Source organism: Rhamphochromis sp. 'chilingali', assembly GCF_963969265.1.
Source record: "Rhamphochromis sp. 'chilingali' genome assembly, chromosome: 21".
NCBI lineage: Eukaryota > Metazoa > Chordata > Actinopteri > Cichliformes > Cichlidae > Rhamphochromis > Rhamphochromis sp. 'chilingali'.
In genome coordinates this window covers 22,440,405-22,556,518 of record NC_137949.1, presented here as the reverse complement: position 1 = coordinate 22,556,518, position 116,114 = coordinate 22,440,405, and the positions used below count along the sequence as shown (strand labels likewise).

At 40.5% G+C, this 116,114-nt stretch overlaps 10 protein-coding genes across 16 annotated transcripts; 4 read left to right on the top strand and 6 right to left on the bottom strand.

The window, feature by feature from the left end:
- Positions 1-4,014: 4,014 nt before the first annotated feature.
- On the bottom strand, positions 4,015-21,135 carry plpp2a (phospholipid phosphatase 2a). Of its 2 annotated transcripts, XM_080870873.1 has the most exons (7): positions 21,053-21,109; positions 20,822-20,903; positions 8,435-8,586; positions 8,041-8,303; positions 7,106-7,163; positions 6,474-6,650; positions 4,015-5,135 (listed from the first exon to the last, which is right to left on the bottom strand). In XM_080870873.1, the coding sequence occupies exons 2-7, from the start codon at positions 20,880-20,882 to the stop codon at positions 4,998-5,000; spliced, it is 849 nt and encodes a 282-aa protein (XP_080726999.1). In that variant the 5' UTR covers positions 20,883-20,903; positions 21,053-21,109; the 3' UTR covers positions 4,015-4,997. The 2 variants fall into 2 exon arrangements, with proteins under 2 accessions (XP_080726999.1, XP_080726998.1); XM_080870872.1 differs by having other exon boundaries at positions 20,822-21,135.
- A 1,221-nt stretch (positions 21,136-22,356) lies between these two features.
- On the bottom strand, positions 22,357-46,773 carry LOC308390061 (interleukin-31 receptor subunit alpha). 2 transcript variants are annotated; one of them, XM_080871758.1, is made up of 20 exons: positions 45,593-46,773; positions 45,448-45,509; positions 45,291-45,348; positions 44,621-44,747; positions 43,962-44,139; positions 42,516-43,669; positions 40,635-40,785; positions 38,946-39,093; positions 36,888-37,057; positions 36,650-36,810; positions 36,193-36,358; positions 33,292-33,374; positions 32,726-32,957; positions 30,810-30,998; positions 30,567-30,671; positions 29,073-29,219; positions 27,170-27,301; positions 26,975-27,071; positions 26,774-26,855; positions 22,357-26,209 (listed from the first exon to the last, which is right to left on the bottom strand). In XM_080871758.1, the coding sequence occupies exons 7-20, from the start codon at positions 40,690-40,692 to the stop codon at positions 25,535-25,537; spliced, it is 2,445 nt and encodes an 814-aa protein (XP_080727884.1). In that variant the 5' UTR covers positions 40,693-40,785; positions 42,516-43,669; positions 43,962-44,139; positions 44,621-44,747; positions 45,291-45,348; positions 45,448-45,509; positions 45,593-46,773; the 3' UTR covers positions 22,357-25,534. The 2 variants fall into 2 exon arrangements, with proteins under 2 accessions (XP_080727884.1, XP_080727885.1); XM_080871759.1 differs by having other exon boundaries at positions 42,516-44,747.
- Positions 46,774-48,341: 1,568 nt separating this feature from the next.
- Positions 48,342-58,218, bottom strand: LOC308389083 (SH2 domain-containing adapter protein F-like). Of its 2 annotated transcripts, none has more exons than XM_080870229.1 (8): positions 58,007-58,218; positions 53,916-54,165; positions 53,617-53,718; positions 53,351-53,513; positions 52,942-53,178; positions 52,545-52,710; positions 51,406-51,478; positions 48,342-49,538 (listed from the first exon to the last, which is right to left on the bottom strand). In XM_080870229.1, exons 2-8 carry the CDS (start codon positions 54,159-54,161, stop codon positions 49,332-49,334), a joined length of 1,194 nt encoding a protein of 397 aa, XP_080726355.1. In that variant the 5' UTR covers positions 54,162-54,165; positions 58,007-58,218; the 3' UTR covers positions 48,342-49,331. The 2 variants fall into 2 exon arrangements, with proteins under 2 accessions (XP_080726355.1, XP_080726354.1); XM_080870228.1 differs by having other exon boundaries at positions 51,359-51,478; positions 58,007-58,217.
- Positions 58,219-60,282: 2,064 nt separating this feature from the next.
- yju2 (YJU2 splicing factor homolog) lies at positions 60,283-64,195 on the bottom strand. The gene is made up of 8 exons (XM_080870090.1): positions 64,043-64,195; positions 63,677-63,777; positions 62,679-62,823; positions 62,433-62,567; positions 62,167-62,348; positions 61,845-61,995; positions 60,812-60,983; positions 60,283-60,630 (listed from the first exon to the last, which is right to left on the bottom strand). The coding sequence occupies exons 1-8, from the start codon at positions 64,064-64,066 to the stop codon at positions 60,518-60,520; spliced, it is 1,023 nt and encodes a 340-aa protein (XP_080726216.1). The 5' UTR covers positions 64,067-64,195; the 3' UTR covers positions 60,283-60,517.
- On the top strand, positions 62,841-66,835 carry LOC308389004 (cocaine- and amphetamine-regulated transcript protein-like). Its single transcript, XM_080870091.1, has 4 exons — positions 62,841-63,661; positions 65,545-65,890; positions 66,064-66,144; positions 66,351-66,835. The coding sequence occupies exons 2-4, from the start codon at positions 65,741-65,743 to the stop codon at positions 66,456-66,458; spliced, it is 339 nt and encodes a 112-aa protein (XP_080726217.1). The 5' UTR covers positions 62,841-63,661; positions 65,545-65,740; the 3' UTR covers positions 66,459-66,835.
- Positions 66,836-67,129: 294 nt separating this feature from the next.
- On the top strand, positions 67,130-79,883 carry LOC308389002 (microtubule-associated protein 1S-like). The gene is made up of 10 exons (XM_080870089.1): positions 67,130-67,293; positions 68,554-68,649; positions 69,933-70,015; positions 71,982-72,119; positions 72,836-73,346; positions 73,450-73,536; positions 73,808-76,299; positions 76,831-76,972; positions 77,099-77,316; positions 77,515-79,883. The coding sequence occupies exons 1-10, from the start codon at positions 67,131-67,133 to the stop codon at positions 77,668-77,670; spliced, it is 4,086 nt and encodes a 1,361-aa protein (XP_080726215.1). The 5' UTR covers position 67,130; the 3' UTR covers positions 77,671-79,883.
- Positions 79,884-80,840: 957 nt separating this feature from the next.
- LOC308389500 (interferon-induced protein 44-like) lies at positions 80,841-84,522 on the top strand. The gene is made up of 8 exons (XM_080870951.1): positions 80,841-80,906; positions 81,925-82,418; positions 82,661-82,712; positions 82,921-83,116; positions 83,214-83,360; positions 83,458-83,629; positions 83,821-83,921; positions 84,000-84,522. The coding sequence occupies exons 2-8, from the start codon at positions 81,938-81,940 to the stop codon at positions 84,255-84,257; spliced, it is 1,407 nt and encodes a 468-aa protein (XP_080727077.1). The 5' UTR covers positions 80,841-80,906; positions 81,925-81,937; the 3' UTR covers positions 84,258-84,522.
- A 723-nt stretch (positions 84,523-85,245) lies between these two features.
- LOC308389483 (growth arrest and DNA damage-inducible protein GADD45 beta-like) lies at positions 85,246-86,840 on the top strand. The gene is made up of 4 exons (XM_080870934.1): positions 85,246-85,429; positions 86,035-86,136; positions 86,254-86,470; positions 86,657-86,840. The coding sequence occupies exons 1-4, from the start codon at positions 85,392-85,394 to the stop codon at positions 86,759-86,761; spliced, it is 462 nt and encodes a 153-aa protein (XP_080727060.1). The 5' UTR covers positions 85,246-85,391; the 3' UTR covers positions 86,762-86,840.
- Positions 86,841-88,810: 1,970 nt separating this feature from the next.
- gng7 (guanine nucleotide binding protein (G protein), gamma 7) lies at positions 88,811-97,451 on the bottom strand. 4 transcript variants are annotated; one of them, XM_080871419.1, is made up of 4 exons: positions 97,317-97,451; positions 94,567-94,696; positions 93,619-93,734; positions 88,811-93,367 (listed from the first exon to the last, which is right to left on the bottom strand). In XM_080871419.1, exons 3-4 carry the CDS (start codon positions 93,697-93,699, stop codon positions 93,242-93,244), a joined length of 207 nt encoding a protein of 68 aa, XP_080727545.1. In that variant the 5' UTR covers positions 93,700-93,734; positions 94,567-94,696; positions 97,317-97,451; the 3' UTR covers positions 88,811-93,241. The 4 variants fall into 4 exon arrangements, with proteins under 4 accessions (XP_080727545.1, XP_080727547.1, XP_080727548.1 ...); XM_080871421.1 differs by lacking the exon at positions 97,317-97,451 and adding an exon at positions 97,053-97,258; XM_080871422.1 differs by lacking the exon at positions 97,317-97,451 and adding an exon at positions 97,076-97,258.
- Positions 97,452-100,394: 2,943 nt separating this feature from the next.
- diras1b (DIRAS family, GTP-binding RAS-like 1b) lies at positions 100,395-115,588 on the bottom strand. Its single transcript, XM_080871057.1, has 3 exons — positions 115,451-115,588; positions 106,323-106,663; positions 100,395-106,047 (listed from the first exon to the last, which is right to left on the bottom strand). The coding sequence occupies exons 2-3, from the start codon at positions 106,629-106,631 to the stop codon at positions 105,760-105,762; spliced, it is 597 nt and encodes a 198-aa protein (XP_080727183.1). The 5' UTR covers positions 106,632-106,663; positions 115,451-115,588; the 3' UTR covers positions 100,395-105,759.
- Between the last annotated feature and the right edge of the window lie 526 nt (positions 115,589-116,114).

Sequence of the window (116,114 nt, the reverse complement as noted above, 5' to 3'; positions counted from 1 at the left end):
GCAATTAACCGTTTGACTCATTCATTAATATAGATTATTAAGATATCAAAATGTTATTGTTGAAAGAAGCATGATTAAAATGAATTGGATCTGCAGTGTTAAAGAGCAGCAGTTCAGCTGACCACTTCCAACCAGTCACATGAAGGTCAAACTAAGCATCAGAATGGGGAGGAAAGGTGACCGTGAACGTGGCACGGTTGTTGGTGTCAGACGGGCTAAACTGAGTATTTCCAAAACTGCTGTTCTACTGGGATTTTTCCCAGAGTACTGCGCGTTTACTTTATTCAAAAGCCCTCCAGAGAAACCAGATCTCAATCCAATAGAGCATCTTTGGGATGCAGTGGGACGGGACGTTCGTGTCCTGGAAGTGCAGCCGACAAATCTGCAGCAGTTGTGTGGTGCTGTCATGTCGATGTGGATCATAATCTGTGAGCAGAGTTTCCAGCTTTTTGTTAAATCAATGACAAATGTTCTGAAAGCCAAAGGTATTCCAACCTAATACTAGCAAGGTGTACCTAATAAGGTGGCTGGTGAATGTAATTTGAAGTGGCTTACAATTACTATAATATGTTTTAAATGTAGTGTATTGATGTTGGAAACATCAGGAGGCATTCTTTGGTAGTTTAGCCATGTTAGACTAATTTAGACTAAAAGTTGATCAGTGTTAAACGATAACAGTAAAATGAATCTTTAGTAAATACGATCCAGGCTACACACACTCAACAACTCCAAACCTGCTAGTTTAGTAGTGCAGGTTCAGGCCTAGAGGTAAAAGCAGACTGTTGGATTTTTATGTTGTTATATCTGAAAAGGAGCAGCTGCTCACAGATGTTTTCAACTTTAACCGATAATAATAGGGAAATGATTCAAGTGACATCTAAGAAAATGAAGATGACCGTTTTCGAAAATGCTACCCAGGAGGTTATATGCGTGTTGATAATTTCCCATTTTTGTGATCTTATATATGAAAACTTGTATGCATAATGTTTGCAGTTGGTATGTGGTATAAAACTGGTGAACAGCTCAAGTTTATGGCTGAGAAATGTTCATTTTTTAGGCAGCAGAGGGCAGCAGTGCTCTTCCAGTGATTTATTATGGGTTATAAAAAGCATGGAAACAGCCCCAGGTTTATCTGTCTTATTCAGTCACATTATTGCTTTCCTCTCTTTTCGTTTTTATGATTGTATGCTGACCACAGGTACACTGCAGGTGTGTCAGCTGTCCCCCCCCCCCTGTAATGTGAGTGCTTTCCAGAGCTTTGATAACCCAGTTTTTAATGTCCAAGCATAACCCTTTTCCCTCTGTTTTAATTTGAAAAGCACTTAAGTTGTGGCTCACTGCTCCTTTTGTTTTTCTTCTTCCTGTCTGTGCAAGTGTTGGGGAGCTGGAGTATCTCCCTCCCTGGAGATCTGACTTCAATATATCGAGTGCGAGAACAGATCATTTAATCATTAGCACTCTTTATACTGACGTCAGCCTCTGTAGAAATCCTCCCTTGGCAAAACTCAGACATGTGAATGGTATGTGTGTTTGTTTTGCTGTGAAGGGCCAATTTGTATACATATGAATATATCAATATACATATTTTTTAAAGCATTTTTGTATGTTTCAAAGCTGCTTTTTAATGTGTGTGTATCATGGAGGACTTCGTTGTTGTACGCGTGCATTACAAGCCTACGCTACGAGAGGCACAATGTTGTATATCCTGTCTTTTTTTTTTTCTCCTGTTTTCTCTTCCATTCATTCTCTCTCAGTAGGCTGTAACACTTAACTTTGTTTTCTAGATTTGTAAATGTTTTATCCTTTTTTTTTCTGTGCAAATGAAAAACTGTTAAATGTGTCTACAAACACAGTCTCATTTCAAAATACCCGGGACAAAAAAAACAAACAAAAAAAAAAAGATGTAAACAAGCAACTGTGTACTCTGAGAATGAATCAACCTTTTAGCAGTAAGGAAGCGTCTCTGGTGCCTTACAAATAAAAGATGTGATTGAGAGTGGTCATTTTTCTTCTGGTGGCAACGCACATGGGAAGGGAAAAACAGTAAAGGGCATCGCTGTCGTTATCGCGCTGATACATATTAAGTCAGCGCTGAAATGAAACATTTGTGTTTTGCTTGATAGTCAACTCCTCTGCAGCTTGATGGAATAGTTGAGGCATGAGTGTTTTGTACTCCCAGTCCACTGAGATACATGTTGGCGTTTGGAGGAGTGACTCAACTAAAAATTCCTCTTGGATGAGTCGAGGTATAACTGACCAGGTCAGATTGAAGCTGGTCTAATCAATATTTCTCATGTGAAAAGTTGTTCAGTGCTGTTAGTCTGATCCTCCTTATTTGAAGGAAAAAAAACAAAACAAATTATAGTTTTGTGGGGAAAAGTTTTCACAGGTACCCCATCATTCAATAGCTTTTATACCATCTTTTAGCAGCAAACCTGGCTCGGGGTCGTTCACGACCCAATTTCAGCTAAACTTTAGTTGTTGGACATATGGCCTCTTAACTCTAGAATACTTTGGTGTACAGAGTAGTTCAACAAGCCCAGATCATAGGCCTCCACCACCATGCTTGACAGTTTGTACTCTGCATTCTGGTAGAAGACTTTGGTATCCCTTTTCCAGACATTGTTCCAGAAGTCTTGTGGTTTCTTCAGATGCAGTTTTGCAAACCTAAGCTGTGTTGCCATGTTTCTCCTGGCAACCCTTTTAAACAAGTAAACTTTGTCTTACTGCCCAAATCATCACCCATTATTACCATGAACGTTAACATTTCCCATCCTAGGCCTATTGATATTGATTTTTAAATTTATTTTTGTCAGTTTCTCTTGGGATGAATTTGTGGGAACATCTGCTTCTGGGAAGATTGCGGCAGAACCTGAATGCTCCAGACGAGCAAGCTGCTGAAACTTCTTGCCTAGCAGACTAAGTGAGCATTTTCCCTGAAGTTAAAATGAATTAAACAGTTGCTGGTTGTATAAAAGAGTGAATGCTTCAATTACAATAGACTTGAAATCCATAAAACAAGAGTCCTTTGACCTCAGGAAATCACATGATAGGGTGGGGCTAGGTTTCACAATGAGTTCATCTGAAACCTTGGCTGATGGTGACCTACACCCGTTTTCACACCTTGGCTCGTGTGATTAGGTAGAGGATCAATAGGGGGTCCATGTCCCTCTTGGGGGGGGGGGGACACTCCCATAGGGCTTAAATCTGGGACTCTTCACCATTTGACCATAGAACTGAAGAAGCTTCTCAGATGAGAAGTGAAATGTCTTCAAACAACTTAAAGAAGTCCAGATGCTTTTTTTCTTTTCTTTCCAGGCTACTTAGACAATGTATTAGAAAGTTAATCTGCAACATCTCTATCCAGACTTAGTACCCCTGTAGCTGTAGTTGAGCCATTTCTGAGTTTGATGCCAAACAACTGATTTTTGTTTCTAATCAGAATCCCCCAAATCTCTTTAAAGCAGCATTTGAGTGAACAAGTAGATTTAGCATATCATGTAGCCTAACCAGTCTCTGGAGAAATATTTGTGGATTTTTAATTACTGTGTGCACCATAAATCTAATTGACAGTGTACTGGCATGGATGTGAAATCATAACGGCTCAGCCGGGATAATGAAATCAAAACTATCAGACTACCTTCTAAGGGCAAGTGGGAACCTTTTGTACAATTTAGCTGAAATGACGCTAAACATGGTTTTGTAATAAAGATTCTTTGCTTATGACAATTTATGAATAATTGCTAACAAAGGGGGGAAAAAAACCAAACAACTTCCTGTTTCATGCACTGGCTCACCAGCTTCATTCCTCTGGTAGAAAGGGCCGTGAGCTGCAGGTTCTGACTTGAACCCTGCGTCACTGTGTTGTACAGAGCTTTCGCTAAGAATGCAGCAGAGAATAGCTCAATGGAAATAACTAAAAAGAAGGCATTCTCTCTGTGGGAATCCACACAAAAGACTGCTTTGCATGCCTTTCTTCATGCTGATAAAATAATCACACACGGAAGGTGAATATGCTGGCAAGTATTTATGGAAAACTGTAAAACACCCTGAAGGCTAAAGGAAGTAAGTGATTACATTATGTACAATTTCACAATAGGTTACACACGTTGTTATAAATGGGGAAGGAAAAGGTCCATGAAGGTGTATTTACTTTGTATCAAAAGAGGAAGGTTATAGGATGAAGATGCCTCAGGAACATCTCCATTTGTCCTTGGCTGTCCCTTTCAAGTCTGAGAAAAAGTGACAGAAGGAACAATATCGCCATAACTTCAGTAAATTAGTGGTCATACATTCTTGAAAAAAAACCAACAATTGCACAATTTATTAGATATAGAAGATTTTTTTTTTAAAAAAGTGTTAGTGCTACAAATCATCCTGTATGTATATTATGTCAGTGGAAGCACTCCATAATTACACTTGCATATCTTTTAAAGACAATAAAGAGATGTCTGTAGAAAAAAAACAAACAACAAAACTAATGGGTGTCACAAAGAGGCAGTCGAGCTCGAGAGTAGGTAAAACATCAGTCTTATCAGACTGTAGCAAAGTGTATAACATTATTCAGCCTCCAAGGATCGGTTCTTCCATTCAAGGGCAGAACAAAATCTTTGGAATTGAAATCGGACCGATCTCTTCAACTGTCAGTCACTCTTAAGTTTGACTCACAGCATCAATTTCTCAGACAAATCTGAATCTTTCTGCAAGAAATAATTATGAAAATTTTAAAAAAATGAACATAATGAAAAAAAAAACCTCACAAAACCCACTCATTATAAAACATAAAAAAACAACTCAATCACATCTTTGCAGCATATAAACACAAACTTATAGAGGCCCTGGAGTTTTCATAGCTGTGAAAGTGTTAGGGAGATCTAATAGCAGACTGTGCTCTGCTGCTTTCGTTGTTTTTTCTTCTGTGCACGTTCTTTGATAACGGAGCTGCTGTTATAGAGTGCGAGGGCCGGGCTGGTGAGAGTAGCTGTAGGGTGGTGCGCTCATACTGATCCGCTGTAGCTGTGATTTCTGTGTTCTGAATCTGAAGGCCTCGGTTTACATTCGAGTTGTTCAGTCTCTGGTGTTTGCGGCTCAGAAACTGGAGGGCGCTGCTTGAAGAAATCGGACACATATCGGACCTTTGGGAACAAACACAGTAACAATTATAGGCTATTACGTTGCTTAATAGAAGCGTTAGCATTGCTTACAGCTGACGCTACTGCTTTACACTGTAAATGAATAGTTCAGCAGTCGGTCTAAATTATACCTTTTAGATGTTGGGATTCAGCTTCATATTATACCACAGAGTAAAGTCACAAACACACAATTAACAGTTATAGCCTCAAAACGCCAATAGGTGTTCTTTGCAATAGCCAGGTGCTATTCCCAAGTACAGAGGCTCCTCCAAATGTAAGTCACATTTATGGCATGAACCATTGTCATTTGCAGCCCATCCCATATGGAAAAGAAATAGTAAAAACATATGATTTACTCATGAAAGTGGCCACTTTCTCATTACTTTCATATATTTTTTTAGTAAGTATACAAAACATACAAGTTTCATTATATAATTTTTCAAGGGATCTTATGTGTTTTCACTCTTGTATGCTTTTCATACAAGTTTCATACAAGACAGATAAAAACTTTATAAGATTTATATATATCTTTTCCATATGGGATTCTTACAGGGATGATCATGATGTTGTGCAAGCTAAGCTACTTGAACTTTTTCCAGGGTACATCTTTAATGGCTTTAAAAAAGTCATTAAAGATGGTTGCAGAAATTTAATTTTAGTTTCGATTTTTTTCCCCCTTGGTTCTACAATGTCTTAACAAGGTCAAGAGCTCTCGCCTCTCCCTGGCAATCACGATTAACTGCAAGTGGTTGTTCCTCTCTGCCATCATTAAAAGGCTCTGCTGCATTCAGCTGCATTCATTGGCCCAGGGGTAGACAACTCCAGGCCTCGAGTGTCCTGCAGGTTTTAGATGTGTCCTTGATCCAGCACAGCTGATTTAAATTGCTAAATTACCTCCTCAACATGTCTTAAAGTTCTCCAGATTCCTGATAATGAACTAATCAGGTGTGTTGATCCAGGGTGAGATCTAAAACCTGCAGGACACTGGCAATCGAGGCCTGGAGTTCGACACCCCTGGATTGGACTGATCAATACTCAGAACAGTGGGAAAGTCCAAGAAACTCAAGAAGTGGGTCCCACTACTTCTTTGCCAACCTGAAAGCTGGCAAAACTCACCAAAATCCCTCATTAGGTCTTTGTACTTGTCAATCTACACCATTTTACTTTAGGAAGAGGCTGCTCAGCCAGCCTTTGGATTCAGAAGTAATGATTCAAAAGTGGAAAAATATGTTTATCAACACTTTAAAAATAGAGGATTTCAGTTTTCACCTTATATAATCGTATAAATGTCCTCAGCTTTAATGATAAACATCAATAAACGTGACGCAGAAATGCACTCACTGTGAGCACAGCGATGAGAGCGCCCTGCAGCAGTCCCACCACGACGTCGCCCGGGTGGTGTTTGTAGTCAGAGACGCGCGTGTATCCCACATACAGAGAGAACGACACCAGGAAGAACTGGATGGTGGGTCGAACCAGTCTCGTCCATTTCCCCTGCATCCTGGCCTGGACATAGAGCTTTACACACAAAAGTACAGATTCGAATTCAGCTCGAAGGTTGCGCACATTAAAGAACCATTTTTTTTGTGGGAAAAAACAAAACAAGATTAAGGTTAAGATCGGAGCCATTTACCTATAGCAAATTTCCTGACTTCCCCCCTTAAAAAATATTTATACACTTTTTTTTAAATCTAAAATTTGTCCCACTTTATCCATCCAGCCCCCCCAAATGCAGAATGCTGATTCCTGTGGAGTTTGAGCAGCTCATAATTCACTCCTGAAAACCCCTAACAGGGATCAAACCATTAAATCTGTCACCTTCCGGCCATTGTGCCACGTGTGGTATAGCAACAATGGTGTTTTTTTTTGTCTGTGTCGACCACATTCTCCTGTTTGGCTTAGTCATGTGTGTTTTTTTGGTAAACAGCCATTTCAGAGCTGCAGAAAGTCTCACGCTATGAGGACACACTCACCGACAGGAAGATCATGCAGTACATCCCGAAGGACGAGTGTCCGGAGTAGAACGATAACCTAGGGAGCAAAATGGCAGCATTAGTAATGGTTTTCAGTGAATATGAATGGGAACCAGCATTAAAACTAGGCCTACTTATCAGTTTGTTTACCATTTAATCTAAGGTAAACAATCTTAACAGTTTGGGCAATCTGCAGCCTAAATTTTTGAATATTTTTATTTCTGGGTATTACGTCCAAACTAAACAAATAAACAGTCATCCAGGAAATGGAAACATGCACGTTGCAGTCTATTTAAATTTAACCTGATAATACTGATAGTATCCACTTCCTCATGTATACATTAGTGTGGACACTCCAACACTCCAGCAGAAACCAAAGAGATATTTGAGTTTTATATTTATATTGATTATATTATATTTCACTGACGAGATGAAATTAAACCTGTTATTGCTAATCTAAATAGTTTTTCAGCTATAAAACTGATAAGGTCAAACTTGGTAAATCAGTCCATGGAGAGAGCAGATCTTAAAGATTTTAAACTAAGCTGTCAGTAAGTTGGGGTTTTAAGAGAGAGGCTGCCTCAAACCAGGATACATCTTGGGATCTTATTCATGAGTGATGGGAAAATGGATTGAGGACTGAAGCGGCCTCAGCAGTAATAAAGAAATAATAAGCTAAGCCGAAAGGCAAAGCTTTCGATTTACCAGTCCATCTGCTTCCCAGCCAGAATGAAATCCCGGTTATGACTCAAAGAGTAATACAAGCTGCCAAAATGAGTTTCCTCTGTACAGTGGCTGGGCTCAGCCTTAGAAATAGGTTGAGGAGCTCACACATCCAAAGGGATGAAAATTCATGGCATTTTTCAAATCATCCATTTACTCCTAGCTCTTTGCACTGCACATAACAAATCTGATAGGTGTCGTAAAGTGTCCACCTGGATTCAGTCACATTGCGGTGGCTGCCGTTGCACTTGATCTCCAACATGTATCCATTACAGACCACTGGCTTGCAAACGTCTATGAAGTTTGGACGAGGACGGCCAATGGTGAACTTTGCCAAGTCAGTCAGCGACTGGCTGATAGCGGCTCCAAACAAGTAGGTGCCCACCACTTTGTAGAGAGCTGACAGGTATTGGTTGAATGGGGAATTGGAGCGCAGACGATTGGTGTGCACCAGGTAGGCCTCTCCTGTTGTGATCTGTGGAAGGAAGGGGCCAAGATTTATTATTTGGAAAATAAGATTCTTTGCAGATTGCCTGTAGAAAGACACAAGGTTAGTCTTATTTTTCAGTAACTAGGGGCTCAGCCAAATCAGACACATGGGCTTACAATGACTATGGAGCAGGTGATGGTGACTGCAGCCATCGTCCCATGAGAGATGGTGTCTCTCCTGTAGGGATAACGGATGCTCTGATCATCGCAGTAGATTCCTCTCTGGTAAGGCTTGAACATCAATGTGAGAATGGCTGAGGGTAGAGCCGCTGTAAAAGGGGGGGGGGAAGGGGAGAGAGAGAATACACCTTGAGCTTTGTTTTAAAATTGCAGTATGATTTCTACTGCTCAAAACAGTATTAACTCAAATAATGCAGTGGAGATAGCACTGTTACTTGTTCATTGTATTCACAGTGATTATCTGTAGTCACGTGTGCTGAACTTAAACCACATTTAAGTATTTCCAGTAGTAATGACGCATTTCCTGTTGGGTGCTGCGTGTGGAAAAAGGATAACTTTAAATGATTTCATTTTCCTGATATTGTATTGAGTTGAAGTGTGAAAACTGCTCCAGTGAAAATGTCCTTGCAATTGCAAGAAAGAACAGGAAGCATGAACAGCACACACTCATTTTTATACTGAAATAAATCCCCCATTGTCTGCTGTTGTTCTAAATCTGCACCAGAAATCCAGTCACTTTTCTCACCACAAGAGAAGTTTCTCATGTTATTATGATTTCCTGGTGACTTAAGGTCACACAAATGGTTTTCACATTGGCCAGATAAAAGAAAATAGGTGACATCAAAAAGCCATATCAAAAATGAAAAAAATGGAAACTGTGGCTGGTTTGGGGTGATGCATGTTGCTGTAGAGGGGTTTTCATCGAGCTTTTGCAAACCCTTGCAGAGACTGGAAAATTACTACTGTAGTCTTAAAGTGTGACTACACAGTGAAGGTGCAACTCAGGAAACAGCTAAAAACACACTGGCGGACTCATCTTTTGGCTTTGCGCACAAGCCGCGGCGCTACGTGGTAAATGAATTTGTCATCGGTGGCAACGGCTTCACCTCTACAAGTCGCGTTTACTCTGTAGAGGAACTGACTGTCACCATGGCAACACACGCGACATCACAGCCAACACCTTTGACACCAGGGCAGCGTTCACAATGTGAGGGGCCTGGGAACTGACGACCGGAGCGGGACACACACTTGCATACCTCAAGACATTCGCACGTGCTCATGCACACCAGCGACAGATATAAATGGGTTATTTCAAGCCATGCATACATGTATAAAAGCTATAAAGAGCTGCGAAGGACAAAAAGAAAACTGGTTTCAGCAGTTTCTGTCTGTGCAAACAAGACGAAGAGTGGGGCATCTGCAGGAGGACATAAAGCTGTCTCCTAAATCAGAGCAGGACAATAGTCCACTTTAAAGGCCTAATGTCAGAAACTTTCTACCCCACAACACTTAAATCGTTTTCCTGTTTTCAAGAGCTTCCTGCTGAATATAATAACAGCAAGAGATGGATAAATGTTGTTTGTTTGCTCAAAAACTATTGTATATTTATGGGTGTGGAGCTGCTCGCCACTGACAGATTGCTTCCTTCCTCTACTGTATGGGCCTGACAATTCACATAAGATTACATTAAAAGCACAGATAAACTTTGATGGAAATTATCTAGACTCCCTTCTGCAGATGTTTGTTGTAGTCTTATTCTTGTTTGGGAGGATGTGTGTCACATCCCGACTACCCCTGTCATACAGTTCTTGAATGTGGCTCCGTTTGTGATGATTTTTGTGCATCTTTTATACACATTTCCCCAAAGCATGACAGATTTGGTACTTCCACAAACTTTAAGATCTTCATTATTTATAAGATTAACCCTGGGATGCACTGATATATGGGCTAATACCAGCCTTGTTGATGGACATTGGTCTGTCTGCAGATAAGAAGGTATTAAGTGTTGTGTGATTACTTCAATTATATGTTCGCCAAATGTTCAAGAATTGTGTGATGAAGAGCTGAAAAATTTAAAAAACAGGTAAGATGCTGTTGTTCTACTAGTAAATGCATAGTTTGAACAATGTTTGTTCAAACTGGGCTGTGCCTCTTTCAGGGAAAACTATGGTACAACCTTATGGTGCATCACTACTATTATACCATAAAGCTGCTGGACCCTGTTACATGGCACCACAACGTCATATCTGTAGCTGTAACTATATACTAAGGTTGCACAAAATGAGGTACAATTCAGTTTGATGAAAACACAGACCACAGGGGGCATGTTCTGTTCAAGTAAATATGACTTAAAATATATAAATGAAAAGTACACCAAAGGAATTTAAAGAGCAAACACATACAAGTCAAAGTGCCTTTTAACCTGCTTATAAACATATGGGTGAAGATAATTCGAGCATTTAAGTTATGCTTTTTGTGACAAATCTCGAACTCCGCTGCAGTTTAGTAACACAAAAAACGATTGCAGGTCACTGAAGTGACTCTTTTTGTAGGCCATCTTTTAACAACGTAACACTGAATTGCTCATGTCACCATGTACGTTTTGTTCTTCTGTCTATCTCTTTAAACACCTATTGGTCTGCCACGCCTCCTACTTTGTCACCATATAAGGGACACTTTAAGTCTCCCTGACCTAAATAGCCTAACGCCGGATTTGTCATTTGTTACAAGTCTGAACAAGCGCCACTAATAATATTTGATGACAAGCAGTTTCCTCATTAAGGAGAAATTATTTTCATGAAAGTTCTCCCTTCGCTCATATTCATTGTTCCTGTAGGTCAAGCATGCTTTCAGCTCCACTTTGAAGTCAAACCAAGCCACTGTTTATTCTGCAGAGCATAAGGATAACATTTAGATAAGAGACTATTTGTTTGACACAAATCTCCAGTGGCTTACGCATTGCCAGGGTGGAGATGTGTTGAGCAATGATCTTAAAAAACATACATGATAACCACTGGTCAGCTTGCTTAACAGATTTGGTGAGGAAACCCAAGTCAGACTTGCTCCGAGTTGCTGGGGGTGAAACTATTATCTGGACTGGCTCTGTTATTACAGAAGGCCTGACATGTTTTTGTAGGCTTGTGCTGGCAGGGCGGCCTCCCATGCTAGCGTCTAGGTCAAATTGATCCCAAATCAAATTTTTCATGCACCAAAACTACTTGCAAAAGTAAGGCATACCTAAAAGGGATTGTTTAAATACATTTTTATATTTCTTATTCTTCATTCTGTAAAAGGACATTTCTCGCTTCAAGAGCTTAACAACCTTTTGTTTTCTTTCTAGTTATTAATTACATGGTTACTTGTATGGTTTAGCAACCCACATTCTTATCACAAAACTTTAAACCTCAATAAAATAAGCACCAACATTGAGTGTGGTTGTCATCATAGATGGCTTCTCTTGCATTTGAGGTAGGAAATGCTACTCGTAAAATGTGGTTAGAAAAACAATCTCACTAGAAAAATAATCCAAACAGATGTGCTTTTAATGTCTTATTTAAACCGTCTTGCATAACTTGTTGAACCTTCTATAGAAGCGAATGCCTTCGGTAGGCGTTTCCTCTGGCTCCCTATTTAACTAGCACGGTGAAAAAGATGAATTGTCGTCCAGTACGCCTAGAAAACTCTTTCAATTCATCAGTATGTTTTGCTTGAACATACCTCAAGACAGCACCATGACGTCAGGACTCCAGCCTCTTGATTTACTTGTTGCTTCACCCAACCTCTCCCAAGCTTCAGACTATAGATTACCTCCCTGAATTTTTCCTTTAAAATGCCATCAAAGAGCTTGGAAATTCAAGTCATTGATGTTTCCTCAATGACTGCAATGACCAGCTCTAAGGAAGCAAAGTATGCCCACAAACCATGATGCTGCCTCCACCATGCTTCACAGCTGCAAGCCTGAAATGCCTTGCAACACATTTTTTTGTGTGTTTATCGACTCTTCCGATGATCTATATTAATTTGCAAATTAGTTTTCACTTGCATCATGTTTGCTACATCCTGCATTTGTTTTGCAATTTATTTCTAAAAATAAATAAATAAATAAAAGCATTTCGCAATTTTTTGTTGTTTTTTTTGTGGGGGAAAGGGGGTGGGGGGCAAACTCATGTAGAAGTCTCAAAAACCCATGTATCAAATATGATACTCTTGGATTTAAATGGTTAAAGGAATGACAATAATGTTTGTGGTGTCTTTAAATTAACGTAATTATTTTCAACAATTTTCTTAGGGTAGACATGTGAAAAAGGCTTCTGCTTATTAGTGTTTTGTGTTTACTCCTGGGTTCTTTTTCACCTCTTAGTGTGCAATTTTGAGATCTTTTCAGGACTCCAAGAGAGCCTCCCTTTCAAGGCAACGTCTCATTATAGACTGATTTACACTTGGGCCTTATACACCGCTTCTTCTAACGTCCAATAAAAAAATGACACCGGTCTTAAGCAGAGTTTCAGTAACTGGTTCCAATCTCATTTCTTTAATTTACCCCCCCCCCCCTTTCTTGGTACTTGGAAGAGAAATCATTAGTAAAGAGGTTTATACACTTTATGTACTTCCAGTAATCAACAGTATTACCTACTCTGTTCTTACATGCACAGCAAATCTTGAGATCCTGAGTCTTAATTTTATAGCTTAGCTGTATTTGAGGACAAAAATATCTGACTCAGTTCCAATATACATAAAAGGGAGTTATTCCTCCCTACAGTTGCAAAGTGCTTGCTCATAGGAGACTGTCTGACTATTAGGGTTCTCAAGCAAATACCTTACAAATTATATGGTGCTTTCAGATGTTAGTCAAACTTGTTCCCAGTGGGAGTTGGCCTCTGTCAAGATTGTTGTTTGTCACTCCTGTTCATAACTTATGAAGAGAATTTCATTGGCATAGTCAAGTGGAGAAGATGCTCCACTTTGGTGGCTCCTGAATCAACTCTCTGGTTTTTGTGCATGATGGTTGGCTCCTTCAGGCAGTGACCTCCAACGTGCACTGGGGCGGACGTCGTCAATTCTAGCAGTTAATTTAATAGATGCAGGTTTTAGCTCCTTCTACTTACTTACTACTTTATATAATCAAACATCTCCCATTTCAAAAAAGTTAGCTTTTATGTACAGTTTTGTTGCACTTCGGCAACATATATTTAACAATAAAGTTGCGCTGTCCGAAACATTTTATGCTTTTTTGGTTTTTTCTTCAACTTTTCCCCTCCATTCATCTCCATGTTACCCATTTCCCTCCTTATTTTAATGTTTAAACTCAAGTAAACTCAAGGTTTTGTTTTTGTTTTCTTTTAATGTGAAAGTAAAACTAAACTGCAAACAAAGCATTTTACTCATAAAATGTACCCAGTTTTGAATGTAAGATCATAAAACGTTGCTATTTTTTGGATCTCTTCTCCCTCCTTTTTTATTTTAAACTAAAGGAAACCATCTGAGTATAGCAGTAAAATGTTATTTGGTCAACTGAAAGTTTGTATCATCCTACTCCGAAATTTTACATGTAGCTGTCGAGTTTTATGTTGTCCATAAACCTTTACAGCTGCAAACACTGTAATAACTGTTCAAATCTCTTTGCTAAAAGAGGTACACACACACACACACACACACACACACACACACACACACACACACACACACCCAAGTTTCTGATAACTTTTGCCTTTAGTTTAAAAAAAAAAAAAAAAAAAAAAAAAAAAACACAGGAGATTCAAAAAAAGGAAGGAGAGACAGTATTGTTTTAGGCTTTCATAATCCCTTCTGGCGAGCATGCACCCCGATTCCACTTTGAGAAAATAAACATAATGGAATTTGGGATCAGACACAAGTACAACTTCCCCTTGACCTCTGACCCAGCAGGAAGGGGAAAATGTTCCTGTTATTCAGCATTCAAGATAAGTGATGGAAGTCCATACTGTGGCTCATCTTGAGAACTGAACTACTGAGACATTTGCTGGGAACAGAACCACAAACGGCTAACAACTAACAGCAACGTATGTGAACATGTATCTGCACATCTCAGCAGATGACGGAGATCTGTGAGCCTGCTGAGTAACTTCATGGTTTGTCAGCTAACAGGGGTTGTGTGGAGGTGATCTTAAAAGCAATATTTAACTTGTTAACTTTTGTTTATATTGGCAAGTTTTTCAAATTCTCATTGCTGTTACTTTTCTCTACGATACATTCCCAAGAAGTCAGCACAGCAAGAGAACAGTGTGAAATCAGCAGTCCAATGCTGTAACATTTTCATGTTTTTATCCAGTCTGTCTGCAATAGTCAGCATTATTCAGTTTTTTTTTTCCTTCATAAACCCGGAAAACTGGAATTGCAGAGAAAGTGGATCACTTCCTGTGAGGCTGGGGATTTTCCTGGGAAAGTCCTAGACAACACTGGCTGATAAAAGCTTTATTTTGTAAAAGAAGAAGAAAATAGCAAACTGTCTGTTTTGAGTTTTAGAGCTGATAAAATTTTGCTTTTGTTAGCTTTAGACGGGGTCAGGCTAGACAGTTTCCCCTCATTTCCAGTCTTTGTGCTAAATTAAATCGACTCCAGACTTACTGTCTGCCATGTGACGGATGTATGATACATATTGGCCAAATTCTGATATTGGTCAATATGGCTGATTGATTAATGTTTAATTTGCAACAATGTCAGTGGACATCATTTATCAGTTTTTGGCTGGCTGAATGTTTGAAAAAAGTTTTTCCTGTGCTCAGTCACATTTAGATATTTCAGATATTCTTCAAAGACACAAAAAATATGTACTAGAAGCCAACTGATTTATCAGCAGACCAATATTATCGTCTGCTTTAAGCCATTTTTAACAGCCAATAAATGAAAATGTATTGTAAACATGCAGAAGAGGCATATGAAACACCCTTCAACATTGCTTAGTTTGTCCACCAGAGGGTGCTCTGCAGCTCCCTGCCGGCCAAAGACCAACAGCAACAGGGTACACAAGTAAATAAATAACCAGGCATAACAATTGCCATGTTATATCTGTTTGCACCTGAAAGACAAAAAAAAGAAAAAAAAAAGAAATATATTATCTATCTATCTATCAGTGGCTATATCAGAATATTATATTTTTAAAATAACCAAATATTGGTGTCTTAAAAAAAAAAAATCAGTCAGGCTCTTGTGTGTGTACCAAATACCAATATTTGAACATATCGATATCAGCCCACAATTTCACAATCGGTGCATTTCTACAAAAGCGGGATTAATCTTCTGATGGAATTCCCAGGAACAGCACATACTGAAAGCCTGTAATATATCACTTCATAGGGTTATTTGAAGTGCAATAATGTTGGATCATGTTTTAGTGGCTTTTTTAGCGTTTTGTTTTTAATAAAAAAAAAAAAAAAAAAAAAATCACCTCTTTTCTTGCTTAAACTTGTCTGTAAAAAGAAGAGTACAGAGCATGAATTAGGCCATTAGATTTTGTTGCCCATAGGTCAAACCTTCATAAGAATCTGGTAATTTTGTCCATTGGTTGTTCTTACCATGCGTTTGATTTACATTACACTTTTTAGTTTAGTTTGCATCATATCCAAGCCAATAGTTTATTGGTTCACATTCGTAAACCTCTCATCTTACAGATCTGTGGCTTTGACCTTTTAATAGAATGCTTACACACACACACACACACCTTCCTTTATGAAACGACCACGGAGGACAATGTAACTACGCACACACAGCCTGTACTATGTATGCCAACACAACAATCATATCTCGCTTCCATTTTCACGCAGGAATGTCAGAGAGCAGAGGTCAGCACTTCCCACTTGACTCTGACATGCATTTGGCAGAAGCAGATACAGTGTGTGTGTGTGTGTGTGTGTGTGTGTGTGTGTGTGTGTGTGTGTGTTACACAACATGGTCATATCTTTGTGGGGACCAAAAATTGGAAGTTTACTATACTTGTGGGGACAAAATCCACGTCCCCGTGAGTTAGGGTAAGCGGCTAGGGAAAGCATTTTGTCAATTAGATGTCCCCACAAGGATATGAAAACAACTGTGTGTGTGTCCCATACATGTCAACAAATTGTCAAAAATGGCATATAAATAACAGCTCTCGAGCCAAACAGCTGTTGTCAGTCACTGGCTGTCATTTCCGCAATACTGCAGCTCTTCTGTGCTTCGGACCCTAGAAACAAAAAGCATGTATAGTTTCTGTTCCTTATAGCTCACGCTTATTAAACACAGAATGTAAGTCTGTGTTAAAGGTATCACATGAGCATTTTCAGTTTCATCTGATACATTTAGGTATGAAACCATAAGTCATCGATATAAAAACTAAAAAAAATCTGCCCTGCCTTTGCGTTGCTTGAAGTCTTATGTGGTAGGGAACTGAATAAGTTTGGGTTTCCAATGGTTTTTGAAAGAAAAGAAAAATACACCCTCTGTCAAATGTAAAGTTTTACATACTTGGACATTACGAAAAGAATAATTTAAAAATTGGGTAAAAAAAAACAAAACAAACAAACACGAGACAACAGTATATGACTTATATTAGGTGATTACATATTGAACAAAAGCTGAGCTAAAATGCAGAAGCAAAGTTTGAAAAGTGAAGTACACCCCACGTAACTTGTAAAACCACCTTTAGTCATAGTAATGTGAAGTAATCATTTTCTGTATGAATTTTGGTACACTTTTTATTACCACGCTGTTTCTGTTCTTTGAGGTTTTCGAGCAGTCTGTGCATCACTATTTTAAGGTTCCCCACAGTATTTCAGTCTTGTTAAGGTCTGGTCTTTGAAAAAGGAAAAGACTCAAGGTGTTGCAATGGCTCAGTCACTCTGTTGTAGCTTTGCTGCTGTGCCTGGGTCCTGTTGAATGATCCAGTTTGGGCAAGCCTTTAGTTATCAGATAGATGGCCTCACTCTAGAGTTTCTATAGTGATAGATGGCTCTAGAGTACTTTGCTATGCAGAGGGGTGGACCCAATGACTGAAGGTGCCCAGGTCCTTTTGCTGCAAAACAAACCCAAATAATCACATTTCCATCACCACGTTTGACAGTTTGTATGCTGTCCAGTGTTCTTGGACAAGACTTTGGTTTGCAAAGTTCAGATGCAACTCTGCAAGCGTGACCATGTTGTTTTTTTTGTTTTGCTTCTTTCAAGCATAGAAAAGGTTTCCTTCTGGCAACTCTTCAAAATAAACAATACTCGTTCAGTCTTGTTCTAATTGTACTGTCCTGGATTTTATCATTTGCCTTGCTAACTGTAGTCTGTAGAGTCTGAGATGGGATTTTTGCCCTCTCTGATCATAGCATGGTCTGGCATTGGGGTGACTTTGCAGGGATGCTGACTCCTGGGAATACTGGGAACCATCTGCAGTGTTTTCCACTTGTGGATTTTCTTTTCACACTATAGCATAATGGGCTTTAAATTCCACTGCCAATTCATGGGCAGCAATAACTACTTTTTTAAATGAACTGCTTTCATCAGCTTCTTGATGCTAAAAGAACCTCTCAGCTGCTGAATGATATGGAGGATATCAGTATGACTCAGCAGATGGGTGGGGGCATTGTTGTTGTTGTAGTAGTAAGAGTCCACCCCCAGCAGGACAGAAGTGTTTGATGATGGGGTAAAGGTGATCACTCTGAACAACTTTGTATTGATTTGAAATGACTTTTCCCTCTAAAAAGGGACAACTAGATGGACCCAGATCATGCTAGCAAAATTCCTCCTCAGCATAACAAAGCAGATCCCCTCACTGTAGGGGGTCAAAAGCTTAGGTTTTCCCCCTTTATTTGCAAATTGACTGGATGTGTATTGATGCATTCAAGCTTCTGAAACAGATTCAGTCTGAAATCAGCGAATGATTTTTGATATTCTTTTGGTTTTAGAGAGGGGGGAAAAGTGATTAGAACCACCGAAGCAACGTATAGATAGCTAAAAGCTGCATGGTCAGCAACAGCTGGGATAGCTCTTGCTGTCTTGCTGACGGGCAGCTGGAAAGGCTACAACTCAAGATCCTCTTCATGTACAAACAGTGTTTTAAGTGAGACAACATTACAACAGTTTCACTGATAAAAGCAATGAGTTCAGGCATTTCCTTCAGATGGATTAGTTTAACTTTGTAGTAAACAGCCAAAACAAAATGTCAGCGAATGGAGGAATGTGGATCCGTTAAGATATGTATGTACAGAAGGTTTAATAGAGTGCACGTTCAGTTTTTTCCCCATTGTATTCTGTCAAATACTGTTAAAATGGTGGATGTTCAGTATTCAGTTCAGCATTTTACGCCCCTATCAGTTAATTTGGACATGTACGCTATTACACATATGCACACACTTCAAAACCCTCTATAGTCAAGCTAATTAAGAGGATGAAACCTTATTACAGTAGTTTACACTTGCAGTCACTCGCAGACCAATGGCAGATTACGTAATTTTAAAAACATTTCTGTTCCAGTCAGTACAGGGAGGATGAACTTTTTGGTGAAAAAAAAGTGAACTTTTTGGTGAAAATGCACAAGACAATATCTGACACACACCAATACCTCAACCTAGCTTTAAAGCACAGTGGAGGCAGCATCATGTTTTAAGGCTGTTTTGAATATTGCATAAACACCATTTACAGGTTTCTGTCAATGCAGCAACAAAATGGTTAAAAAGAAATACATGAATGAATGGGGAACACCAAGTCTGAATGCTGACCTTTACTAAAATGTTGAGGCTTGATTTGAAGGAAGACGTTTTCTCAATAAATCATAGGAATGTTGAACACTGTTTATTTTTTCAGGAGAGTAGTGGGAAGAGAAAAAAAAAATCTTCCTCTTCACTGTGAGAGCCTCACAAGCACCTATGAGGAAATATCTAATTGAGGTTGTTTCTAATAAATTCGTATTTAAAGGTTTACTTATATTCTGCAGGCTGGACTGTGGTGGGGGATTATTCATTTTGTGTTCAATAAATAAATGAGAAGTACAGTCTTTGTGTGTTATTAGTTTAGTCACCACATTTTATATGCATTTAGTCCTGAACCGACTGAAGATTTATAACCATGTTTTCATGTGAATTCATAATCACTTTCACAGTCCTGACTAATCATCCTTATACCATGATTAGTCAGCAGGAGAAAAGGGAAAATGATAAAAACCTTGGTCAGCATTAATCATAATAATTATGACCTGAGAAAGGCTTCATCTGGGATTTCACAACAGAATGATTCAATGTTTTAAAAGTTCATTCTACATGTTTATAAGATCTTCAGCCAAAGAGAAAAAGACTATGGCGAAATATTGAAATAAGATCCACCAGCTCACCCCACCAGGTTTTTTTTTTATTTTTTTTTTTACAAGGAACTTCTTTAAGGCACGCGCACGAACACGCACACACAGGATGCAGAATGGTTATTATCATGGTTATCATTCCTCCCTTTCAGCCACCAGATGGGTCCACAATTGGATGTATACATTGAAAAAGCACACGCACACGCACACACACTTGCTCCCTCATATTTCACTCCAGAAAAATCTACCATGAGAATTCAACATCAGTGTCCAGATTTCTTCTTCCACCATGTGGTACAAACTGTCAGGGTGACAAAAATGTGAGAGGTGTGACACCAACAGCTGGAAGATACCAGCTTCATTAATGGATTTGTGCCCTTGTGGTAGATCACAGCAAGTCGCAACAAGCCATTTTGGTTCTAGTCTTTCAAGACTGACATATTCAGTCTCTGGAGCCCACCCTCTTCACATACACACACGAAGACGCAAAAATAAACACACCTTTCAGCAGTTCCCATGACAGGATTTTAACTGTCAGAGAGAGATATTCAGTGACACTGATCTTCGCTTTTCCTCTTAACCTTAAGTTTTTGGGTTTTTTTTTTTTTTTTTTAAAAGGAGGAACAACCCTGCACTTCTTGGCAGTATGAATGCAATCAAGGGGAGGTAGAGATGCACGCACGCATACACTGACGTGCACAAAGTGTCGCCAACTGGCTGACAGTGATATGAGATAGCGCGTGTCCTATTTTAACCCCGATCATTTCAGTGAAGAAATCGGTGCAGTGACACCCAGAGATAAACAGAAGTCCAGGCAGCTTTCACACTCAGTCCTGGGAAAGATTATTGGCTTGTTCGAACAAGGTAGAGACCGATACCGACTCGTACAGTTTAACAGTATTGCATACTTTAAAACCACTGCCAGTCATGGTCCTGATGTTTTTCCCGAATCCGTGAGTAAAATCTTAAAGGGGCGTTAAAAGTTTCTGTAATCTTGCAGCGACCCATGAAGCAACATGTTGGTAATCTACCAGAGATATATAAATCAGACCTGTGCGTACGGTTGTGCAATCCCCTGTGCGTCACTTTGAAGGCCATTCAACTTTTAATGTGGACTTACTATGCTGTTGTTCCGTCCATACAAAAATCACCAGTGAACATTAAACCACAGCCAATAACCTACGTCCAGAAACTAATCACGTTTTCAGCCATATTGTCAGGAGGAGGAGGGCAGAACGGGGGTTTTCACTTACCAGCAAAGACGCACAGAATATCCACCGCAACCAGAATCAGTTTCTTCCCATGTTCTGCCATGCTTCTTCAGACGGCTCGCCACTTTTATAAATAATAAATAAAAACCGCGTTTGGGGAAAAAAACAAAAAGCAGGCAGGAAGGTTGTAAACTGAACACCTGGAGAAACTGTGGACAAAGTACTAACAGGAAAGAATAACCTGCTCGCTCTTCCGCCTCCAGTGATCCTTACCTGCCCGCCTCCCTTTATGCCTGTCTATCTGTCCGTCTGTCTTTCTATACACTTCGCTGTTGGCAGGTAAGTCGCAAAGGAAGCACGTTTTGGTTTAGCCTGCCTTTTTTACGCACGGGGGGCGCGTCTGTCTTTACAGAAAAAAAGAGAAAGCTAACAGATAATTGATCGTCCCAAAACGCTTGATGTTGGAAAAAAAGGGAAATTCCCCGACTTTCTCTCTGCTTTCCCTTTCTCTGCTTAGTTTGCAGGGTAATTAAAAGTTCGGCAATGTTCTCTCCAGTGCTGAGACTTTTTTTGGGATAAAATCATGACACCCTTTTATTTTTCCAAACTAATAATGAGTGCAGCGATTTCACCCAACTTTGGCCTGGTTTCGCACTAACAGAGAGTCACTTAGGTAAAGTATAGCACATTTGCCGAGGATTTGCGACCTGCTGACGCACAGTTGTAAGGGAATCAACGCATTTCTTTTAAATTTATTTTATTTTGCGCTTAAAATGAGTGGCAAACACTAGGTGCTGTAAACTAAGTTGGATAACGATGAACGGTTGGCCCAAACATGGCCTACATGTGCAGTTTTCTATTGGTTAAATTACATTTATACTAAACTCAAGGTGGGTCTGGCTACCGGAACACAGACACCACCCTGTATGATACAGATGTTGGTTGTTTTGGGACATTTGGTGTCCACATTTAATCACAATCAGCACTTAGACTTTAAACTATAACAGCTCAAGTCTCCACACACCTGAGCCTTAAGACACAGATGAGGTGTGTCTGCTGTCTCGTCAACAATCAGCTTCAAAAATAGGATACAGTGCTGTTATTTAAATAGTTACAAGTGTACAATTCTGACCACGTGCTTGATTTGCAGGCTGCTTGCAGAGTGATTTATATTATCAAAATGTATACAATTAAATATTAATTTCATTAATGTGAACAAGCTTCCATCTCACAATTCGGCCCTAATAAGTTTTTCTTATCTCTGTTTTTATGTTCTTGCCTTTCGTTGCTTGTCGTAATGGCTGAATTTCAGTTAGTCTCTTTAATTTTACACACAATTTACACACAGACTAAATAAAGATTCCTTTACAGTAACTATAATGTGGTTTGCTGAAAACGAATATATATATATATAGCCTATAATATATATTTTGTTGGAGTGATGAATCGAAACACAGAATTAGCACACAGTAAATTTAATATTTTACCCTTGAAATTCTGGTTCATACATTGAAGTGGATATTTTAATTCTCACAACGTACAAATTATGTAAACCAAATACAAACTCAGCTCGGAAGTATTCACAGTTACAAAGATGGCTCATTCTACTGTAACGATAAACTCAAGTCAGCAGCAGCATTTTGAGGGGTCTGACTCTGAGACATGTACATTTTTAAAACATGAGCCCACTTTCCAAACTGCAGGCGTGTAACAGAAAATAGGTAACATGTAGCAGAAGAGTCTAGACTAGCTGTAACAAACCAGAAAGAAATGCTGTTAATGGACAGTCTAGTTAGTCTTTGTTCACAGTATTTATAACTAGTTCAAGTCCTTTTTATATATATAACTAAATCTATATCTTCCTACTTAGATAGACAGATATAGATATATATATACACTCACTGGGCACTTTATTAGATACACCTTGCTAGTGCTGGGTTAGGCCTCATTTGGTCTTTAGATTCAACAAAGTGCTGGAAACATTTTGGGCCATACTGACGTGAGAGCATCACACAGCTGCTGCAGATTTGTTGGTTGCACATCCAATGATGCTAATCTTTTATTCCACTACATCAAAAGCTTCTCTACTCAAATCAAATCAAATCAAATCACTTTTATTGTCACATCACATGTGCAGGCACACTGGCACAGCACATGCGAGTGAAATTCTTGTGTGCGAGCCCCACAAGCAACAGAGATGTGCAAACACAACAACACAAACGAGCAAAATACAAGAATGGCCAACCTGAAACTAATAAATATATGTACAATATATAATAGTGTATGCATTTCTGGATGTGTATACTAAATATTTTCCTACATGTGTGTGTGTGTGTGTGTGTGTGTGTGTGTGTGTGTGTGTGTGTGTGTGTGTATACACATTTTTACAAATTAAATAGTAAAAAAATAATAATAATAATAATAATAATAATAATAATAATAAAATATATAAAATATACAGAGTTGAATATGTGCAAAACAAGTGGCATTTATATACAGTGTGGAGTGCATAATGTTGAAGTTCCAGTAGTGAAGCTGAGGTGTCTATGACGTGTTCAGCAGTCTGATGGCCTGATGGAAGAAGCTGTCTCTCAGTCTGCTGGTACGGGACCGGATGCTGCAGAACCTCCTTCCTGATGGAAGCAGTCTGAACAGTTTATGGCTGGGGTGACTGGAGTCCTTGATGATCCTCCCCGCTTTCCTCAGGCAGCGCTTCCTGTAGATGTCTTGGAGGGAGGGAAGCTCACCTCCAATTATCCGTTCAGAGCACCGCACTACTCGCTGGAGAGCTTTGCAGTTGTAGGCGGTGCTGTTGCCATACCAGGTGGTGATGCATCCAGTGAGGATGCTCTCAATGGCACAGTGATAGAAGGTCCTGAGGTACTGGAATGTGACCAGAGGGCATTTAAGTACAGTGAACTAATTGTTATGTTCAAGGAATCAGTTTGAGATGATTTCAGTTTTCTGACACGGCATGTTATTTTCTGGACACAGCCACCAGAAGATGGTCATAAAAGGATGGATGTCGTCAGTAGCAATATTCAGGTGGTAATTAAACAATGCGCAGTGTGCCAAAAAAAGCGTAAGACCACCATGACCAGGCTAAATTGTTGATATAATGGAGGAATGATTCATGTTTTTATCTTTCTTACTCCAAATTCTGATGCTACCATGTGAATCTCACAAAACTCATCAGATTAGGCAACATTTTGGCACGGCATGTGGTCTTCTGCTGAGGTATGATGCATACTTCAAGGCGTAACATCTGCGCATTCAGATATATGCTTTTTGGTTCTAATTAGTGGCTATTTGAGTTGCTGTTGCCTTCCTGTCAGCTCAAAGCAGTCTGACCAGTATCCTCTGACTTCTGGCATCAACAAGGCATTTTTACCTAGAGAACTGCTGCTCACTGGATATTTTCTTTGCTTTTCTTTTTCTCTGGACCATTCTCTGTAAATCTCAATAGATCAGCAGTTTTGGAAATACTCACACCAGCCCAACCCTAAAACCAATAACCATAGTCATTTGAATCTCCCTTCTTCCCCATTTTAATGCTCACTTTGAGCTTCAGAAGATTATCATCTATGTGTCTAAATGTACCGAACTGGCTAAATAGACTAACCAGTTGAACTTGTGTATCTAAAAGAGCGCCCAGTGAGTGTATGCTTTTTTTCTTCTTCATAGGCACACACATAAAGCTTTCAGATACCTGATTTCAACTATATAAGCAACAAGAATAAATCACTTCACTAAAAATAGAAAAATAACAGCCAAGTCAAACATCATTAAAATACAGGGAGCAGTTTGCGTTAACATTCCTCAGCACTGACAGCCAAAACATGCGGCGTGTATATTAGTAAGATGAGAAAAAAAAACTTCATAATGCCTCAAAACATATACAAAAAAGTAACCAACCAATCACAAATGAGTGTGTTTACATATATATATATAAATAATCCATCCTCCCTTTGACTGCTCATATTTATCTTGTCAAATAAAAAAAGATGTTCTTTACAGAGCCAGGCCAGCTGTTACCCCCTGTTTTCACTTTCTATGCTTCTGCAGAGTATAGCTTCACATTTACTGTAGAAAAGTGGTATCCACATTCTCATCTCCTTCTTAGGAAGAACTCGTATAAGTGCATTTCCCTAAATGTCAAATGTCAATGGCAACTGATTCCTGTTCACATCTTTTTTGATGGGAAAGATTCCCCAGCCAAAGCTTGAGAACATTCCCATCATTGGAGAATTCCCAGTTGCATGAAAGGGGCTAATGTTAACTGGACTGTTGTCAGCCGACCTTACTAATTACAGTTACTGCATCCTGACTTTGAAATCATTTGACTACAAAAATTAAAAAACAACAACAACATTTTTTCCATATTTTATGACTAGGAGACAGCAAGGTGGTGCAGTGGTTTCCATTTTTGCCTCATAGAAAGAAGTTCCTTGGATTAAAGTCCACTGGCTACCTGGGCCCTTTCTGTATGAAGCTTGTATGTTCTCTCTGGATACTCCAGCTTACTCCCAGAGATATGTATGGGGTTAGGTTAATTGGTGATTTTAAACTTGCCATGAGTGTAAATGGTTAGACTGGTGACCTGTACTGGGTTTACCCTGTCTTTTTGTCCTATGCTCACTCGCCCCGGCAACTGGATAAGCACAAGGTGGATGCATGAATGTGTCTTTACATATAAATAAAACACAATAATGACATTTTTGATGAATAAATATTATGTACTTCCCTTTCGTGACACTAAATCGTTGACGAAATGTAAGGATCACACTCCACAGGACAGTAGGAGAAATCCACAAAGATAGAAGGGAGAAACTGTGAAAATGATGTTGTGAAATCATCTGAAGAATCACTGGGATGACGGATGTTGTTAGACTGCATCAATGAGTTAAAGCTGCTTTGAGAAAAAGGATGCTTGAGGGAACTGATTTCTGTTGTGTGAGAAGGTAAAACAGCGGAAGAAGATATACTGCTTAAGTCAGAGAAGGAAGCGGGGATCTGATGGTGCTGCAGAAAATGATGCAAGGTTTTCTGTTCATCCTTGGGCTGTGACTGAGATGGCTCGCTGGCTCCACCTAGCTGCAACTTAGCATCATTGACGTTAGCTGTCTGCCAGTCGTACTGGTCACAGGAGAGGTGCACAAGAGGCCCGGGAGTATTCTGGAGCGGTCTGGATAACATGACACTGGAGTAATCTGAGCAGCAGGGGGAAAGATCAGTTGCAGACCTTCTGGTTAATGTTTTCCCTGATCTACTAATGTCAAGTGGAGACCGGAGACTGGAATATGTTCGCAGATTACAGACACCCTGATAGCTGTGGTCCTGATCCAGGCTGGAGTTCTCCAGCTCACCAAGCACAATGACTTCAGAGTATTTGACTGCAGGCTTCTCCGGCAGCACAAGAGGATTCATACTCTGTGGGGGGAAAAAGCAATGAAGTCAGACATGCTATCTCTATTCCAAGCTCTTTGCACTGCCACTGCTAAGCACCGTACTTTAGAATTTTAAAACAGAACGAACAAGAACTGTAAAAATGGCAAAAAAGCACAGACTGCTTTCTCTGTCTGAATTCTGAATTCACAAGTGACCGACCAGAGAGTTTATCAGCTTGGCTCCAATGACCCACTTTGGGAGACAGCCTCAAGTGGCCATCTGAGGAATTGCAGTTCTTGGCACTTTGCATTATGTGGCTTGGTTCCCACTGACAGTAGCCTTAAAATGGATCGACAACGGGTATTTTCACTTTCAACTAATTGGGCAGCATATTTTTTTTCTCATCAAACATTATTTAACACCCGTGATTTGCTTTACAGTATTTGCAGCCACAGATTGGTACAATAAAGTCTGCCCTTTTGAATAGCGGTAAGCTCCATAGAACAAACAGAACAAATGTCAGGCTTTTGCAACTCAAACAATACATGAAAGAAGGATCAATTGATTATTGGTTTTATTGTGATTGGCTGAAAAAACCTGATTTACCTCCAAGGTAGTTTTAGGGGCCCAGTGGGACAAGCTACTGTTGGAAGGATCAGGGACATCTTTACACAGCTTCTCTTTCACACTAAACATCACAGAAAATATAAATAAATAAGTAAATAAAAAACGTAAAAATTCATCTCAAGGCTTTGCATGCAATAGCTATATGTTTGTATAAGATAGATATTTAAATGGATATCTTACATTCCATGCTGTACTAGGCAGGCCATCAGTATCAGTGCCAATATCGTCAGCACGAGTGGAACGACCACATACATCACTACCGAGATGTCCTCAGAGCCTTCAAAAACACATAAAGTTGTTAAATATAAAGGTGTGTGTGTGTTTTATGCTTTCTTTTTTTTTTTACTTTTAAGGTTCATTTAAGTTTGTCCTCACGTATGTGCACATTAGCCATGGTCCCAGTTTCTCCGGCACCAGCCTCAGTATTGGCCAGCATGACGATGGCGTAGTTACCGGGTGACAGATTCTGCAGCGTGTAGCTGCGAGCGTGACCAGGCACAAAAACACCTAAATAAACATGAGAAGCTATAATTGGCAAAATGTGATAAGGCAGGCAATCCATCAAGTCATAACAAATGGAAGGAAAAACAAACATCAAGCCTTTTACCCCTTTTCTCTCGGTTAACTTCATCCTCAAAGGAAAACAAAGACAAGTCGGTCTAACCTTGCACTTCCAAAAGGATTGCTTTTAATAAAGCGGTGTTTAAAAAAAAATGCATGATGTTTTTAATCTGTAGTTTTTCATCTATGCTTCACATATCCTTTTGCATCGTAGCGTGTTTTTTATGAGTCTGAGGACATGAAGTGGCTCAGACTGCTGCATAGTAAAGGTTTAGTATTGTTAGTCGTGTTTCTGCTGTGTAAATTCGAGAGTGGCTGTTTCGTGATTATGGTAGTTTACAGTACTGTGAAAAAGTCTTACCCCTCATTTCTTTTTATTTTGCTACCAAAACGGGAAGCAGGTGCACCAATTTATTGAAACATATGCAAACAGACATGGAAATACAGTATCTATGTAAATGTTGAGGTCGGGGCTCTGGGGAAGCCACTATGAGGGGGGGGGGGGGGGGGGGGGGGTTTCTATCCAAGAATGTTTATATTGCACTGGCAGTGTGAGGTTTTTTTTTCTCATATTGACAAAATGAAGACACCTAATCAGATGCTTTCCAGGCAGATCAAAATCTGACTTTAAGTTTCTGTGTAATTTCATCAATCTCGTTGAGATTGGGCTAAAATACAGCCTCAACCCGTGACAGAGCCTCCTGTGTTTTACAGATGATTGTTGACACTCACTGTTATACCTCTCCTGAACTTCTTAATATGATTTGATGACCAGTTGAACCAAAACTAATACCGCTCATCTCCTGTAGATAGCATTTGGTTTTTTGGCCTGCCACATCTTCTTTTGTCCTTCCTTTGTCCAGCTGCCTCAAATGCCCAAGGACACACTGCACATCATGCCAGAATATGCAAAGGTTTCTCTCCCACTCTCCTTTTTCTGAGAATATGCAAAAGTTTCAGCTAATACCTCTTAGGAGATCACCTTGTTGGTGCAAAGAAATTATTTTATGACTGTGTTTTCTTTGGCATTTTTTTTTTACATTCAAATAACGAAATGGGGAAAAAAGCATTAAATGGCTTGAGAAACAATACCAAAAAGAAATTAATATAAAAAAAACATAGGACCAAACTTAAAATTTGTAAAAAGCAGCCAATTTGCAGCCAAATATGGAGAACTATTGCTCAGGACCACGTTCTTTTTTTGTACAATGAAGTACTCATAAACTGCTGACTCATTTCTACAGGGATGAAGTTGTTAAAAATAACAAGTATAGGGTCTTTACAATATAAAGCACCTGTGAAGCTGGAGTCTGCCACAGCGGTGATTTGACTAAATGTCTGCATGCTAACGTGCTAATGGTGACAATAAAAACATCCCGATGTTTAGTAGGTTTAGTATTTGCACAAACCAAAGTAATGCAAAAATGATCACCCTGATGGTTGATATGCTGTTACATTTCACAACATTTTTTACTATTATAGTTTGGAAATGTCACTAAAAATGTGCCAAGTTCATGAAAAAGTCTGCCATTATCAGTAAATCTATGTTTGCCAAGTAGATGCTGGATGTTAAACTGAAACACAATTGCAGCTTGTTGGAGTGAAATGAAACAAAAATCAGATACTATGTAAGGCCATTTTCATCTTGTTGCTGATCACTTTTGTGCGGCTGTGTATAAAGTAAAGGTGTGTCTTCATATGTGTGTCAGGGACTCACTCCTTGCGGGCTGGTCTCTGGTTCTGTAGTACAGAGTGTAGTTACAGAGGAAACCACGAAGAAGCTCCACAGGTACAGGACTCCAGGTGAGCTCCACCATGCCGCCTGAGATCTGCTGCACTTTTACGTCAATACCAGCTGAGGGTGCTGTGCGGACAGAAACGAAAGCAGGCAGTGCGATGATGGCGATGATAACTAAACCACATGTTGTAAGAAAAAGGCTATACCCTTATTTCCCAACACCATCCAATCTGATTAAATTGTTTGCACCAGGAAACTGAGATGATATCATCTTGCCCACGAGTAGGTGACCTCCTTCCGTGACAGTGCGCAGCATTTCTATTCTTTTAAAGCTCTTTGAGTGTTCAGATAGAGTATAAGAACCAGTCCATTTACCCCTGTTCAGCATCTTGAGACAATGTCCCTCATTTTGACTGGCTCTGCAGAACATGCACTTTTCTAATGTCTGCCTTTTTATTATAATGAAATCAAGTTTTAGCCTATCTAATGTGAAGCCAATCAGTGAAAGTTGCAAATTACCATAAAGTCACAAGCTTTGCAGATTTTAATGAATCTGATGGAAACTCTATTTTCAGAAAAACAGAGTTTTTGTCCTTTTTGCTATTGTTATTTTTCTAATTTTGCACGAAAGGAAAATGTGAAATGAAGTGTGCATGCCATAAAATTGTAAGCCAAAGCTACATTCAAATATAACACATCTGCCTACATCCAAAAACTGTTTGCACATTGTTGTTGCTACGCATTTAGTTTGTTGGGGTCTAATCACCCTATCTATATGTAAAGGTGGACTGGGAGATTTTTATTTATTTATTTTTAATGAAAAATATGCTGTGTTGAGCTCACTAGATCACTGTCATGACTTAATCAGCACCAACACAGATTCAGCCAACAAAAACAAGAATTAAAACAGCAGCTAAAAGTGACTTGTTTGTGTTGCAATTAGCCTTACCATCCTTATCAGCAATGGCGTGATGATGGTTTTCATGACATACAACACGAAGTCATTGGCTTTCATAATGCACAGAGATTATAGTGCAACTCATCTTAAGCATCAATGCTGCCATTCAACTATTTATATATATTTCTACTATTCATTCATTGTCCACATGAATTGCACAATTTTGTAAAAGAGTCTACTTCAGTTGTTAGTTGGATTACTTTGAATATTAGGAACTAATTTGCAAGAACATTTTTAAGAGGTGGAGCTTGAGCCAACTTGAAATTCGCCCTTGTGTCTGCGAAATTATTCGTTTAAAAAAAGAAAAAGTTCATCTTTAACAGACGACCTTGAGAGTAGCAGTCACACGCACGATGGGGAAATTGTGAAGCATTGTGTATTTTATTTTTCTTACTGTATTTTTCACAGTAAGAAAAATACACAACCCTCAAAAGCCAAATAACAATCACATCGAGGTTGAAAGGCTACTTTAAAGCTCAGCATGAAACAACTGCAGTGTTGCACAGACTACATACTTCCTTGCCGTGTGTACGTGTAGAGCGTTGTGTTTTTCCCCGCTCCTCGTTCGCCATACACGGCTCTCACAGAAACAGCATAACGCTCCATTGGCTTTAATCCCTCTGAAAAGAGATCAAACGTGAAATACACTTTACTTCTCTGCTCTGTGTCTTCCTCATAAATCATCATCTTGATAAGTGGATATTAAGATTGATGGCGCCGCAGTTTTAAACAGGCAGAGTTGTATTTTACAGGATTACCTGTGATAACCAGCGATGTCTGGTAGCGATTCAGCTCTTCCCAGTATAGCGTGCTGCTATTTTTCTCTCTCACCGCAAACCACTCCACCACATAGCTGCTCACAGATGCATCAGTTAGAGCCACCCACCGAACCTCCAAGCTACTGTCGTTCAGAGGAGTTGCAGTAATGTGGCATGGGGATGGTGACTCTGTGGAGCGAGGAGGAACAAGATGACTACCACGGGATTTAAAAAACAATTGTTAGTGCATTAAATTTTTTTTCTGGCGTCTCTTGTTTGATATTGGTCCCTTATAATGTCATAAATTACCAAAAGTCAGATTAAACAATGGTGTCGGTAAATAATGGTGTATCTGCACCATTATTAGTACAGTTTGCTGTCTAATTTGTTCACAGGATTTCTTTTAGTGTAATACCTGCCCTTCTGCCAATGAAAGATCTCTTTATGACAGACAAATTAACTTTTAACAAATGCGGATGACAAATGCACCAAAAGGCTTTGAAAGGTTCAAAGACCTTCTTTGGGCCCTGTCATGCTTTGCTCCTCAAAAGAACTTTGTCTGCTGTTTCTTTTAAACATGGATAATAACACACTATTCAGTCTTTCCTTTATACTGTTTATATTGTGTCATGTTTATATTATATAAACTCTGTGTTTTTAAAAGTCCTATACAAATAGTTATTATTTTTATTATTATTATTTTGTAGTAAGAATCAGCCGCATGACATCTGGCGTGTCACGTTATTAAGTATTTTTGTTTCCTGAATTCAGGTTCAGGTCAGGCAGGCTGTTCCTCCCACTCACATCCTCCAGGTTACACTGTCAGTGTCCATATGGGCTCTGAAGTCCCCAAGTAGGACAAGTAAGTCTCCGGCTGTGGCACATTTCAGCACTCCAGTCAGGGACCTGAAGAAGGCCAGGTACTCTGCTCGACTGACCCAAAGGCGCAGGGAATCAACCTTCTCGTTTAGTGAGGAAAACCCCAACGTGCAGTCGTTGAACTATATATACCCACCAGAGTCCAACCCCTCTTTAGCAGACTGGTTCCTGAACCCAAGTTGTGGGTTGAAGTGAGCCCAACTATATCTAGCTGGTATCACTTGGCCTCAAGTACTAGGCTCAGGCTAAAGAGGGGACATTCCATCTATACAAGTCCAATTTCAGCAACTGAGAATCAGATTGTCAAGTCTTTGACAGCTGCCTAATCCCTTAGTTATACTTCAATAGGCTCAGGCTGCTCCAGTGATGCACTGAAGCCCCCCCTCCGTGTTTACGCACAACAATTGCATGAATTGTTGGCGATTGTTAAACTCTGTTGCTCTCTTCCAGAATGTGTCTTTTGTCCTCCCCTCTGCTCTCTTCTCTTTCCTCTCACCTAACCGGTCGCAGCAGGTGATCTTTACCCTGCAATACAATGCACCTTGAGGCAACTGTCATTGTGAATTTGCTCTATATAAATAAAAATTTCATTAGACTGAATTATGTGGTTGCCTCTTTTGAGTGAAACATGAATACTCTGGTCTACAACTTGGAAAGAATAGGGAAAAGAGAAATAATGGGTGGGGTGGCATTCCTAACTCGGGCATCTTTGTGTTACAGATAAAAATATGGACAGAGATCTTTTAACTACTCTGCAAAAACCTTTTGTGGGAGCCAACTGCCAAATGTCGTCATTATAAGTAGGAACCGCATTATTAGAAACATGTAGGATCCATGACATTTCCATGGCATGTCAATAAACATGTCATGTTTAATTGGAAAATTTGTCAGAGACCAATAATTAACAAGTTACTTTTAGTATAATCCTCAAAGGCAATGTATTAGAAGTGCATTTGGTCCACTGTGTGCAACTTCAGTGATTATCAGATAATGATAATAATGCAGAAAGTCATCTTTTACTAAACAGCGATGCCTACCTGTTTCAGAGGATCCATGCAGCAAAATCTTAGATTTTGGTGACACGCCGGCAGAGGTGGAGGCCGTCAGAGTGCAGAAGGAACGCCCAGCAGGAAGGAGCAAGCTACAGGATGTACTCAAATGGTGCAAATATTTGCAACTCCCATGATCACTCAAGATCGGAGTGCTTTCTGTCTGGCAAGTCACGTTGTAAAAGATAATTTTGCCATTGGCCAGAAAATGAGGTAAGGGCTAAAAACAGAAAGAGAAAGCAGTGACTCAAAGCGATGTAATATTACTGAGATTTTAATTAAGCAATCCTGTTATATAAACACAGATTTTTAAATTCTCTCTCCGTTTTCTCCGGCTGTCTCAGTCTTACTCTAAACCTGAATCAAACTTAAATGCAATAAACGAGTAAGTTTAGGGAGACATAAAAGAAATTAGAGACAGCGTAAGGGTGGAATGGTGATTAAAAACAAATTGAATCCCAAAGATTATTAAACGGTAAAGCTCAGAGTGATAGTCATAAGATATTAAACTAGCGAGCTCAAACTCCCATGCAATTCAACACACACACACATACCTTCCAAAGCAGAGAGACGAGTCTCCATCCATTCCTGTGATTTTGTTTCACTCGTCTCCAGAATACTGGTGCTGCAGATGGAGCTGATAGGCGAAAAGAGGGGAAAACATACAAAAATAATTTGAATGAGATCCACCAGAACATCGAGGGACACAGTGAACCTACCTGCTGGCAGTGAACAATTTCAGATTTGTCTTCTACAGCAGGGGTGCTTCCTGTTAAGGAATGATCTAGCTCTTTGCCATATGTGTCAGCAATTGCTGACACATAACAACACAGGTGGGAGACATGACGGATGTGATACTACAGTTTATTTGAACTGTGTCTATGATGTCTTTAACACATAGCTGTCTTCACTGTTATTTTTGCCACATAATCAAATCTAGTTCAGAAACAGAGCCTGGAAGCTGGCATAGACAGCGGTCCCAAGTATTCATTCTAGGTCATGGTACTGAGGGTTGGTTGGTTTATTTGAGTGGCAGCTGGTCCACCATTTACATGTTAGGTAGAGTCAAACATCTCAAAAAATGATTGCACGTCGCTGACCTGGAAATTGGTACTGAAAGACAAATATAAATAAATGAATAATAACCGTCTCTCTGCATCTTTGTTTTCTGACAGCTTCCCACTGTCCATAGAATAGACTAGAGCGTAAAAAAGCATATGAATGCATTTGAAATGAGGAACACACGAAAAGATTCTAGAAGGTTCATCTAGGTTTGTGTAGCTGGTCCACATTTGGTTTTTGGACTGACTGAGTGGGGTTGCTGTAGCTCATTCGGTAGAACAGGTCATGTACTAATCGAAAGGTTGGTGGTTTGATCCCTGGCTGGCAAGATACTAACCCCCACTAACCTCCATCCATCGGAGTGTGAATGGATAGAAAATGCATAGAAAAAGTGCTTTCTTGAATGGGTGCATGTTGTATAAAGCACTTTGAGTGCTCCAGGAGAGTAGAAAAGAGCAAGCTGTGCTGAGGAAGCACTGAATGGAAAACAAGGCAATATGATTAATTGATAAGGACATTTTTTTAAACGTATGCAACTGGGAAGAGAATATCCTTCCCAGTTTATATATATATATACACATATATATACACACACATATACATATATATATATATATATATATATATACATATATATATATATATATATATATATATATATATATATATATATATATATATATATATATATATATACACACATATATATATATATATATACATATATATATATACATATATATATATATATATATATATACACATATATATATATATATATATATACATATACATATATATATATATATATATATATATATATATATATATATACATATATATATATATATATATATATATATATATATATATATATATATATACATATATATATATATATATATATATATATATATATATATATATATATATATATATATATATATATATATGTGTACATATATATAGTGGTAGTATATATATATATATAACCACTACCCTAACCCTAACCACTACGCTATATATATATATATATATATATATATGCCCCAACTGACCGAGTGCTCAGTGAATACCTCAGGCAGCAGAAACCCAAGAAAGAGGAGGGAGACGAGGAACCATCATGGAAGGACAGGCCCCTGCACGGTATGTACCACCGGCAGATAGAGGAGGTGGCTGATATCCAGAAATCCTACCAGTGGCTGGACAAAGCTGGACTGAAAGACAGCACAGAGGCACTAATCATGGCAGCACAAGAACAAGCTCTGAGCACAAGATCCATAGAGGCTGGGGTCTATCACACCAGGCAAGACCCCAGGTGCAGGCTGTGTAAAGATGCCCCAGAGACAATCCAGCACATAACAGCAGGGTGCAAGATGCTAGCAGGCAAGGCATACATGGAACGCCATAACCAAGTGGCCGGCATAGTGTACAGGAACATCTGTGCCGAGTATAATCTGGAAGTCCCGAGGTCAAAATGGGAGATGCCCCCAAGGGTGGTGGAGAATGACCGAGCTAAGATCCTGTGGGACTTCCAGATACAGACGGACAAAATGGTGGTGGCTAACCAACCGGACATAGTGGTGGTAGACAAACAGAAGAAGACGGCCGTAGTGATCGATGTAGCGGTTCCGAATGACAGCAATATCAGGAAGAAGGAACACGAGAAGCTGGAGAAATACCAAGGGCTCAGAGAAGAGCTCGAGAGGATGTGGAGGGTGAAGGTAACGGTGGTCCCCGTGGTAATCGGAGCTCTAGGTGCGGTGACTCCCAAGCTAGGCGAGTGGCTCCAGCAGATCCCGGGAATAACATCGGAGATCTCTGTCCAGAAGAGCGCAGTCCTGGGAACAGCTAAGATACTGCGCAGGACCCTCAAGCTCCCAGGCCTCTGGTAGAGGACCCGAGCTTGAAGGATAAACCGCCCGCAGGGGCGTGCTGGGTGTTTTTTTTTATATATATATATATATTTTCGTTGTGTCCTTGGGCAAGACACTTCACCTACCGCCTACTGGTGTTGGCCAGAGGGGCCGATGGCGCGATATGGCAGCCTCGCTTCTGTCAGTCTGCCCCAGGGCAGCTGTGGCTACAACTGTAGCTGCCTCCACCAGTGTGTGAATGTGAGAGTGAATGAATAGTGGAATTGTACAGCGCTTTCAGGGCCCCGCAAAGCGCTATATAAATGCAATCCATTATTATTATTATTATTATTATATGTAGGGATGGAGTTGTCGTGCTACCACAACCAAGATGAGTGGTTAATAGATGGAAAATAATTATTTAAAAGGGGTCTTTTCCTCCCCTTATGATTGTTTTTATAATCTTCCTTTAGTTATCATTATTACTAGGATTCAACAGTGGATTTAAGCAGAAGCATAGCAACCATTTCCTCTCACCATCTTCTGCTGTCCTTCCCTGAAGTGCTTTGCTCCACATGCTCCATGGACTTGCAGGGCCACGGTAACGGTGGCGAAGCCTGATGGTGTATTCTGTATCAGGTCTAAGGTGACAAACCAGGACAGAGTAGCCTTCCATTGTCACATTTCTGATCTGAAAATCAAGCTGTATAGCAAAAACAAAAAAGAATGAGGTTGTGAAGATGCAATACATACAGTCTGATGTTCTGTGAAACAATTTAATATCAGTAAATATTTAAAGTGACTTATTATGCTTTCCAACAAAGTCTTGTACTTTTTTTTCCTACGTTCTGCTACTTAAAAATGTAACATTCTAAACACAGAAGTGGTGCTGAAGAGGAAGAAAACAGGATGTGTGAAATTTTGGTTTCTGCAGGTGTGAAAATGAATGAACGTGTTATTTCTGCATGTGCATGCAGTTATAGTAGCGGCTCACCTGCTCAGTCACTGTTTCAATTTGTGAATTCAGATGTCCCTGCTGGATTTCATTGTTAGACACAGGAAAGTCCGATGATACGCGGCTCCAAGTTACATTCAGACACTGAGGAGAACCACGAACTTCTGTTACGTTGTTCAGGATGGCTGGAGGCAGCATCACTGAGAAATATGGGAAGAGAGACGTGAGGCATGAGCGATGAGATGGGATAAGCAAAGGGAAAGCAAAACTACCGTACCTTCTGTCCTGCCGGGCTGACATCGAGGGTGCGATGAAAAGCTCTCGCTTCCACCGTGTGCTGTGACTGTGATGCAAAAGTCAATCCTTGAAGTTGAACCATTAAGTCCTATTGTGCAGGTGGTTTCATGCGTGGTGCAGGTGTATGTCTTTTTTGCAGACCTGTTGGCACTTTGACAGAAACAAACATGCACCTACAAGGTCAACGGAGCGCTACTACACGAAAAGAGAGTGATGTACCAAAAAAGGCATAAAACCACAAACCCACACAGAAACATGTTGTGTCAGGCTCAGGTTCAAATTCACAGTTTTGCATACATCTTGAACAGTAATATCAGCTATATATATATTTAAAAAAAAAAAACTAGAACAAAAAAAACACAGAGGAAGTGGAAACTGTGTGTCTCCCACCATCGAAGCATATCAAATCTCCCATCAAAGCCTCACACGGATGTCATTTTCAAAGGTGATTACACACAAAAGGATTTGCATAGGCACAATGAATTACCATCAAACAACAACACCAGCTCCAACTTGCAAACCTGCCTGCGTGCCAAAGCACAACGGTGGACCACTGCTGAACGGAGACTTGGGTAATCTCATTGAAATGGATCATTCTGAATCCACCACAGGCACCGATAAACACTGCAGATTGCTAAATCAATGTTAAGTTGACAAGCAGCACACGCAACATCTCACTGAGAAGAAAAATGCAATGAAAAAAAAAAGCAACCCAAAACTGAGCCTGCCATGACAGATATCAAACTTACATCTAAGACAGTATCAGACAGTTTGCTTCCTGCTTAGCAGCAGCTGCAGAGAAATTTTTAAAGGACCTAAAGCCATTTCTCAAGTTGAATTTCACAGTCATTAAAACATTAAATTAAAGCCGTTTGTCAAACTCTTTCTAATAACGACCTCTCTTTAATAATAACAGTGATAAAGGATTTGGCACTGGTGACGCAAACTCATACAGAATGATTAGTAGCACAAATCTTTAACAAATTAAACCTGCAATAACTGATCTGTCTTTTCCACTCACAGACAGCGCACACAAGTGCTGAACGCACCGACAAGCGCAATTAGCAGTTATGGACAAGCTTTATCGCTTACTTGTAGATCTGTTACTGGTCTCCTGGCAAAAGTGCAACATTCACACTTGTATAAGTTTGCTTTTAGCTATACGTTTTTGTTTCTTTAACTGGCATTTTTTTCTTTGCAAACAGCTGCATGTTGTAGCCTGAAAGACAGGTAAGAGCAGTAAGCGTTCATCATAATAGTAAAATTATGAGTCAGTCTGTGAAACAATGACCTGAAACTTTCCCTTACAGCCCCGTAAAGCTGAGCAGAGCTCAGGTGTTAAGTCCCCTGGAGGTTAATGATAACATGCCTGATGTTTTCATGTTGTTATACTATGAATGTTTTGTTGCAGCGTAGAATAAAGATGCAAGATTAAAAAACTAAAAATACAAAAGGTTTTCCGTGTAGCCAAAAGCTGATACTTGTAAGGGTTTTTCATCTTTGCCACCCTTGCCCCAAAAGACATCAACAGCGAGTTCTTTTATTGAGAAAAGCTGTTTTTTTAGACATGGAAAATGATCAATTTCAAAAAAATTTTTTAAAAAGATACATCTTCAAAAATACTGAGTGGTATTTTGGACTTTTCATGGGGTTAGTGGACATTGTTAATCTACCAATGTTATACATCAAAAGGGAGAACTTGAGTGAATGAAAGAACAAGAAAAAAACAAATGGGAAACAAAAGACCTAGTCAACAGGGTGATGAATATGAAAAATGATGTAAATTATAGGCTGCAGGCATCAGATCTCCGAAGAACAACACTGAAGGTTTGTGTGTGATGGCCTTTCCAAAATTAAAATACTGTAGTATAACATTTTTCAAACGATTGTGTTAAACCTAACAACTGATTCTGATTAGATACTTAAAATCATGATCACAAAAATAGATTTTTACGTTGTTTCTTTTTCACTTTCCTTATCTACATATTATTCAAATGTCTTTGTCTTTCTTTTTATGTAAAAGAACATTTTGTCTCACCTAGATATCTTCTCAACCTGCAGAGTGTATTTCGTTGTTGGCGTGTCTCCGGGCTCCCAGTGGCAGGTGACATTAACTCGATGTATGAACACACAGCCGATTAGCCGAGGGGGTCGGGGGAAGGCCGTGGATGTTGTAATGCAAAACACTGGAAGAATTGAGAGTGGCTGGAGTTAATGACATGGAAAAGCACATGTTGCAGTTCATTGATAAGGATGAGTGTGGTTTTTAGTTTATTGTGTGGTGTAGGTGGGTAAAAGTGGATTTTAAAAAAATTAACTAAAATAAGGACCTTTTATCTATGAGCCAGTCGTTGCATGTCAGCACTCGTGCCTTGCGGTACCTTTATTAAGCAGACTCATCCTTATTAGCAGGATTTATACTGATGCCAGTCTCTTTTGAAGTTTTGATTGATTATGTGTGCTCAAAAAAAATGAGGCTACACACATTTTAAGCATCAGCGCAACTGTTTTATCATCTCAGAGTGTGAACACAGTGCAGAGAAAGGCTTTCATGTGACTCAGGTATGCAAAACCTCCACTGCCCAAGTCTGACTCACTGTTTTCAAATTTGGGATGGTGAAAAAGAGATGATGAGAGGAATTAATTAGCTTTCAGCCATTTATAAGTTATTTTCCCTGAGGTTACAACAGTAGTTCAGGCAAGACGGAACAATATCCTTTCTTGGCTCCTACTGCCATAGCTTGTTTTGCCTGCTGGGTATACCTGTCGTAAGCCAATATAACCATATGCTGGTACAGGTGGACTGATTTCTTCAGAATGATGATAATGCTGACATTTGGGGTCTTTTAGCTGTCTCAAAATCACCAATCTACTGCAAGATCAAAGCTAAAAAGAGGCAAAACTTTAAACCGATGATGCATAAATAGGGGATCTGGGGCTGAACTGCAGTTTCTGGCCTCAGGGTGTATACCGGGGATCCTTTGAATCCAGTGGGTTACACACTGGGGCCTGCATGGATCAGGCTAGTTCCAGTGTAGATGGTCGAGTGGACTGGGCTAAGGGGGAGACTGCAGAGAGATTCAACACCTTGGGCTCTTAGTTGTGTTTCCAAGCTGTTCCTCAGTTGTTTTTCTGGAGTGGCAGGATGCATTCCACTGCTGGGGGAGGACACTGCTGATAGGCAGAGCTCGTGTGATGGGTGTGCATTAGTGCAAGTAGCACTTTCGTGAATGTCTTGCAAGCGGAACATTGCATTGCAACAGGAGGTTTACTGCTATTGAAGTCCCCTGTCACCTATGTTAATAATGATAATAATGTGCCACTTACGACATGCTTCTAGTCATCCGACAAATGCTTGCCGAATTACGCACTCCGTGTTTTGGTCTTCACAGGCTGAAATAACAAAATGTTGTGCAGCACTGCATTCACTCACTTGTTGATAAGCTTGTCTGCTAATTGGTGTTATATGGTTATTATACAGTAGAATAACAAAACTGTGTGGTATAAAACCAAAAACAATAACCTGGGAGGAAAGTAGAGGGATGTGGTGTGACATGTTGTGGTTGTAACTTTCTCATGCTTGGTGAGATTCTGTCATTTAAATAACAAATTATTACCCGGTTCCACTAACGACACTTCCAGAAATACCAGCACATCCTCACATATTGTTTGAAAGCTTGCTCTGGATGATAACAAACAGCAGAAAGATAACAAAGTTAAACATTACCCAGGACGAGTCCAGCCCCCAGCAGCCAGGTCCACATCACAGCTGGACTCCGCTCCATGAAGACCAACTGCTTTTTCACCCACTCACTCCCATCATGCTACATGCAAATCAAGGACTCTTCAAGGACTCTGCACGCTGTTCCGCAAAATTGCTAAAAAGATTTGTGAAGTGTCAGCACAGGATGCCTGATAATGAATAGCTTTAGTGGTTAGATTACATCATTTCCATTGAATGCATTTCTGTAAGTTAAAAACGGTTTCACTACAACATTTTTTTACTGCTTTGAGTTCCTTGGCATTGCACCATAGGAAACGCACCAACCAATGTGACACATAGCAGTTTGTGCAAGTGACTTTCTAAAGTTTGTGAAAGCTTGCAAGTGGTGACTAGATCGATCACAATAAACAATTTGACATCTGACTTTTCCCCTTGACAGAAAACAAAGCTCCCCTCAGGGTGGGAGCTCTTACTCAGTGTGTTGGCGCACACCAATACAAAGCCACTCCAGATTTTTTGGTTATTTAAAGTCAGAATAGAAAACAGCATTTTAAAATGGATTATCATTATAGCCCATCTAATACATCTCTCACAATCTGATATATTGGTATCTGCATACATAGCAGCCTGAGTCAAGGGTCGTTGCAGTAAGCAATGGCCCAGATATTGTGCTTTAAAAACATTGTGAACTTTATACATTTATTAATGCACTAATATCAGAACTTTTATGTGCAAAAAGGTGCCAATCAGAATCGCCCATAACAAACTTCACTCTGAAATCTAAAGTTACATTTGTGCTAGATTCATAGTTTTAGATTGAGGAGACAGTGACTGAGAGTTTTAGATGCAACTTGTTTTGGGTTCATAAAACAGTTTGATTATTTAATTTAATTATTTAAAGGAAGCTTAATTTCAGCTAAAGCACAGTGTGTAATATATAGAAGATTATAAACTATTCGCTGATTTACTGTGTTTAGTGCTTCTAAACACAGAAATGATGTAGCTTTCAAGTATTCCACCTTTGCACGAATAACATTAATAGACGTAAAATGCTTTAAATATATTGAAGAAAAAAAATCACGAAATTCTTAAGTCACACACTGGATCTTTATTAATCAAAACAAAATGATAAAACAAGTTCAGTAGAAATCAAAATAATCAAATCTTTGAAGGTTGGAAGTTAGTCAGAGTTAAACATTGCTCAAGTGTTCCTTTTTATTATTATTATTATTATTATTATGCATATAAACGAATCACTGAACTACAGGATGACCCCAATAAATTTTTTTTATTGGATCACTGTTACTCCAGTTTTTATTTGATGGGCTCTCGCGATCTGTTTCTATTGTAACTCAGCAGGTTCACAACAGGACAGTAACAGCTGGAGCACTTTGGCTTTCTGGTCATTCTTGATCACTTTCCACATTTATTTAATTTAATTTAAAATGCGTTATAGCGAAATGGTTACGATGCTTTTTGTTTTTCTTCTTTGTTTTTGACCAGCTGGTCAAAATAGATTTGGGTAAAACATCGCAACGAAGTGAACTCGAAATTTGCAAATAATGGGCGATTTTTTTTTTCAAACTGAAAAAGCCGACTTCTCAACCAACTCACTAATAACGATGCGCGAAAGCACCAATGAGAGCTCAAGGAATAAAGCAACAATCACTTTTAATCACTCATTAAGAATTGTGGTAGCAGATTTTCTCGTCAACAAACCGCTAACGCTTGAGCAGCTTGACAGGTTGTTTTTCTGTTTGCTTACTGAAGCGTTAATCACGTTAAACAGCAGAACAAACATGCACTATGTGAGTTTCAACCAAAGTTGCAATTCATGAAACGAAACGAGCGGCTGCAAAATGTCAAAATCCGAACTCCTCTTACCGGATTATGCCCGAATGATACCCGTCTCGTAGAGTTCATCTACAGCGATTGCGCAAAATCTGCCGCTTGTCACCTCGAAGTAAACACACCAGTACCGCCCCACTCCGTGCCCAATGTGTGGCGTGCGGTTGCCTAACTGCGGATCGAGGTCCCCCCAAACGGTCACTTTTATATAGCCTACATGACATTTACACGTCACAAATAACTCATAACTTTTTCTATAACGAAAAAAAAAACCAGGTTTCACTTTCCCGCATTCTATGTTGTGGCCAATTTACACAGAAACTACTCCAAAACCATTAGGCGCATCTGCACTATAATAATAACAATCGTTTCCTTTCAGCTATTACCTTTCTTAGCCTCGAAATTAGTCTGCAGTGTGTAAAACTGACGCATGGGGCTTGTGTTAACAATAACTATAAAAGCAATTAAGACGTGAAGGATGTACTACAGGATATGTGCTGCATAATATCACAAAGAAACTTCATCTGTGGGTAAGAATATCCCCCCAGTTGGTCTAATCAACCTGCAATTAAGCATGTTGTTCATCATTACCAAAGATGCACAACAATAGTCTTTAAAAAAGATATTTCACACACAAGCATGTTTTTAAGGAAAATAAGGAGAATAATTACACTTAACAGCAGCTTTATCCTGGCAAAAATTAGACGGGTAAAATCAGGAAATCTTCAGTTAATACAGTAAGTCCACAGTGGCAAATATCCAAGGGCTTAAACACTAAGATGTTGCAGTAGTCTTTTACTTATGTGCATAGCTATTCGCGCAGCAGAACAAATAACAAAGCTTAGTCATTATTTCACAAGGAAAACACTTCATCACGATTACAGTCTTCGGCAAGGAAAATGGAACAATCAACAGCTCTCTGGGGACCGGTGTTTGCCGTCACTGCTCTTACTCTGAGCTGCATTTGCGAGACAGAGGCAAACAGAGCTGTTGTATTCTGGGAGAGGGGCTGGCTGATCGGGCTCCCCGGCTGATCGTGTATGGGTCATATCCCTCATACAGAGCCTTCCTCTCTTTAGGACTGGACAGATCAAGAAGTCTTTGGCTGGTTATGTAGCTCTTTGCAGCTTTGGAAACGGACCAGCACACTGGGCGGTCTCCTTTGAACTCGGGGTGGTCATTCTTCGGAGCTAGGGCAACAAAGGTGATTGTGTCAACTAGCAGACAATACAAGTTTAAACACATGCAAAAAGTCTAGACAGCTTGAAGAAGAAAAAAAAAAAAAAGCAACTCAATTCTAAAAACAAATTTGTATTCAGACGAACCCCCACGGACAAGAAGTGGAGCTACTTCAGTAACCTAAAGAAGTCCAGTTGCCTTTATTTCAAGCTCTCTAGAGAACCTTTACCTGGGTGACTGAGAGCCTAGACAAGCAAAGAAGCAAGCAGGTGAAAATTGCATGGTGGAAAAAAATAGGCTTACTGGCGAGTAGCTCTATGTGTGGAGATGCTTTAGAGGGCAGGTGGATTACTTGTACATGTTTAGATTCGTGCCTGGATTTCTCCAGAACCTGCCTTCGCTTTGGCTGGGCGAGCTGGCAGATCCGTGAAGTGGCAACAGCTGTCTGTGTGCTTACCTGGAATCAAATTTGTAAATAAGCCTATTAAACACAAAGAAGAATGGTGTCAGTCAGGTATTTTTCATCCTGTCCATATGAAACATGGATTTATAGTCATGTCACACACTTTAAATTGAAATGTATCACACCACGCCTAATTAGATAAATTAAGTTGAAAGGATGTACAGGCAATCACATGTCTCAGGATTAGGGAAGTTATTAACTTTGATCATCCTAACCTTCCTTGAAGGGAAAGTCAAAGCCAACCACAAAACACCTGGACCTATTCATGCTTTCAGAATACAAAACCAGTAAAAAACACAAGATGGCTCTGTTGAAAGTTATAATATAATTATATAATATATTTTCAAGTTTTGGCGCTTTAAATACCGGACATTCTGGCCTAACTAACACAGTAGGCTGTGGAGTTTAAAAGACTTTGTGGCAGGTATGGTAAACTAGCAGTCATCTAACAATGCACCACATATTTGTTTTCTCTCAGGAAATAGTTTGTGTTACTCACAGGGACCGACAACGGGCAGGCGGGCTGCCAACCAGCTGCAGGCGCCCGAGGTTGAGCCAGATGACACACCCGTTTGGATGGGACGGCCTTAAGAGCCCATTCACTGACCTGCCATATGGGAGAAATTCTGAGGAAGGACATAAAGATGGAGAGAGCTTTAAAAAAAAAAAAAGGTCTTGCAGGTACAGTTTAGCTACTGCCTAATTTGACGTGTTTGTTTGTGACATGTGTAGTGGCAAGAAAATTACAATAAATAGGTTTTCTTGTTATGTCTCTAAAGGGAAGGCTTCAGAAGCTTCAGGCTTCATGAAGGTCTGCACTTTACTCTGCTGCAGATGTGCACACAGAAAATTCTGAGAGGTCTGATTGCAAACACTGATGATGAAAGTTTCATCACTTGAATCCAATCAAACAAGTTTCTTATCTTGGTTTACTGGATCTTGCTAATAATATTAGTACAACATAAGATCTTAATGGGGACAGGGTGACAAAGCTGTGCGAAAATCTAACATTAAAAACTTTAAAAAAAAAAAAGGAACAAGAAACTAGAAAACTGACTCATATCGTACGTATAAGAGCACATAAATGTTTCTGAAAAAAAACCCCCATAAAGTTATTAAGAAACTGCCCAAAATGGGTCGCGCATTTATTAGAAGTCTATTATATTTACGTGACTTGATTGTAGAACTTTCTACTTATGCACAAGTCCGACCAGCGGGGGGTTAACTCTGTTGAAAACAAAATAACAATTATGCATGGTGTTACAAAAAGGCAGCAAAGATCAAGTTTGCCAAGAGAAGAAAAAAGGAAACGATTGGTACACAGACCAATTTTAGTGGTTAATCCGCTCCTTTCTGGTGGAAGCTTATCCAGCCAGTAAACAGACCGACTGAAAAACAGAAAAGAGCCCATTTGTGAAAAAGAAGGCGACAAAGACAGAGAGCTTCGTTAAAGGGTGCGATTCAGACCTACCGGTCTGGATATCTTAGTCTGTTTGGTTTGGGTTGAGCCAACTGCTGTATCCGAGTCGCCATGGAAACACTTTATGCAACTGGGAGAACGCTTTGCTGCTAAAATGATTCAGTTGTAACAAAAGAGAGTTTCTCAATTACAACCACATACTTTTATATCTGAGACAGCACATTTGTCAGTAGTTCTGGTCGATCATTATCATAATGGTAGTCTTAGATGAAGCTGAAATGCTTGAGCGGCTTGGGATTCATAACTTTTAGTTGCCTAAAGATGACGATACAATGTCTGGATAAAAGCATTAGGATGATCGTTACTTTGGTATAGTTCTCCAGTGTTCTTGAAGGGTATTCAAAGCTCTTCTTTAGATGTTGGCTAACTTTTGCTCCATTTTCTATCAAGATGATCCTGCAATGCTTCAATAATGTTGATATAGTTTTTAATAATGTTTTTCTATCCAGGTACGCTTTTACTTCACTGACAGAGATCACTACCATCTTGAAAAATCAAGCTGTTGCCAATCACATGCTTTCCATGATAATGCATGATGGATCAAAGCCTGACAATACTTTCCTGTGTTCATAATTGAGTCGGTTCTTTTAAAGATCTCCAACAACGCTGGCTGAAATGGCGCCAAACAATGACAGCTCTACAGATGTTTTACTGATGCTGTAGACACTAACTGTTGCACCTCCCTGATGACCTTTACTGTACATACAGTTGATGCTGTCAGCTTAAAAATTCCAAACTCAGATTCTTTTCTCCTCGTTTCACTTCCTAAAAAAAATAACTTCTTGACATCTTTTCCACTAAGACCGTTTCTGATAGGTCATGAGTCAGATCTACGTCGACTTTTCCCTTTCTTTATTACTACAACTACTGCTTGAAATCACTTTTGAAAAACAACCGAAAGTCTGACAGTGTGGAAGCAAAACATAACGCATGAGGAATGACTAATGGCTTTTTCCAAGTAGTGTAACAAGCCTGATTAGTTGTCTAGGCAAAACGAGTTTTAATACCTATGTATAATTTTTGTCTGTAGCGTCCATTACAAAGCCAAGTGCATTATACCCTTCCAAAACTGCTTACACTATAAATAGAAACCAATTCACACAATTAGCTTTAACATATAACAGTACTTTTTCCAGTTACCTTAAAGCTATACTTACCTGTCCTGCAGCTGAGGTAGCAGCTTTCTGTGTTGACACCGAAACCTGCTGGTTGCTGTAGTAACAGGTGACAGTACACCTGCCTATGTTGAATGTGCTTGGCAAAGCGAGATCGTCTCCCACTTGCTGCTCGCATAAATTTCTCACTTTGTCATTGGCAGTGAACAGCTGCAATGTGAGATAAGACCTACATTTAACTTTAACTAGCATTCATACTTCCTTCATTCTTCAACTGCAAAAATACTAAAGATTTAGTTACTATATTTTTGTTTACATAAACTCCAAATGGGCATGAATATCATGATTCCTTTTAACATTTTTTCCCTATATTGGAAGGACTGTATAGCATAGACTTTAAAAAACAAGAATTAGATGCACAAATTTGGATTCATTTCTCCAGTCCAGACAACTGACCTGGCCAAGGCAAATTAATTTCTCATCAGTGATTGAGACTGACTTATCAGTCATATTAAAAAAAAAAAAAAAAAAAAAATCATCGGTATAAAATGTTTGACAGCACTCACTAGAGTGATCAATACTCAACAATGGGAAATTTCAAGGAACTCTGTGAAGAGCTAAGACTGAAAACTGTGCACAAGATGGAAGGGCCTCTTTCTAAACAACTGCACATTCCACCATGTAAAACATTGTTAAGCTTTGTAGTTATGTACAACTATCAAACAATTGCGCATAAATACAAGTTATTCAGATGTATCACCACTTTGTAAAGGACTGGAAGACCCAAACTGTCATCGTCAGATGAGAGGAAATCGGTTAATGTCCACAAGCTCAGCTGAAATTTGTAGCTGACCACATAAAGAAGTCGAAAACCTACTAAAGAAAAGTTTGATGGTCAGACGAGACAAAGATTGAGCTGGCTAGAATGACAAGGTGAGGCTGTCAAACCTACAAACATCAACAGCTATCAGGTATGGTGGTGTTTTTTTTTGCCTGTCCCTTGTGGTTCTTTAGCCGTCAGAATTGATCATGGCCTTGCTATATTGGCCCATTTGATCAGCCTTTGTTGTTATTTCTTTTATTTTCAGTTGTTACAGACGGACAGACATGGGCTGGGGGACAGGAAAGTGAGAAAGGGCACTTTAAAAACAACAACAAAAAAACAACAACAACAACAACAAAAACAACAACAAAAAAACCCCAAAAATAACAACAACAACTGGGGGTTCCAACAGGACTGTGACTGTAATTGCACATAAACTGATAAAGCAGACCAATACAGGACATCCAGAATTTCCTTACCAAAGCCACAACCTTGAATCCTACCATTTTAAACTTGTTTAATTTTGACACTGTGTGGATTAGAAAAAAATCCAAAATAAATTCGAAGTTGTGCACCATATTCTTTTTTTTTAAAAATCCATCATTCCATCTGGGAAAAAAGAAGCGTGTGTAATTTTCTAAGCTAAACTGTGTGCTGGAGGAGTAACTTGAACTTACCTTTAATTCAATTCCAAATTTTAATTTACATTATTACATTTATCATTATGAAGCTCATATGAAACATTATTTATTTAAAAAAAAAAAAAAAAAAAAAAAAAAAAAAAAGGAATGCAGAGACAAACTGAAAACACCACAACCTTTATTTTTTACAGGGTTTTAAAATTTTATAAAATAGCACAGTCATTAAAATACCAAAGCTTCTTTGATAATCATGTTCACAAAGCCACAAGCTTTCAGTATAATACTGTAGTTAATATTCTCTAAACTAGTATTGCAGGAGTCTGTTATTGTGTGATGCAGTCAACTTTGTGTTGTTCACACATTAACAAGAGGAGCCAAGAACACTGCAGGGCAAAACGGCTACAGCATCAAGTAACATTGGCGGGCCTCTGAAACGCGCAGAGAGAAAACCCCAGGGCGCAGAGATGGTCCGGCTTAAATATGTAGTGTTTGGTTCATAATTGTAACTAAAACTTAAAAAATATATATATATAACAACAATACTGCTTGTAGTCACAGCATGATTTCAACTGCATTTCCAACCTTTTAAACTTAGTTCTCAATCCTCACACCAGAGCTCCAATCACTTTGACCTTTTGTCAGTTTAAAAACATGAAATTCATGTGACAAGAAAAAACAAACAAACAAAAAACTGGATTATTGGCACAAGCTAAGGCCACCCTGACCCCACCAATAATATTCTTTAAGTCTGCTTCACATTTGACAGCAATAAAGACAAAACTCCATGCAAGATTACATAAATTCTACCGTCTCAAGACTAGATTTTGTCTTTTTCCTCTGTGAGGTGAAAGTACTGAGCTAACAATCCTATTATCAACAATTGCTGACTTTCAAGAGTCCGTGACAGATAAATAGAGGGATTTCAGTGATGTACTGTTTCACAGATTCCTTAAGCACTGAGCTCTCTTGTAAGCGGCCAGTGTAGATACAGGGATTAAAGTAAAAACAGAAAAGATGGCACCAGATGGTCCAATCTCTTGCAAGCTGTGCAGGTAGAATGGCAGTGTCATAGCATGTAGGACACAGGTAGAAATAGGTAAATACTAAGAATATATATGTATATAAGAATATATTCAGTAGCACCATGAAAATCAGGATGTGTATGTCACCGTCAGAGGGTCTGCACTGGGACAGGATACAGCAGGGACATGTGCTCGGCTCCTCTGATTGGCAGCTTGTGTGTCGTGTAGTAGGTGATGACCTCGGGGATGGTCGAGAACGGAGGGCTGTTCTCTCCGAGGACGTAGCGGCCGTCTGGGGACTGGGTGAACTTCATATGCATGAAGCCTTTGCAGCTCCTGACAATAAAGAGACAGTGCAGATGAGCCTCAACTTGCCTGACAGGAATGTTAATTAGTACACTGAAAGACTGAGAATGAAAGTGTGTGTGCGTTTGTGTGTGTGCATGAGCATTACAGAATGTTTTAAGACCTTATAATTATCAAAACTGCCACCTGGAACAAATATGTCACGTTATGTTTCGTACAACAATCGGAGCGCCACACAGCTTTCTGTGATGAAAGTATTCCTGCAGTCTCAGATCAACATTCCAATTGTGTTATCATCATTGCTTGGGGTGGGCCGCACACAATCAGCCCATTCAGTTTTGCTTAATTAAAAAGTTTCAACAGGAACAACAACAAAAAACTGTAAAGGGAACTGGAGAGTTGTCATTCAACCAGGAGTCAGCATCTGTGCCTATTATTTTGGTATGAATTGCCGACAGTTTTATTCCTTCTCACTGTGAATCACTGATGACTGTTTATATAACCGAGCCTCAATCTCTAAATGTCAAACTTTGAAACTGGTGTCAAACATATAAATACAAATCCTTCACTTTTCCTCTAACGTAAAGAGTCATGTGACACACTTAGATGTATAAAAATACTGTGTTTTAAACTCATTTATAGGTATTTAATCCAAATGTGTTCAGGTCTCTGGGACTATGACTCTCTCTCTCTCTCTCACACACACACACACACACACACACACACGTAACTTTTACTGCACGGCTTCCTTCTGTGGTATTAGTGAAGGGTCTATGAAACAGAAAATCTGATTGGGAATAGGTTATTAATTGATATAATTAATGTACCATTAATCTCACTATGCACCCTCAGAACTAGCTTTAATGTCAACTTATTCATTCTGCAAAGTGAAGTTTAGGGATCCAAGATAAAAACAATGGCCAAAATCATCGCTTAGAGAAGCTTGGGTTCGTCTTCCTGTAATTTTGTTGGTGCGTTGGTGGTAAAGATAGCAATCATTAAAGACAACATCTTGAGTTCAAACAGGTCTTTCCTGCACCTCTCTTTTTCCTTGTATTTGTTATGTCATCACCTTCTACAAATACCCTTATTTAACCCAACACGCATGTGGTATGAAAGCAAACTCGAGCACCTGAAAAATGCGTTTTTTTTATTCTGAACGCAAAATTCAGCTTGAGCTTTTACACATCTGGCTTTCTTCCATCAAAACAATATTTTAGATCAGATTCTATCACATTACCAAAACAGGGCTTTGGCAGCAGTTTGTTCAAGTTTCCCTTCATCCATTTTGCAGCTACATTTCACTTTCTTTTTTCCCTTTTGCTAATTTGCTGATTTGATCAGTGGTTTAAGCACATAATATGCTCAGAGAATCCACAAATATTTTGGTAAAAAAAAAAAAAAAAAAAAATTGCACCAGAGTGCAAACAAATTCCTGTGCTCTTTCAGCTCACTGCTTCAAAATAATACAGATGTGAGATTGGGAGCAATTCCCAGCATTCCTATGATCTTTTCCAAGCAGCTGTTTCCATGTTGGTTATTAAAGAGACTAAAAAAAAAAAAAAAAAAAAAAAGACACTTGCTGAGAGAAAAAAAGCCAGAAAAAAAAAAAGGTTGTTGTAACCAAGTGAGAACAGAGAAACTAGAAAAATGATGTGCAACAATACCCAAATGGGTGGGTGCGTGGGGGACCAGATCACATAAATTTCGGAAGGGCCTAAAGCCAAGTACACAAGGGAATAATTACCCTTTAACAGAGTGCGGTAATATTGAAGTAAGACAACATGAAGGGTTTTTTCCTTCTTTTTGATGCACTCCACACCGCAGCATTCAGGGACACTCATGTTTACCTGAGGGAGAGAGAGTAGTCGTTTCGGCACGTCTGGCTATTTCTCACCAGGTAGGAGCTCTCTTTGCACAGAGTCAGCAGACTTTCTGCTTCTGCCCGGCTCAGGGCTCCATGGTACCACCTGCAGGCAAGCAGCAGGACAGCATAACACAAAGCTAAACATTTTATAAAGTCATAACTGCATTAATCTTTTCATAAAACAGTTGCAAAATTGTATACATTGTTTACAGCAATGGTCATAAGTGCATATCAGCCAGCTTTATATCAGCGTGAACTTAAAATATTTGTTTTCCTTTTGTTGTTGCTGATGGTAACCCATCACATTTAGGATGTGAAACGCAGAAGACAAGACAACACCAAACATGTGACAGTAATCGCCACAATTTCTTTATAATCAAATAAAAAAAGAAAATAAGCCAAGCCGAGTGCGGCTGGTTGTGTTTTGCAGATGCAAATGCGAGAGGAAATGCAAAGCTCCAGCCTCCATTTCTGATTTATTCTGTGAGTCACACAGGTCAGACTTTGTTCTTAAGCCAAGTTTTGCATGTTTCAATTTAAAAAAAAAAAAAAAAAAAGAAAGAAAGAAAAAAGTAAATGTTGGGATGAATTTTTCAAGTCGTTAAGTTGTAGGCATTTCCTTTATGAAGTTTATTTCGTCTGGGATGGCTGTCAGTACATAAAATTCCCCTTTACAACAACAGTAACTGAAAACTGTGTAGCCTAACAAGTACTGGCTTTTACTTTCTGTCTCTCACTCACTCACACACACACACACACACACACACACACACACACGTAATCTAAAGAAACTTAACAAAACAAACTAAACCTGCGAACTTTTCTTTCTTTCTTTTTTTTCTTTTTTTTTTTTTTTTAAATGCAAGACGATGCATGTCTGGACCAACGGCCTTGAACTTAAACCAGTTCAAGGCCGTTTTATGTTTTGGTTTATTTGAATGACCTTTCCCCCCCCCCCATTTTGAAAAACAAACAAACAACAAAAAAACCCAAAGATTTTGAGGAACTTCACTTAAAAACAAAAGACAATTAATTACTTAGAAGCATGATGAAAGTAAAAGGGTATGTTGTGCAAGAAAGACTGCTATTTTTTGGAAGTAGAATAAAAAAAAGAAAAAGAAAACTAGTAGAGCCAACATCAAAGGTTAAGACTGTGAATCTCAACTTACACTTGCTTCTCCAGCGGCAGAGATGGATCCACCCTCTCTCCCAAGAGCGAAGGAGTGTCACCTACAAGACGGAGTGTAGTTGCCTCTGATGTGGCGCCTGTCATGGTAAGCCTGGACTGTTCTGTGTGACCTCGTGATCGCTCTCTTTCAGTCCCTTCAAACTGAACTATGGGCACACAGAGAGAAAATGATACGTCAAAGACAAGTAGTTACAGAACTGTAATAAATGGCCTGTATTTGTATAGCGCTTTACTAGTCCCTAAGGACCCCAAAGCGCTTTACACATCCAGTCATCCACCCATTCACACACACATTCACACACTGGTGATGGCAAGCTACATTGTAGTCACAGCCGCCCTGGGGCGCACTGACAGATACCAGGAAATCCCCAATTTACCTGCTAGGGCTTTAGAGATGTTGTCCTTCTTCCACTCCCACGGCTGGTCGTATTCATCAGCCGGCCTCTCGTCATCCTGAGGCAGCCTGCTCTCCTTGCTGTCTATCACCCCACCCTCAACCTTCTGAGGCGGACCAGCTCGATGGTGGTACCGAGTCCTCTCCTCATATGGGTTGTCATATAGCTGACTGCCATCTCCACTCCCAGACCGGTTGGCCATCATGTTGTGCTGTAGTTCTGCACAGGAAACATAGAAGGTGAAAACTTCACCTTTACCCCTCCTAAGAATTGGGTAAGTATTTCTTCCCAAAACACTTGTACCTCAATAAAATGCACAATAAATGTGAATTATTTATGGTACGGTAAGTATTTCACCATATACAAGTATCAACTTTTATGTAGAGGAAACCTGAAATGATTCGCTGGGCCTCAAATGGCTCCATGTAACTGCAGCAGTCTGCTGGTGCAGATTTGGGCTCCCAGTTTGTTCTGGCTCTTGGGTGTGGATGTGCGTCAAAAGGATCCGAGTAATCTGCGTCGGCCTCTGACGCTGCTGGGGCAGAGGGAACCACCTTAGTGGGGGGGATAGAAACAAAGCGAATTACACAAATTAAATGCAATGACATTGGACCTCAGTGTTTTGAGATTGTGATTGTCTGAAATAACAATGCTTACAGGTTCCTCCTGAACAGTCACAGGGCTCAGAGGGACTTTACAGCGACCAAATTCCTGAGAGTCCACTTTAATCAGTCTGTGTTTTGGAGACACAAGTTTTACCTAAATGTAAGACATGGATAGAGAACACATTAGATAATGAATCGAACATCACCCAAACAGGCGCATATCTTTTTTGGAGCATGTGCATTTAAAAGTGGTCATTGTGAGGCAATTTATGTAGGGACACATGGCTTTTTTGAGGAGGGAACATAAGCTGCATGTGCGCATGACTGTAAAAAAAGGAGTCCAAGTCATACCTCTACACCATTAGGCAGCGCTGAACCAAATGCAGGGAAAGAGGGAAGGCTCACAGTGGCATTACAGGAGCCGAAACCACCATTCTGATGCTCCTTATCAGTGTGCTGGTACGGGTCCTCAAAATCTAGCTCCTTCTGAGCTCTGTAGGCCCTCAAAATCTCGCTCTCGCTGTAATCTGGTCTCGGGGGTTGTGGAGGATCACGCCTGCTGCCAAAGTTCAGGTAGTCCTTCAGCCACTTTGCCATGGATCTGTGGGGATGAAGTAGTAAATATCACATTGTAGGAACTGTTTAGTGATTATTAAATTGGCCATTTCAGCTGCACCATCTTACTTAACAGAAATGCACAAATCTGCACAAATTTCTTCCACCTTTGTTTCCGGCGCCCCCCATGTGCGGCAGCCTGTTACAGCAGCTCTGCTCATTCTGAGTTTCTTTCTTTCTTATCTTTTCTTCTCGTAATTTTTTATAACTAAGGATCAGCTGTTAGCGCTGCGTCCCGCAGCGGTACTGCCGGCGGACAGACCCGACATTCCCAGCGAGCTGAGGAGGAAAAGACGGGGGTGTCGTGCTGGGAAGGAGCGCCGTCGCCCGAGAAGGAGACGTTATCGACCATCTCTTCCTTCTGTAATCATTGGAAACGTAAGATCTTTGCCCAATAAGATGGATGAGCTCACGTCGCTAACCTGGTCACAGAGGGAGTACCGGCAATGTAGCATCATGATGCTAACGGAGTCGTGGCTAACACCGCTAACTCCGGACACAAGCGTGACACTACCGGGATTTCAGATGCTGCGAGCGGACAGGACGAGAGAGAGCGGTAAGAGGAAAGGAGGGGGACTGGCAGTTTTTGTGAACGACAGATGGTGTAACCCTGGGCACATCACTGTGAAAGAACAACTCTGCAGCAGAGACATTGAGCTGTTAGCTGTTAGCATGCGTCCGTACTATCTGCCCCGGGAATTCTCGCATGTTATCGCAATAACAGCGTATGTCCCCCCCCTCGGCCAACGCGGATGCAGCCTGTGACACTCTCCACTCAGTGGTCAGCAGACTGCAAACACAATCTCCGAGAGCCCTTCTCATAATATCAGGGGACTTCAATCATGCCTCTTTGGACTCCACACTGCCCACCTTCACCCAGTATGTGACCTGCTCAACCAGAGACACTAAAACACTGGACTTACTGTATGCCAATGCTGAAGAGGCATACAGTTCATCACCTCTCCCTCCCCTGGGCAAATCTGACCACAACCTGGTGCACCTTGTCCCTGTGTATGAGCCCTTAGTGCGCAGGGTGCCACCAGCCACCCGCACAGTGCAGAGATGGTCAGAGGAGAGCGAGGAGGCTCTTAAGGACTGTTTTGAGTCGACTGTGTGGGAGGTGATCTGTGACGACCATGGAGAGGACATCGACAGCCTTACTACATGCATTACTGACTATATTAATTTCTGTGTGGATAACACCGTACCTACCAGGACTGTACGGTGTTTCTCCAACAACAAACCTTGGATTACCCCAGAAATTAAAGCTGTCCTCAAGCAGAAGAGGAGGGCCTTCAAATCCAAAGAGGAGTTGAAAAGGGTGCAGAGAGAGTTGAGGGGACCTATAAGGAATGGGAAGGACAGCTACAGGCAGAAGATGGAGAACCAGCTTCAGCAAAACAACGTTGGTGAAGTCTGGAGAGGCCTCAGAACCATCTCAGGCCACAAACAGCAGAACTCTCTGCCTGGGAGGGATGTGAGGTGGGCAAATGAACTGAATCATTTCTTCAACAGATTTGATTCAACCATGAGACAGTCTACAACATCGGCTGCAGACTCACCCACCCCCACTGCTGCTGTTCCACCTCTGACACCTCAGACACTTCACACCTCCTCTACTCTCCCTGCTCACTCCTCCCCACCCCCAACAACAGCATCCAATACACACTCAACACAAGGCTCCAGCCTGTCTCTCTCAACCACCCAGGTTAGGAGGGAACTGAGGAGGATTAATGGCAAGAAGGCAGCGGGCCCAGATGGCATCAGCTCGAGGGTCGTCAGGTCCTGCGCGGACCAACTGTGTGGGGTGATGGAGCACCTCTTCAACCTGAGCCTGAGGTTGGGAAGAGTCCCACAGCTCTGGAAAACCTCCTGTGTTGTACCAGTGCCAAAGACTTCACGCCCCAAGGACCTCAACAGCTACAGGCTGGTGGCTCTGACATCCCACCTGATGAAGACCCTGGAGCGGTTGGTCCTGGCTCAGCTTCGGCGCCTAACAAGCTCATCACTGGACCCACTTCAGTTTGCCTACCAGCCTGGCATTGGAGCGGATGATGCCGTCATTCACCTCCTACATCGTTCCCTCGCTCACCTGGAGACCGCTGGAAGCACTGTGAGAATCATGTTCTTTGATTTCTCCAGTGCCTTCAACACCATTCTTCCCTCGGTTCTGAAGGACAAGCTGGAGAACTCTGGAGTGGACCATCACCTCACTACCTGGATCCTGGACTACCTCACCGACCGACCACAGTATGTGAGGACTCAGGGCTGTGTGTCGGACAGGGTCGTCTGCAGTACGGGGGCCCCACAGGGAACGGTTCTGGCTCCGTTCCTCTTCACCATCTACACTGCAGACTTCTCCCACAATTCCACCCAGTGCTTCCTGCAGAAGTTCTCTGATGACTCTGCAATAGTCGGCCTCATCACTGATGGGGACGACAAGGAGTACAGAGGACTGACTCAAGACTTTGTGGACTGGTGCCAGCTGAACTACCTCCAGATCAATGCCAGTAAAACCAAGGAGCTGGTGGTAGACTTCCGCAGGCACAAGCATTCTCCACTGCAACCACTGAACATCCAGGGTATGGACATTGAGGCTGTGGACAGCTACAGGTACCTTGGTGTTCATCTGAACAACAGACTGGACTGGACTCATAACTCAGACGCCCTCTACAGGAAAGGGCAGAGCAGGCTGTACCTGCTGCGGAGACTCAGGTCGTTTGGGGTGGAGGGCCCACTCCTGAAGACCTTCTATGACTCTGTGGTGGCTTCTGCTATCTTTTATGGTGTGGTCTGCTGGGGCGGCAGCATCTCTGCTGGGGACAGGAAGAGACTGAACAGGGTGATCCGAAGGGCCAGCTCTGTTCTAGGATGCCCTCTGGACCCAGTGGAGGTGGTGAGTGACAGGAGAATGGCGGCTAAGCTGTCATCCCTGTTGGACAACGTCTCCCACCCCATGCAGCAGACTGTGACAGCACTGAGCAGCTCCTTCAGTGGGAGACTGCGGCACCCACGGTGTGGGATGGAGAGATTTCGCAGGTCTTTCCTCCCCACTGCTGTCAGACTCCACAACAAAGACTTTAACTGAACAAACACACACATCCACACATGTGCAATAACACTAAGTGCAATAATCTTTTCTGGCATCGTTGTATTTTTACTCAGTTGTATATAGCATTCGTATTCTATTTTTATCTTATTGTATATTTTTATTCTATTTTATTCTACTGTATATAGTATATTATTTTATTCTATTCTGTACAGCTGTGTACTGTATTTATTCTTATTGTATTCTAATTTTTGCGTCATAACTTTTGCACTGTCCACTTCCTGCTGTGACAAAACAAATTTCCCACGTGTGGGACTAATAAAGGTTATCTTATCTTACCTTATATTCCCTGACAAAGTCACCCCCAAAACAGAGAGCTATTGTTACAACAATATACTCAACAGGTTAGGCAAGATTAACCCCTAATCTTAAACCCGTGTGGTTAGCTTGCATAAGATTTCCTCTGGTTTAATAAACAGCAAAGCAGATCTCAGCGTCCACTGACAATCGCTAGTTAGCATTAGGTTGTAAATTAAAGGTGTTCAATCAATCACTTTCTCATAACACTGGATTAAGGGTAGCATTTCCCTCCTAAAAAAATACTCTTAAAGAGCTTAACAGCTAACGAATCCTACTGTCTTTTAGTTTAAGAAGTTATGAGTTGGAGTATTGAGCTGTGCAGTTAAATATGAGTCACTGCAGTGTTAACATGTCTAAGCTAAGTTAGCCGAGTAGCAGCTACCGTCAGTTTCTGCTAACGTTACTTCTTTAGGCTCACCCTTTTTCTTTGCATTGACGGTCACCCGTTCCAGTTATGTCTTTGTGGTTACCATCCGGGTTTTAGTGTTAATGCTGTCCAGTCTCAAAGTAAAACATATGCAATCGCTAAAATTAGCTTCGGAGCCAAGCAGGTCAGACAGCTAATGCTAGCCGGACCAGAGGAGACACTGGAGCAGACCGTCTCCGACACACCACACAGCCACGGCGGACTGGATTAAAGGGGAGGGGACACACATTTATTTATTTATTTATTTGTTCATTATTTTTGTGAGTCGACATTAAAGTCATACGAACCCTGCCTAATCCACTGTTTAAACTGCAGCGCTGTGAATAATCCTCATTCTTTCAAAAATAATCCCCGCCATCGTGGAATATTTTGCTTTTCATCTGTTTTCTACACTGAAGAGTGTGCGACGTATCACTGTGAACTTTAACCTTCTACATTGTTCACATATGCTAAATTTTAGATTATCTTTGAAATTTGAATTGGGCTTTAAATGATTGTACTGCATACAACTTTAATTATTTTTAAAAACAAAAATTGGGTGAAAATTTTTAATCTATTTTTGCTTTTTCTAATCCACACTGGATCAAAAATAGACATACAGCCTTAAATATATAAATGCACTCACCATGTATTTTAATAAGTGGTGTTTGAAGGTTCTACAGCATCTAGTAACTGGCCATGGCCTATTAAGTTCTCATTGGTAATCACAATCGACTACATCTGGTAGTTTCTCTTTGCCAGCATATAAAGGATTTATTTGACAGCACACATTGGATTGACCAATTCTCATAACAATAGAAAAGTCCAAGGAACTCAGTGAAAATAAGAAAGAAAATTACATAGAAGAGGCAAAGGTATTTCGGAACCACTTCAAAATAACTGCATATTCCAAGATTTCACTTCAAACAGCTGTACGTAATCGCCAAGGACTGGAGGAAGACCAAAATTGTCATCCTCAGATGAGAAAAAAATTGGTTAAGATGTTAGAAACAACCCAAGAAGCACCTGGGCTCATGCCTGCCATGAACTGGAAACTGTTGAAACACAGTGTCACGGTCCACAGCGAAGACAGTTTTACATATCTGTAGACGGAGAGGGTGCTGAAAGACGCAGCTACTCCAAAATCAACACCTTCAAGCTTGACTGAAATGTGACGCTGACCACATGAACAAGTCAAATGCCTTCTGGAGAAAAAAATGGATTGTCAGGCAAGAGAAAGTCTGACCGATTTGGCCACAATTACAAGAGGTATGTTTGGAGGAGCAGAGGTGAGACTTTCAAATATAAAAACACTGTAGGGTACCAAATGTAAATGATGGTGGTTCATTTTCTGGAGCTGTTTTGCTGTCAGTTGAACTAGTTCATTTCACAAAGTGCAAAGAACTAGGCCTACCTCCACATTCTTCTACTTCACCTCAACTCAAAAGCTAGACACAGTTGGGTCTAGCTTTCCCATAGGACTGTTGTCCTATGGGAACGGAAAAAGCAGGCTAAAATTAAGCTTCTGGAACGGCCTTCCCAAAGTAAACCTCAGTCCCGCTGGAAATTTGTGAACTATGCTTAAAAGCGGGGTTGGTGTGAGGAAATCAACAAAATTCACTGCACTAATTCTACCAAAAACAGTGATCAAATATCTTGCCAGAAGCTTGTTGATGGCTAGCAGAAAAGTATGGCTAAGGTGCAACTTTGTTTAACAAAAATCATTAAAGATGCTGTACAATAATTCCACCCTGGAACAATTCCACAACTACTTAATTTATTCTGGGCTCTGAGTTAGACTACATTATGCATTTTGATTTTTAATAATGCTGGCTGCCTGAGGTGGAGCCAGCTTATGTATATGAAATGAAAGTTAAATCCAGTTAATCCTGTCTGCGGAGGGGGGGAAAAAACTACACAAATGAATTTGGATTACTGATTTACTGACTTATCTTGGCTTTGTGGTCAAATGTTGAAATGAGCTTCCTTTGAAGGGTGTCTGGGCTCTCCCTTTGAGGCAAGGTGGGGAGCTTGTTCATTTACAAGAGCAGAACTTCTACTGTTCCACAATGAAAGACGTCCGTTGAATTGGTTTGGAGACTAGATTAGGATGCCCCCTCCTGGACCTGGATGGCTCTTTGGTGGTGCGTTTAGGGCATGGACCTCAAGACCAAGGACAAGCTGAGAAATAACCCAATATGTTGCACATATGTTTCTCTGCTGGCTTGGAAACACCAGCATTATAATATGCTTTTAAGACACGGAGTTAAAAAAAAATGCTACATACAAACAGTACAGACATTTTAATAAACATTAAAATATACAGGTGGTATAGTCACAGGACAAACAGACCCATTTTTCTGTGGATCTGACTGGATTTAAAGAACGGGGGGGGGGGGAATCCTTAAGCTGATTTATATGAGATTTCAATATCTGTACAGCATTACAAACAGGGCTTAAGCACTGTATTCCTTTCTGCACAATACATATAGTTGTATGTCAGTCACTTGAGTCATCTTGTTCTCATTCGCTGTCATTGCTGTCACTGTCTGAATACGCCCCCAACAGGCTGAGGGATGATGACCCATTTTGTGTGGTGACGGGTTTAGAAGCATCTGTCGTCGCTGGCTTTGAATCTGAAAAACAAGACAAACAAAGACTATCTTACAATGAAGAAAAAGCTAACTTTTGATTAAAGATGTGAACAAGTACCAACACGAAGGACATAGTTTGGTGAGAGAAAAACAAAAGTCAAGTACAAAATGCCAGAGACTTCAAATAAAAGAGGCCAAAGTGTGCAGGATAACGATGTGTTACCTGTCTGTGAGATAGGAGCAGCAGTTTCCGTTACTGAACTGGGTTTGCTCACAGTCATTACTGGTTTCTTTCGGACAATCAGTGAACCTAATGCTCCTTTACCACCCAGCGTCCCGACACTCCTCTCCCAGCTCTCCACCTTGGCCTTCTTTGCTCCTCCAGCTGAAGCTCCCTGTAGAAAGGATGAGGAAAACACAGCCCAAAGCTTTTCGGTCAGCAACACATAGAAAATTCTCATTAAGTACATTGTGATTGTGGAATTCTGTATTTAAAGACAATGAGCATTGTGAAAGTCACTGGCCTTAACTGCCACAACCTTACATATAAACCCTCTTCCAAAGAAGCTGAGAAAGTATGTAAATGAAAACAGAACATCATATTTAACATTTAAACTGAAAACCACTGTGTAGTATCACCTCGTCTTTAACAATAGTTTGTTAGCAACCAGCTGATGGACTTTTAGGAGAGGAATTTTCTCTCATTCTCGTCTGATAAGAGATTCTAGCTGCTCAGCAGTCTTTGGCATATTTTTCATTTCATGACTGTGCAGATGTTTTCCACTGATGAATGCAGGCAGCCCAGCTCAGCACCTGGACTTTTCTACTACAATGCCATGCTGTTGTAATAGATGCAGCATTGTCTTGCTGAAATATGCAAAGCTCTCCCAGAAAGACATGGTCTGGATGGAAGAATATGTTGCTCACTCGAAAACCTTTTCAGCATTATTGCTTTTCACTTTGCCTCAGTCAATTTTAAGCTAGGTTTGGGCCACAGAAGATGGCCATATTTCTGGATCACGTTCACATGTGTCATGAGAGGTCTGTGTTAGGTGACTGGGTTTATGAAAACCCAGCTCAATATATTGATCTCCAGACTCTAAACTATAAAATGAAAATCATAGTTCTTTATTCAAACTTTGAAACATTGGAGGTAAAACAGGAAAATGAAGAGGCAGTCACTGAAACCTTGAGGATTATGACTAAATAATCTTGACAGATATTTAGATATGTCACATGTGGGTGGCTATACAGACCTCTGCCTCTGTTGGTTTGTCAGCAGTGAGGATGTCTGTTGGTTTGTCTGAGCTGGACTTGTTTGACTGTTTGCTGCTGCTCTCTTCTTCTGTTTCTGAATCAGAGTCAGACTCTCTGAGTCTTTTCACGAGAGCACGATCCAACATCTCCCTGTTGAACAAAGCACAGTGTAATTTTAAATTTCCACATATACATCTAGCTATGTATTAGATATTATAGCAAAAAACATTTTCAATTAAATATGAAACATGCTTGAGATTGTTCAAAAAAATTTAAAAAAAAAAAAAAATCAGACAATTTTTCTGAGCATGCACAACTCACTTCATTTCACGCTCATCCTCCTCTTTCTCCCGTTCCCGCTCCCTCTTCTCCATCTCTCTGTACTGGTCGATCATTCCCTCAAAGTCCACCAGAGCCTGTCTCTGATTCAGCTCCTTCAACTCCTGCAGGTTCTCCAAAACCTCCATCTCTAACTTTGAATCCTTTGTGCGGTTCTCCAGCACCTGGTCGAGGATTGGGAAACCATTCATTCTGTGTTTCATGTGCCAATTTAAGTAAGAACAGAGGATGACTTTTAAAACACTAACCTTCATGGGGTTGTTCAGTTCCTCTTCTTCCCTCTCCTGCTGGATTCTCTTCTCCTCCTCCTCAATGAGTTTCTCTGCCTGGAAGTTCCGCGTTGCGCCATGCTCCATGGCGTAGTCTGTGTTCTCTGGGTCAGTCTATGACGTCATCATAAGATATAGCATTGTCAACGGGTATTTTATGCCCAATATAAGTGATATCTCTGAGATATCTCTTGCAACTTCGATGATCAGATCATTCACACTTACCTTAAATGTAATTTCAGCAAGACAGCGGGTACATTTGATGTAGAAACGAAAGATAGGCAGTCCCATGTAGGTCTCATTCTGAACGGTCTCTTTGCGTGCATTGAACTTCTTCCCCTTGTAAATGTACTCACCGCATGTTTTACACCTGCAAAGTAGAAGAAATGATGACACTGTAGTGACAGGAGTAATTTAGAGAAGCCAAAAAAAGGTCCTATAAGTGAGCAGCAACCCTGTTTTACTGCAAATAAGCCATATATCTAATGAATAGACTTACATTCATATAAACCAAACCAACCAAGATTCCTGCTTTGACAGTTAGAAATAACCTTAACACTGTACGCTTAAGTCACTAAAAAGCAGAAATATATATGTTAAGGCCATGAATAAACTGGACCTGGAAGTCTCTATTTGGAAAGAAAGCTCTAAAACAGCTCTACCTTCTCCAACAACTTGAAAAATACAATGTTTGTGTCATATAGTCATTCCAAGAGCATGATATAGCTCATTTTTTCTGAAACTGGAAAAAATGTTAAAAGATTATTATTATGTGCTGGATGAAGGTCATTTACCAGAGTTATTAAAAAGAGTAGATGTTACTTTTTTAAACACATCCCACTGTTTAAAATCCTATTTGTTAAATCTCTGAAACTGATGTGAACCGAAGTATGCAAACAGTCATGAGGTCCCAGGTTACTACAGTGGCTGTGTCTGAGTGGGTGAATGTGATCTAAAGATTGTTTTGCATGTTCATTAAAAGCCCAGAATTACCATGACAGTCATGCCTATGATGAGTGTATATGTCTGACCACAACTGTTGGTACCAGTCCATTCATAACGCTCCAGGGGGCGTTTTTGTTCGCCTTCTCGCATGTTGTTTGGTTGTGTATTCATAACAGCATCCTTTACAACATTAGCTGCATTTCATTGTAAGAAAGTTAAACTTCAGAAGTGTAACCAGGAAACAACTTCTTAGATATACGTGGGTAAGACAAGCATACCTCATATTAAATGGAGCCATCAATCTGACCACATACTGACGATCTTTGGGGAGCTTTAGCTTCGGGATTTTGGACGGATCGAAATCCGGAGGGTAGTATTTCTGTGGATAGCAAAACACATAGGTTAGCTTACAAACTTGTAGCCATTAGACTAATAATGTCTAATTTTATTACAATATAGTCTTGATACACACTATCGTAGTAACAGTAGTTGAAAAAGCAACGCTACCTACCAGCTTTTAGTTAAATTAAACAGAAACTATAAAAAACGCCACACTTAGCTTCAATGCTAACGCCAACCTGCTCTGGTCCTATAGTATTTTAATAACAGCAGTGAAGTACCAGTTTTAGAGTTCATATACTTACATTCAATACTTTTCTTTCGGACATTTTTTACTGTTGCTGTTACCCAAACGTACAGAAAAAAAACGCTGGAAAGTCGCAACACCTCTTGTAAACTGCAAGATAAGCTTCCGGTTGCTTGTTCAATTGCTTCCCTCCTCCAAATTGCGCTCGCCCCCGCGCGGTAAAAGTGAGAAACAACAGCAACAACAAAATATTTTAACAATGGATATTGAATACATTTATTATAAAAAAAATCATTGTCAAGGGAAATACATGTATAACGACTTGAATTACTTGGATTTTTACAGTTCTCTCCTTCAAACCCCCCAAATCCCTTTATCCTTTGCTGCCATTCTACCTGAATGACTCATATAAGCTTTATATATTGAACAGGGCCCTCAGGTGCTGTCTGCTTTGTCTTTTTTTTCCCCAACATAGTGAAAGGGATCATGACCAGCATGGTAAATGGCGTAAAACGATTTGTCAGTGATATGGGGGTCAGTAATATGGTTTGGTGTGTAAACAGAAGCCTGACAGCCTCACATATTCATTCCCATTACTCTTGGGAGGGTAAGGGGAGGGTTAAGGTTATTCCTACAAAAGGAAATTGTATCTTGATTACATATTGGTCTCTGTGTTGGTCAGCCTGTCTGATTTAAACTTTGCAGAACAGCAGTGACATCAGAAGGGCAGATCGTTAAATAAGAATAAGATATGAATAAAGTTTGACTTTAAGATTAAGGACTTTTGTTTCTGCTATTATTACTATTTTTTAAAGACAAAGAATTGAATTAAAATGAGACAACACCATGTATAGATGGAAGCATTAAATTTTTAGAACTACCCTTTTAGGGTCTACTTTCTGAATGAGAGCACATTTATTAGACTTCACCAATAGCAAACTTGAAAGAAAAAAGTTAAATTACACCAAAACAGATATTTTGTTTGCACATACTGACCCTTATCATCAAGATAACTGTGGCCACGAGTGTGCTATCCCATTAGGCTAATATTGTAAATTCCTAACCTTTTCATTGGTAATCTGTAATTTATAGTGTCAAATGCAAGTCATAAAATCTCCCCAGTGGATTCCTTGTTGTGCATTTTACGCAGTAAATTGTATTTTTCAGTGAAATTATCAGGGCTTTGCAAAACACCACTTTCAAAAATTGGAAACAATTCTGTTGTTGTCTTTTTTGTTGTTTTATTATTTCGATAACTGTGCAATCAAAATGCAGATTAGCTGTTTTACTTGATTTCTCACTCTGATTCTGACACATCAATGTGACGCATCAGTGAGTCAGATATGTGATTAACCAAAAAGGCCACAGAAACAGGTGGAAAAAAATGTGATTTGTTGGGAATTCAATGGGATCAGTTAACTGAAATTGATTGGAAGACTGGGATAAAAAGTTTTAGATAAAGGAGTTTAATTACTCTTTGGTTTCATCATCACTTTCACAAATTTTAATGTCTCACATCGACGTTTGGCTTTCATCTTCTCTTATCGCTTCCTGTTAAAGATGCAAAGGTGCCGAGCAGTGTCATCCATGTCAAAGTTTCCATGAATATTTCAAAGACTGGCTGATGTCAGCAGCACTTGCAAAGAGCCTATAAAGACAGTTTCTGTGGACAAAAGACATCCATCCTCAACACTCCAAAGAAGCGTTTGTCTACTGGAAAAGAGCTCCACCCGCTGAAGAGAAGGACTCCTCCTTTATGTGTCTGAACACAATGGTCAGTGCGCGGACTCTCCTCCTCGCGGTCACCTGCTGCTACGCCTACCTGTACCTCGTTCGCGCAGAGGACTCCTCACTGGAGACGCGCTCACTGGATTTCACCCTGAAAACTCAACAAGAGAAAGACTTGGTGAGAGCTTTTGTTGGGGATGTGGGTTAAGTCGATTTAATTTGTATAAAGAAGGATGTTGATTTTTTTTCTGTATTTAGGGTATTTAAATTATTTGAACAACAATTTTCTTAAAAACAAAGTCCATAGTAAACGTTTTTTGATAATATGACTTTTTATCCCCCCCTGTGCAGATTGACGCATTGCAAGAAGTTCTGGAGAAGCTGAGGAGCAAAGAGATGCCCTTGGAGAAAAAGCATGGATGGTTACCTTCGGTAAGCAGACAAATGAGAAATAAAACAGCACGAAACCTGTTAGATTTTATTTTCTTATTTAAGATTCTCTGAATTTACAACAGTCAGAAAAAAATGAGGATTTTTAGACGTTTGTTTTTATCTAATCAAGATTTTTAAATTCTATAAATCGCAAAAAATTTACAATGTTTTGTCTACAGTGTACTAATTTTATGTTACCCTTTCAGTGTGACGCAGGGGAGCCGTGCGCCGTGCGTAAAGGCGCGCGTATTGGCACGCTGTGTAGCTGTCCACGGGGGACTACTTGTAACTTCTATGTTCTGAAATGTTTGTGATGAGGAAAAAAAAAGATAACAGAAGTACAAGAAATAACGAAAGAGTTCAGGGCTGATAAAAAAAGATGAATGTGAGAAATGACAGGAAGGTCTGCTTCTACTGTTCAATACATTTGTGATAGAAAATAAAATGCTGTAGAATGTGACTTTTTTTTGCCTTTATAAACATTGACTGTTATGAATAAGAGTTTTTGTGAGTCTGTCGTTTTAATTTTTATTTCTCTCGTCCGTGTTAATTATTGTGTCACATCATTGTGTTAATCATTGCGGCATCTTGTGGAAGACTTTTTTTGGTCATAATATTTTACTATATTTATTTCTTTCCCCCTGATTGTTGGAAATACCGCACAGTTAGTTTATAAATAGATTTGTAAGATGAAAATACCAATAAATGAACTTGAATTCAAGGGTCTGTAGAGTGTTACTGCTGCACCTTTGCGGTAATAATATTGCATGGGATATTATAAAATATACATGGAAGTAATTTACAATGGGATCGGCGATTAATAAAAATAGATATTGATCCCTTTGCCACGTGTGATCAATAATTCAGCCTCTTCCTGCCCATTCACTGATGCGCGGCTGAATTCCAGCACAGCAGCTGTCATCCCTGTAATAAAAGGCGCTGTCAGGCTTTTTCAATGACATCACATAGAAGCGCAATTTTCCAACATGGCGTCCAGCCGGGTGCTGGAGAGGGAGGTCCAGGAGGAGCCGAAGCGCGCCGCTACCGCAAACCTCGACTTTTGCCTCCATAAATACTCCCTGCTCATCATAATCGGACGGACCGCTCGCCTCAGGCAGACGGAACACATCAGCAGGGAGATAGAGCGAGGTAGGTTTATTTCAGCCCGCGTCCAATAGCTGCTGTATGCCATTTTGCTTTTTCCTATACAATTGTATTACAAAAAACCCAGCTTCCTGCAAGTTCTTCTTGCCCAAATCATCACTTGCGGTGATATACTGAGCACACTGCAGTTTTTTTATGCAATTTTTCCCCACCGTACTGACCGAGGATGCGTCATCTGGCGACACTCCACCATCAGCATCACCCCCTCATCCCTCCGGACACATTATAATTAAAAGCTGTCTGGAGTGGGTGCTTTGCCTTTCGCCTCAGTTTTAGTTTTTAGTTATGTAAGGACAAGCTTTGAGGGAAATGTTGCGCCGGGGATTTTCAGTCCACACACAGCCACTTGTAAGCGATGTCCCATTAACCTTTGTGCATTTATGCACAGCTGTAATTGTGGATGCTGCAGACCAGACAGTGCGTACTCATAACGATCCATTACAGTCTATGTTTTATTGCTTTGCTGTTTTGCAGCTGTAGACATTTTATGGAAGCCAGCATGTGTAGCAGACAGTTCATGTAAAACAGGATAGATAGGGAAATTGAAGAGAAACCACGAGGACAGACACAGATAGAAAAACAGACTGACTCATATTCCTGCACTGTAGCTAACTGGGCCAATTAACATTTCATTACACTCTGGTGAAAGCTATGTACTTCAAAAATGTCATCAACTTTTCATGAACTGAACAAACAGCCCAGTTTTTTGAATGTACATCTGTAGCTAAAGATTATTTCTTCATCGGTTAATCATAAAAATAATAATTTAACAACTGTTTGTCCTACAGATTGGGAAAATCACCTGCTATAGTGTCCTCCAGTTTTTCAGTCTTCATCATGTGTCTTTAGCAGTCTAAAAGCCAACCACATTCAGCTGACTGTCACGTGTTTCAAAGAAAAACCTCAAATTCTCCTCACTTATCAGCTAAAAACAGAAAATACATTTACATGTACAATATAAGATGGTACATTCTGTATTTAATGTGTATAATTAGCTGAAAGTAAATGCTACAGACTCTTTATCGTGTTTATATGACAGATTGCAAGATACAATGATACTCGTTGTACTATGTTAAAAAGAGAGAGCAGATTTGGTTGAATGCATTAAATATTGAAATAAAATATACTATGGGATAGCTACGATTATAACAGCCAGTTTTAATATTTTGCGAATACTTGGACATGTGTAGGCTTTTATCACATTGCACCATGTGACAGTATAGCCTCTAACTTTCTTGCTGTCAGGTATTCGGTCATGGGATGTGGACTTAAAATCCTGTAACCTGAACCTCTACCTCCAAGAATTCCTCTCCCATCACACGGCATCTTTCAAGAGTGCAGGTAAGATTTAAGTCATCTTTCTTGCCAAACTCTTTGGCCCTACTGGGGAAACTCCCATTGCCATGGCAATATTTCAGCTCAGCCAATCTGGGGTCACTAAGGAAGGAAGGAAGGAAAGTGGACAAGCAGCCAGACAGGGCGATTGTTGAGCATGGGTGGGCCCACGACACAGAAAACAATAGAAACCTGCAGCCAAGTTTTGCCACCTCTCGTTCTCTCTGTATGGTTGGCAATTAAGGACAGCTGAGCACAGGAAAAAAGACAGACAAAAAGAATTAAACAGTTGTGTCACAGCTGATCCGTGTAAAGTGAAGTGATGAAAATGGTCAAGAGCAGACATTTGTCTATCCAGAGAGGTTGCCTGCACTGTAGTATAGCTTCCATAATAAGATCGACTACAGAAATGAATAGTGTGAGGCATGCATTTATTTAATTTCTTGTCCAAAAGTTAGACAACAATCAATAGCACTCACTTGCATTCAGTGTCAAAACTATGTATCTTGCTATAATACTAATAATACTAACAATCCTGCCTCCTGAGCCCTCACATTTACCAGAGTGGTGAATCAGCAAGTTGAGGTTTTACATTAACCACCAGTGGAGACTCCAGGAAGTCACTGCTCCCAGCCTTCACATGCTATGTGATATGTGATGCTATTTTCTAATTTTTACATGTGTTACAGAAATATTAGTCATTTTCCCATTTCCAGTCTTTATGCTAAGCTAAGTTAGCCAGATGGTGTTTGTAGCTTCATTTTTTAGTGTACAGAAACAGAGATATATGTCTAATTATTGTCAAGGAAAGGAAAAGACATATTCTCCCAGAATTTTAAATGTTTGGTTGAATTATGCAAAATGTCATGTAGGGAAAATAGCCCTTTCTGTTTCCCTTTGTGTAAAAAGACTGAGAAACATTTGTTCATATTTGGGTCATGAAATTCCAGTCGGCTAAGTACGCCTCTGTATTCTTAGCTGTTCACCCAGTCCAGCCTCTCAGACTGGATGTCCTTCTCAGATTGAGGAAACTTGGCATCTCTTCCTCAGACAATCCTTCTGACTCAGCTGTTCCACTTTTCTTACTTTCTCTTTTTCACCCAGTGAGTCAATCACCCGTCCGATTAGCCCAGTTCACTTTCTCCTCTTTGAGCTCTTCTCCTATTTGCTTCCAGTCTGTCACTCAATGCTCGGACCTGTCGGCTTATCTCCCTCTTGTTTGCATCCCTGTGGCTGTCTGTTTGTCCTTCTCTTTATATCTCTTCTTATTTTTCTCTCTGCCTCTTCAGGGCATAAGTGTCTACGTCACTGTACCAGAGTGTTGGACACTCAGGTGGTGATCAGTCCATCTCAGGACCAGGTTCATTCAGAGGTGAGGGGATAAATCCTCGGGTGGCAGCTGACAAAATGATGCTGTGTTAAAATGATTCAGTTATTCAGAAATAAGTTGAATATAATAATTTCCCAAATGTATGAATTGTTGTTTTATTGCCATCACTATGTTTAAGCAGGTGCAACAGGAATTTATACATGTACATTATTTTCATTAGGCTGTAGATGCCTTGAATAACTATGCAAAATTACAACATTATTATCTCAAATACTTCCACACTATAACTGGGCTACTGTATGTAGTATAATATGTATAATAGGCAACATCTCAAAGCAAGGTGCAATATACCAAAACACTCACCCTCTTCCCCCAAACTTTAAACACTATTCCCCTGTTTTTACGTGGGATCCAGATTTGTTGAGCTTTCTGTGAAAAACGCTAACCTCGTATGTCACCTCGTGTTCATATCAAAAGCACCGGCATGCTCTAAAACACAATTAACTCAAATCATCACTGCCAGAATCCAATTAGCACACAATTTGTCATGTGGAAGCACAGACAGTCCAACACGTTTGCACACCAGTCAGTAGATAAAAGGGCCATGTGGCAGTTCACTGGTTTTGGAACATTTCCCCGGCTGTCTGGCCGTGGCTGTTATTGACTATTTCTGGCCTAACACAGACCAGAGAGGGGATGTTGGGGCTCAATCAATTACATTTTCTTCCATGCACAAAAGTTTGCCTCTCCATCATATTGAGAAATACCTGGCTATTATGATAATATACTGCATTTCTGAAAATCTGTTGAATATTTTTTGCGGTGCATTTACGTTTTGCTCTAAATTTCAAACTGACCGAAGTCATAACTGCACACTGATGAAGACCGTTGTGCAGTTATGCATGTGCCTTCAGAGGAACCTAACCTAATATAACAGCTCTGTCATATCGGGGCACAGACATGTTACCTTTGTTATGTTTTTGCACGATTGTGACCTAAACGCAAGACTCCAAAAATAAAAATAACCATGTAGTAGATTGTGCATAAAGTTAAAAAAAGTACAAAGAATTCAAAGTGGCAACAAATTCAAATCCAAGATTTCAATTCACAACATTGCGCTGCATTTAGATGATCAGTGATAAACACTATCAGCGTTTTAAATGTGGTGGCTGATTGGTCTATACTCAATATACACATTTTTTTGCATGGTAAAAATGAGGCCTGTAGCTACTCATTTACTTTGTTATGGAGTAATCCTGGAATCACAAAACAGCTAAACAAGGGTGTGACATCTTTGTGACATGTGTGACATTTGATGTACAGAGCTGTGCAAATGTCTTGAGAGACCCTTCATTTCTTTATAATTTGCTTCCAAGGAACCAAACTGTCTTATAGTTTAAAAAAAAAAGTAGTCTTGAGCAATAGTTCTCCAGGATTTCTGAAGCTCTTATACAGTTTGTCTTTTTGACATTGACATTGCCTTTTCACTCATTTTTGGTCCATCCTTGTACCTGAGCATTTCAGAAGATCTTTTTAAGCTATTTAATGCTGATTTATGAATCATTCAAGCATAAAACAACATCTAATTCAAGACATGAACCGGTTTGGTGTAAATACATAACAGACAATATAGAAAAGAGCCTATTTTAAATTGTATCTTCAGGCACTTCATTACTAGCAGTCTGTTATAAAACACAACATTTGTTCCAATTTCTTTAGTCAAACCTACAAATAATACCAAAGTTAAGACAACTTGATATTCATAAAATACTGGTTTTTGGTTTTTTTTTTTGCACTAACCAGGTGATTTGAATTTCTTTCAAGATACTTGCAGAACATTTCTTAAAGAAATTACAAGAAAGCCTGCCTAAGAGTATTTCATGCATTTTCACAGTACTGTTTACTATTCTTTGATTTTTCTCCATCTATATTTTTACATTTATCTTCACTGCTTTTCTGCTGACTTTCGATTAGGCCTGATTTTTTTCCATTTCTGTTCCCTGGTCAGGTGTTTGCGTTCCTGTCCAGAGAATCGGCTCATAAGCTGCTGATCTTGGCTGGCCTGAGTGAGGAGGAAAGCGGAGACGTGCTTTTTAACAGAGGACTGTTTTCACCATACCAACTGAAACAAATCTTAACAGAACAGGTATACACCTAACCACAAAGTTGCAATTATAATTCTGAATGCACAAACTTGCCACACCTTGAAGCCCAAATGACCGGAACACTGCATATAGACAATATCAGAATATGTTAAGAGTACACGCTTAAAAACAAGCATCATGTTTTCAAGCACACACAGAGGTTTTAAAATTATACATGTAACAATAGTACAGTTTTAAAGTAAACCTTTATTACCACCTACAAATCCAGGCTTAATTCAGAGCAGTGACTAATGATTATCTTCTCATATTACTGATCATTCTTTCAGTTTCAGGGTCAGAAAATTGTTAAGAGTTCCTGGACTGTGGTCTTGAAAAATGATCTTTTAATAAATAGTGCAAAACTCTTAAAATTTGCAGTGAAGGGTAAACATCAAGTTCTCACAACAGTGAAGTTTGACCTAACATCCAAATGATACTTTAAAAACGGGGCTGTAATGTATTATTGAGGATGATCCTGATATTGAGAGTTTATAAAGATCCCAACCAGTATTTAGTATCTTCTCATTTTTTATAAAAATCATAATCACATAATATGATCAGCATTTAAAATGACCATCCCATAAATTTGCCTGTTTAATAAATGTGAGGCGCTATCCACTGACATGACTAAGATATAGCTTTGAGCGACTTTACTGTAAATTGTGAAGGATAAAATTAAAAATTGTATATATAATGCTGGGAACTTGTCTCTCTTCAGTCTTTTGACCAGGAGAGCTCTGCCTCCTCACTTCCACCCAGCAGGATCCATCTGACCCTCAGTTGTCCCAACATTGGCCAGTGGAGAAAGACTCTTGTGGAAAACCAGCCCCTGCAAGGTCCTTTCAGTCTCTGCATCAATCCCCCAGAGGTGCTGCCTGCAATGGAAGCTCTGGGGAAATTCACATCACTCATCTCTTGCACCATTTGTCCTTCTTCCCCCTTTGACCTGCTGCCGCCTCCTACCACTGTGGGTTTCCTCAAGCTGTCCCGCCCCTGCTGTTACGTATTCCCTGCTGGCCGTGGTGATTGTGCCTTCTTTGCCGTTAACGGGTTTACGGTGCTGGTGGACGGAGGCTCGGACTCTCAGGCCTGCTTCTGGAAGCTGGTCCGCCACCTCGACAGAGTTGATGCTGTTTTGTTGACGCATGTCGGGACAGAGAACCTCCCTGGTGTCGTCTCCTTCCTGGAGAGGAAGGTGGCTGAGCAGGAGCTGAGAACTGACGTCATAGGTAGCATAACAGGGGATAATGAGTAAATTATGCTCTCTTTATTTGTTTCATTTTCTGAAATAACACATTGTGGCTCTCTTTCTTTCTTTATACTGCTCCACAGAGGACTCGTGTAAGAAGCTCATCTCTCCAGAGCTTGGGGTTGTGTTCTTTAATGCCCCCAGCAGGTTGCAGGTGGAACAACAGCCCTGTGAGTGCTGCAATAAAACAACAATAGAGTAAAAATTGAAAAAATAACCAAACTGTTAATATCAGCTATCAATCATTTTTCTGATAAATGCATTTATATTAATATCATTTGTTCATTTATTTACTTTCTGTTTTGTTTTGCACTGAGCAATCAGTGTAATGTTCAAGCACCAACAACATCTACTTGTGCATGTTATCTCATGACATTTTTAACTGCTAAAAACAATGATATGACTGATTGGTTATACAAGTTATCATTATTCTCCTGTCAGGTGTGGACAATGTACTGAAGAGCACCCAGCAGGCTGCTCTAACCCTACAGCTGTTAAAGAATTTAGACATCAGACCGCAACCAATGTTTCGACCGCAAGGAGTCCCCTTTGAGCCCTTAACCCTTTTCCAAAAGATGGGAGTGGGACAGCTGGATTTATACATACTAAACCCAGGCAAAAACAACCAGGAATACCAGACATTCATGCAAAATTGGCCCGATGGAGTATCATCAGCATCTAAATCCCAAACTCTCCCTCTCACCGCCCTCACCTCTGTGTGTGCTCTGCTTGTGTGGCATCCAGCGTGTCCTCAAGAGAAGGTGGTCAGGGTGCTTTTCCCTGGCATTACCCCACAGGCAAAGCTGCTGCAGGGGCTGGAAAAGCTAAAGGGGCTGGCCTTTCTCCAGAAACCCACAGTGACAATGGGAGACTTAGAGAAACTAGGAGAAGAGAAAAAGACCAAGAGGACAGAGAGCCAGGACAGTGTCAAGTCACAAGGAAAGGAGGGAACACACAAACAAAGGAAAGAGCGTGGAGATGGTAAGGATGTGTCTTCAAAGGAAAAAGGAAAAGCATTAAATGGAACTGGCATGATGGAGACTGATAAAACCAAAATAAAAGAGACAGGCATAAAGGATAAAGCAGCAGAGAAGAATACTTCCAAAAAAGGAGGAGGAAAGGATGGGAAAAAAGAGGAGAAGACTGACAACAAAGAAGGGAGCATAGCTAGAAAGAACAGTCAGAGCAAGAAGGATGGTGTTCCCTCCAAATTAAAGAACGAAAATAAAATGAAGCTCAAAAAAGAAGCAAAGAATGACTCTAAAATAGGAGAGAAGAAAGCAAAAAAGCTACCAGGAAAGGAAGCAAATGATAGCAAGAAGCTGCATGTCAACAGTGCACTGCCAAATAATGACTCAGCCAAATCTGACACTAGAGCTGTGCCAGAAATCCTTGATCCAGAGTGCACTGTTACTGAGCAGGAAAATAAAAAAATGGACCCCGAGGAAAATCCCTGTGGCTCCAAAATGTCTACCCCTGAAGATATGACAGCTGATTTTCTTAAGCTGAGGGAGGAAATCGAACGAGAAGAGGCACAGGTGGAAACGGTAGATAAGCAGAAAAGCAGTGATCCAGAAAATGAAAAGAGCCTAGGAGGCCTGAGCCAAGAAGACACTTGTAATGAAACAGCTGACAGATCAGTAGAAAAAGCAGCAGGTAGTGGAGGGAGTGGTGATAATGGAGTGCAACATATGCCTGGAAGTGGTGAGAGAGCTGATACAGACTTGCAGAAAAGCCTTGTAGACCAGCCTGGAAATGCTACAAAACCTGCAAAGGTTGTAGGATTTCCATCTCCTTTGAACAAGGCACCAAAGAATGAGCGTACAGTCCAGTTAGACTTAACTCCAACTGAGTACACGCTTCTTGATGGGGCTTTGAAATATAGTCCACCCTCGCGATCCTCTCCAGAGAACCAGGCTCCTGTCAGCCCCGACGAGGAGACCGTAGAACCAGCGTCCCCCGACTCACGGCCCAACAGCGCAGGCCACACTCCTTACTGTTTGTCCCCAGACGATGTTTGGTGCAACAGGTCTGCTCTTAGCCGGCTACAAGCCCAGGGTAGCCTAGATTCTGCTGATGTTAACCAGCCAAATGGGTCATCCAGGCAAAGTGAGGGGCAGCTATGCCATCCTAAAAGCACTCCAGAGAACCCCACACATCCCAGAGAGAAGCATTTAAGTTTTCTTCCTTTGGGGACACTTAAGGAAGTTTCTTCAGACCCGTCTCCCTCTGTTGCCACCACCACTACACACTCCATGCCAGCAGAGGTGAGCTCACCTCAGTCCACAGAGGTAGATGAATCATTGTCCATGTCCTTTGAGCAGGGACCAACCACTGGGAGCCAGAGAGAGGGCGATGACAGCGTTTATCACTCTCACTCCAATGGCAGCCACTATGCAGGAATGTCCTTACAAATGAAGAAGCCTCTCAAATCTTTAGGTCAGAGTTCAGAGGCAGCACGACCTTTGGCTCCCAGCACACTTCATTTCGAGGCTTCAGGTCATGATGTAGACCTGTGTTTGGTTTCTCCCTGTGAGTTTAAACATTTTAAACAGCCCGACTCCGGCTCAGGCACCAGCGAGGCCTCCAGAGGAGCCTTTACTCCGCATCATCACGGCAACAACAATAACAACACCAAGGACACGTCACCCAGTGACTCAAACGCCCCTGTCTGCACTGAGGACTGCCCGTCCACCACTGCTGACGGAGCTCTGGACTCGGATGAGGATGAGTCATGTAGCGAGCCTTCTAATTCTCCACAAAACATCCTAACCCATCAGGCTCTGCCGCCAGACCCTCTTCCAGCACCTCTCAGGGACAGTCCACCTCTGCCTCCACATCCTGACGCCTCCATGCCAGTTCCCCAGTTTGACTCAGATGTTCATGGCAAGAGAGCAAAAGCCACGGGCATGCGAGGAAAAAAACTTGCAGGGGTGAGTTTGTCTCGTGAGCAGAAACACATGCCTGTGTTAAGATCATGTATGAGCTTTATTGTGGCTTCAGGTGGATTGTGGTATTTCTAAGCTGAAGACAGGTTGAATTATTTTGTTGTGTTGTCACACAAAGAGGTCCGAGTAATTACTGAATTTATCTCGTCTGCTAGATTGAAGGCAAAATATGTGATTTATGAAAATATATGAAAGATTAATTATACTATCAGCGCAACTGGTTTTGGCCACAGGTTAAAGCCTGTGTCTTTATTTTATAAGAGTAAAAATGATTATTATATGAATGGCTGCTTCAACATATCTGACATTTTGATATGATACAAAATGTTTTCTGTTACTTCATAAAACCCATCAAAATACTCAAAGTGGGCCTTTTGACTCATGTTATTTTTATTTGTAAAGCGTAACCTAATTATTACTTTAAAAATTTGGGCCATAAAATTGTCTAAATCATAATCTATTTAAACAAAATCTACCACTGAACTTTGTATTACATTTGATCTTTTTTGTGATCAGGTCATTGAGGCCTCCCAAAAATCAGGCTCAGGGAAAAGCAGGACAGGGAGCCAAAGTGGAGTCGCAAAAGGAAGCGTCTCTTTAGCTCGTACCCCCTCCACCAGCACTCGATCAGCACCAGCAAAATCCTCGTCCAGTCCAGGTATGAGCTGTGAAGTGGGATTTTTTCTCTTGCCCTGCGTAATTTAAGGGCAACTTCAACATTTAAGTGTTGTGTCTCGGTATGAGCGCTATTAGGCTGTAATTTCTCCTCTCCTTTCGGCCACAGGCTCTAAGGCTACCTCTGCTGGGGAAGTCAGTGTGTATGTGGACCTGGCTTATACCCCCTCTGGAGCCTCCTCTCCCACAGTGAGTGTGGACTTCTTCAAGTGTGTTCGCTCTTCTTGCTACATCATCAGCGGTGACAGCCCGGAGCGGGAGGAACTAATGAGGCAAACCCTGGATGCTCTGCTGGATGGAAAGATATCATGGCCAGACTCTATGCAGGTAGAAACATTATACAGTAGATTATTATGTAAGTGTTTTTTCCCCCAAAATGAGAAAATGTAAAATGCAATCACAGAGATCATTTCCATGAAAATTGGGCTGTTACTGAATCCCAAACCACACTCTGTAGATCCCTCCAAATGCTAAAATCATCAGCTATTACTGAATGGCTAAAGGCGGCCTTTTGTATTTCTCCAGGTAACAGTGATCCCTACCTTCGAATCGGTGTCGATGCAGGAGTGGTACCAGCAGACCTTGGACAAACAGCGTGAACTAGGAATCACTGTCCTGGGATCTAACAGCACCGTTGCCATGCAGGATGAAACTTTCCCCGCCTGCAAAATAGAGTTCTGAGACAAACTAGGATCTGCAGCCTGGAGGATGGAAGGTGGACCTGGGCTAAATTAAACTGTGACATTAAGGTAGAGAGCTTGAGGACTGATGGAGTGACAGAATAGGAAGTTAGAAACAAATATTACGGAAAAAAGTGCAACTCTTTCTGCACGTTCACGACTGAGTAGATAACGATATGAGGCTTTTGCCTCACTCTTCCTGGTATAACACTTCCTTTAGGGTGTTGTTGCACCGAGGGGCCCTTAGATCTCTTCCCTCCGGGGGTAATGCATGACTTCACTGACCCATGACCCTATGCAAAACAGGAGAGGAGGTCATACTGGCTGCAAGAGAAGCATGTCAGCCTGCATAAATGTAGATTTACATGAAAGCTGATGCTGTAGATTACTGAAAATAATATACACGGGGTCAATGGCACTTTGTGTAGGCTTGCACTGAAACGTGATCGTAGTTTGTGCTGTGTACCTGGGCCCGTTTTGCTGCTTTTAGCATTAACAGCTTTCTAACAACATTTATCCATATTACATGCAACTGGTGAAAGTGTGCAAACTATTAATTATGAAAGCCGTGCATTTGTTTATTTTTCTTTTAATTAGACTTATTTGATCATTCATTTCTCAATGAGAGTCCAACAACAAATATTCATATTGAGTGGTAAAGCATTTTGTTCTGAGCACTGTAAGTACATGTGATGTTTGCTGCGCTTGTGTTTTAACTGCTTTAAAAAAGTATTACGCCACATTGGTGGCAGTGTCAACTGTGCTGAGCAAACAGACTCTCAGAAATACTGAAAATGACAATTACTGACTCTGAGATTACTGAAAATGAGTGTGCAAATCTGCCAGAAGGGATTAGAGTACCAGATTAAATTTAACAGCATTACAGCAATCGTGATATTAATATTAGTCCTGCAATTGTAATCAGTTAAAATGCTTATGATCATAAGCGTGTGAGGCTCAGACTTGTTAATATGTATTTGGATTGTGGATATGATCACACGGTGTGTTGTAGAGAGGCTTGCCAGAGTGTAAATAAGAATTACTTAACAATCAGATTGTATTTAAACAGTGAAGACATCCCAAAGGTGGAAAGCACCCAACCCCCCACTCCATCCTAATACTGAACAGTTTTAATAAAGTAGACTACAGTACACAGGGCACTTTGTTTAATATAGTGACAAAATTCTTTTCATTTAAAATTTTTATTTCTTGTTCATTTTGAAAATAGTTTTAAAAAAGCCAAAACAAAACAAAGGGAAAATAAAGAACATATTCAATGCATATCTAGATTATAATTATTATAACTGAGACATTAAATCCAATCTGGCTACACAGAAATGCGCAATTTATCACTTTTGAAGGTAAATATTTAAATGCAGCTCTACCCTCAAGGAAATTGTTCTTGAAAAAAAAAATTCTTAACTAATTAAATCAATTGCACAGACGTTACAAAAGGCCAAAGAAATTGCAAGGGAAGTGCAAAGTACAAGGAAATGTGTCCAAAGTACCGTCAGTGCAGTCTCTCAATAGTAAGTGTTGATTTTTTATTGCGTCTGCACATCATAAAAACTGGTGTAGTCACAGTGACAGGTCCTTCTTTTACTTGAGCCCAGACTAGATATCCACGAATCCATGGAGGGATGTGTAAGAAATCATCAGTGCTCTCTGTTCCTGTCACATGAATGTGCATGTGGAATGCAGAGTTTGATTAATACCAAAGCAAATGATCACAAAGACACAACAACCCATTTTGCTTTTTAAATCCACGTTTTTTTTTCAATTGTTTAAAGACGCTATAAAAACTAGTCATAAGTTCTTATTATACTTGAGAAAAAAATGATTTATTTCTCGTCACTCATCCCAATAATGTTACAATGATGTCCAGTGCTAATTTATAACAACTCATGACTGCCTTTTTTCTGCAAAATGGCGCCAGTTTGAGGTTTTAAACGATTGACTACTTGAACCTGCAAGTGAATTGTAACTATGTGTATGTGTCCTGCATGTATAAAAAATGTACTGTATGTTGTTGTTCATTCATGATATTCATGAAGCAAGAGAGCAAAGCACTGTGGGAGACAGGGCAGAGCAAGGTGTTGTGAGCAATGGGAAAGTGTCACTTTGTAATTGTCTGTAAGAACATACAATAACAATGTCAAATGTGTGGGTTGTAGGGCAGTGAGCAATGTATGAATAAAGAATGTGCATCACCATTCAAAGGTCTGCTGAGAGTTGCCCTGTGGATGTTGAATCAAATTATCATAATCTTACAACACAATAGAACAAATTACCCACTTTTGCTTATTGTAGCTACATTTTAATTCATTTTATATTTCTGGAAATGCTTTGGATGGTGTTACATACTTAGGATTATAAAATTTTGATTAAAAGAGACAAAGAACTGTAATTTAGCATACTGCATAACACAAGATCAACCAAAGTATCTTATTACATAGTAACAACCCCTGGATTAAGTCAGTAAATGTACGGTGTGGTCACTTTTCGTATAGGCAGTCTGTTTCTTATTTCTGCTGATTTTGCTATATGTTGCCATAAAAGTCAGTGAGTTTAAAAATGAATTTGGTTTTCACTGACTTGTTTTTCAGGAACAAAACAGGACAGGGAATCACGACTGAGGTTGTTATTGGGGAAGGGGTAAACCTACAAGGTTGTTTTTTAGAGGAAAAGCAGCCAACGTCCAAAGGAAAAAGTTTAAAAGTCTTTTGCCTGGAAAACTATTGCTTAAGACCGGTTTAAAAAAAATCAACAAGGTGTGGTTCCTTGAAGACGAAGTGTAAAGAGGAGTAACTCAAGACTTTTGCACAATACTGTATGTATGTGTATGCATCTGAATTTGATTATACTTAAAAAAAACCTCTGAAAATGACTAAAATACACATGAATAAAGGAACAAATACATACTAATTGAATAATTTATTCATAAGGCTCATTATACTGTATATTCCTCATAACTGTATTTCTTTCGGTGTATCATCAAAGACGCTTTTATAGCTTTTAGACTGAACTGCAAAACTCAGTATCACAGAAGAATCATGTTTCATGTCAAGTCTTATTGGTTGCACTCATTTTACAGCCTTTACAATGTGACCAATCACAACAGGGACAAAGAAAAAAGGTTTACTTTTACTTTCATTCCTGTTTGAACCTCCACAACACATTAAACCACTGCAGCGTGCCACAGACTGTATTTTTCCTGCATCAGTTTGTCTTCTGAAGGTGAGTTTGTTTTGATAACATCTAACTTCATCCACAGTGTGCATCTTTCTGCTGCAAGTATGACTTTTATCACTTCAGCGGGTTTCTTGAAGGTGGTTTTACTTTCAGTTTCTCTTTGTCTGAGAAAATGTTTCTGCCATTATATTTCTTGTTTGAGAATCAAACATGAAATGTTTTCTGTGCTGATTATCCTGCATAATAAAATTGGTAGCTGTAAATTAACATATTTTCTCCTGACTGCAAATATGAAAACTAGGAAAAGTGAAGTCAGATAAATAAAACCCCAAATTCTCAGAGCGTTACTTTAAAGTAAGCTGGCACTTCTGACTGACCAGTGTCATAGCTTGGTGTATGTCAACCAGATGTGGGCCAGAGGTCTGGCAATGATGACACTATTTATGTTCCTATTTTCCTATTTTAGTTAGAAGACACAAATGCCATGTTGCAATATTATACTGCTATGGTAACCAACGTTTCAAATGCAAGTTTGACAGGTTTGTCAGTGTACACTTTATCCAGAACCTAGTGACAGACAGTTTACTCGTCTTAATTAAGCTACACATTAGGCTGACATCTGGGGCCAGAGCTGAAACTGCTCTGGGCCAGCACAGGACCACCAGTGTGTCTGCAACTGGCTTTGTGTGGACCACATCTGGCAAACCAGATCTGGGCCACCAAAGGCCCGTCATTCTTTGTAGCATGTGGGCCATGTATAAGCACACTGTGTGGGCCAGATCTGGGCCATACCAATTTTGCTATGTGGACTGGTGGTGATTGTATTTTACATGTTTTAATGAAAGACAGCAAACGTGCCCTTCAAAAAGAAAGTGTTTCACAAGCAAAAGAGTTTTCAGTAAGGTGGGAGTGGGATGATTCACTTGCAGGTTTACATGACATTTTATTAAAAAAAACAAAAAACCCTTAATAACATATTATATAAATGGTCACAGGATGCATGTGCAGTTGTGGTTTTCTGAGATAACTTGTTAAACTTGATCTGATCTGTCTACATCATCAGGTGATTTCCCATCATGGCAGCAATGAAATCCGCCTTGTCTAAGGATCAGGAGAAGCAGCTCCTCTCTCTTTTCGGTCGTGTCAAACTCCATCTGCTCCACAAAGCCAGCATCCATGGGTTCACTGCTAATGTCTTCCACAGACACTGTGACAATCAAGGGCCCACCGTTATTGTAGCCTACAATGCTGCTGGGTTCATCTATGGAGCCTACACCTCCAAAGATTACACTCAAGGTGGAGAGGGTGTCAATGATGAGAAGACATTTCTCTACAGTATCAGTGCTGAGAGAAACAAACCACTGAGGGTAGCAGCTATCATCGGGCAGTGTGCTTTCACTGATGGAGGCACCGGTCCAAATTACGGTGCTCTGGTTTTCTTGCATGATGACAAACCTGAAGTGCAGTCAAATCCAGGCACAGGCTTCAACTTTCAGGCTGCAGATATGCATGGAAATGACTTGACACTGACAGAGTTTGAGGTGTATCGAGTTGAAGGTGTGTAAAAGTAATCCCTGAGTTTTATAGAATTAAAAAGATGTCTCCCATGGTTATACTTTCAAAACAGACATTTCATGACCATTAAGAAACGTGCTCATCTACTTGCAGAAATGGCCTCGTGCACTCATGAGCTTATGCTTAAACCAAGGCTTGTAATTTCACTGTGCACTTTTTAGAGAATTAATATTGATATGATTAAAAAGTGATCCTGTTCTTATTAATCGATTTTTCACTTATAGACCTAGAAGATCTCTTGCCCAAGCCCTGGAGGAACATCAAATGGACAGCTGAGTATGTAGAAACCTGCAGCACAGTTATTGGTGGTGTTTGTGTAAAATATATAAATTATGTTTGGATTTTGTAATTCTAAGAAAAACTAAATTGTTCATCATATGTTCATCATCAGTATAAGGTTATGTCATATCTTTTTTAGCTTGTCATCATGTAAACTTTTTGTGCTTGCACTCTGGGTGGTGTGGGTACATTTTCTTTCTTCTAGACAAAAACAGCAATTGATGAAGGCCATCCTGAACTATAAGCCTGACATCAAAACAGTACACCAAGCCCGTGTGTTGTTGGTAGGCCCGATTGGAGCAGGCAAGTCCAGCTTCTTTAACTCCATCAACTCAGCATTTCGAGGCAACATGACTTCCCAGGCCATCGCTGGCACAGCGGGGGAGAGTGTGACCACTCAGGTACTGGCACAGGACTTTTTGTATAACTGAATCTGCATGCTCTACCTGTAATGTACAGTGTTTTCCCATTAAATGACATTTTCTATCTTTTCTGTAGTTTCGCACTTACACCATCAAGGCAGGGAAAGGTGGTTGCGTCGTCCCACTGATCCTCTGTGACACAATGGGGCTGGAGGAAAAGGGTGGTTTGGACATTGAGGACTTGGTCAACATCTATAAAGGTCACATCAAGGATCGCTACCAGGTGCATTTCATGTTAACTGATTAAATAGTAAATGATTAAATACAAAAAACGTAGGCAGCTGATTGATAAGTAACAACTATGTTTTTTTGTACTTCAGTTTAGCACATCTGGCCCTATCCTAACAGATGCTCCTGGCTATCAGAAGCATGTGACTCTGAGTGACAGGATTCACTGTGTGGTTTATGTGGTCGACACCTGCAAGGTCTCTATTCTCAGCCAGAAAATGCTGGAAAAACTTTGTGCCATCCGGAGAAAGACTAATCAGCTGGGTCAGCAGAAAATCTTTTGATTTTTTTTTTTTTTTTTTTTTTAGAAAACATTGAAAACAGCACGTGCAGCAGGCAGTTTTATGTATATGTAAATATGTAAGGCTATATTAGGGAAATACAACAAAGGGTAAACCTTTTCTTGGTGTCAGTAAACTGTTTCAGTCATGATTTATATTTCCGGTCCCTCAAAGGAATTCCTCAGCTGTTGCTGATGACTAAAGTAGACGAGGCCTGTCCACTGGTGGCGGAAGACTTGAAGAATGTTTATCGCAGTTTTTACATCCAGAAGAAGGTGATGTTTTTAGATGCATTTACAGTAGCAGGTCAAAATTTGACATGACAATAATGCTCATTTAATCTGTGTAATCAGGCGCGTGAGCTGAGTGAGGCTCTGGGCATCCCGTTATCCTGTATATTGCCGGTGAAGAACTACAGTGAGGAGCTGGACCTGGACCAGGACACTGACACTCTACTGTTTGGTGCTGTGCAGCACATGCTGAACTTTGCAGACAGCTTTTTTGAGAACCAGGCTGAAATTCAGGAAGGGAATGATCAGATGGAGCTTTACAGATCCAGTGATATTTCCCGCCCTGATTATCAAGAACACAAAGAACATCAGATTATTTGAAATCCAAAACATATAAGCATCCCAAACCATTTCAATTCAGACCTTTTCAAAATGATCAATTAATTAGGTTCTCCAAGAGGGTTGCAACAAATGATCTTAAAGTAAAACCCTTGTATTGTGGGCAAACTGAAACTATATTTGTTTCATGAGTGAAACAGTAAAAACATTTATAAATATTCACTGTTCATTTCATGTCTGCAAAGATGTGCCAGCACGTTGCATGCTGCTTTCTCTCAACTAAAAGCCACTGGATCAAAGTGCTATATTTTTGCGCTCTGAAGCTAAAATCTTTGAGCTTAATTAAAGTCATTAACAGATGTCACGTGATCCAATCATGGGTCCTGATCAGCTTTGAGGTAGATCCTTAAGTCAAGCTTGAGTTTCAGATCCTTAGAAGCAGAGTCTGTTGTGTGCACTTCTTTTATTTTAATTAACTTGGATATTCTGAAAATATTAATTTGCAAATATATTCATCCTTGTCCTGCTCTTATTGTGTAAAAAAATAAAAATAAAGGAAAACAGAGAAAGTCAATGTGCTTTATCATATGCTTTATTTCAGTTTGTTACATATTGCAAATTTGACTCTAGGTCCATTTTTACTGATGATATAGTTCCACGAATTGCTTGCTTGCTTTATATGCATGACTGCAGTCTTTCAGTAGTAGGAGGGTTACATAGACGTTCCACCTTCATTCAGCCACTAGATGTCAGTCATAATTACATAATCACATCAGTCCTGTAAAGACGTTGTTATGAAAAGGTGATCTCTTATTACACAATTTTATCTCATAGTCCAACACGGGAGCTAGTTGGACCATTTCACTTGAACAGATGCATGTATTTGTTTATGCACAATATCAGTTATGTCAGAATGACAAGTGTACTTTTGTCCCGTAAAGTCATCACTCACTGTAACCATACAAACCCACGAGGCCACATGACAAGAAAATATGTTGGTTTTCCTTTGAGCCAATTGCAAAACTCGCCTAGTTTCGGTGCCGCCCACCTTCCAGCTTCACTATAAAACTGTGACGCAACGTTGCCAACAACAAACGCAGAAGAGACTGGCATAACTTTGGTACACCGGCAGTTGTCACGCATTTACGCAGTGGGATCGGTTTTTAATTTGCAATCATGATTCCCGAAGAAAGCTTTGCTTCCATCGAGAACAAGTAAGATTTCTTGCTTCAGCTCTATTTTTATGTTGGTTCAGCATGTGCATGTGCGTGATCATGTGCTGGAAGGGTATGTTGATCGTCCTTTGACCCCTCCGTTGTGTGGATTGCTTAGGCTGATGTAATTAAAGTGCTTTTTGGAAAGCTTTGATTTGAGACTGGAACGCAGAGACTTTCTGTTATTTAACATCTGGGTGCATAAAATGTTACAATCTTTTCTGTGCTGTCAAAGTTTGACACCCGCATAAAAGCCAAAATCCAGAGATTATGCATGAATTATTATGAGTCATAAGACCTCAGTATTAATATCTTTGTACTGGCATACACAATACTACGCATGCACGTTGCACAACATGCAGCGAAATTCCTTGAAACTGTAAAATGCGCATTTATGGCTTGTTTTATATCACCACAATCATCCCCATGCATGAAACTGATAATGAAACTGATCTGAGCGTGTATTTCAGTGTTCTAACGACTTTTAATTCAATTAATATGGAAGAGGGGGGATTTTTGAAGCAGTGCTGCATATATTTAATACCACTAATGTTTTGTCATATTGCAGAATACAAAAGGCTAACTGTCCTGTCCTTATCCCTTAGGATGCAGTCTGTAGGTCTGGCTCTGGAGGAGTTGCTGGTAACTGCTCAGAAACAAGGCTGTCTCACTGTTGGCATTTATGAATCAGCCAAGCTTCTTAATGTGTGAGTTGAAAGTATTAATTTTGGTTTGTGCTTCTCTTCTCATTGCCCAAACTGATCACCCCCATACATGTGAATTCAGTTTTTTCCTCATTTTTCTTCTTTTCTCTTCCCCCTCAGAGATCCAGACAGCGTGGTGCTATGCGTGCTGGCAGCCGACGATGAAAACGATGTGGCGCTGCAGATCCACTTCACGTTGCTACAGTCCTTCTGCTGCGACAGCGGCATCACCATCTTGCGAGTCTCTGGGTTTCAGCGACTCCAGCGGCTGCTGGGAGCTGTGGATGCCAACAGGAACCAGGAAGAGCACAGAGACCTTCATTGCATGCTGGTTACGGTGTGTTGACTCAGCATAGTGGCTACCTCTTATGTAACTGAAAGGCAGATGGTGATCTTTTTCATGCACAATTTTCAGCTAAGATATTGCACCTTTTCTTTCTCATCGCCTTGTGATTTTTACTCTTACTTTGCAGGTTCAATTCAAATTGAACGCTGGACATGATTCTTTTTTTCTCCCACACAGAATCCTCAGGCAGAGCACTGCAGACTGCAGGAAGTGGGGACCTACTGCCAGGAGAGTCGGCGCCTTGACCAGTGGGTGCCTGAACTAGTCCTGCAGGAACGCTGAAGGGTCTGCATACAGGAACTTTTGTGGCCAGATACTGATACACTGAAGGATCTTTATGCTCAAGCAGGGATGACCTGGAGTGTAGTCCACTATCCTTAATGACCAGCAAAACCATGGACTCCCACTCAAAGACTAGTGAAACAGCTGGACTGGACACTGGTTTCTAGAATCTGTACTTGTGCAAAAGATACAGAGAGAAAAGTCACAATGTTTTTACAATGCCATCAAAACACAATCTGTTTTGTGTTGCTCTCTGGGTGCTCACAATGTCTATGGGGTGTGACATAGCAAACATTAAGAGGAGTAGTAGTTTTGAAAGGAACACATCCACACCCATCTTATACCTGGAAGTCTTGTTTGTTTGACTGGACAGGAATGTTGCAGTGCTGAAACTGTACCAGACATTCCTGGGAGAGTCCCAGAAAAGGAGAGGAGAGGTGTGTGTTTGTATGTGTGGTATGTCTATGTGTGGTATGTATTTACAATACTTGTATTTTTCTGTAGAAAAGACTGGGTGTGCATTCTTAAAATGAGCAGCTGAAAGCTGCTGGGGAATTGTCACCATGGAAACTGAAATGGAAATAATGTTAAAGACACACAGGACCTATTGACACCAGAAGAAACAAAAGAAAAAACAATGTAAAGAGACTCCGAGGATGAAAAAATTTAGGCAGGATCCGAAATTCCCAATGATGCAGAACGCCTGTGCTGTCTGATCCGGACAGATCAGCTTTAAATGTATTGTAAAAATATCAACTTCTTTGTGCCTTCAAGAGTGCTGCCTTTCTGATAAATAACTAATGTAAAGTGGCTACACTGTTAATTTATTGATTGTATTGTTTTTTTGTAGTTATTTGTAATCTATTTTGTGCTCTGTTATCTAAGTAAATAAATTATTTTATTCATAAATTCTTCTTGTTCCTGGGGCTTCTGCTCAGATTTCAAAACAAAAGCCATGTGTGCGTCATGGAACCTGCTGAGTCACGCAACTACAGTTTACATTCGGGCTGAAGTCATGGAAAATGCATGCACACTTAGGGCAAAGTCTTTGTCATTGCCAGCCCCTTCTATTGTCGTGAGCATAAGTCAGTGAGAATGAAACTGGGGTGGGGACAGAAACTCACTAAAACAAGCATAACAAGCTCATGCAGACCTACTGTCCCTACAAGTCAGGAAGTAATGAAGCATTACAGGAAAGACGCATTACCTGCGTGTCAAGTGTTTTTATTTATTCCCTAGCCAGATTCCATACATGCATAACAAGAATCTTTTAAAAATGTAAGTTTTGCATTATATATTGCAGCTAAAGCCCTGCAACAATGTTGCATGCAAATAACATAATGTGTGTTTGTGCGTGTGTGTGGGTGAAGCCTCTGATCCCTCTATTATCTCTGCTTAATCTCAGGATCTTCCCTCTGCTTTGCAATCTATTCCACCCTCTGCTCTCACATGGCTGTTCACAGCCCTGTCTGCTGCTAGAGGAGAGAGGAACATATTGAGGCACATGGACCTCACACTTGTTTACAATCACACAGGGTAGTGACTGGTGAGGGGAGTGTCTTCTCAAAGGCCATGGCTCATCCAGCCTAAATCCGATTGGCTGTGACTTGCAGAAGGGTCATGGGAAGTATGGTTTGAAACTTGGAGACAAGCTTGTAACGGTTGAAAGCACACTCCAAAGGGCACAGTGAAGGCCTGAGACGGCTACAACAATGGAATTCCTGTGAAATGACCAAACTGGGAGACTTTTACCTAGCTCTGCTCTTTGTTTACTCTGTTTGATGCATTCTCTTACATGCATCATGCGCTGCACATCGTATACCAAGTAGGCCAGAGAGCATGTTTCTGCAAGTGCATTGTAAATTGCAGTTGCATTTTTAAACCAATAAACTGCAGATAATAATCAAAAACACTAATATTCTGCAGCTATACCAGCAGCTCTGCGAGGCTCATACTGGTATTGTATCTGATGTTTGTGATCTGCCCAGTAAACTTGAAATACACTGATGTTAACATCAAAACAAAATAAAAAAAACAATACAGGAAAAGTTTGTTATTATATCATCTTTTTATTAATGTTATCTACTTCTCAATATCATCTTTTTTAAACAGCAATATCCACAAAATATTAACAGTGTGCAAGAAAACATGAGTTATGGCACATCAGAGAACAGTTACAAAAAATAGATATATTTTCTTCATAGTCAATCAAGGCAAAAAGATACATATACTGTATGCATACACAGGAGATCAGAGCACAAAAGATGATTCTCAGGAAGGGATCGGAGCCAAATCAGAGAAGCTTGATATGAAAGTCCAACAGGGAGGAGCCTCGGCTCTCCTCACCAAGCTTGAAATGAATTTCGAGAGGCTTGCATTTTTGCGCACAACACCAGTAAATTTCCACTTTGAGCCGTGTGTTCCACTTTTAAGACTGTTTAAGACTGCCCCCCACCTCCAAGTCCAGCATTTACATGATATACACCACTATAAGGCAAACTAACAACCAATCAATCAGACAAACCAGCAATCCAAGCTGTGTGTCTCTGATTGAAGCCCAACCATGGATGGAATGATAGTAATAAAAAAAAAAAAAAGCATATGCTTGGCAATACCAGGACATCTGTGCGTGTGGTTGTGTGTGTGTATGTGCATTTGTCTGATGATAAGTTATGCATGTATGTTTCCTTGTGTTAAACCTCTGCAGCAAGAATTCTCTTTCACTTTAGCTTGCAAAGAAATGAAACGAAAGTGTTTATCACATTCCTGTAAACTGACAGGGAATCAGTTCTTTCATCTTAGAATAGTTCAGGTCCTTGATAAGCAAACCCAGGCCAAATAAGTACGTATAGTTAAGCCAATACTGTTGCTATGCCATCACATGTCTTTAGGTAGTTCCTTAAAAAAAAAGAGCACCGTTTATTTATATCAGCCTAATTAATCTCTTCAATCATCCCTTTCATCATATCTGCTTCTAGGGCTACCTGCTTTAACTTAGCATAAAGATAAACAGCTTGAAACAGCCAGGCTAGCAGCAACAAAACCTGTCTACCAGCACCTCTATGGCTCACTGTGATAATGGCAAAACATTAAAGTCATATAACACCTTGACTGAGAACTTTAAAAGAGCTTTTTTGCAGGTGAACAGAGGCGTTTCTCCCTGTTTCTTGTCTTTAAGGTAAGCTAACCAGCTGCAGGAGAAAGCAAATATACACATTTCCTCAAATGTCAACATGTTCCTTTACGTATCCAAGGCTTACGTTAGTGGTAATGAAATTATTTGTTTTGCCACATTTCACCTGATCAGTTTTAGCCTGTGACACAATCCCCCTTTTCACTCTTCAAAATATGCAGACTGATTAAGTGAGAAAAGGAGGAAGTGCAAGCCATATATGTTGTTCTGACTTGTGGTATCACATGACCTTTCCTCTGGTCAGACTAACCCTGACCTAGAACTGCAGGACTGCAGTACTATAACATTACAGTCTAACACTGCAGCACTGGAGGCACTGCTCGTTCTTACGCACTGTGTCACTCGCACAAACACACACAGACCATGCACACGAGCACACACTTGCACGCTCCTCTATTTTCTCCTCTCCACCTACTGCTCTGCCAAATCATCCCTTTTCAGCTACCAAACACAAGCACCCACACACACGCACGCACACTTGCACACCCTCTCTATGGCCTTTCTCCAGCTCCTGCTCTCTATACTTCTATCTTTGTCTGTATCATAAGCCATTGGCTACAGTGCAAAAACACAGATGCTAAGCAGCGATTTAAACTGGTAATTAATCACAAAGCTGAATTTTTAAAGGAATCATTTGACATTTTGGGAAATATGCTTATTCTCTTTTTTTCCCTTTCACACAGTTTGAGATTGCTAAAGGTAACAATTACAATTATTCTAATGCCGATTTGTCTAAACCCCACACATTCCCAGGTACGCATGAGCACGTGTGGATGCAAACAACTCTTTCCACCCACCTCCAAAGTCTGTATAGCAGCTGGGTCACACTGACCTAAGTGACATGAAAGCAGAAAACTAGTAGGACGAACCCTTGTGACTCTCTGTCAGCAGATATAAGCCATGTCCAAATGATCCCACCCTCGGCTAAATGCTAAAGTGTAAATATGATGGAAGGAAGATCCCCTCTCTCACCAATTCTCCTTACAGCTATTAACCTTTTACCTCTGATAAACATCATTCAAGCTTGAAAAGCACCCAAAGCACAGGATGTAGGTGTGTGTTGCATGTTGGTCTAGATGCCTGTTGCCCCCAAAAAAACAAAAACTAAAAAAAACAAGGACAGCTTTGGTGTTAAAGGTCAGATCAGGAGGTTGGTTTTGCACCACCGTAATGAGGTCCGATGTTGATTCATCTTGTTACGGGGCATGACTCTAAACCAAACACAGCTTTTGTTTCCGGTACATTACTTCATCCTCATCGGTTTTATATGTGGCCGAAACCAACCTCAGCTATCGCAGGCCTCTAAAACCTGATTGACGTAAAAAAGGAAAAAGCAAAGGACAGACGTGATCCTGATTGACAGAATAAGTAGTACTAAAAAAATCCAACATCCACAGAGGGGAAATCTGTGTTCTGAGTTTGTATCTTACAAACACTGTACAGGGTAATACTCAACTGACCAGGTTCCATGGACTCCATAGAAAGAAGAGAACTTAAAAAAAAGAAAAAGAAAAAAAAGAAAGCCAAAACAGCTACTCTTCAACTTATCACTTCTGCACATGTCTGAAAGAAAGTTTATACACTTAGTTTTTTTTTTCTCTTAATTAACTTGATTTTTTTCTTCTTCATGTTTCAGTTTTTACAATCAAGTTTGGTTTGTCAGACAGGAGGAGCGCTGTGGAGGAGACGAGGATGGAGGGACACAGAAAGGAGACTGCCAGCTCCTACTGATCCAGCCTGTGACCAAGCTGGGATAACATCAGAGTGAGCTCTTATGCTGGGGAAACTGGGACCTTTAGACTGGTGAAGGCAGGTAATCTGATTAATAGCCATAATTGCAAAGCATTAAAACAAGATGTAAACCCCTTGAACAGAGAGGTGACTCCTTATTTTCAGACTACCCACTCCTCTCATTTTCGTTCTATTCACCCTACAAGAACTAGTAATCGAAATATATATGGGCTGAGAGGGTGGGAAGAGGGCACCTTCATTTTTACTTTCTATGTCTGGGTCATCTCCTCCAGCCTCGCAGTCCCTTACAGAATGATTCTCTGATGTGATCATTCTGTGGCCTCGCCCTCTCTTGGGGTAAAGCACAGGGAGGCTTGATGTACAGTAGATCTGGTTAGGTATTACCCCTGGCTTACAACCAGATATCCTGTTATTTCATTAATGCAAGCAGGAAAACAAACCTGATCCGCCAGGGGCAACACCTACGTGAAAAGAAAACGATCTAAAAAAATGTAAAATATTGTCCTATCTGTTAAGTAATGCTTCAACAAAATATCTAAAACGTACATTGAGTTCACAAACAAGTATTTCTTAAGAAAAAATGCAGTAAACGTCTGCGGTTAATAGCTTGAGTTCTGTGTAGAGCCGTTCACTGCTTGCTCTCATAGGTGCAGATCTGGGATCAGCTTAGACATCAGCCCGTGGCGGCTATCATGAGCCGCAGTGGAATCAGTGACAGCAGATCAGCATCTAGAAAGGAATTTTTGTACAGGTTGGCACAGCTGGAGGCTTGGCCAAAGGCTGCAGGCAGCCATTGTGAGGCCACAGGCAGAGAAGGTCTGTTGATACAGGTTTGGGTGGGAACATGCTATGGCCTGATAAAGGCAAAGGCTTTAGCCAGTTGCTCCAAAATGACCCAAGAATGAAGCTTTCATACTTTTTAAAAAAAAAATCTCCCACAGAAAAAGAAGCATTTATTGAACTTTTAATGGGACACGAGGTCCAGTTTGGCACAATTGGCCTAGCGCCTACCACTCATTCTGTTTTTTTGCACATGCATCCTCCCACCGCCTGCCTATGGCACAGCTACCCATCTTTGAACCAACACCTCATTTCACGATAACAAAAAAAAAAGAAAATGCTGATTTCCTATCGATCATTAATGTCCAAATCCCTTTTCAATTTTAGCTGAAACTTGTAGTTAATTCACCAGCATATGTGAATAATACCAAAGCACCTTGGATCATACTCAGTGATATACTGATCTCAGCCACTGTGAGCGCAGCATACCCTTCCCCTAGCTGTTGCTCCGGTGTATGGCGCTTTTCCAGAGTGGCGATTCTGGGAGCGTGTGTGTTTCTGTGTGTGTGTGGATGCTCGACAGCCCTGTAAGATCAGACATGGCTGCTCCAAGGTGTGTCTTGGTAAATGCGGGGATCTAGTTAAATGGCAAAAGTATACGTTTATGTGTTAGTGTGTATATGTATGTGCAAGAGTGTGTGAGAATGTGTGTTTGTGTGTGTGTGCGTGAGAGGGGTAGGAGAAGCAGGAAGCAGCTATAGGATGATGCAAGGTTTCTTGTCCTTGAAAGGGTTTTCAGAGGTGGGAACACCAACCAGCAGAGGGTCGCTACGAGCGTGCTGCTCACAGTAACTCATCAGGTCTGCTGCTGCTTTAGACACCTGACCGGACAGAGGGGGGAGGGAGAGAAAAGGAGGAAGGGCATGGGGGAAGGCAAAAAAGGGGATAGATAAGAAGGTGCGAAATTTAAAATGAGGGCATTGGAGGTAGAAGAAAAAATTAAGTTGTAAGGGTAAATGAAGGAAGAAGCAGCAAAGGGGGAACAAGAATGAGTAGAGAGGGAGAGCAGTTAAATGTGTATGAATAATTACGCACTCACATTTGCTAACACAGCAGAAAACGGTTGTTTTACCTTAATGCGCTCAATCCCTGCCTCAATCCTCAGCTGTTCCACCAGTTTCCTGGCCTGGGCGATATTATTAGTGGTAGACATACTGATCCATGAGAATACACCAACACAGGAGAAAACTGAAGGAGTGAAAAAACAGAATGAGTTGTGTTTGGTTTACTTCACTAGATTTGTCAGAGACCAAGAAACATTAATTTCATGTATACTTAATAGAGATGTGAATTTAAGTACTAGATAATTCCCTGATTATTCCCTGAAACTGTCCTTTATAGCACTGCTAAATGAATCGCACAAAAGCAAACAAAAAAGAAAGCCTGCAGAGGATCAAATATAAACAAAGCACAACAAAGAGTGTAATATTTTTTGGTTTTTTGCCATTAGATCAGAAATGAAATGATGGCTTAAATTCCCTTTTTAGTGTTATGGGTCATAAATTTAAATCAGTTAAGAGGATTGTGTGGAACGTCAGCTGGAGCGCTATAGCACCACCATGAGGTGACTACATAGTAGTGCAGCAGAAATTTAGAGTGAAACATAGCAGCATTTTAATTCATAATATGACGATTGAAAGCAACAGTGTAACGACAATGTAACCAAAAATGAATTTGATGTTTAACAAAAAAGCAATTAAATAAAAGCCCTTATATTAAAGATGCTAATACGCATCAGCATCTGATATTAGTCTTCTGAATGTAATTCACACACTGCACAAACAACATGTTGAAATAGGAATACACCATTAGGTTGTTGTAATAAACCTCAGTGAGATCTTTGGGATTGAGAATGTTGTGATCCAGACATTCAAATAAATTCATTCCACATTCCACTGCCTCAGGGACTCCTGAGTCCACTGGGTAATTCACAAGAAAATTCGAGTTTAAGATACTTTGCAGATTAAGCAGCCTAGGAATGTGGAACGTGATACAGTGACCACAGCAAACAGAGTATTACCTGGCTGATGGTGTGCAGACAGGACTCCCTCTGAACACTAATATGAATGGATGGAGGCGGTCTGAGCAGTGCAGGAACGGCAGTCACAGTTACAGAGCTGGATGGCGGCTGAGCTTACATTGGCTTGTCTCTGTGTAAAAGAAGAATGGGCAAACAAGTGAGCTGCCTGCTGATAAAGCTACGTTATAAACAGGCAGTTCAGTAGTCATACACATTTCAAAATGTTTGCTTCTGTTTGCTTTTACAAATAGGTTTCAATTTTTCCACATCTCCACATACAGAGAGGTTTTACTGTTTTAGCAATGAGTTAGCAAAGCAATAAAAACTAAAGGTGAGATAACGACTGCAAATATGAAAACTGCAATAAAAAATATTACCATGACACAGCTGCTACTTCAAACACAAGAAAATGTCATACTCATCATATCCATTAACTATCATATCCATCATCGCAACCTCCTTTTCTTTCACAAAGCACCTGTGAGAGCACTTTTCTGAATGGGTGGTGGGACATTCTGTCATATGGAGGGTGGGGTGGTCCCAAACTCATTTTAAATCACTACAAACCTTCAGATTAACACAGCAGGAAACTTGCTTCTGTAGATGTGAACAACACATACCTCAAATACATCACAACGAGCATGTTACCACCGGGTCTCTCAGTCTGTGTCTCTGTCTGTCTCCCTCTCTAAGGAGGAGAGTCCTGCTTTAATTACTCCTGCTGTGGAGTCTTTCAGAGATTCATGTCTGTAATTAGAGCTGTGTGTGTGTGTGTTTGTGTGTAAGAGAGGGAGAGAGAGCGAGAGAGAGAGAGAGAGTGAATGAAGCTAGAGATTACCACTGTAACACCTGAACAAATTCTCATTCTGCCTTTGCCTGCACGTTGGCATTAACAGACTTATGCGGCTTTTTGCCGATTTTCCTCTATCCAAATTCTAATTTTTAATCCTAATCTTGAATCTTGAACCCAAATCCTAATTCAGGAACAACATATCTTCATTTCTTTCCTTTAGACACTCACAGGACTTGAGAGTTGCACTGATTTCAATTAGGAGTACACATATTCATAGAAACTGAAGATAGCAAAAAAAGGCATCATGTTTGGCAAATTGTGGCACATGAATCTTCCTAAATGAACTGCTTGTAAGAGACAGAAATACTGACCCTAGCCTTACTTGGCACTAGATTTCTTTTTTCCCCTTTAACCACAAGTGCCCAATACTGACCCCAGAACTAAAATATAATGTACACACATGGGCCTCTGTCCAACAATGGGGGGTGAGTCCCTTGGTTATGGCTGTGTAAACAGATAACCCTCAGATGTGTCTATAACAAGTGCAAATAAACAGAGACAAACACCTGTTCCCTCACAACACATTCTACGCTTCTCATTATCTGTCAGGATTTAATGAATGCTCCTAAATCACAGCGTGCAGCATCACTGGAAGCCAAGCGCAGAGTATATGCATATGAATATAATAAAAACTCAACTCTATAAGACTTATTGCAGGGATTGTTCACATGCTGATGCATGCCTTTGACACAAACATGCTAACATTAAAGGACAAGGCAGCACTTGCATCCTCTTTAGTTATAAGCTGCTGTTCCTTTGAAACATAAATGTGTGCTTTTTTCTGTTCTATCAAGTGGGTGAACCACGGTGGTTTCAACTGGCAGAGCCGCTGCATACAAAATAAAGTACCAGATATACTTAAATGACTCATTTATCACTTCATAGACACTACTAACCTAGTTCTTTAATTTCCTCAGCCTGTTGATTTTTCAAACTTTTTGCTATGGCGCATACCGTGCCGAGAGAAGAGAAGCCTTTAAAAACAGCAGACGAAATTCTCCCCCAACACAGCCACATCTCTCCCTTCTTGCCCCAAACTGAACGCCTTTCTACTTAGCAGAAGCAAAACATATACGCTAAGCTGATCATTTGATTCGGCCTGGTCAACATAAACACCACCAGAGCTGGACAGGCCTCAACCAGCGAGCACACAGAGGCTCTCAAGACGCGCAAAACTGCATCAATCCTTATTGATCCAAGCAGCTCCTGAGCGTTGATCGGGCCTACAGTACGAAGCCATGTCCTCTGCTATAGGGCCTGCTCGCTGCTCTACCGTGTGAAAGCACAATGCGGGCATTTTGATGGATAGAACAGCATGTCCTCTCTCCCGTGGCTATCCACGTACCACACACACTTAAACGCATAGACTCAACAGAGCCAACATACAGACGAATACGCACGGGAGCGCAAACACAGTGCACATATCAAAGCCAGATATATTTATCCCAGTGAATAACAGACTACACCGCTCCGGGTCTGCAAATAGGCCCTGATTGTTAGCCGTGGGAGCAGGGTGGTGACATGTTTTGAGGGAGGCAAGCTCCGGCAAATATAAACCCATCCAGCGACAACGAGCACAAGACCGGAGCGCATGCCGTTATATTCCGCTATTATGCAAATTGATACGGCCTACTTCGGCATATAAGATCATGTTACTGTGGCTCGTGCGTCCTCAGAGTCCAGCCGAGCTGAAGGAAATCTTCCACTGACCCTGTCCCCGGTCCTCCCCACCCTCTCTGCCGGCAAAGGGCTGGGGAAATCCGGATTCGTGACACTGACGAGCCCCCTTTTCGCTGCAGCCGCCCTCAGTTGCGAGAATGCGGGGCTGCAGCAGCACACAGAGGCGCTACAAATATTATGCACGGGGAGAAAAATAGCCAAATATCTCCAAACTCACCTCCGAATGTGCTGTATTGGTGATTTAAAGGGCCAGATCCGCTGGTTTCTCACACTCTCTGCGCGTTCACTCCCCGTTTTCACCGAGCCAAACGCCTCCCCCTCCGTTACCAGTGCCTGTCCACTCCTCTACCCCCCTCCTTCTCTCTTCCTCCCTCTCTCCTTCTCCCTCCCTCGATCCGATGGGGTGACAGCAGATTTAGCAAGGGGCTCCCAAGGAAGCATTTTTAATGATCTATAGCTATATATACCCTGGGAAAGTATCCTCCAAACAACAGAATTTTAAATGGCAGACTAGATTTGCCAGATATACGTTCACAAATAAATAAATAATGCAAGTCATGTATAAAATGACGGCTGCTCCTAGTGACTCCTGTATTGTAAAGTGTAGAATGGGCACTTGCACGAACTGAAGCCCCATTGAAATGTTGTTAAAATGCATTTCTTTACGTCCTCTCAGTGTTATAATAATAATAATAATAATAATAATAATAATAATAATAATAATAATAATAATAATAATAATATTTACAATGATGACCAAATCTCAGTTTCTAGGAACTTTGGGCCAATCTAATCTGACCTTTTATTTGCTGTAAATTTTCTGCCGTTTGCAGATTGCAGATAAATAAAGAAATGCCATAAAATCCGAATTACTATTTTCACTTCATAAATAAAATGAATAATAATTTAATACTTTTTATACTTTAGTTTTGTTTGCAGAAATGGTAATGACCGTGTTTCTCTTTGTGGTAGAAAATACTTTAAGTCATGTCAAATGCGTTAAATAAAGACTGCAGTGCACGACCCACACCACTTCTATAATAAATACACGTTCGGACAACAGATAGTGTCCTCTTAAAGACCACTGGCTTGTTCATTTCCCACCAGTATTCCCCAAGGACACGAGATAACAGATAGTGGCATGCACATCTGGATTTGTGTACCTACATTACAGTAAAAACGACTGCGTGACTCCGGTGCGTTGTGTTACCACGTGATGGCGCCATTGACCCATCTGCTGTTCTGACTTTCTCAAGAGAGGTGTGGGCCTCTCCTTCTATTCCTGGCAGGCCCCACAAACACGCAAACTCAGTTTCCACCAAGCTGTAGTCCACTCCTCCACACAGAGCTAAAAAGCGCTGCATCTGCTCCGTGATTGTTGGCTGAACATGAGCCGGTTTCACTGCGTTAAGAGGGAAAAGGTCTGATGTGTGCAGGATCTCATTTTTACACAAAAATTCTCTGTTTTAGTCCATTTAAACCCTGGTGGTGCTGATGGAGACGGAAATTCTGATCTATATTCTGGTTTTGATGCGCATATACGTCTCAGTGGTTGTATAGCAACCATTTCCTTCCTGCTTATTATAAACACAGGAGAGCTATTTATATCTCACACAGAGTACCGCATTGGCCTCGTTTCCAGAGACCAGTGAAATTATGCTGATGCCTATACATTTCCCTTTCATTTCCTCACCTTTCTCATCTCCCCCTTTTCTCCCTTTGCTGGCTCTCTCTTCCCTCTTCATTTTTCTCTCTTCCATTTCAGACCCCGTGCTTCCCTCCCTCCCTCTCCATCCTGTGTGTGAGGAAGCAGCATAGGTTACACTGGATTCAAGCAATACTTTTCATTTTCTAAGAAATCCGCGGTGGAAGCCCATGAGTCACCACTTAAAGATGTTCACAGGCCGACAGGTGGCATCCACCCACCCACACCTTTTTTTTGTCGTATGCCACGTGTACTCCTGCAGCCTAATCTTAGACCCAAACGGAAACACAGACTTTCCCAGGGTGTCTCATGTGTTTCATTTTTATGTGTGTATTCGGACACGATAATTGTCTAATTAAGACCCAGCAGAGGGGTTGCCACACTGGCCTTCATGGGGAATGACATGTTTTTTAATCCACCCCAGGAGCAGGATGGGAGACCCGCCTGTCGCCGCATCTCCGCCACCAGGGTCACACCACACTGATGCGACAACCACCGTCAACGTCACACTGTCTCCATAGCAACCGTGCCGGGCACAGCATCTCCGAGCAGATGTTGGAGGGTTAAGAGAGAATGAAAGAAAGAGTAGGGGGGAAGCCAGTATCTCTGTGTGATGAATTAATAAACTGTAAAGAGTCTGCATGTCATGGCAGCACGACATGGGTGAAAGAAGTCAACGATCCCGAGTTGGGAAAATAATTTAAATTATTATAGTAACATTTTAAAATTAAAAAATGAGAAAAAAGAACTATCAAAGAGAATCACTGAGAGTCGCTGAAAAGAAATAAACCCCTTCCAAAGTCATGCCAGCAGCAGAGCTTTTACATGAATGTTAGTCAACAAGCAGAGAAGATTGCTGCACTGTAACCTGTGATTTAATTAGCATCTACAATGTAACACAAACAGCAATATATTGTAGTAGGTTTTAACAGTAATGTACTGTAAATGGCAAAGGATTGTGGGAAAATATTGGCCCACTACTGTAAATGTAACTGAATAGTAAGTGTTTTAGTACTCTTAAATGAAAAATGAGGCATATGGAAGCCGTTTTTCTATTTGTATGTTAGATAAGATGGAAATATTGCACACAATGTTCTCCCTTTTAAATATCGTACATTTTACAGGGTAAACCCCCCTAAACTATATCCACATATGCTTCCTCAAGGAATATGCTGTATCGTATAATGCTTACACAGAGGGTTTCTACAGCATGCTTTTAATTCTTTCAGTTATTTCCTCTCTTATTTTGAAGGCTGCTTTATTTTTTCTCTGCCAAGTTTTTACTTCCTGTCTTTGCTCTTTCCCCTCCCTTTTGTATGTCCACCTGTTCCTTGTTACCCTGTTGCCCCTTATGTGTATTTATCCTGCGTGATTTCCCTAAGGCTTTGGACTGAAGTGGCTGACCATAATATCACTGATTTTCTAAGATCCACATCACTGCATGGATACAAACGGCAAGCAAAAGGTGAGAATGTTTAAAAAAATGACACGAAACACTCCTCAGTTCATATTTTTATTAAGAAAATCATTTTGCAGATTTGATTATTATTATCACCTCTCTCGCTCTCTCTCTCACACTCTCTCTATGTATATATATATATTTATATATATATATATTTATATATGTTAGTTTCAGTTATTCAGAGGATGCATCAGCACAGTATATTTTAATAGGAAGACTATTGCTAGAATAAATATCTATACATTATAATTAGTCAAATGAAAAAATCCCAACGAAAAAAAGAAGAACCAAAGAAAAATCATTTACAAAAACAATGAGAGCTTAAAAGAAATAACCCATTTACAAAACCAAAGCCATAAATGTTGCAGAGGAATTTATTTAAAAAATACAAAGATGATTCACAGTTTGTGTCCTTGTTCTCATGCTGGCTGGAACACCAATAGGGACCATGCAGGAATGAAGGGCCAGAGCGTCTCGATAGTACCAAACTACGTTACCCACAAAGTCTAGGCTAAATTCCCCGCCGTATACTGCTCATTAGGATCTGAGGCGATCAGATGAAATGTAAAGGGGTGAGCCTGAGTGATTGGCAGGAAGAGTGGGAGTTCTTTTGTATTTTGATCCTCCGGTACCGATTTCCTTTAGCTCCTGTGGCATGAAGCCCTGCTGGACAGGAGCACAACCTGCCCCTCGCTGGTAACAAAAAGCCTGGTGTGTCAGAAAACCACAGCTTTTCTTGAGTATAAAGGTTTAACTTAGTGCTCGTTCTCTAAGCTTCACATGGTCTGAGGTTTCCCTTGCAGCCACAGAAGAACAAATCCGAACCCCACTCCCTTTATTGTATGAGACTCCTCAGCAAGATGAACAGAAAGTACCCTGTGACCTCACTGGTGGCAAACAACTCAAGTAAACTTTACCTGATCCTACACAACAATCTGTGCCACCAATGTAGTTATCTATGGAGGCCCAAACTATAGCTGTTACTAGGCAATAAGTATATTTGATGTCATAAAATAAGTGATCATACCAACAATATTAAGACTAAATGTGTAATTTAACCATGAAAATATCATCGTACAAGCAACATTTTAATGAAAATACCTGCAGCATTTTTTAATTAAAGAAGAGTGTGGAATTGCAAAAATTATTCTAAATTTAAAATATCCACCAAGTTCCACAATTTCATGGTTCAATTACATCTTTCTGCATCCATTCGTATGATTATTCATTTTATAACTTATCATTTAGTCACCTTTAACATAGCTGGTCTCCATAGAGTTCCTCCTTTAAAGCCAGTGCTTCTCTTGCTACAGCATACAAAAAAAAAAAAAAAAAGCCCAACGTAAAGCTTTCACATGAAGAAAACTTTAACTGTCCTACTTCTGATTGGAGGTTTTGACTATACAAAGAATGTGCAGGAGACTGCGCGCTCCCACCACGGCATCCTTTATCTGCACGCTCTCCCTTCGCTTCTCTGAAACCTTTGAACAATATTTACAGCTATCTACAATCAGATGCGAGGAGGGTTGGTTTTCAGTAAGTGCAAACATCAAGCAAAAACACACAGAATGAATATGAAAACGGCTCACAATTTATGCGGATTTATGCAGAAGTAACGCTAACAGAGGTACAACAGCGGAAAACAGCCAGAGAGCAAATGATGTTTCACTGACAAGGCCTGTGTGAATGTAATATGTGTGTATGTGTGTGTGTGCAACTGAGGGCATGCAGTCATTCTATTTCAGCTCCATGCCTGATTTATATACTAGTGTGTGTGCGTATAGGGGGTGTGTGTTGTGCAGGATGACTCATGCAGAATGTGTAGGCACTCTCCACGGGAAAGCTGCAAACATCTGACAGACACTTCATGAGATTGTACAACAGCAGCAACAACACAAGCACGCGCACATACACACCCGTGCAGGCCGGAGTGAATTAACGTGAAAACAATATATATAAATAAGGTGGATGAATGTGCATGTACATGAATGCACTCCCGGTTAAACACACAGAACAGGGAATATGGTTCATGGATAAATGAGATGAGACACGCCATGGAGGGACAGGGGCAGAAGTGTCTGTCCTGATTCTTGCGAGCACTTAACTCACACAATCCACAAACTCAATAGCTCACACACTCCACAAGCACAACGTCTTCTTTCAACGGCTCCCACATGAAAGCTCGAACGATTCTTATACAGGCCACGGCTAGTGCAGTTGAACTTCATATATTTGCTCTATGTCTATTAATAGCACAGGCCCCTGTTGTCCATAGTGCTCTCTCACGCTGCCTCATTGTTGTTTTTCCTTCCCTGTTGTATCATATTCCATGCAGGAACATGAACAATGACAGTCTCCTGTTAACGTCAGCAGAACAGCAGCTTGCACAAACATGCGCACACAATCTGGCAACCAGACGTGTCAAGCTGATATCTATGCAGCGTGTGCACCACTGCCGGTGGCTTTGCGTCAGACCAGAAAAGAACTCGGTCTGAAAATCATTGCAGGCGATTTTTAAGGTTTTCTTTTTCAAATTTTAGCTCGTCAAATGGCCACAACCCGTAGATTGCACTCTATCTATATAGAGCAGGTTAAAAATAAATGAATTAATAAAAAAAAGAAAGAAAAGAAAGTGATTAAAATACAACTTATATATCTGTTTTACACATCTTGTTTTTGGAATTTAAACAGATTTTCAAAAAAGAAAATAAGAGAGTACAAGTGAGCATCCCTGGCATCTAACAAGTAAAGGGTATGTTTACAATATAAATGTTTGGGTTTAACAGGACCTCACATTAGTGCAAAGTACAACACAGTAATAACAACAGATTCATTCAGCTTTCAAAATAAACAGAAAAACAAAATTACAGCCTGGAGTGGAACTTTTAGTTACATATTCACATTTTGCTAGTGCTATCTGATTGATAGATCTGAAGAGTGGATGCGTCAAATACAATAGATCATGAGTATCGTTATTAAGCCGTATATTACAGTACATAGCAACACCAAACCTTCTACTGTAACAACATTTCCCAGAAAGACAGTGGGTACAGTATTTCTTTACATGGGTAACATCTTACTTGAAGCTCTTGTGAACATTTCGCTGAATTTCCATCTGCTTATCTACACGTCTGAAATCATTTTATAGTGGTTTGTGGGCATGAATGATAAAGGTAGGACATTTTACACGGTGCTTATGAATGAGGCGTCGCTGATTAATAAGCAAGTCTTCAAGTAAAATGTTACCCTAAAGTGCCCAGTTGTTGATCCTGCTGCACACATAAAGACAGAGAAGGAGACAGACGAGACTAGTTGCTGTGCTTATTCTCTTTTTTCTTCCTTTTTTCTTGAGAAATGAACACACAGTTAAAAGGGGTTATCATCTGTGTCTTTGGGTTTAACAGTACAGGAGCAGATTATCCGCCACGCTAATTGTTGTCAAAACCGCCTGAGAGATGGAGAAAAGCAGACAAATAATCTGACCCCTCATCGTCGTCCCACAACCTGTGATCCTGTGGGGGTGGTGTGGGGGTTGATGTTACATAACGTTTACGCTCTTTGTGTCCACAGCTAACCGGTCACATCACGATACCCTGTTGTTCAGCAGAACCACAGCCTCATTGTGCCAAGAACCAGACAAAATAAAGCGCCATACATCAAGACAGAGAGCTACCTGTGACCATGCTACCTATGCAATCCATGTTCAGGACTGTTGAATGAAAGCTAAGGATGGAAACTGCACACAAATACAATAAAAGAACAAACAAAAAAATAGAATTAGATATGTTGGAAAAAAGTATTGTGCTTTTGGCTGCTCTGTATACACTGTGTACAATTTTAGAGGTCCTACATGAAAAAAAGGGGTATATATATTAAATATATATATATATGCACTTTGGACATACAGCACAACAGAGATAATTATTAATACACATGTAGGTGGAAACATGGCAAATAAAATTGTGTATGGTGATATAAAGTGCAATGTGAGGGCATTTAGGCTGAGTGAGCCCTGTTCTTCTTCATGTACTCAGTCAACGATGTTACTCAGATTGACTATCAGAGAGCTAAATGTGTGTGTGTTTCTTTTCTTTTTGCATGGATGCATCATGTGCGTGTTGTGTCTGCACATCTCTGTGACCCATTCTGTTTCCTGATGCCTGGAGTTACAGGTGATGAGTGTACGGAGATGCATCAGGGTGCACTGGACAATCTGCATGGAGCTTTAAAGATCCACCCCCCGCCTTTTCTCCCCTGTGTGCTTTTTGTTAAAGGAGATGTGTTTAAATGTAACTTTATAAGAGCATCATAAAGAAAACTAGAAAAAAAAGGCAAAAAGAGAAACTCTCACATGAAAAGTGCCAAAGCAAACTGACATTCTCAGAACCAAAAGTTCTCTTTCATCTTACCAGCTTGGCAATGATTATCTAAGTGTATTAACCTCGTAGGCAAGGCAGACTCGTATTTCTGTTTCATGTTTCAATGAGAGTCCAGCTTCCTTTCAGCCAGAGTTATTCTACACTTGATGAGAGTCTTAAAAGGATTGTTGCGTCGTATCAATGGCATGCGTGAAGCCCCTGCCGCTGGATGTTTCTCCACATCAGATGAGGACATTTCGAGGGTTCATAGATGACCTTTTACCATAAGCATTTGGGGGATAAACGCAAAGAAGTGTTTTTATATGACGATGGCAATTGAAAATTGAGCTTCAGAGCATCAAACTTGAGTCAACATCATATACTAGTTGGGGCTGAGGATGTGCAGACTGGATGGAATATATCTAAATATCCCATATTTATATACATCAAAGTCCTTGGGGTGTGGCTGGGTGATCTGTTTTTTTGCTGTGATGCTTCATGCTAGCAGTGTCAAACTTTTGAGTCCTCTTTGTACTAGCATGATAGACACCTCAGTCACTTACAACAGGGTCTCTACCAGATGAGTGAGCTTTGGAACTCGCTTACTTGTACATTACATTTCTCTACAGTCGATATAATAGAGGGTATGAAAAAGATGAGAAGGGTGAAGTGTGAGCTGAGCAGGGAGGTGCAGAAGTGAGAGAAGATATCTAAGATTTTGCACTGATCAGAAACCTCTTGCGTTTTTATGGACTTCTGGTCTTCGTGGTCAGTACTCTCACCCAAGTTCTCGAAGAGTGCTCCATCCAGGTTTTTGTGACACTTGGAGGATACAAAGTCCACACCCCTGCCATTTCTGTATTCATCTGTGTCACGCACTACTTGTCATCTCAATCCCACTCACCTGTTTCCCCGTTAAGGATGTGCATGGATTTATGCTCCGAACTGAAACGTTTCCTGTATGTAAGTTGTGTTTGTGAGGAGCGTGTCGATGATGAGAACCCCGCTGCCGTCAAAAACCTTGTTGCTCTGTATGATGCGTTTGGTGTCTGGCGTCCTCCTTCTTTACTTCTCCGTATTTCATCTCCCTCTCTCACCTCCACCTCCACCTCCCTTTCCTTTCCTCTCTTGGATTTTACATCACGCTGCATTTGCCCTTCAGTCTCTCGGCACGGGATTGCTTCCCAGAGCGCTTGCCGTCGATGTTGAGGCTCATGTTCCTCTTCTTGTCCAGGTTTAGCAGCTCTTGAAAGAGCTCGGTTACGTTGTGGTTGGTCTTAGCTGATGTCTCCATGAAGGCGCACTTCCACTGGTTGGCCTGGGCCTCTCCGTCCTTGGTTTCCACCTCTCGCTGGGTCTCATCACTTTTATTTCCCACAAGCATGATTGGGATAGCCTCAACATTGCCCTTTATAGCCAGGACCTGCAAAGGCAAGCAAATGGATTTGATTTGTTATTTTCTGGGAATTTTGCTTGTAGTTTTAGCACCCAAAGAGAATACATCATTACAAATGAAAGCATTTGTGGTTTAGACATCACCAGTGACAAAGTTGAGGAACTAATGCAATACAGATTACCCCAGACAGCATCATTACTTTTGCTCTTTATATTTAGTACAATGCAGAAAAACGTTTCAGTATAAAAGCCCAGCGCGATTAAACAAGCTCAGCCATCCAAAGACACACAAACACTCCTCACCTGTTGGTAAATGGGTTTGAGCTCCTCCAGGGACTGTCTGCTTGTGATCGAGTAGACCAGGATGAAGGCGTGGCCTTTAGAGATGGAAAGGCGCTGCATGGCAGGGAACTGGTGACTGCCTGTTGTGTCTGTGATCTGGAGGGTGCACACGCTCTTGTCACAGCTGATCACCTGGCGATAGGTGTCCTCCACCGTGGGGATGTAGGTGTCCCTGAATGTGCCTTTCACAAAGCGCAGAACCAGGGAGCTCTTCCCCACTCCCCCAGCACCGAACACCACCACACGATAGTCGTTGCTCTGTTCTGGCATTCTGTCCCCTCGGGTTTAAGATAGTCTTACACCTATGAGATTAGGAAAGGGAACATGAGAAGATAAGATTCTAAGAGAAAATCTGGAGCTTTTGTTTAATGAAGCAGAACAAGAGGAGTATATGCTGGCAGAACTTAACCTCAGGCCAGTGGGTTTTAAAACACTCCATCTTTCGTGGTCTGACTATGAGCCAGAATACAAATTAGAAAAGATGAGTTTGGTAATGATCCAAGTGTTTCACCTCATGCAGACATTTCCCTAATCAATACCCTTCGCATAGTCACGGTTCTTCAGTTTCAGCCCCAAAAACAATCCCGCATTTTCTAATTAATCATCAAGCCAACATAGAAGCCTCAAAGAACAAAACACTGCGCATGGCTAACACCGATCACTGTGCCTACCACTAATATGGATCCAAACAGAGTGAGTCAGAGCAACTAAAGCCATCGTAGGGTCTACCTACCTTACAAATTAAGCAGCTCGAGGCAACTGTTGTTGTGATTTGGTGCTGTACAAATACAAGTGAATTGAATTAAAAGTAAAAAGATGAAAACCAGTTGTGTGTGAAGGGTAAACACAGAAATCTATTTGAGAAAATAGATGGACTATTGGATTTGAATTCACCAGTTGGCTAAACACATCACAAAGGCATACTGATTCACGCCAAACTGGCTTCAGCGTTACACCTGTCAGTGTTACATTTGCAGCTTTGCTGCTGCAAGTGGCCAGTGCTTGTTAGGTTGTTTTATTGGTATTAAAAATTTGAAAAGAGTCCAGGTTTGGTGTTTGCTTTACAAAACAACACAAAGCTCAGGGCTTTAAAGAAAGTGTTGCATTGCATAATTCACAGCAGATTTCATCCTCGGTCATCAAACTAAAAATGCTAAATCCACACTGTGTGATATCAGATTATATATATCAGGTAATAAAGATAACATGCAAATGAACACAACTAACTGAAAAAGCCCAGTTTGTAGACAGCAGCAGCACAGCGCTGTGAAAGACTCTACAATTAATCACTCCTAACATTACCTGCTGCAGCTCATGCATATGCATCTAAACAATGTCCTCGCACAGAATCTACTGCTATCTTTGTGAGAGCTTGCGCTGTCTGCACATGATTGCACATCGTATCTGTTGCATTATTTATCCGCTTTGGTGCTAAACGTGCTTTAATGTTCCGTAATAAGATATTCTATCAGCTGTGATCATGCTGCTCTCTAAGCTGCAGTCATAATGAAAACAGTAAATCGACATCAATACCATATGGAATAAGTGGATTTCTGTCATGCTTGCACTGCAGGAACCCACTATTGATGGCAGGGTGCCTGTAATTGCTTTGCTGGGTTCTAGATAATATCAGTCCACGAGTTTGAAATAAATGAGGATTTGGGGAGTGCCTCTTGAATTTTATAGACCGTCTCTCAGCTGTAAGCATGTGTGATGTATAAGACTGCTTCATAGCTTGCTGAGAACACCACCACAGTTTAATTTTCAGGTGAGCCTGTGGCTACTGTTTTACTCGGGTCTGGAAGAAGCAGAAAATCTTCCCTAATGGCTCTCTTGATACTTCAGAAGGGTGATAAACTTGAAACTGCATTTTTTAGATAGAGGGATGCATGACTGAAGTTTAACCTCTTGGGACTTCAAGTCTGTCGTATTTCTCTTTCAGACCGTGGCTGCGGTAATGAAAACATGTGCAGTGAGGGTCATGTTAACCTTTACAACTCTTAAGTGCAACATAACTACAAGGCGCTGCTGTAAAATTGCCAGAAACAATAGTCATCTACAGTGCCTAAGAGTAAGATAAGATAAGATAAAGGTTATCTTATCTTATCTTACTCTTAGCTTTAATGAGGCAGTCAGTGATGAAAAAAAGGTAACACTTTAAAAATTGCCATGTAGCTGTCAAAGCTGCACAGTGATTTTTGCTTAACCTGCTTAATTACAGACACACACCTAAGCAGGAATGATGCCTCAACATAGTTTAAAAAGCCAATTTCTAAGTGAATTTATTTTGGCCTTCTTGGATGTAATTTGGCATCTAGAGAGGATTAATTGTTTATTACAGTTAATTCTTGAGACAATGCTGCCGTCTTTAAAGCTGCTACAGTTTATATTTCTCCTACTGGTGGTTAAAATGGCTGTTTATACAACACACAACTCTGCAGTCCATCTCAGATCTGCAAAGCATTTTAGCATCTTCATCTATCTTTTAACTCATTATGTAAAACTGGCATGAGTGTTGCAGTACAGTCTGGCTTCCTGCTCTAATCTGTGCAGTATGTGGTGGCAGCAGGCACCAAATGGCAGACTGACAATGTTCGCACCTATCTGGTGAACACAGTGGAGCATTTAGCTCCTGGGGGAATCTGATATTTCCCTCTGGAGCTGGTAGAGACCAAAACAAAAACAGTGTAAATATTTGACTTGCATTTGACTTTGCTTTGTTTTCATTTTGTTTTGCTGCCTCCAAGAGGCCCGAAACAGAAAACACCCCAGAAACAAGCCAACGGTTTAACTCAAACACGTTACATAGAGCTAATCTCACAGTGCGTCGGAAATGCCATTTAAATACAGAACCAAGGAGTCATCTGCAAACTGTGGAATGATAATCAAAGTATACAGTTTGGTTAGTGCAGCAGTGTTTCTAGAGCTCAGCAATGTGAAGAGTATAGTATTATTATTACAGGGAGAAAATATGGTGACTGCTGCAAAAATAGGACCCAAGTTACTAGTTTCTGGTAATAAACCAGATATAGTTTTAATGAAATACTGCAGCAAACACCATCACAAAAATCCACAAAGATCCACACTCAGCCACCTATCTAGACAAAGCCACACAGACTGGTATGATGTCTTTGATTTGAAGCTGATATATCAGTGCATCTGATACATGCATGCTCTGATAAACTCTTAAATATTCTCTTTACTTATCCGCAACTTTAGCCTTTCTTTGAGCTGCTACCTAAACTTCCTCTTGCTGATCTGTCATTCCCCAGGTCTCCATGGTGTTTGATCAATAAACTAAAGCCGCTCCGGTTTTAATCGATGGGGCCCAGTCTCTGTGGGCCCCGTCAGTCTGTTGTCCTGCCGCGGTTGGTGTCTGTTTGGTTTCTTTGGATGTGGATTTTAGCTCTGTGACAAAGATCCTGCTCATCAAAACCTCCCCCACTTTTCACCTGAGCTATAATTATCTCTCTCCCTCCCTCTGTCAGCAACTATAACTACACACACAGGTGCAACCTCACAGTGGCACACATACTGTACTTCCGCTCCTTCACCATTTGTCCTTGATACCAGGCTTTTGAGATTTATGACACTCTTCCCAAACGCAAGTAGTCTCTCTCCTTTCCCCCATCCTCTTCTCTGGTTTTATTTGAAATGAGAGGACTGCAGTTCTTTAATGAATTAATGGTATACTATAAATGCATCTGCATCAGTGCAGCCAAACTCCATTAGCAGATAGCATTTGGCACAGACCAAGGAGGCCTCTGCTTTTCTCCGCCAGAAAATAGCTGCAACGCAGCCTTCTCCACTCGTTTATTTCACAGAGCGAGCAAGGAAATGTCACCTTTAACAAAAATATGCACATAATTTCCCTCAAGAGAGCCACTTATGCAGCGGCACAAAGGAAGCGCATTAACCAACATCAAACACAATGCCATTCAACAGATCAAGAGCGTGATTAAATAGACACCCACAAAGCGGTCCCATGGTATCTTGTAGAGAAAGGATTTTAATCAGGCTGTGCATAGTGGAATGCTGAGAATACACCGCTATTTGGCAATGAGTGTTTTACAGGATTATCAGCCTGAAATATTTTGTCTTTTTCTGGCCACAGTGAAACCTACACAAAGTTTCTTAAGCTCTCAGCCTGTCAGTTGCTGTATGAATGCGTGTGTGCGTCATGTGTGTCTGCCTCTGTGCAGTGAAGCAGAAGATTCCCTGTTCTCGGTGCACACATCAGCTCAGGTCTTTTCAAAAGTGTGTATGTATGTGTGCGTTTTGCCACGGGATGTAATCTGTGCTCTTGGCGAGGCAATTTTTAGACACGGGTGTTTTCATTAGGTTTGAGCAGACAGTAGAGGTTCGATTTATAAATTTTGATTCAGTCTCACACATTCAGGCATGCCGTCGCCGCTTCTGCTTCGCCACACTCACACCTGCTAAAACACACACATGGAAAGCCTGCAGAATGTGTTTATCTTAGAGTCTCTGTTGGATTTCATTTACAGCTCTTGAATGTGAAAACTCATCTCCATAAGTTTCCTAAAAAGAGACTGACGAAGCTGCATATTTTTGTCACCTTTACTGTCCGTGTGTGCGTCTGTTGGAGTATGATGACGCACAGACAGGGCATCCATAGAAGTTAAAATATTATGTGTGGTGCTTTGCACAGAATTAAGAATATGCAGTTTTCTCTATTTACTTTCTGGATTATTATCCCCTGATACAGCTACTGTCCTTCCAGTGAATCCAAACACTGATTCTTCTGATTCTGTTGGATGAAAAAAGGCCACTTTAGTTAGATGACGGTGCATTTTTGAAGTTAGGAGACTAGGTTGGAGAATTCTGATATTAGCTGTTGAGAGTTAGATGAAAATAACAATACCTTTCTCAGGGTAAGCTACAGCCAGAAGCCAGTTTGCTCAGCACAAAGACTGAAAATGAGAGAAGACAGTTAGCCTGACTCCATCTAAGTTTGGAGAGTTATTCGGCCAAGCCAAGAAAAAAAGGCTTACGTAGTTTTTGTGCAATTTACGCAAACATAGTAAATTTTGTGACCTGCTTTTCTCTGCTTGTAGGCTTTGTTTTAAATGAACTGCCTCCTGGCTCCAGTTTTATATTCAATGGACACTTCTAAGTTTGGCATTAATGTTCCTATCTAGTTCTTGTCAGGAAAGCAAGTAAGTAGTTCCCCGTATGAAAGTATGTGGTTGTAAAAAACTTTTACTGTCCAAGTGAAAATTTGTTTTAACCCCGTAATGCCTGAACCATGAAATAATTGCCAAAAATTTCTGTTTGACCCCCCCCCAAAACAAAACCAAGTTATTGAACAGTTATTGAACTGTCTGACATATATGTGGATTTTAATTTGTGTTGATGTCCTTACATTTGGCACTTTGTGTAATTTATTGCTTATAAAATTATTGTGCAATTTATGCATATTTTTCAGGGGGGAAAAAAACTCACAAAAACTCATGTATCACAAATGATACAGATGGTAATTGATAAAGTTCAGTTTAGACTCAATGTAAATGATTTATGTATGACTACAGGTATCACCCCTGTCAGTCTATACTGTGACTGGGCAGACGGCACCGTTCGTGCATGGAGCGTGTGTGCTACACTGTCCAAGAGATTGAACGCCCTGTGGTCTTGGCTTAGTAGCTAATCATTGAGCTTAACCTCCTCTGTGCTTGTGGCCAGCTCTGCATTGACCCAATTCCCAGGACTTAAGTTACCAGCAGTCTCTGTATAAGACTACACGTACCCTGAGGCCCTCTGATATCCCCGGAGCATCTCTTTGATTCAGTGTGAACTGACACTAACATAGAGCCACGGGAACATCAGCTCAGCCACAAAACTGTAAAGGTCTGCCTGTGTGTAGTTCAAAAAGGACTCATCAGAGCACCCAAATTTCTCACCTTGGCATAAGTTCATCAAGGTGGGGTGCACTGTACAGACCTGTTCTGAGTGAGTAGGAAAGGAAATAAAAATGCTCAGATGCTTTATTACCGACCAACATGACTACTTTAACTATCCAAAGTCAGAATATCATTAGAAGAGGTCATTAAAATAACCCTAGATTTCACAGAAACATTTAAAATACAAATAATGAAAAACATTTTTTCAGAAGTTTTAAGAAAACACATATACACTTACAATGTCTGGATTATTGCACATAGCAGTTTTATGGCGATAGCCTCACACATAAGCCAAAGAGCTTTGCATTTTGAGAGATGATAAGCATTCATTTAAGCTGCCATACTACTATGACTGATTTGGTAATGGTTGTGATTAACATAAACACCCCTCTACCTGCACTTTCTCCTTAATATATCTAAATGTGCACTTTTAAAAAGAATTTAAGAGGAAAATGTTTCCCTCTCAGGGTGATTCATTCCTGAGCTGTAACCAGCATTTGTAATCTTAATCATGCTGTTGCTATGCAGCACTTTTACACACATTTCTGTGTAATTAGTCTTTGAGTGTTTACTTGCGCTGAGTATTAGTGTGACCGGGGGAACCCATGGATTGCTCCGTCTGGCCTCTTTGTAAAACCCTGTTAATACATCAGCCTGGCAATCTGGGAGACACACAGGCACCTGGCTAATCGCACAGCAATTCAGCCGAGGAAAAAATAAAGAAACTGAGATTCTGACTCTGTGACAAAACACTTAAGCTCGTTTTCAAAGCTGCCATAATGTGCACAGGTTTATTTTTTTCAAGAAAGACTATTTTTAGACACAGTAAAGGCCCTGACCTGACTGAAGCACTAACTGCAGACCGGTGGAGTGTGCTGCAGAATCCTGCCTGCAGTGACAGATGGTGACAGGGTTGGTAGTTTTGGATTAGCTCCATGGTTTCTACTGGCAAGATCAACCGAACATAGTTTTTTCCCCCTTTTCTTTCTCTTTTTTATAAGTAGCTGATCCAGGTTTGATAACAACGCAGATGGTTAAAGGAGGAAACAACACAGGCTTTCCAGTCCAGACTGCTTGTGATGCTGACATGACGCAGTTGAGATTATAAGAAACTGACCTTTAACTTTTCCTCATCTAAAACCTCAAATTGTAGAAAAATATATGTCTTTTTAGGAGCGTTGAAGATGGATGGCATTGAAAGGCTGATATGTGAGAAAAAAGTGTAATCAAAATATTGGTTATACTACAGGTTGCAGTGTGCTTAAATGACCATGGCAGCTATTCTGGGCCATGATTAGTTATTCACAAGACTCAGGCAGTTCTGCTTAATGATATTAATAAGTAAGACAATATAAATCTTTTAGCTGAGCTTATGCTTTCAGAAGAGCTAAAATGCTTTAGCATTGATCTTTTCCAATATTAAAGAAGACACTATGCCATATATAGTTCAGAGGTACTCAGCGGGGATGGTGCATTTGACCAGACTTGTGCTGTCAAAGCAACAGACAGACTATAAATGAGCAGGTGAAGATAAAGCCTCTGCTGCCACGTTTTCTTTCATAATATGGCGCTTGCTGATTTCTCAATGAAGCTTCAAATGTTATATTTTATAGATTTTTTCTAGTTTCATGTAATGACCATTTCATAAAATGGTAAATTTAAGACACCACAGAAGGGTTCAAATGTGATGAAAAAGATGCCTAAAATGATTCATAATTGATCTTTTAATTAGCTGTAAACTGTTCACTGAGCATACATATGCTTTCTGAAAAACTAGTTCAAATTCTCACTGTTTCATTCACTGACAAATGGCAGTCATCCAGCACACAGCAACCACACACAGGCTCCAGTCCATGGATGAAACATTACACAATAGTAGTAGAGAGGGGTTTTTTTTCTGAATAAACTTTCTTTACTCAGATTTTATCAGCTAACAACCTTCCTGTCATCCAGTTGTTTCTGGATCTTTTAGGTTTTTATGGATTTTTTTTCACATTAGACTTGTGTTTTTACTGGTCCTTTATCATCATCATCATCACCACTGAGTATCCACTCCCATACTCATCTCAAACATCATCACCTTCATAAACTCGCTTTGGTTTTGCTTGTTACCACTGAATCACTTCTTTGTCCTGTTTCAGCAGAGAGACATGTTCTTATGCAACTGAACCGTGGCCATTCAAGAGAGACAGACAGGCAGGCAGACAGGCAGGACACTCCCCCTACATGTCCACTTTTCCTCCAATGCAGTCTGCATCTCTAACTACTCTCAACCACACACTTTAAAGCTTACTCACAGGATTTACTGCCATACATCTCTGCTCTCCTCTCCATCTCTCTCTCACACACACACATACAATCATGACTGGCAGTGTTAAACTCATACAGGAAGTTCACATATATGCGTGCGAGCACGCACACACGCGCCGGCGCACGGGGGACCTAAATGATTCACAGCTCCTTTACATTTCACGGTGGATCTCCTTTCCAGTCTTGAAACCCACAACTAAGATCACAGATCCAGGGGGGAGCACAAATGCAGATGGAGGATTAACTGTAGCATTTGCCACAGAAATCGAGCTTTATTCGTCACGCTGGCGTCATTAGTGTATGTGCATTAATGTTGACGTGCATTCTCCGCCTCGATTGTAGTCAGGAAGCGGTGGCGGGAGAGGGCTTGCCGTGGTTCCGCAGATTTGTGCGCAACGCCATTACAGACCACCCTACTCTGCGTGGTTCATTCATAAATACCGGAGGATCGCCATCTCGCAGTGCTGCCATCATTTCGCAGTCGCAGCGAGCCCCCTCCTCCCAACCCTCTCCCTCTCACCTCCCTTACTCCTCAAAGCAATATGACAACCACAATACCTTCATATATTTGCCCTCCCTCTCCATCTCCCTCTCCTGCTTACTGCCAATATGGCTGTACGAGGATACAGGCAGTAGTTTGCAACTGACACGACCGAGGTTAGCGAGCAGAAATGTAACTTGTGATACAACAGCGGCGAGATGGATGCAGAAAGTGAGATTTGCTGTCCCGGGTTGGCCGTGAGCAGCAGGAATCGTGTGCGCATAACAGCCAGCCAGCCAGAAGGACCGCGGTTACGCCACTGAATACCAACATCTGATCTCTATGTAAGATGTGGAGGCTGAGGAGCATCTCGATACCTGATCGTGAAGAACGGCTCCGCTTCTGGCTCGTCCTTGGTTCGGAAGGATGAAAGACAAACGCCGAAAGCGTCTTAGAGCATTTTACTCGTTTCATGTAGAGCTCATGTCGTCCGATTCCCAACACCACCACAGCAGACTCTCTCTCTCCCTCTCTCTATTTCTTTCTCTGTCAGTCTCTCCCTCTCTCTTTCTCGCACATAGGACGTGGGAGGTGCTATGCTCTCTCCCTTTTCTATCCACACTTGATTTTCTTTCGGTTCATACACTTCCTAGTGGTTGGATGCCAGCAAAATAAGTTATTTTAAAACGTCTTCCTCTTAAAAATATTCTGTGAAGGCTGGATGTGTGGGAATCTGATTAAATGTAATCAACCACCTGCCCCCCAAAATGGAAAGAAATTGCACTGAAATATATGAATAAAGAATATATCACTGCATAGAGATACATATGGATCAATGCATATAATATATTTTTAATAGCTGGAGTGGTCACCAATAGACTCATTGGTGACCACTAAGCAACAAATCATATTTAAGTTAATGGGTGAAATGCAATTTATGGTCAAAAATATAAACCAACAAGGGCCCCATTTCTTTCAAAACGTCTCAGCCAGAGACAAATATATTGTAGCCTTCAGACATCCCCAGGGCTATGGCAGACT

What these genes read in the sequence shown, in the direction of transcription:
- plpp2a (XM_080870872.1), bottom strand. Translation starts at nt 20,882, where the DNA reads ATGGCAGAACATGGGAAGAAACTGATTCTGGTTGCGGTGGATATTCTG. An exon ending in CGCAATGTGACTGAATCCAG is followed by an intron (nt 7,164 to 8,040) that starts GTGGACACTTTA and finishes TTTGCTCCCTAG; the next exon opens with GTTATCGTTCTACTCCGGAC. An exon ending in CTCTCATCGCTGTGCTCACA is followed by an intron (nt 5,136 to 6,473) that starts GTGAGTGCATTT and finishes TTGTTCCCAAAG; the next exon opens with GTCCGATATGTGTCCGATTT.
- LOC308390061 (XM_080871759.1), bottom strand. Translation starts at nt 40,692, where the DNA reads ATGGAGCGGAGTCCAGCTGTGATGTGGACCTGGCTGCTGGGGGCTGGA. An exon ending in CAGAGACCAGCCCGCAAGGA is followed by an intron (nt 27,302 to 29,072) that starts GTGAGTCCCTGA and finishes ATGTTTATTTAG; the next exon opens with GTGTTTTTGTGCCTGGTCAC. An exon ending in CATGGCTAATGTGCACATAC is followed by an intron (nt 27,072 to 27,169) that starts GTGAGGACAAAC and finishes GTGTTTTTGAAG; the next exon opens with GCTCTGAGGACATCTCGGTA.
- LOC308389083 (XM_080870228.1), bottom strand. Translation starts at nt 54,161, where the DNA reads ATGGCAAAGTGGCTGAAGGACTACCTGAACTTTGGCAGCAGGCGTGAT. An exon ending in CGCTGCCTAATGGTGTAGAG is followed by an intron (nt 53,719 to 53,915) that starts GTATGACTTGGA and finishes TCTTACATTTAG; the next exon opens with GTAAAACTTGTGTCTCCAAA. An exon ending in GGCCCAGCGAATCATTTCAG is followed by an intron (nt 53,179 to 53,350) that starts GTTTCCTCTACA and finishes TTTCCTGTGCAG; the next exon opens with AACTACAGCACAACATGATG.
- yju2 (XM_080870090.1), bottom strand. Translation starts at nt 64,066, where the DNA reads ATGTCCGAAAGAAAAGTATTGAAT. An exon ending in CCGAAAGAAAAGTATTGAAT is followed by an intron (nt 63,778 to 64,042) that starts GTAAGTATATGA and finishes TGCTATCCACAG; the next exon opens with AAATACTACCCTCCGGATTT. An exon ending in GAGGATGAGCGTGAAATGAA is followed by an intron (nt 61,996 to 62,166) that starts GTGAGTTGTGCA and finishes TTTGTTCAACAG; the next exon opens with GGAGATGTTGGATCGTGCTC.
- LOC308389004 (XM_080870091.1), top strand. Translation starts at nt 65,741, where the DNA reads ATGTGTCTGAACACAATGGTCAGTGCGCGGACTCTCCTCCTCGCGGTC. An exon ending in CTCAACAAGAGAAAGACTTG is followed by an intron (nt 65,891 to 66,063) that starts GTGAGAGCTTTT and finishes CCCCCTGTGCAG; the next exon opens with ATTGACGCATTGCAAGAAGT. An exon ending in AGCATGGATGGTTACCTTCG is followed by an intron (nt 66,145 to 66,350) that starts GTAAGCAGACAA and finishes TTACCCTTTCAG; the next exon opens with TGTGACGCAGGGGAGCCGTG.
- LOC308389002 (XM_080870089.1), top strand. Translation starts at nt 67,131, where the DNA reads ATGGCGTCCAGCCGGGTGCTGGAGAGGGAGGTCCAGGAGGAGCCGAAG. An exon ending in AGGACCAGGTTCATTCAGAG is followed by an intron (nt 70,016 to 71,981) that starts GTGAGGGGATAA and finishes TTCCCTGGTCAG; the next exon opens with GTGTTTGCGTTCCTGTCCAG. An exon ending in GAGGAAAAAAACTTGCAGGG is followed by an intron (nt 76,300 to 76,830) that starts GTGAGTTTGTCT and finishes TTTTGTGATCAG; the next exon opens with GTCATTGAGGCCTCCCAAAA.
- LOC308389500 (XM_080870951.1), top strand. Translation starts at nt 81,938, where the DNA reads ATGGCAGCAATGAAATCCGCCTTGTCTAAGGATCAGGAGAAGCAGCTC. An exon ending in ACATCAAGGATCGCTACCAG is followed by an intron (nt 83,361 to 83,457) that starts GTGCATTTCATG and finishes TTTGTACTTCAG; the next exon opens with TTTAGCACATCTGGCCCTAT. An exon ending in GAGAAAGACTAATCAGCTGG is followed by an intron (nt 83,630 to 83,820) that starts GTCAGCAGAAAA and finishes GGTCCCTCAAAG; the next exon opens with GAATTCCTCAGCTGTTGCTG.
- LOC308389483 (XM_080870934.1), top strand. Translation starts at nt 85,392, where the DNA reads ATGATTCCCGAAGAAAGCTTTGCTTCCATCGAGAACAA. An exon ending in TTTGCTTCCATCGAGAACAA is followed by an intron (nt 85,430 to 86,034) that starts GTAAGATTTCTT and finishes CTTATCCCTTAG; the next exon opens with GATGCAGTCTGTAGGTCTGG. An exon ending in TTCATTGCATGCTGGTTACG is followed by an intron (nt 86,471 to 86,656) that starts GTGTGTTGACTC and finishes TCTCCCACACAG; the next exon opens with AATCCTCAGGCAGAGCACTG.
- gng7 (XM_080871419.1), bottom strand. Translation starts at nt 93,699, where the DNA reads ATGTCTACCACTAATAATATCGCCCAGGCCAGGAAACTGGTGGAACAG. An exon ending in CAGGGATTGAGCGCATTAAG is followed by an intron (nt 93,368 to 93,618) that starts GTAAAACAACCG and finishes CTGTCCGGTCAG; the next exon opens with GTGTCTAAAGCAGCAGCAGA.
- diras1b (XM_080871057.1), bottom strand. Translation starts at nt 106,631, where the DNA reads ATGCCAGAACAGAGCAACGACTATCGTGTGGTGGTGTTCGGTGCTGGG. An exon ending in TCAAACCCATTTACCAACAG is followed by an intron (nt 106,048 to 106,322) that starts GTGAGGAGTGTT and finishes TTGCCTTTGCAG; the next exon opens with GTCCTGGCTATAAAGGGCAA.